General features: G+C 41.4%; 1 protein-coding gene across 3 annotated transcripts; it reads right to left on the bottom strand.

Annotated features, from left to right (window-relative positions):
* Nucleotides 1-277: 277 nt before the first annotated feature.
* ATL2 (atlastin GTPase 2) lies at nucleotides 278-63,971 on the bottom strand. Of its 3 annotated transcripts, none has more exons than XM_060026790.1 (14): nucleotides 63,842-63,971; nucleotides 33,617-33,861; nucleotides 17,219-17,353; nucleotides 16,802-16,906; nucleotides 13,460-13,510; nucleotides 13,104-13,160; nucleotides 11,545-11,637; nucleotides 9,258-9,396; nucleotides 8,354-8,481; nucleotides 6,938-6,994; nucleotides 5,631-5,702; nucleotides 4,517-4,948; nucleotides 2,961-2,975; nucleotides 2,255-2,863 (listed from the first exon to the last, which is right to left on the bottom strand). In XM_060026790.1, the coding sequence occupies exons 1-14, from the start codon at nucleotides 63,957-63,959 to the stop codon at nucleotides 2,756-2,758; spliced, it is 1,755 nt and encodes a 584-aa protein (XP_059882773.1). In that variant the 5' UTR covers nucleotides 63,960-63,971; the 3' UTR covers nucleotides 2,255-2,755. The 3 variants fall into 3 exon arrangements, with proteins under 3 accessions (XP_059882774.1, XP_059882773.1, XP_059882775.1); XM_060026792.2 differs by lacking the exon at nucleotides 63,842-63,971 and adding an exon at nucleotides 63,297-63,822; XM_060026791.1 differs by lacking the exon at nucleotides 2,961-2,975 and having other exon boundaries at nucleotides 278-2,376.
* Between the last annotated feature and the right edge of the window lie 57,925 nt (nucleotides 63,972-121,896).

The following is a 121,896-nucleotide window of genomic DNA, read 5'->3' as shown; positions in this document are numbered from 1 at the left end:
CCAATTGTGGGAGTAAAATAACTAAAGGAAGCCCTGCTCAAAGTTCATCGAAAATATGACCCTCAAAAATTAAATACTGCTCTTCAGCTTCACAAGTAGAATACGTTCAGTGAAGCAAGGATGACTAGCTATCTTCATGAGAGACATACAAGGCATACTCAATAGTAGGGTCACAAATGACTGTCCCTTCCACAAAAGTAAATTATTTATGTCTTAATTAGGAAGATAGACTGTTTGTTATTGGGTTTCTTTTTTAAAAACCTACCTTATAATATAAATTACTAAAAAATTATACCACAGAAAATATACTAACACAAAACTTATTTCAGCAAACAGTTTTGAGTTTGTCTTTATTCCCTTTTATTGCTTCCTGTGTAGCAATATTCAGAGTCTTCCAGCTGAAACCAAAGTACTTTCTTAGAATCCTTTATAGAATTGTATCTTTGGGGAAAACACTCTTTCCAACAAGAAATACTAAGAAATCCAATGGTTTAGATTTCACAGCACTTTTGCTTAAAAATAAATAAATAACCAACCTGTCTTTAATTTCAGAAGAATTGCTATTATACAACAAACTTTTTATTTTTTCCATTCATAAAAACAGTCTACGGCATTCATAAAACAGGGTGGTAAAAGAAATAAAAAGAGACACATTTCAGGTGGATTCTGTTTAAGAACAGATGAGTTGGTAGCAGTTTAATACAGATGGAAACAAATACAATCCATATAAAAACAGGATCTGAAGCAGGAGGCGGATACATCAACCAAAGTAAAGTTAGAGCTTTCGGCCATGCAACTCAACACCTGAGTTCTCTTCACTTAAAAACCAAACTAGACGCTTTAATAGGTGTTCATAGAGAAGGCTACAAAAGTATTACAGAATGTTAGCCTTACGTACACCACAAAAAAGAGAGAAACAAAATTAATAAATCCCCTAGGCTAATCACAACAAGTTTTCCCTAACAGAGACAGACACAGAAAAGTAACTTTTTACAAGCTTAGATTCGAGGTATGAGGTACGATACCTTACAGCTCTCACTTGGGTGTTTCCCACTCATGCTCTTTTCAGTATAAACAAATAGGTTTATGTAATGGAATACATATTTGAAGAATTCCTTAAAAAAAAAAAATCACAAGTTCCATTTTATATATACAAATTTTTAATTATGTACTGAAAATAAATTACAGGAAGGAACTTTAAAATGCAACAGAGGACAAAGTCACGATAAACATTCCCATTGAATTCCCCTGGGGGGAGGGGGTGGGGGGAGGGTGGTGAGACTGCAGTGCTCAAGAAGATAAATATCACAAATATATCAAAAACTTCAAATTGTCTATGCATTCACACACTGACATGAGCCACAAACATTCCTTCACAGGGACTGTACTCATTAGCCTACCACAGAACCAGATTTTGTCATAAACTACAAAACTTTTAATACAAAATCGTATTTATATATTTATAATTCATATACATGCCCTACCTGTGATTTTAGAAAATAAAAGCTACACACTGTATAGACACTCTTAACTCATAGCTGTAGGCAACATTTTTGGATGGAATTTCTCCCCCAATAAATTAACGGCATATTTTATGTACATGAAGGCTAAACTGCATAAAGACAGTTCAGTTTCCCAGATATGCATCTCCTTTTAGGGCAGGTTTATAAATTTAAAAAGGCAAGACAAATGTACACCTCAGAATCACTTTCTTAGCTACAAGAGTTGTCATGTAATTTCTGTGAAGTTTCTGATACATGCATTTATGTAATACTGGTATTGAAGGCAGTAAAGCAATATATACTTTTAATGTCGTGGCTCAATAAAGGCTTCATTGTCATTCCAATCTGATTCTTGATACAGTGATTCATAACTTCTCTAAAAATTAAAATTTCAATGGGACACTGTGTTAAAGAGACTCTAAATAGATTTCTTAAAATATTTCCCTGAAATATCCTTTACATAAGACAAATTTCACTAACATTAGATTAAGTAAAAAGGGGAAAAAAAGAATTAAACATGGTACAAGTGTGCATGAAAACTAATGCTCCTCAGCCAGTCTTCATGCCTTAGGAGCCATGAACAGAATGCTTAAAACCAACAAACAATTTCACACTCTGTGGCAGCCATCTGTGAAGCCAGTTATCTAAACTACTTCTACAGTTGATTGTAAACTTTGGTTTATTTTTATTTGAGTTCTCATTGTACAGCAAGCATGAAAAAAAGAAAGAGTGGAGTCCATGAGGAGATGAACTGTCAGTCTGTCTTTAATCTGGCATGATGAGACACCTGGTCAGTCAGGCCTGCTTTGATAGAGTTTGTTACAGACTGCCTTATGTTTTCCTCCATCAAATTATCACCCAGGGGCTTCAATACCTGTGGTATGAGAAATGTGCAAAACAAATAAAAACATGAGGTAAAAAAAGAGTTACATATAAAAATATATAAAAATTCAATTCAAAGCAATGAAGAAAATAACCAGGAATGTGGGAAATAAAAAGGTGCTTCTCCCAAAAAAAGTTATGATGCTACAAATAATGCAGTTAGACATTTTATAATGCAACAAAAATTACTTTCCTCCTATTCAAACCATTTACAATTCCTATGAGATGGATGTGCAATTCCATACCCTATATGCAGCATCAAATCTGGTATGTATACAGCATTTATGCAGACCGGCCCAGACGGTCCTGCTTATTGTCCTACATGTGTAAGTGTGAACACTTCGGATAGAGAAAAAAGTTAAAAATACTGTCTAATTTTTCTTCTTGTTATTGTTGGATGACAGTCTCTGTCGCTGTGCTGATGAAAGAGCACGATGAACCATTCGACGTCTAGTAACTTCAAACAGTTTGGAAAACACCTAAAACATGGAGTGATTCGTTAGGAGAATGACTCAGAGTGCCTTGAAGTTAAAGAACTTAAGACTACAAGAATTTGAGACTTTGTAGGTTTCTCACCTTCCTGGGACTCCTCTGAAGCAAAAGAAAAGAGAAATGCAAAAAAATTTAGACAAGTGTTGACACAGCACAGATCTTCTGACTAGTGATCATCTTACCTCAACTATACTGAAAATAATTTTACACACTTTAGATTCTTCCATTCACTTGTTTTGTAATAATGGCACTTCTAAACTCCTAGAATCAATGCTGCATGGGAGATGAGTGGTTTTCAAAAGAAGACAATGTACAACTATCGAAATTCATGTTGCACAAAATTAGTAATGGTCCAACATTTTTAAAGTAGGTAATATTTTAAGTGACATTGTGATAGCTTTTTTTTTTTTGAGGTTGTGATAGCTTTTAATCCATCTTCGGTCAGAAGATGTCAAAGGAATATAAAGAATGAGATTATTTTTGATATAAAAATTTAAATTTTACAAATATCCAGACACAAGCTTCCAAATCAGATCTGAATAAATAGAGCATTTCTATAAAGAAGAAATATAAAATCCAAATTAATATAGTGGGTCACTGTATAAAATAATAATGACATTATTAATAGAAAAGTCAACATCCAATCAACTTCAGTCTTTGAATTTAAAGCCAAACCAACATGGACCTGCATATCTTAGATCTTCAAATAAGCCCAATACTTCATCAGCCCAGAAATGGTATCTGAAAACACCTTTTATAACTGTCCATCGGTAATAACTGTAGTTTTCATTCTGGTCCTTGACATGATGCTCAAGTATTTCACGATGATCATTTTAATGACAACATCCTTAAATGAAATTTTCTGAACACAGGCAATTCCAGACAACAGTTGGCTGATATACAACAAGGCTTTCCTTAGTAGATACTTGTCAGGCCCAACTTTGAATTCTGGTTTGAGGTAAAAAATCATGATTTGAATTCTGGTTGAGATAACGGATTATGATTAAGAAAAGCTGGTTCTCTGTTTGTGGTGCTTTGCTTTGTTCATTAGTATTTCCACAGTATAGAGGTCAAACAAAGTTTCTTTGATGTAAAGAATTCCCTATAAGATTGTTCCTTGTAGTACATCAGTAAATCACTACTAACTTCATGGAAGGCAATGAAGACACAATATTTTTCCTGGAATATAAGCATGCCTTGGTTCTTGCCAATATTAGTAAGAAACTTCTTTTGCTTTCCTAAAGCAAAAGAATTACACTTCCAAACTTCTTTCCTTACCTTCATAACTCTTGCACTAATTATATTTTCTTTTCTTAAAAAAAAAATCCTTAAAGACTCTGGCCCTGCCCACTTGTCTAGTATAATCAGGCCTATGACTAAGAATCTATCCAAAGGATATTACAGATGTAAGCCAACCAAAGCACACTATAATTACAACTTTAAAGGGGAAAAAAAACCAGTTCATACTTTATATTCAAATTATGCATCTAAACAAAAAGGAAACTATCCTTTTACCATTCTCCAGATAAAGGAAAAGTAGGTGTGCAAATACTGGGGGTGGGGAATGGGGGACTGGAAGGAGGGGTGGGGAGTCACAGGGATAAGATTAGTCACTGAAAAACCAAAAGACAGATACCAACCTGTTCCCATAGTGTTTCAGCAATCTGATCAATCATTGTTCCAATTTCTCTGAACTCCCCAGAGTATTTAACATATGCCCAAGTACAAAGAGACGTCAGTGCTAACCCCATGACAAGGTTACACAAGACGGCTATAGAGTTTAGGCCAACGAAGCCAGTCAGTCCTGAGATTATATACATAGCAAACATGACTGCAAATAGTGTGGCAGGGGTACGAGCAGCATAGAAGATATTTTTGCCATCATTGTGCTTTATAAAATTTGCATAGGTTTCTTCTATTTCAGCCTCAAGCTGGTCCTGATAACGACGGCAGAATTCATCTCCACCCATTTTTTTTACTGAACAGAACTGTTTAATCGCCACTTCCTTGAGATTCAGGTGTCTTCGCTCCAGATCTGAAGGTGCAATGTAAGGCTTGTCCCCACCACATACCTGTAAAGGCAGGGTTACATTAGGACAGATTACATGCTGGAAATAATTCACACTTGAAAGAAATTCCCTGATCGTAATTTTTAATCTCAAAAAGTCAAACCACCTACATGGTTTAGTTTTACATCTGTTCATAATACTTCACACATTATCATACCCTACTTATTTCTTATATGTTTAACTGACTCAAGCAAAATAAACTTTCCAAAATTAATTATATTGGTATTAATTATATACCAATAAAGACAAAAAGAATTACACTGCAATCTGTACCTGACTTCACCTGACCCAGCAATACACCAAAAGAGTACAAAAGACTGCTGGCAAGAAAGTGGGTAAAAGATAACATAAAAAAGGTACTTTAATGTTTGAGTTAGCAAGCTTAGCAAAGAAGCTGCTATTGCCCTTAAGCTGATGTTGCTTGCGTCAGAAGCTACTAATAACAGCACTCTGAATCATGTGTCAGAAAATATTTCAGTGTGGTCTATGTAATAACTTACTACCCATATCCTGCACTCTAACCATGGGAATTATATTCTTAGTTTATTTCCAGCAGAGATGATAAAGGGAAATTTGGGAATGATGTAACATGACAATGTAAAAGGAGCACAAATTGGTTCAATTATTTTAAATATAAAAATCTTCTATCTTACTCTAGTGTCAAATTTAGATTTTAGTTACAAACCTGCTCCATACTTTTGCAATAGATCTCTCTTGCTCCTGCTACTGCAGCAAGATTATTAGCTTCAGCTGTTGCCTAAGAAATAAAATAAAATGTGCCAATTTTATGTGAAATACCTGATAACTATAAATTCTGATTAAGACAATAAATTATGTACAATGACCAAGTCTGAAAATGAATCAGAGAAAATATTATCAACTTCCAGTTTCCCTTTCTAATTGAAGGAAACACCAGTATAAAGGACATAATAATTGCTTCTAATAGGACTACCTGCTTAATCTTGTTTTGCTTAGGTTTGTTAAAGTGGGTTTGTAGAATATACCACATATGCCCAGGAAATTATAGAAAATTAAACATATACAACCCTAAAATGTGTCAAGTCCCCAGGTGCAAAGAATCAAGAATTACTCATATGGTCCTCTCTCTCATAATCAGTATTACACACAAGATACATTTTTAAATCCACAAAACTGCTTATTGGATGGGTTTTATGAAAAAACAGTTTAATCCACTATAAAACTGAGAAACTGCCCAAAGTAGCAAATTTTTTAAAAAATGAATTAGGTTGGGCTTCCCTGGTGGCGCAGTGGTTGAGAGTCCGCCTGCCAATGCAGGGGACACGGGTTCGAGCCTTGGTCTGGGAAGATCCCACATGCCACGGACCAACTAGGCCCGTGAGCCACAACTACTTAGCCTGCGCGTCTGGAGCCTGTGCTCCACAACAAGAGAGGCCACGATAGTGAGAGGCCCGTGCACCGCGATGAAGAGTGGCCTTCGCTTGCCACAACTAGAGAAAGCCCTCGCACAGAAACGAAGACCCAACACAGCCAAAAATAAATAAATAAATTAATTAATTAAAAAAAAATGAATTAGGTTAAAATAACATTGTCCCTAAAGAACACCTTTTTTAAAAAAATAAAAACAAAATCTATATTCACTAGAACCAGACGTGAATCATTAACATCAAGAGAAAATAAGCCTTATTTCAAACAACATTCATTGTCGAAGACTCAGAAAGCAGAAGCAAGGCTCTTGGTTTGGCAAGGCCCATATGAAGCTATCTTCTGAAGCAGAAATTCTCCTACACTTTTTGAGCAACTGAAGAGAAGGCACCGAGGACCCTCACTTCTGGTGTGCAAGGTGTGCAACCTGTAGTTACAAAAACCCATTAAAACTTCAGGACCCATGCCTTAAGTATCTAAAATGTATGCGCATGGAAAGAAACACTACCCCATTTCCAGCATTTATCTCTAAAGCAAAGATTTTTTTTTCTCCTTCGTAAATAAATGTATGTACAACACACACACTACCTGAAGCATGGACTTTGGATGTGGAAGTTCCTCTCCTTGATAAATTTTAATGTAAGCCTAAAAATACAGAAGACTCATTATATTCATAGGTTATGCAAGTTGGCTCCACATCCCCAAAGAAAGAAAAATCATTAAATAGAAAAATGATTCACACTATTATAAGAAAAGTCTAGGCTTTAAAAATCATATACTCTCATTCCAACAGAGTTAACCCTATTCTCAACATTATTAAGTGTGTATGTTGCTAAATAATATCCTAGAGAAATGTCTCTAAATATAACTCCAACTTGGCATAAAAATTATGTCTCATATTTAAAAGTTATATATAAAATGCCATCTACTTTATGAAAAGAAATCCATAATTCTCCCCTAATGCCAACATTTCAAATAAATATGTAAGAAAATATTTTAACTCAGTATTTTACTTTGACCAGCTTAAAATATACTTCAGTTCAAGGGAAAAAAAATTACTGAATTTGTGGTTTAAGAGTAAGAAAGAAAGATGAACGTTTTTAAGTAAGTTCTATATAGGAATCTTTCACCTCAACTTTCTACTGACTCTAAATTAATTCATAACTGAACAAAGATAGTATGAAAGTTATCAAGTGTCCATCAAATAATACAAAAATACACTCTTAGTTAACTGTATTTCCCTTCTGTCTATTTACAACTACAATGAATAAATACAAACCTCTACAATAGTCTTGCTCTGGCAAGCAAGCTATAAAGACTAGAGAACAGGGCTTCCCTGGTGGCGCAGTGGTTGAGAGTCCGCCTGCCGATGCAGGGGACACGGGTTTGTGCCCCAGTCCGGGAAGATCCCACATGCCACGGAGCAGCTGGGCCCATGAGCCACAGCCACTGAGCCTGCGCATCCGGAGACTGTGCCCCGCAGCGGGAGAGGCCACAACAGTGAGAGGCCCGCGTACCGCAAAAAAAAAAAAAAAAAAAAAAAGACTAGAGAACAGCAGAGGGGGAAAAAAAATCTATGCATAATTTACTTGAGCTCAAACCCAGTCTGGATACTTTCAGCTGCTCTTATCAAGGCCCAGACTCTGAGAGAAGGCTTTTGCGAGAACTCAGGATACAGAATTATGCTCCCAATACCTATTATCATTCTCAAATGATAGAGTGGTATTGTAATATTATGGTGAATGGTTCTTCTTTCCATATCAGAGCTGGAGAAAAAGTAGGATAACTCTACAAAGAATAAAATCACTGTCTAGAAGATACATGTTGTCTGCTACAATCTTAAATATTCTTAAATACTGATACATCCAATTCAAGGCAAAAAAATATAAATTTTACTTTTTTGCTTTAAAATAAAGGTAAGAAATTTCTTGTACATACAAATGAGTTTTAAGTCAGCTATATTTCTAACTTAGACAAAGCCATTTAATGTAAGAATTTTCCTACCTTAAAGTATTCTACAAGATCTCTACAAGTGACTTTAGATCCACTTATCTCTTTTTCTACCAAATTTTCTGGGGCAAGCAGCAATGGAACCAGATTTCGAAGCTCTCGTTTAAACTCTTCATCAATATCTAGTGGACATGAAATTAGTCAATATGTTAGTAAAAAAAAAAAAAAAAAGTAAAGTCCCCATTGGTAAGAGTTAATAAAATTCTATTTCATAAATTAAAAATATGCTACGTAAGTGTAGATTCATTTCAAAAAACTCATCCAAACACATCACACTGTCACATCTCCTAGGAAAAAATATAACCACCCCTCCACTCTACTACCCCACTTCCATCATCTCCCAATAATTCTTTCAGCCCAAATAACAAATAAAACTGTGGCCTACCAGAACAAATTCCACATCAAGTATTTTAACTAAACTATCCTTTCCAAATGGCAAGCAATTCATGAAATTGTATTAAATTTTAATACTAAATTTTGTTTCTCCAGCCATACTGTTAAAAGTTTTGTCAATCCTCAAGCCTTTTGCCATCATGCTCAAAATAATCCTAAAACATACACAAAAAATTACACCATCACCCCCGAACAGACTTAAATCTAATTACATCAATATAATATATTGGTGATGCTTTTTAGCAGAGTGCAATCAGATGAAATACTGAAATGTTCTTAGCCTTCAGTATTTTTAGGACATCAGTGCTGAGCAACAGACCACCTTATAAAATGTTAATCAATATGCCAGGTGTTTGCAAGAAACCAATACATTACAATCACACCATTAATAATGCATTAAAACGTCCTCCAGTATAAAAGAAAAAATTTAAGGAACCATGTATTTTTTTTAACTTTCAGCCTCTAAAACTTAAGTTCTGATTTTAGCAAGAATGGGAATTCCCACCTTTCAATCTCCCATCAAAACTAGGATTAGTTGCAACTTTAAGACCAGGATGTGGCAAAAGGAAGCAACCAAGATTTGAGAAACAATTGTGAATGTGCTTCCTTACATTCTGTAGCTCTTCATGTTGATTTTGTTTTACCTGGGGACAGAAGGAGACAAGGTGAAGGTGCAAACAAGAGAAAAACACATTTTTTTAAGAAAACACACATACGTACTCACATGCACGCACATTAACTCAGATGCTAGTCTAGGTGTGTGTTTCTTGACAATAAAATTTTACTAAAGAACCATTTCTAACCATTTGATAAGACCCCACTCTGTCTTAAACCAAAAAAGACTTTTTTTTCCCCATGTTAGCTGCCAAGGATATGAATAAATACAAATAATAATTAATCATAATATCTAACACCAGAACAACAGATGTGGTTGTGATTTATAAACCAGTAAATAAATTAAGAATTTGCCTTTAAAGTACTTATAATGGCAAAGAGAAAAACAAAGTACTAATTTGCCTACGAATAAAAAGATCAGCCCCTGAGCAAAACAACAGATAAGGCGAAAAGCTCCAATGCAGTCCAAAGAGCCTTAAAAATTTATTAGGATTTTGGCACTTACTCCAAATGATTATTTATGATTTATGCTAGTTTACCAGTGTTTTGCAGAAGAGAGACTGCTATGTATTTTCTGGAAGGAAATCCTAATGTTAGATTTTTAATAACTACTTATCCCAATATAACTCACATATTCTCCCAAACTCGTCTCAAAAACCATTCTAAAAAACATGCACCATTCGTAATCAACAAAATCTGGAAACTACCTAAATCTCCATCAAAAGTAGAATGGAAAACCTGTTGCCCGTTCATACAATGGAAGACTGCATAGCAATGAGAATAAGTGAACTAAACTACATGCAACAATGTGGATTAATCTCAGAAATGTAATACTGGGCAAAAGAAGCTGGACACAAAAGAATACATACTGTATATGATTCCTTTCATAAAAAGTCCAAAAACCAAGCCTGTTGGAGGTCAAAAGAGTAATGAAGGGTTTGGCGGGGGGTGGGGGGGTGGGGGTGGGAGTTAGTGGATACAGGCAGTTGCTTCTGGGTGGTTACATGGCTATGTTCAATTTGTACAAACTCCTCAAGCTGCACACTTACGATCTGAGTACTTTTCTGTATGGCTTCAATAATATATTTAAAAACCTCCTTATCTTTGAAGTACATAATTCTGAATTTAGTTAATATGCCTGATGTGCTGTGGGTTAATTTCTTCTGAACAAACCAGAGAAAACGCTGATGAATGAAATTATCTCTGACAAGTCTAGAAATGCCTTTCAAATAATCCAAGAAATGAGGAGTTGGTTTTGATCTTATTTTAGGATTAAGAAAAATTACACTATACCCTAAGTCTTTGAATGTGGCTGCGAAATTAAATGCATTTTTTCATAGGAAACAAACAAAATTTTATTACCCCAAAGAGCTAAACCTCCTACTTATGAATAAAGGTATTTTTATGTATCTTTTGTGGACGTCAGTAGGTAGGTAGTATCTGACCTGAGGGTTTCCCAAAGTACTTCCATGTTATTTCCAGGAATGACTTGGTGTGGCATTTGCACAGGCCAGGCCAGGAGCTTGGACTTTTGGGTCCTACTCCCAGTTATCAATAATTAGTTAAGTGACCAAAGGCAAGTCACTTTTCTGGGTCCCAGTTTTGTGTGTGTGTGTGTGTGTGTGTGTGTGTGTGTGTGTGTGTGTGTGTGTGTGTGTGTGTGTGTGTGTGTGTGTGTGTGTAAAGGCTATACTAGATAATGTTTAAGATCCCTTTTTTCTCTATATGCTGCCACTCTACGAGATAGTATCCTTGGAAAGAGAGTCTCACATCATCTGTGTTCAATGCATCCACACTAGATTATCCAGCCTGTCCCAAATGCTCAGAAGCTCAGCTGGGCCAGAAAGAGAAATGCATGCAACCTGACCAGATCAAAAAGTTAGTCTACTTCAAACTTTTATCCTTTGAATATTGATTTACTGAAGGGGCAGTTGGCTCTGGAGAGAAATATCCATTCCTTAACTTCTACTTGAGGGCATTTCTATTGTCCTCTTTCACAGGAGTGCTACCAATTTACTTCTCATCAATTATGTATGCAGTTATCTGGGTTAACTTGGGATACTCAATTTGTTCCAATGACACTCAGAGGTTGGTAGTCTAAGCAGCAGTTCAGACAGTCCACACCTTCACCTGGGGCTTGGTGCTTATGCTCTCTTCTCTAAGAAATGGGGGCTTACCTGCAATCTCTTTTCAAGGAATTGTTTTCCACCTTCCAAACCATATGAATGTTCATAAGGATAACTCCAGTCTCGAATCAAAAACATTAGTGTCTACAGAAAGAAGGGGAAAAAATTGAAATCATTTCTTATAAAACTTTACCAAAAATTACTACTTTAATAACTGAAGCACCCCTTACTCCCCAAAAACAATCCTTATCAAAAGTTATAGTAACCAAATGGCTTAATACTACTCATAGTTATAACAAGAGCCTACATAAGCCAACAATACTCCCAGCTCCTATACCAAGAAACTACCTCCATCTGAGAACCTCACTGTGTATAAGAGTCACCACAAGCAATAATACAGGATATTTTAAAAAGAAACAAAAGACATATCAGGGTATACAGATCATAATTTTAAGTCAAGACTGTGTAACTAGAAGACCAACTAACCTAATTCTAGACCAATTAGTTCTTTTCATAGAATTTTTAATTCCTATATGCTTAAGTTCCTCAACTCAGCACTACTGACACTTCGGGTCAGATAATTCTTAGCTGTGCATGGCTGTCCTATATTTTGTAGGATGTTGAACAGCATGTCTGGCCTCTATAAACTAGATGCCAATGGCATGAACTTCCTCCCCAAAACTGTGACAACCGAAAATGTCTCCAGACACTGGTAAATGCCCTCTGGGTGGCAAAATTACCCCAGTTCAGAAAAACTGATAGAGGCCAAATAGAGTATATTTCATCACATACACAAAATAACACCATAACCTGCCCAAATATTTCATAAAAGTGATCACCTGAGCCAGACAAGACTGAGGCAGAATCAATGTAACCCACTAACAGAATCACCAGTGATGCTATCACACAGGAAGGACTTCACACACTGATGAGCAAACAGGGTGGAGTCATTCTCACCTACTATAACACAACTAACCAAATAGTACAATGTCCACTTACAAATTACACTTGTTTCAAAAAAGAATCTATCTGAAATTAGCTCTGCTTTTTAAAAAATCTCTAATGATAAGACTCCACAGAAGCAAGCAGAGCATATGCTTCTCAAATCAAGGTTAATTTCTGACTTAATATTCTGTACCTAGCATTTAAAAGTAATGAAAAAACACATGGGGGAGAGATATAATAAATTCTGAAACTCTTCTATTTGAAACAAAAATAAAGAATAATAGGTCTAACCTCAACTTGTAATATACCACACACACACACACACACACACACACATGTACAACCAATAACATTTTCTAGTAGTTTATCACATATAAAAGAAATTTACATGACTATCTCAAGTTTTGGAAGTAATATCCAGTTAAAAGAAATGTTATTAACCTTTTAAGTAAAAGTATTAAGAACCAGTCTATATTCATTTGTTCTATTTCCTATCCTGTAAGCTGCTACTGATAAAATGGTGATGACATTACCATAAATTAGTTTCAATTCCACTAGATCTGTTGCTAAAAATGAGTTTCGCATAATGTCCTCATATCTCCAGAGATACAAGATGATAGCTTTTCATAGATAAAAATTTTTTTAATGATAAAATATTTATTTACCTGAAATGGCTTCTGGTAGATTTCTTCCATTGCAAGTCTGCCGTATTCTGTAAATAACTATTAAATCAAATTATTTAAAATAATGCCCCCGAAAAGGTTGAAAGAAGACCTCTGTAAAGCTATTCTATATCAGACGACTAGATGTCAGAGCCTTTAAAATCATTTGAAAGCCAAGCATTTAATTTTTTAAGACTGCATATACTTTAAAATTTCTTCTAGTTAAGAAGTCGTACATCTGTGTAAAACCATATAATAGTCAATCTTCTTACAATATTACAGGTTCTTGGTGTAAAGTCACAACAAAGTGGGAATTAAACTTTCAACACTTTGGCATACATTCTTTGAGACATACATACTTGCAAGTGTTGAAGATCATCTTCTTGAATATTTTGAGACAAATTATACACCTGTTAAAACAAATTTTTGTTTTTATTAGTGTTTTACTTTGAATACCCAGCTGTGTATAACTTTACTTGTGGAAACGAAGGCTATTTTACACCTGAGCACAAATGAATGACTCAGTCACTATCTTAACCAGTGGTCCATGAAAAGAAATTTCTTTTTTCCTAACAGTTAGGATAAAACATTAAGGGGGAAGCAGCGGTGGTAAACTGTGTAAAAATCATGAATATACACATATGGGGCCAAGAAGGCAGCAGACATTAAAAAAAAAAAAAAAAGTATATTACATAGTAAGTTTCTTTAATGTTATGACATGATTTTTTTTTTAAGTGAAGAGTTCCCCCAACTACCCAACTGTTTTTCTAAGTCAATGAACGTGAAGGGCATAGTTCTATTGGTTTGGCCAAAAAGTTCGTTCGGGTTTTTCTCTGTAAGATGTTACAGAAAACCCAAACGAACTTTTTGGCCAATCCAATACAAAGATAAATTCCTCCCTGGAGCATTCATAGTATATAGTTTATGGTTTATTCAGTGGGTGCCTCAACTAACTTGACTGTAATATTATGGTTATCGTTTTACTTAAGCAAAGTCAGTCTAAATAACTTAACATGAACATTTTACCCCCCCCCCCAACACACACACAGTAGGTAACACTCTTCCACTTTCCAAGGCCCACAGACCAGAGCTGGTAACGCAAACTTCACTACTCTCAAGAAACAGTAATTGGAGAAAAGATTCGCTAGGTCCAATCCTTCTGAGTCAGGTCTTTAAAAGATGACCTGGACCACCAAAGGACAAAAGTGGATGTCCATAGTTGTCACCTCTGCTAGGAAATAACTTATATCTAAGAAAATAGGGTTACTCCAAATATAGAACAATTTGTTCTAACAGCAAATAAGTGATAATCTAACTTAATCACTTGGAGGTCAAGAATATAAACAGCCAATATAGCCTGGCAAACCTAAAATGATATTCTCAGTTGACTAATTCCAAACAGGTTCTTAAAAAGTAATTAATGATGAGGTGATTAAACTCTAGATTTAAACTTAAAAACTGAAAGAATAACCAACCTATCTCACTCATATGGGCCTTAGCTTTTAGAAAATAGGACCAGATCCCTACATTGTCAGGGCCAGGTTGTAAATAGCAAACAGAAAAGATTTGTTTATTGTAGATCATTAGTACTTAGCATATTGTGTTGTACTTAATAGATGCTCAGTAATTATTTTTTGAAAGAATAAATGACAAAGGGATCAATTTGTTATTGATCCATCAGCCAGATAACTTATGTAAGGAAGGAGAGAAATCTAGCCTCAAGAATCAGGAAAGAAGCAATAATAAAAACTAATTTTAGGGACTTCCCTGGTGGTCCCTGTGGTTAAGACTTTGCATTCCTGGGACTTCCCTGGTGGCGCAGTTGTTAAGAATCCGCCTGCCAACGCAGGAGACACAGGTTTGAGCCCTGGTCCGGGAAGATCCCACATGCCACGGAGCAACTAAGCCCGTGTGCCACAACTACTGAGCCTGCGCTCTAGAGCCCGTGCTCTGCAACGAGAAGCCAGAGAAAGAGAAGCCCGCGCACCACAACGAAGAATAGCCCCCACTCGCTGCAACTAGAGAAAAGCCCACGCACAGCAACACAGCCATAAATAAATAAATTTTAAAAAAGACTCCACACTTCCAATGCATGCAGGCATGGGTTCAATCCCTGGTTGGGAAACTAAGATCCCATATGCCGCACGGTTCGGCCTTAAAAAAGAAAAAAAAAATTAATCTTCTTGATTATTTAGTTTACAAACCGCTTTCTTATGCATTATCTCATTTGTATCTCATTTCTGACTGCACACAAAACCACATGTGAGATAGGCAAGATGGGCAAAATCTTTGTTTTACGATAAGAAAGTGGCTGAATGGCTTTACGTGGTTGTCCAAAACCAGTTCTCTTGCTATCATAAAGTTGAATAAACAAGAGAACACCACGGTATAAGTTTTAGGACAGAGAACTTATAATTTAATGCAAGCCACAGAGCCAGCTAATCTGAAGGGCTATAATGCGATAATATAAATACAAAGATGTGGCTTCTGCTCGCCTCAAGAAAATGGCAGTTGTGCTGCCCTGCAAGATCAGAGAAAAAGAGGTGGGACAAACTGAGAAAAAGAGACTCTGAGAGTCCCCAGTAACATCACTTAGTTTGTAGTGACAGATATTCCCATCCCTATAATAAAAAGAAGCCACTTCTCTTTTATCTCATAATAATTCCAAAACTTGTTTCCACTCTGACAGCTAGATACTTCAAATTGAGGAAGAAAGGAAATGGGAACTTTAATAGAAACTGGTCACACATTCCAGATATTAATGGAAAGCACAAAAATTCCAAGACACTGTGACGGTATCACCTATAATCTACCATCCATAAGAAATATTTATCTCAGGAGAAGCACATACTTTTTAAAATATTTGCAAATACACATCTTGATACATCACCAGCTGGATCTAACCACCATACTTCAATAATTCATTTTTCAGCCAGAGAAGTATCAACCACAGATGAGCTCAGGAAACAGAAAGTAAAGAAATAAAAAATGACCTGTGGTGGTTTAATTCAGTGCAATTAGTCTAAATTATACAGAAAAGAGATGGCCTAGCTTGAAGAGACTAGAACTTGATAGAACACCAAACATAACTCTAGGGTACAGCATAAGTGAAAAAACAGAAAGGATTTCACCCCTTTCTAAATGAAACAGATGCTTTAAGTCCTTAGTTTATTATATAAACATCATTAAGGTTTCCTAAATAAGAATTATTATGCCTCTACCTCCATTAGTTCAAATAATCATGTACTAGTTGTCATACATATTGAGTAGAAAACTAAATTTAATTACTTGGTTTTGTTGTTTGTTTGGTTGGTTCAGCCAAAAAATAAAGAAACACCCTATACTTTACTGTATATGACTGAATTCAATTGAATTCAATATCAACTGAATATCCTTGAATTCAATTAAGGATATCATGCAATAATATATCTTCCTTTAAAAAGAAAAAAGCATAGATGCTATGATGAAATACCAAAGGGATTGGCTATTGGTTCACTGTTTCCCTGGTAAGCACTAAAAGTATGAAATTTCACATTGTAAGCCAGAACAGCAAGCATAGAAATGTAAGTGACCAATACTAAATGTAAATAGTTTCTCTGATTTTAATCCTTTTTTTCCCTTCAATCAAAAGGCATTTTGAGGAAGAGCAAAGGTATTAGGATTGTCTGACCTGATCATACCGCGTCATCTCTGTATCTCACCTGGACAGAGCTAGTCATAGTGCTCAGAGCAAACACTGTTGCACAATCTTTGATAGTTGACTGGCTATCAAAGGCACCCTGGGTATCCATTAGCAGCACAGCCACCTAGGAATTTAAAAGTTTAAAATACTAAGTAAAAAATTCACCAATAGTGACTATAAAAGTCAAATATAAAATGGTTAATATCAAAATCAGTAATTAAGTCAAGAAAAGTCCTCTAACTTAAGTATCTCACACATTTTGACATAATAATCCACATATGTTAAGGTTATCAGATATTAATAGTTCTGTGTTGTTTTGATCAAGAAAGAATATGGAAGAAAAAAACCTAGTTTTTTTAGTAAAAAACTATATATATATATATATATATATTTTTTTTTTACTATATATAGTAAAAAACTATAAAGAGAATCTCACTTTTGTTCCATTAGGTCTGTCGATCACAAACACTTCATTCCAGACTTGTATGCCTGTAGTTTCTCTTTCGCAACCACCTCTCCATGTAAAGCCAGTCAATGGTTCATTGCTTCCACCAATCCAACTTTGAGAATCCTGTTAAAGTTAAGAATAAATAGAAAATAAAACACACAAAAATAAGAACTCAAAAGGAATATAAGAAATCACCCACTCTTCACAACACTGTAAATCAACTACACTTCAATAAAAATTTAAAAAAAAATCAGCCACTCATTTTATAGATGAGGAAGGTACATCCAGGGAGATAAAATATACTGTAACATTACACAAGTAGTTACAAAAACAGTCCCAAATCCCATCTAGGGTGTTTTGACTAAGAGAGATGTGGTCTTCCCCCAAACCTGAACCTTCTTGAATAGCTCACATTTTCATACTCTAGGCTTCTAGATAAGTGGGGTCACACCCACTTCCCCATTTTGGAAAGATTTCCTATGTTTAAAAATCATAAAAAATAGATACTAGCTATTTCGATACCTCCTTGTACAAAACTAAGTTCCAGACAGAATGGCTGTCAAAACAGCATTGCTCTCTTAGAATAGCTTATACTAAAATGTTTTCACACTGCCTTAATTTTCTCTTTAAAAAATATCAACTTTAAAAATAACCACAAGACTTGTTTGAAACCTGATTCAAACAATCCAGCTACATAACTCTTTTTCGAAACCAAAAGGGAAATCTGAATCCAGACTGGGTATTATATTAGATGGTGTTAAGTTGGGGTAAAGATGATTGCTTGGTGTGATAATGGTTTTGTGGTTGTATTAATAATAATAATAAAGTCCTTAACTGTTAAATATTCGAGTATTTATGGTGAAAGAATATGCTTAGCATTTGCTTTAAAATATTTCAGAAAAAAAAAAAAAAAGAGTAAAAGGGCAGAGAGAAAAACAGATGAAACAAGACCAGCAAAATGTTGATAGGTATACTGGGGTTCATTATACTCTAGTATTTTGGGATATATTTAAATTTTTCCATAATCAAATGTTTTAACGTACCTCACAGGGCTAGACTGTTATAATTAAATATCATAAAATTATATTAAAGTTACTATACCATAAGGTAATTTATCTAGAAAATTAAATCTGGAATATAATAAATGAGTTAACTTTGACATATATTAAGAGCCCTAGGGACTTCCCTGGTGGCACAGTGGTTAAGGTGCAGAGCAACTAAGCCCATGCGCCACAACTACTGAGCCTGTGCTCTAGACCAGCGAGCCGCAACTTCTGAAGGCTGCATGCCTAGAGCCCGTGCTCCACAAGAGAAGCCACCGCAACGAGAAGCCCGTGCACCACAACGAAGACTAGCCCCCGCTCGCCAAAACTAGAGAAAGCCCGCGTGCAGCAACCAAGACCCAACACAGCCAAAAATAAATAAATAAAATAAATAATTTTTTTTAAAAGAGCCCTATACTTTAAGTATACTTAAAGCCCACATACCCTTTTCTCAAAGTACCTCCCCCCACAGGAAAAATTCCTTTGTTTCAGAAATATTTCTAATAAGCTTTACTATATAGTCCAAAACAGATATCAAAGCTCAAATTAGGGGTGGAAAAAAGATGGGTATGGTAGGCTCAATGAGGGATGAAGCAATTTATGAAAACGAGATACAAGGTGGGGGGAAAAAAGTGTTGTCCAGACGATCACTACCTAATGTGAAGATCCGTCTTAAACTTCAAACATCTATAATTATTATTATCCCACAAAACTCCCATCCCCAGTAGGTTACCAATCCTATTAACCACAAAATTCTCTTGGATTCTCTTCTTCACTTTCAGTATCTTCAGCTTTTGACCCTCATCCCTCTGTTGGTCACAAGGCTGCCTGCCACATGGCACAATTCTATTCACATTATATACTATGGACTTGTGCTTCAGGAGGCACCCTTACAGGGATTATGGTCTTGCCCCTGGGCTATACTTTAGATGCCCTAAGTAGCCTGGAACCTCCCTGTCGTACTCTCAACCCATCCTTCCCATAGTCACTTAATTTTCTCAACAAGAAATGTAATCTTGCCACTGTCCTACTAAAAAGTCATCTGCGGCTCCCCATTATTTACAGGACCATCTAGAGACCTGCTGCATACAATCCACCTTTAATTTACTTTTTCTATCTCTGCTCCTGATACTACTCATAAGTTCCCCCAACACACACACACACACACACACACACACACACACACCCTCTTCCAGTTTCTACCACTCCAAAAAGGTCACTATTCCGAAATACGTATGTTGTTTAGCATCTCTATACTTTTGTTCCACCCACTGTCTGCCTAGACTGAGCCAGCTGTCAGGAAACTCCGACTTTTGTGGACTCTGAAAGCATATTACCGACACTGCAGGTGGTTATCTTTAAATAGCTTTGCACTGCAGTTCTTGTGTGAATACTGAGAGCACGGGCTGTAAACTCCATTTTTGTTTACAAAACTGTTCCTACCGAAGTGCCTTGCCCTATTCTAGGCTCTCACATGTGGCATCTCATTCCCCAACAATGTCAAAGTGGTATTTAATGAACTGATTATTTTTAAAAGGTCCAACCTACAAAAGTAACTTAAGAGAATCTACCCTATTAGAGAAATCTGTTTTTATTCTACATCTTGTTTCCCTATCTCTCCTATGAGAATGTAAGTTCCATGAAGAAAGAAAGTTTTGTCTTTTTTTTCTCTCAAAACATAGAATAGTACTCCCAGAAGAGAGAATGGTGCCTGGCTTGCAGTAGGCACTCAAAATATTTGCTCAATAAATAAATACATTAAAAATTTTAATTATTAAGCTTCAGTGTGTTCCCTTTTGAGCATGTGTAAGAGACACCTAAGAAATATGATCCTTTTAGGGACTTCCCTGGTGGTGCAGTGGTTGGGAGTCTGCCTGCCAATGCAGGGGACACAGGTTCAAGCCCTGGTCTGGGAAGACCCCACATGCCTCAGAGCAACTAAGCCCGTGCACCACAACTAGCCCGTGTGCAGCAACAAAGACCCAATGCAGCCATACACACATACATAAATACGTTTACTAAAAAAAAAAAAATATGATCCTTTTAATTATTCCTAGAAACAATTACATGAACAAGAGAGTAAAAATAAATTTTAAAAAGTATAGATGACTGATATCATAGGCTAAGATGTTTGTTAACCTTACCCTCTCCAAAGAAACTTTAAAAAGAACTGGTGTCTCATTTAAAAAATCTATTGACTATATATCATCTCTTCTTAGTTTACCCTGTAATGGAAATGTTTACTAAACTGATTAGTCAATAAAAGGACGAAAGAAAAAGTAAGTCAGAGAACCTAGCTAATTAAAATCACTAAGTTTTGATATTTCAAAACATGAAATTAAGAAGTCTTACTATTTCTCTAACATATTGAATACCGATAAATTTAATATATTCATATATACTCATTCAACAAATATTTATTGAACCCCTACCATGTGCCAGCCACTGTTTTAGGTTCTAGGGATACAGCAGTGAAAAAGAACAAACATTCCTGCCCTCAAGGAGCATTCAAATGAATTCTAGAAGCAGCCTTGCTGATAACAGATACTATTTGCTGTCATAAGTTAGTAAAAGCAAACTTAAGAACTTGAAAAACAGTAATCTGATACCATTTACTACTGTAGGGACAAAACAGGCCTTAAAACTCGAAATTTCTAAAATGATTTTAATCCTCCAGTAAAATAAAAAAATCTTATTGAATAAATCTCAGTTGCAAAAGGCAATATGAAAACACCTGAACTTTAAATGTAGTCAAATATTATAGTGAATAAACATAAACTCTTGCCAAGAAGACTTACCAGTGTAATATAATTGTCAACAATAAAGAACCCGGGCTTCCCTGGTAGCACAGCAGTTAAGAAACCACCTGCCAATGCAGGGGACACAGGTTCGAGCCCTGGTCCAGGAAGATCCCACATGCCGCAGAGCAACTAAGCCCGTGAGCCACAACTACTGAGCCCACATGCTGCAACTACTGAAGCCTGCACGCCTAGAGCCCGTGCTCTGCAACAAGGGAAGCCACCGCAATGAGAAGCCTGCACACTGCAACGAAGAGTAGTCCCCCTCGCTGCAACTAGAGAAAGCCCACGTGCATCAACGAAGACAACGAAGACCCAACACAGCCAAAAATAAAATAAACAAATAAATTTTAAAAAAATTAAAAAAAAACAATAAAGAACCCCTACCCACTCTAAATAATAAGAAACAAATTCTTATTTCACCATAGGAAAGATAACATTCTCTAGCAACAAAGTGAAACAACAGCTGGTAAACTTGAAACACAGACTTGGTGGTCCAACCAGGTCTACATGTATCAGACCATACACCCTGTTCCCAGTCTTACTGACTCCAACAATGGGCAGGCCAGAAGAATAAAGCCCCATTCAAAAGCCATAGTAACTCATCACAGCGAGGAGGAAAAGGGACAAAAAGGATGAAATTAAAGACCCAAGTAACTGTACAATGAAAGAGCAGATCCTTCCTAGTTATGAAACATTCCCCATAAAAACATAACAGATGGGACTTCCCTGGTGGTGCAATGGTTAAGAATCCGCCTGCCAACGCAGGGGACACAGGTTCGAGTCCTGGTCTGGGAAGATCCCACATGCCGCGGAGCAACTAAGCCCGTGTGTCACAACTACTGAGCCTGCGCTCTAGAGCCCATGAGCCACAACTATGGAAGGCTGTGTGCCTAGAGCCCGTGCTCCGCAACAAGGGAAGCCACCGCAATGAGAAGTCCGCGCACCGCAATGAAGAGTAGCCCCCACTCAACGCAACTAGAGAAAGCCTGCACGCAGCAACAAAGACCCAACACAGCCAAAAATAAAATAAATTAAAAAAACATAACAGGGCTTCCCTGGTGGCGCAGTGGTTGAGAGTCCGCCTGCCGATGCAGGGGACATGGGTTCATGCCCCGGTCCGGGAGGATCTCACATGCCGCGGAGCGGCTGGGCCCGTGAGCCATGGCCGCTGGGCCTGCGCGTCCGGAGCCTGTGCTCCGCAACGGGAGAGGCCGCAACAGTGAGAGGCCCGCGTACCGCAAAAAAATAAAATAAAATAAAATAACAGATGAAAATCTTAATCTGTATAAAACTAGTACCTAATTCTGGAGATAGGTTATTAACATTAAACACACAAATCAGTGGACAGAATGAGTTAATATAAACATTCTGACCACCAAACATAATTTACAGTTTTCATTTGAATATGTAAGAATACTCTACAGGTCCTGGAACAAATTAAGCAACATTAGACTCTTAAAACAGTTTTAAAACTGTCTAACATCTTAACCACCCCCATGTCCAACTCCTCCCTTTTGGGGCTGGACAAACTGATAACATTATGACTGACCCAAGGCACTAGCTCAAACAAGGACAACTATATCAACTTAGGTACACACCAAAGAAGTGTAAATAACCTTTTTTTTAAGGCTCTGGCTAAAAGGTGACCTTGACCTGGAAGACATTATGCTAAGTAAAATAAGCCAGATATAAAATAACAAAATTGTATGATTCTACTTATATGAGGTACCTACAGTAGTCAAACTCATACAGAAAGTAGAAAAGTGGTTATCAGGGGCTGGAGGAAGGGGAGGAATGAGGAGTTTAATGTGTACAGAGTTTCAGTTTGGGAAGGAAAACGTTCTGGAGATGCACTGGTGATGATGATTGTACAAATATGAATATACTTAATGCCACTAAACTGTACACTTAAAAATGATTAAAATGGTAAACTTTGTTATGCATTTTTTAACCACAGTTTTTTTTAAGGGTACTTGAGTGCTACTAGAACAGAAAGGCGAAACACCTCTAGTTATTAAATTAAGGTTTGGCATGGAGATTTGACTTCACAGTCTTCCACTGGACTTCCAGCCTCAGTGCTCCCACATATAAAGCTAATGTAAAAAGCACAGTGGCCTCACAACAAGAAAAAAGTTCAATACGAAAATCAACAAACTTTCTTTCTTAGATCAGAGAATTGAGGTCACAGGGCAAATTGCACACCAAAATCTGAGAGACAGGCAAATACAAAGAACCACAAGCTGAGGTCAGTTACCAAGGAGCAGAAGCTGCTGGAGCAACTGGAAGAAACACTTAAATGGTAATTTGGACAAACTGCTGGAAGCTACGAGTAGACTAGCTTGAGACCTAAGACCTCTCATGGAGGTTCAGGCTTCATAGGCCCCCACTTTCTTGGGTTTTACCTCAAGGAGCTCCCTGAGGTTTTCTTTTTTTTTTTGGCCATGGCACACAGCTTGCAGGATCTTAGTTCCCTGAGCAGGGACTGAACTTGGGCCACAGCAGTGATAGCACTGAGTCCTAACCACTGGACTGCCAGGGAATTCCCTGCAACCATTTTCAAATACACTCAGGAAAGTAAGCACTGATAGCAGTCCTCATTAACAAAGGCCTGCCCTCCAAGACAAACTACCTTATCAGAGCTTTATCTAAGCCTGGAAAGGGCAATTCATCAACTCCAGCCCCCTCTATCCTTCCTGTCTCAAGTAAGGGGAGAAAAAAAATTGTTACGGCTAAGAAACACTTCTGAAGGTCACAGCCCAGGGACTCAGGCACACTTACAAAACTGAGATTTAATCATAAAATGATATAGCTTTCCTCTCCCACACCTTACCACCACATCAACCAGGCTCCACTACGATGACAGTGGATTACAAATGAGAGAGCTGCAAGACACATTCTATTTAAGGAGTTCTTAGAGAAACCCAAGGATAATGGGAGAGGGGGAGAAAACTGAAGTCTCTGGGACCTAAAGCAGCAGAAAACATTAAACACATCTCTGAGCTAAAGTTAGATTAACATAACACCTCACACTAAAAACTTAACTGTCAGTTCCTATTTTCTGATATTTCATGCCTAACTTTCAACAAAAAAATTACAAGCCATGCCAAAAGGTAAGGAAAAACAGACTGACGAGACAAAGCAACCATCAGAACCAAACTCAGATATGATGCAGATTTTGAAATATGAGGTAGTAAATTTAAAATAACTAGGATTAATATCTTATGGGCTCTAATGAGAAAAGTAGAAAATGTGCAAAAACAAGTAATGTAAGCAGAGAGATGGAAACTCAAAGAATTAAAAGAAAATGGTACATATAAAAAACACTGTAGTAGAAGTAAAGAATGCCTTTAATATACTTATCCACAGACTGGACACAGCCAAGGAAAGAATCAGTGAACATGAATATATATCAATAGAAACTTCCCAAATTGAAATGCATAGACAAAAAAGGATAAGAATAACAGAACAGACCACTCAAGGACTGTGGGACAACTGCAAAAGGTGTAATATAGGTGTAATGGAAATACCAGAAGGAGAAGGGAGAAAAGCATAAAAGAAACATCAGAAGTAATAATGGCTGAGAATTTTCTAAAATTAATGACAGATACTAAAAAACAGATCCAATAAAGTCAGAGAACACCAAATAGGATAAATACCAAAAGATCTATACCAGGCATATCACAGTCTAACTGCAAAATAACAAAGACAAAAAGGAAATCCTGAAAGAAAACAGAGACAAAAAACACTTTACCTGTAGAAGAACAAGGAAGGATAAGAATCACTTTGGACTTCTCACACACAAACAGGAAGAGAATAGAGTGAAATATTTCAAGTGCTGAAAGAAAAAAGCCACCAACCTAGAATTCTGTATCCAGCAAAGTTATCCTACAAAAGTGAAGGAGAAATAGTCTTCCTTAGACAAAAACTGAGGGAGATTGTCACCAGTACACCTGCCTTGAAAGAAGTGTTCAAAGTTCTTCCAAGGGGAAGAAAATAACATAGGTCAGAAACTCAGACATATATATAAAAGAATGTCAAAGAAAGACAAGAAAGTAAATCTTTTATTCTTCTTTCTCTTAATTCATCTAATAGACAACTATGTGTATGAAGTGCTAATAGCAACAATGTATTGGGTGATTATGGTACATAACACAGAGGAAATTAACAACATCATAAGGCACAGGAGGGAGGAATTGGGAATACTCTGTCATAATGTACCTGCTCTACCCATGAAGCAGTATAGTAATATTCTAAAGCAGACTTAGACTAGTTGTAAATGTATATTGCAAACTCCAGGCAACCAGTTTTTTTTTTTAATGTTTAGAGAAGTATAATAGATATACTAAGGAAGAACAGAATGTAGAATCATATAAAATAGTCAATTAAAGCTAGAGAAGGCAGAAAAAAATAAAAAACAAACAAGTACAACAAATAGAAAATTACAAACATAAGAAATAACAATCCAATCCTATCAAAAATCACTTTAGATGTGCATGATTGAAATAAACCAATTAAATGACAGAAACTGTCACTGTGGATTAAAAAAAAAGACCCAAATATTTGTTGTCCACAAAAAACCCAGTTTAAACATAAAGAAAAGGAATGGAGGAAGATATACCATACTGACACTAATCAAACAAAAGCTAGAGTAGCTGTACTAATTTCCGACCAAGCTGACTTAAGGACAAGGAAATTATCAGGATAAAGAGTGGTATTACATAATAATAAAGGGGTCAATTCTCCAGAAAAACTTAACAGTTATCTTTAATGTGTATGCACTTAACAACAAAGCATCAAAATACATGAGGCAAGAACTGAACTGCAAGAAGAAACAAGACAAGTCCACTATTACACTTGGAGACTTCAACACCCCTCCATCAGTAATTGACAGGCCCAGAAGACAGAATATCAGTAAGGATATAGCTGAACTAAACAGCACAACAATCAGGTGGATCTAATTGACATTATATTGGGTTGGCCAAAAGGTTCATTTGGTTTTTTCCATAAGATGGCTCTAGTAGTGCTTAGTTGTCTTTAACCTCATTCGAAACAATTTTGTTAGATTGTATTGTGACAGCTGTCATACCAGCAAGCCTTTAAAAAAAAATTTATCAAAGTTGGTGAATTTTTGTGTAGCCATTTTAATACGGAAGATGGAAGAAAAAAAGCCACATTTTTGGCATGTTATGCTTTATTACTTCAAGAAACGTTAAGAATGCAACCGAAACGCAAAAAAAGATTTGTGCAGTGTATGGAGAAGGTGCTGTGACTGATCCGACGTGTCAAAAGTGGTTTGCGAAGTTTCATGCTGGAGATTTCTCTCTGGATGCTCCACGTTCGGGTAGACCAGCTGAAGTTGATAGTGGTCGAATTGAGACATTAATTGAGAACCATCAACGTTATACCACGCAGGAGATAGCCGACATACTCAAAATATCCAAATCAAGCAATGAAAATCATTGGCACCACCCTAGTTATGTTCATCTCTTTGATGTTTACGTTCCACATAAGAAGCAAAAAAAACCTTCTTGACCATATTTCTGACGTGATTCTCTACTTAAACATAAGGAAAATGTTCCATTTATAAAACAAATTGTGACAGGTGATGAAAAGTGGATACTGTACAATAATGTGGAACAGAAGACATTGTGGGGCAAGCGAAATGAACCACCAACAACCACATCAAACACCATTCTTCATCCAAAGAAGGTGATGTTGTGTATATGGTGGGATTGGAAGAGAGTCCTCTATTATGAGCTCCTTCCGGAAAACCAAACGAAAATTCCAAAAAGTACTGCTCCCAATTAGACCAAATGAAAGCAGCACTCGACAAAAAGCATCCGGAATTAGTCAACAGAAAATGCATACTTTTCCATCAGGATAACCAAGACCGCGTGTTTCTTTGACGACCAGGGAAAAACTGTTATAGCTTGGCTGGGAGGTTCTGATTCATCCGCCATATTCACCAGACATTGCACCTTCGGATTTCCATTTATTTTGGTCTTTACAAAATTCTCTTAATGGAAAAAATTTCAATTCCCTGCAAGACTGTAAAAGGCACCTGGAACAGTTCTTCTTTGCTCAAAAAGATAAAACGTTTTGGGTGGATGGAATTATGAAGTTGCCTGAAAAATGGCAGAAGGTAGTGGAACAAAACGGGGAATACGCTGTTCAATAAAGTTCCTGGTGAAAATGAAAAATGTGTCTTTTATTTTTACTTAAAAACCGAAGGGACTTTTTGGCCAACCCAATAGAATCCTTCATCCAACAACAACAGAATACACATTCCTCTCAAACTCATACAGAACATTCCCCAAAATAGGACATATACTGGGCCTTAAAACACACCTTAAAATAAATTTTAAAGAACAGATCACACAAAGTATGCTCTCAGACCACAACTGAATTAAACTAGAAACCAGTAACAGAAACATAGCTGGAAAACCCCATAATACTTGGAGTTTACACAACACACTTCTAAATAACACACGGGTCAAAAAAATCTCAACAGAAATTTTAAACTATTTTGAACTAAATGAAAATGAAAATACAACCCATGAAAATATGTAAAATGCAGTGAAAGCAACAGTTACAAGGAGAATTTATAGCATTGGGTGCATATATTAGGAAAAAAGATCTAAAATCAATCATCTAAACTTCTACCTTAGGAAACTAGATATAACCTAAAGAAGCAGAATAAAAATACAGCAGACACCAATAAAGCTGAACACAAGAAAACAGTATAACAACACAACAGGGAAAAAAAATTAATGGAACCAAAGCTGGTCCTTTGAAAAGATCAATAAAATTGATTTGACAGAGAAAAGACAAATAATAATATCAGAAATCAAAGAGGAGTCAAAACTACTAATTTCATGGACATCAGAAAGATAGTAAAAGAATATTAAGAACAATTCTATGCCCACAATTTTGATAACTTAGTTGAAACGGACCAATTATTTGAAAGACACAACCTACCAAACCCACACGAGAAAAAAATGGATCATCTGAATAGACCTGTATCTACTAAAGAAATTTAATCAATAATTAATAACCTTCAAAAGAGAATGAACCAAATTCAGACAGTTTCACTGGTAAGTTCTACCAAACATTTAAGAAAGAAATGATGCCAGTTCACTCTAAGCTCTTCCAGGAAATAGAAGCAGAGGGAACACTTCCTAACTCATTCTATGAGGCCAGTGTTATCTTAATACCAAAACCAAATAGAGACATAACAAGAAAGGAAAACTAAAGATCAATATATCTCATGAACATAGATATAAAAACACTCAACAAAATATTAGCAAATTAAATCCAACATTGTATAAAAAGAATTATACACCACAACTAACTATTCCAGGGACACAAGGCTAACTCAACATTCAAAAAATTAATAATGTGATCCATCACATCAACAGGCTAAAGAAAAATCATATGATCACATCAACAGATGCAGAAAAAGCATCTGAAAAAATCCAACATCCACTCATGATTAAGAAAACAAAAACCCTCTCAGCATGCTAGAAACAGAACTTCCTGAACTTGATTGAAAAACATATACAGAACTATTCTACAGCTAACAACATACATAGTGTGAAAACCTAGATGCTTCTCCCTAAAGATTAGGAAAGAGATAAGGATATTTGCTCTTATCACTTTGTACTCAACACTGTACTGCAGACTCTAGCCAGGAAAATTAGCTAAGAACGAGAGAGATAAGAGGTACTCAGATTGGAAAGGAAAAAGGAAAACTGTATTTACAGGTGACATGATCTTATATATAGAAAACATTAAAAAGTCCACTAAAAAACTATTGGAACGGGGACTTCCTTGGGGTGCAGTGGTTAAGAATCCACCTGCCAATGCAGGGACACAGGTTTGAGCCCTGGTCGAGGACGACCCCACATGCTGCGGAGCAACTAAGCCCGCACGCCTAGAGCCCGTGCTCCGCAACAAGAGAAGCCACCGCAATGAGAAACCTGCGCACCGCAACAAAGAGTAGCCCCTGCTCGAGGCAACTAGAGAAAGCCCATACACAGCAACGAAGACAAAACGCAGCCAAAAATAAATAAATTTAAATAAATAAATAAATAAAAATTGTTCACTTAAAATGATTAAAAAAAAACTATTGGAATGAATAAATGGGTTGAACAAGGTTGCAGGATACAAGACCAATATAAAACAATTGTCTTTCTGTAAACTTGCAACAAACAATCTGAAAATGAAATTAAGAAAACAATTCTGGGGGGCTTCCCTGGTGGCACAGTGGTTGAGAGTCCGCCTGCCGATGCAGGGGACGCAGGTTCGTGCCCCGGTCCAGGAAGATCCCACATGCTGCGGAGCGGCTGGGCCCGTGAGCCATGGCCGCTGGGCCTGCGCGTCCGGAGCCTGTGCTCCGCAACGGGAGAGGCCACAACAGTGAGAGGCCCACGTACCGCAAAAATAAAAAAGGAAAATAAAAAAAAAAAAAGAAAACAATTCTGGGGCTTCCCTGGTGGCACAGTGGTTGAGAGTCCGCCTGCCAATGCAGGGGACACGGGTTCGTGCCCCGATCTGGGAGGATCCCACATGCCGCGGAGTGGCTGGGTCCGTGAGCCATGGCCGCTGAGCCTGCGCGTCCGGAGCCTGTGCTCCGCAATGGGAGAGGCCAAAACAGTGAGAGGCCCGCGTATCGCAAAAAAAAAAAAAAAAAAAAAAAAAAAAAAAAAAGAAAACAATTCTGTTTATAACATCAACAAAAAATGAATAAATTTAACAAAAGAAGTGTAAAACATACTCTGCAAACTACAAAACATTTTTGGAAGAAATTAAAGAAGATCCACATAAATGGAAAAACATCCCATGTTCAAAGATTGAAATGCTTAATATTAATATGGCAACACTACCCAAACTGACCTTTTAGATTCAATCCAATCACCAACAGAATCCCAGCTAACCTCCCATAGAAACTGATAGGCTAAGTCCAAATATCATACGGAATTGCAAGAGACCTAGAACAGACAATCTTGAAAAAAGAACAAAATAAGAGAACTCACTTCCTGTTTTGAAAACTTACTACAAAGCAAAGGTAATCAAGACAGTCTAGTACTGGCATGAGAACAGACATACAGACCAATGCAACAGAACTGAGGGTTCAGAAATAAAGCCACATGTCTATGGCCAACTAGCTGTCAACAAGGGTGCCAAGATCATTCAATGGGGAAAGAATAGCCTTTCTAACAAACGGTGCTGGGACAACTGGATAGGCATATACAAAAAAAATGAAGCTGAACCCTTACCTCATACCATTATCATTCATTATTATATATTAATGTATTATATATAATTAGTGAATATATGTTATATTAACATATTCATAGAATTATAGCATTATTCATAAGCCAAAAGGTGGAAAGAACCCAAATGCCCACTAACGATGAGGGGATAAATAAAATGTGATATATGTATACAATAGAATATTATTCAGTCTTGGGCTTCCTGGTGGCACAGTGGTTAAGAATCCGCCTGCCAATGCAGGGGACACGGGTTCGAGCCCTGGTCCGGGAAGATCCCACATGCCAGAGCAACTAAGCCCGTGCACCACAACTACTGAGCCCATGTGCCACAACTACTGAAGCCCACATGCCTAGAGCCCGTGCTCCACAACAAGAGGAACCACTGCAATGAGAAGCCCACGCACCACAACAAAGAGTAGTCCCCACTCGCCACAACTAGAGAAAGCCCACACACAGCAATGAAGAGCCAACGCTGCCAAAAATAAATAAATAAAATAAATTTATCTTAAAAATAAATAACCGATTAATTCGAACATGACATGAAGGAATTTTATTCTAGAAAAACTTTTAATTCACTTCTCAAGTTTACAAAAGACTGATTTCTTTCCTTCTATATTTCAAGCAAAACCAACCTATTTTCATAATACAAGTAGCAGCTTAAGGAAAAAAAAAACCTGTGTAGGAAGCTATTTACTTTGCAAGAAAATGAGACCTAAAAATCAGAATTTCCCCTGTAATTTGGAAATGTTTGGTAACAATCTCAGAATATTCTTGGTTTTAAGAACTTAGCTACTGAAGTTTTTGTTTTTATCCAACAGAAAAGAGCTCACATTCAGCTTTGTTATGATTCCTTTACTAACTAATCAAAATTAAAACACATATCTATTTCTAAATCATGAAGTAAAATATTTACATTTGGCTCCTTTAGTGAACTGCTTTACATAAATTGACTCAAGTCAATACCGGAGACATACGAAATCAGTACAGTAGGTCCTCCCGATGTGAAACCCACAGATACAGTGGGCTGACTGTACTACGCCATTTTATATAAGGAACCTGGACATCCAGGGATTTTGGCATCCATTGGAGGTCTTGGAATCAATAGCCCCCCCAATCCCGCCCCCACTCTGGGATACCTAGGGACGACTGTATAAAGCCACTGTTATCTCCCACCTTCTTCAACTACCATCCCATCTTTGCAGGCATATAGGTTAATGAAATATTCCAAAACTATCACACTGTTTTTTCTCCTTTACTTTCATCTCCTAGGAAAAGCATGACCCACCACTAAGTCAGTATAAGTAGAAGCCTGTTATTCCTCCAAATCAAACACTGTTTAATGTGATTTTCAATTGACAGAATAAGATTATTTACATCAGGAATCCTATATGGAAACTTTATGAATGAAAATTAATAAAGACATTTAGATTAGAAACCACTAACTAGGTGTGTAGCCTGAGGTCCTCCTTACCATTCTGTGGCTTCAGTATCTTACCCACAAAGGAGGAAATTCTATTAGTTCAGAGATTACAAATATACAACACATGTGGGCTGCTACTCGCCCTCTGAACAGCCACTACTAATTGATAAGAGATCAAATAAGAAATGGCACCTAAGGTGAAACTTGCTAGACAAGTGATCTAAGCTTCCTTCCCCTTCTAACATTCTGTCTGTGACCTACTTGGAATCAAATACATTTGCAGTGAACAGCTCAGACACAGATAGAAACAATATACACAAGCTAACTTAAGGAGTCAGAGCCTCAAAATACAGAAATTCTTTATCATCTTTAAATGTACAGACTTTCTTTTTTTAAAGAATAAGTCACAAAAAAAAAGAATAAGTCACTATTTATACATTTCTCTATTTCAGATGTAAATTGCTGGAAAATAATCAAGTCTAAGTGGAAAAACCTTAAAATACTATATCTTTCTCAATTTCCAACTTGTGTCAAATAGTGTTCTTTATCATGAACTACATTCTTGATACTCAGGCATGCTTGAACATGCCTGAAGAGATCCCTATGGAAAGAATATTGAAAAGCTTCCTGAAAATCAACCAGGAATGTTTGCCTTATTACTTATCTCAAGTAGGATGCATATCCAGTTACAGATTTACACAGAACACGTAAAGGTGAACACCCTGACAGATGTTTAGACAATTACATAATTCTGTCAAAGTGTTATTTCTAGCACCTTCATGTGGCCTTCTGAATGTCTAAAGCCTACTCCTATAAAGCCCTTCCCCTTAAGTGCTCCACTACAAATTTCCAATTCCTCCTTCTTGGTTCCTATCAAACTCTCATTCCCTCAGCCCAACTTTCAACTGTTAGAAAACTACTCTGACTCAAGCGGGAAAAAAAAATTTTTTTTCCTGCTTTTGTTCAGGGGAGAAAGTCAAAGTCAGGGAGGGGAGGGAAATAATTGTCTGGTACCATCAAAAAGTGAAAATGTGTAGAGAAAGGGTGATTCATCAGTCAAAATAGAAAATAAGTTCTTACTATGGGCCAATTATCGTGCCAGGCATGGGAGATATGGTAACCAAGATAAAGCCCACTCCTGACAGTAAACTAGCCAGGAAAAATAAGTAACTAAAGTAGTATCAATGAAACATAGGACCTGTGCCATATGGTCATAACACAGCCTTAGAAACCAAGGAAGGCTTCCTATGAAAAAAGATTAGCCAACAGTACAGCAACATTTGAGAGATAACACGACATACTCGAGGAACTGCAAAAACTATAGTCTACCTGACATACAGAGACAAGGGATGAGCCTCAGAGATCATGGAAGACCATGGAAGTCACTTTAAGGAACTGAACCTTATCTCAAAAAGTAAGTCTCTGAAGGAGACTTATTTGAGGAGCATAAGTATACCTTTACAGAAGTCTCTATCAGCCTACTTCACCCACTGTTGTAAAGGCGACTGAGAAGGGGAAGGAAATAACAAAAAGCGAGAGACTGAACGGTGCTTCAGAGACTTTAGCGTATACTCAGACATCTTAGGTTAGAGCTACAATGCTTGGAACACAGGTGCTCAATCATATGCCTCAATATGTACCACATGCAAAAAGGAATTATGGAGATGAAGAAGAATCAAGAGCTCAAACAAACTTACATTACTGTCTTAACTGAGAAGTCTTATCAAGAACTGTATTTTCGTAAAATTAAAGATACAGCTCTTACTGTTTTTTGTCTACTATTTTTAAACAATATTGGTTGGTAATTTTTGTTTTTAACTCAGTTCAATTTAAAAGACACTATTCACCTTGTTATACATATATCTAAGCATGAAGTCCAGTAGAAATGATTTCCCTTTACGAAAAGCTCCTGCCACGGATACCACTACTATGTTAAGATCTCGTATGTGCTCCTGTAGCAATATCTGCTCCAAAGCTTCTTCATCAAGCTCAAAGTTATGGTCATCTTCATGTGCAAGAACAATCTGTACTGGACATGGTTTCTTCATAACCTCATCAGAGTTTACTAGGTCATCATCTTCATAATTCTCACCTAGAGTTAAAAAAGAGAGAAACAGGTTACCTTAATTCCTGCATTCTAAACTTTTCCTAAAGGATCACAATGAAAGCAAAATTTCAAATAACTTCTCCTCCATTATAGGTCATTTGGAAATAGTTACAAAAAGTGATGCTCAAACACACACTGGATTTCTCACTCCCTCTATAATAGGACCAAGAATACCAGTCAGTTTCTTACTATATAGAGAGATAAGCAGGAATACTAAGTAAGGCCTCTATCTCAATCAGGTCTTAACAGCTACACGTGCGCAACAGCTGTTCTGAACACTGTGTGATTCTATAAACAACTTTTGCTACTGTATGCACATGCAAACCAGATGTAGTGAGTGGAAAATCAATTTCACCTAATAATTCAGATTCCAATTTCCCTATAGGCATCACCTGGAAATTACTCCAAGTTACAAAGATTAAAATATACATATAAATTGTAAACATTATTTTTCATTCTGAAACTTCAAGGGTTAAGGTCCTAAGAAATTTCCAAAAATGACACACGATAAAGCTAATGGTTCCCTAATTTAATAAGAGTTACCTAAAAGGATAGCATTCCTTATTAAAACAAAGCACAGGATTAATGTTTTAGTGGAAGACATAAGAAGAACAGTCAACGAGGTGCAGAGATTTCATCTGTCTCTAGGGCCCTTTTTCACCAAACACCACAGACACCCCTTCAAAATTATATAGCTCCTAAAAAACAGCTATATAAACTCGTTTGTTCACCCAGCACACCAAAAGAAGTTAACCTTTGCAGAAGAACTTTACTGAATAGTGATGAAGAAATAACTATAGAATATGTAACAGGTGAGAGAGTTTTTTAAAGTTTAGGTTTGTGTTTTGTTTTCTGGTTTTTGTTTGCTTGTTTGTGGTACACGGGCCTCTCACTGTTGTGGCCTCTCCTGTTGCGGAGCACAGGCTCCTCCGGACGCGCAGGCTCAGCGGCCATGGCTCACGGGGCCAGCCACTCCGCGGCATGTGGGATCCTCCCGGACCGGGGCACGAACCCGTGTCCCCTGCATCGGCAGGCGGACTCTCAACCACTGAGCCACCAGGGAAGCCCTGTTTGTTTGTTTTTAAACCCACTTAATAGCTAGTTTCAGAGACTATGTACCTTGTCTGCCTTTCTTCCCTATCAATTGCTTGATCCCACTAGCAACACTCCTGGGGATCTTATCCTCTCCCACATCAACATTTTTAAGACTCTCCCCTTGAGATTGTCTACTAAGTGCCAGTTTCCAATCTAAGGAGACATACGGTATCTACCGTGTTCAATGCAATGACAGCCCCTCCTCACCGAGGAGACAGCCAGTCCACTAAGGAGTGGCACATTATTAGTGCACCAATACCTTATCCACACAAACACTATTCTCAGCACGAAGATTATATACTTACATTAATGAATTTTTAATTTCTTTACAGAAAGAAACATCTAGCTTATTTGATTTGCAAAGACTATTAGAGTCTTTACCTTCACATCACAAGGCACATTTAACTGTACAAAGCAAAATCAACACTATTTCAAAAGCTGTTGCAAACAGTAACAATATAATGTAATATAAAGAGCAGTCAGTTTCAAAGGAGAATTTTTTAAAGTAAAAGCAAACAGTATTTAATTAAAAAGGATATTATCACTGCTTGTTTCAATGCTATACAGATATAGCCAGGTATGCTATTTGAATGCACAAAAAGTAAACCTTCCAGGAAAAGTACAACATAGTTAAATTCCAATTTAATATATTACCAAACAGTATGCAAATTGTGTGATTAAAACCTTCCAAACCTATTAGTGGTTAAGAATGAACCAGGAGGGGCTTCCCTGGTGGTGCAGTGGTTGAGAATCCGCCTGCCAGTGCAGGGGACATGGGTTCGATTCCCAGTCCGGGAAGATCCCGCATGCCGCAGAGCAGCTAAGCCTGTGTGCCACAACTACTAAGCCTGTGCTCTAGAGCCCACAAGCCACAACTACTGAGCCCACGTGCCACAACTACTGAAGCCCGCGGGCCTAGAGCCCGTGCTCCGCAACAAGAGAAGCCACCGCAATGAGAAGCCCGCGCGCTGCAACGAAGAGTAGCCCTCGCTCGCCGCAACCAGAGAAAAGCCCGCATGTAGCAATGAAGACCCAACGCTGCCAGAAGCAATAAATAAATAAAATAATAAAATAAATAAATTTTTTAAAAAAAGAATGAACCAAGAAGCAAAACGGCCTAGATGCGTGTCATTTAACTTCTCTATGCCTGCTTCCTCATCTGTAACATGGGGATAATAATAGCACCTACCACATTAAGTTGTCATCAGGATTAAATGATTTGAAATGTGCTTGATACATCGTAAGCATTACAGGTGCTTGTCATTAAGGTGACAGTAATTCTAAAATAATCAATCCTACAGAAAAGCTTTTATTTACACCTTAAAATGCTAAAACTCTACAGTGACCTTCAATTGACCTGTGTAGCTGTGTAACAACATCACCATCTACCCATTTGCAGGCACAAACCTGAGGGCTGTCCATGATACATCCCTCCTTTTCCTTACCCCTAAATCTAACCAATAACGAAGGTCTTAAATTTGTCTTCATTCAAAATCTTCTGATACCATCCCTATTCTCATCATCACCACCATCTTATCTCACTTAAGGTGGTATCGAACTGGTCTCCCTTCTTGCCCCCTCCTCCAAACCAATCCTCACAGAGTAGAAACTGAATAATACGGTTAAATGTAAATGTGATTAAGTTACTCTCCTTAAAAATCACTGCTACAGAGCATTAACAACTAAAATCCTACATATGCCTCATAAAATCCTGTACTCACTGCCAAATCTCTCCTGCCCCATTTGGTGTTATTTTCCCCTGTGTAAACTACCAATAGACAAGCTAACCTTTTTTCAGATCCTTATGCTATTAAGCTCTTTCTAGACCCTTATTTCACCCATGATATTTCTCTGCCTGGAATACTCTTTCCCATGTTGTTCCCCTAATTAATTCCTTAAATCTCAGTTTAAACGTCATGTTCTCAGGAATATCTTCCCCCAAGGTTCCTAACCAAATTCAGTCCTCCTACACTCCCCCAATTTTAATCCACCCATCATTTGAATATTTATGTAAGTACTTATTTATTACATGTCTCCCCTCCTAGACTGCCAATCCTCTGCTTAAAACCCTCAATTAGTTCCCCACCATAACCAGAAAATAGAGGGAAAAAAAAAAAATCTTCTACATCCCTTACCATAGTCTCCCCAGTTCTGTGTGATCTGGCCCCTGCAATCTGCCCTTCTTGCTGTTCCTTGAACAGGCCAAACCTGTTTCCCACCCCAGAATCTTTGTCCTGTGTTCTCCCCTGTCTGGAATGCTCTGTCCCTAGAAATTTACGTGGCTTGCTTCTCCATCATCTAGGTCTCAGTGCGAATGTTAATCTCCTCCATGTGGCTTTCCTCAACCACTCAGTCTAAATTACAGACCCCTCTCCATCACTTTAACAAAACAGGGTTTTTTCCCACAGCCCTTTCCAGTATTTAAAATAACTTTTTTCATTTGTTTACATGTGTGCCTTATATCTCCCCCTCCATAGAAAATATGTGCCACAAAAATAAGGATCCCAGTCACCCTACTGACCACTCTCTTAGTACTTAGAACATGCTTGGCACCTAGCAGGTGCTTAATAAATATTTCTTGAATGAATGAAATTTACATATTTTACTCAGGAGTTTTACACATGTCCCTACCTGTTTTATAAGCAAATTTGACATTCACATAATTAGTTTGGGGAAATACTTCTAGCAACTCAAGAGTAGTATATTTATCACAAAATTACAATTAAAAGTATGAAGTTCTACCAAGTAACACATTTTAATTAAAAAGAACTCAAAATTAATAAGTGCTAAAGTATCATAATGACCAAATTTGGAGATTGCTGATTTTGTTAAAACCAACAAGTAGTCTTATTCTTAATGTAAAGAAAGCATTAGTTGGTTTCTTAAAAATAAAAATAAACCATTTGGCAGGAAATCTTTGCTACCTTAAAATTTCACCTAAATTAACTGACTACAGTGGCCAGTTTTCTTTTATTAGCATGAATAAAGATAGATACTGCAGATATACAGGCAGCATATTTGTCACTATTTCTAGTCAACAGACCTCTAAAGGGAAGTGTAGCGAATATGTTTCACAGGTATCATGGAGTACAATGACATGATTCAGCTAAATTTACTCCCCCATCATAATTTCCCTACTAAATTTGGACGAACTACAGATAAAGTACTTCATTCATCAAACACTGATATAGGCCACCATATAAAAGAGAATTATATGCAAATTTCTTTAGAATACCTATAAATATTAATACTCTGTGATCACCTACAATTGGAAGTCTTTTTAAATTTAGCACTAAGATCTTAAACTGAAATTAAATTCTATGTAGAGAACAGTGATTTTATTTCCACTCTTTAATGCCAAGAGATTGCTGGAAAAAGAGATTTCAGCCCTCCAACAGGTTTTCCTAATTCACTGTTCCAAGTCAGTTCTCCCCGACGTGGATCTTTCAGGGTCAAAGCTGAAAGACACATACAGACAATCAACTCAAATATTTCTCCATACCTTAACACTAAGTATACTTAACCTATTTACCACAAGGCCTACAAAAAGACACCGTCTTGGTAAAAAAGTGGGGAAAGAGAGATGACTAGGTGGAACACAAGAGGATTTTTAGGGCCGTGAAACTATTCTCTATGATGCTAATGGTAGAGCTGTATCATCATACATTTGTCAAAACCCATAGAATATACAACCCCCAAAGTGAACCCTAATGTAAACTACAGACTTTGGGTGATAATCAGGTGTCAATGAAAGTTCACTGATTGTGACAAGTGTACCACTCTGGTGTGGGATGCTGACAGGGTGAGAGGCTGCAGGTGTGTGAGGACCGGGGGTGGGGGGGGTCAGGGGTTGGGGGGTGCGCATGTGTGCGGCCAGACTCTACTTTGTGCTCAATTTTGCTGTGAACTTAAAACGGCTCTAAAAAATAAGTCTATTAAAAAAAAAGAAAAAGACACCTGTCTTTTTTTATTGCTATTTAATCATACTTTATCTTAATTCATACATTCAGCACACATTCCAACAGGAAAATTTACACTTCAGGACCAACCTAGGTATATTTGCAAACTTCAATCTTAATCATAAACTATGACAATAAAAAGGTGCTACAAATCTGCATTACAATGTTACTAACATTAGATTATATCAACCCAAAACTAAACTTGTAGAAAGAGAAACAAAAGTATTTCACTTTTATTATTCACATTCCAAATAAAAACTTGTAACAAATTTTTATGGATAGTAGCCTGGACTCAGTGCACTCAGTCTATCTATAAAAATTAGCTATTCAGTGCTTCCCTGGTGGCGCAGTGGTTGAGAGTCCGCCTGCTGATGCAGGGGACACGGGTTCGTGCCCCGGTCTGGGAAGATCCCACATGCCGCGGAGCGGCTGGGCCCATGGGCCGTGGCCGCTGAGCCTGCGCGTCCGGAGCCTGTGCTCTGCAATGGGAGAGGCCACGGCAGTGAGAGGCCTGCGTACCGCACACACAAAAAAAAAAAAAAAAAAAAAAATTAGCTATTCAACAAAAGCAAAGTGATATTTTGATGTCTGGTACTTGGACCTCAACATTTATACTCCATAACAAAATGAAAATAGTATCTAAGTATTCAAAAGTTTAATCTAGCACATATTTTAAAAAGCCTTAAAAAGGTTATACCATGGTAAACCTATTTGTAGATATTTATTATAAGAAACAAAGATGCTAACACAGATATATAAGTTGGTTTATCAGTGTTATTTATGGTAGTAAAAATTAATGCTAAATGTCTTTTTTAATATTTATTTATTTATTTATTTGGCTGTGCCGGGTCTCAGTTGTGGCATGTGGGATCTTCACTGCAGCACACGGGATCTTTTTTTTTTTTTTTTAGTTGTAGCATGTGGGATCTAGTTCCCTGACCAGGGATAGAACCCAAGGCCCCAGCATTGGGAGTGCGGAGTCTTAACCACTGGACCACCAGGGAAGTCCCTAATGTTAAACTTCTTAAAACTGGAAATTGGCCTAATATATTTTTTTTAAATAAATTTATTTATTTTTGGCTGCATTGGGTCTTCACTGATGAGCGCGCGCTTTCTCTAGTTGCAGTGAGCAGGGGCTACTCTTCATTGCGGTGTGTGGGCTTCTCATTGCGTTAGCTTCCCTTGTTGCAGAGCATGGGCTCTAGGTGTGCGGGATTCAGTAGCTGTGGCCCACGGGCTCAGTAGTTGTGGCCCACAGGCTCTAGAGTGCAGGCTCAGTAGTTGTGGCGCACAGGCTTAGTTGCTCCACGGCATGAGGGATCTTGCCAGAGCACGGCTCAAACCCATGTCCCCTGCATTGGCAGGCGGATTCTTAACCACTGCACCACCAGGGAAGTCCCGGCCTAATATCTTAACTACATATTGACATATTATGCAGCTTTAAACCACATGCACACATTTAAAAAATCAAAGATAGTCTTCAACTCAGGGGAAAAGGCAAATCACAAAGTAATACAAATCTTCCCCAATTCTGTTTTGCCTTGTTTTTAAAAACACAGGTACACTTGGGAGTTGGGGGGGAGAGAGAAACAACATTTGAGGCTTGTTCTTCCAGTCATTAGAGTAACTGCTACCAGACTGGTTGTCTGCCACAAACTATAAATCTAAGCAAAATATACGAGGCACCTTTTTTCAAGCACTGGACAACAGGCAGAAGAAGAGTAATCCTTGAGAAAAGGTCACACACACACACGCCTCCCATCCACTGCCACACTCTGCTAAGAACAATTTCCTAAACAGCGTGGGGAACCAAAGCACAAGCAAAGATCTGAGTTCAGGACTACTAAAAGCAGTTGGAAGCTGTGCAGCAGGACAGAGAAAAAGGAACTATGCAGAGGTAGAGCCCAGAAGTCCTTGGTCAAGGGCGATAAGCTTCACAGGTGCAGAGGAACACACTATGCAAGGCTTACCAAAAAGCAGCAACTACAGGGTTTTAAGAGGAACAGAGATACCAGAAGTCAAACAGTACTGGGACACTGTGGCATTTTGGCCCAGCCATGATGAATAGATGAACACTTCAGGCATCAAGCTGAAACACCAGAAAGGCCACATCTACAAATCAAAGACGATGTTCTAGAGTAAGGCCTACTGAAGATCCACCCAAACAAAGCCTAATACTAAGACTTGAAAAGAGGGGAGACAGTTTGGAGATTTAGTGCCCCCCAAGTTAGGAGGATTGCCTCTAAGCTTCCCACAGATCCACACTAAAAAGTATAAAGCCAAGCCTCCAAAAGCTCAAGAGCAATTAGTAACTGAACTGCAAGTAACAACAAAAACTAGCTAGATAACAGAAACCAGAATCTCCACACTGTGTAACATAAAGTATATGAACAGAAATTATTAGAAATGCAAAGAAAGAAGAAAATGTGGCCCACAGTAAAGAAAAAAAAGCAGTTGATAGGGCTTCCCTGGTGGCACAGTGGTTGAGAGTCTGCCTGCCGATGCAGGGGACACGGGTTCATGCCCAGGTCCGGGAAGATCCCACATGCCGCGGAGCAGCTGGGCCCGTGAGCCATGGCTGCTGAGCCTGCGCATCCGGAGCCTGTGCTCCGCAACGGGAGAGGCCACAACAGTGAGAGGCCCACATACCACACACACACAAAAAAAGCAGTTGATAGAAAGCAATCCTGGGACTTCCCTGGTGGTGCGTCGTTAAGAATCCGCCTGCCAACGCAGGGTACAAGGGTTCAATCCCTGATCTGGGAAGATCCCACATTCTGCGGAGCAACTAAGCCCATGCACCACAACTACTGAGCCTGAGCTCTAGAGCCCGCAAGCCACAACTACTGAGCCTGCGTGCCACAACTACTGAAGCCCGCGTGCCTAGAGCTTGTGTTCCACAACAAGAGAAGCCACTGCAATGAGAAGCTCGCGCACCAAAGAGTTGCCCCCACTCACCACAACTACAGAAAGCCTGCGCACAGCAACAAATACACACACAGCCATAAATAAATATATAGATAGATAAATAAATAAATGCAATCCTGCAATGGCCCAGATGTTCAACTTAGCAGATAAAAGCTTTTAAGAAGACATTATAAATATGTTCAAGGATTTAAAGGAAAATAAGTTCTTAATAAGTGAATACTTAGGAAGCCTCAGCCAATAAACGGACTATTAAAAAACAAATGAATATTCTAGAACTGAAAAGTACAAAAATTAAAATGAAATAGTCACTGGATAGACTTAACAGCAGATTGTAAACAGCAGAACAAAGGGTCAGTGAACTTGAAATCAGACCAAAGTTCTCTAATTCAAAGAAGAAAAAGAAAAAAGAATGAAGAAAAACTAACAGAGTCTCAGGGACCTGTAGAGCTACATCCAATATGCACTTAGAGTCCCAGAAGGAGAACAAAGAGAAAAAATACTGAAAAAATATTTGAAGATATAATAGTCAAAATGTTACTAAATTTGATGACAGAGACTTACAGATCCAAGAAGCTCAGCAAACCTCAAGTAGGGTAAACACAAAGAAAACCACATCAGTCAGACTGCTAAAAACCAAAGGTAAAGGGAAAATTTTTAAAGAAGTGGTGTGGTGGGGACTTCCCTGGTGGCGCAGTGGTTAAGAATCCACCTGCCAATGCAGGAGACATGGGTTCGAGCCCTGCTCTGGGAAGATCCCACATGCCGCGAAGCAACTAAGTCCATGCACCACAAGTACTGAGGCTGCGCTCTAGAGCCTGCGAGCCACAACTACTGAGCCCGCATGCTGCAACTACTGAAGCCCGCGCACCTAGAGCCCGTGCTCCGCAACAAGAGAAGCCACCGCAATGAGAAGCCCGTGCACCACAGCAAAGAGTAGCCCCCACTCGCTGCAACTAGAGAAAGCTCAGGCACAGCAACGAAGACCCAATGCAGCCAAAAATAAATAAATAAATTTATATTTTTTAAAAAAAGTGGTGTGGTGGAGGGAATAATTCAAATGACTGCTTCTCATCAGAAGCAATGGAAGCCAGAAGACAATAAAATGATATCCTTAGAGTGCTTAAAGAAAAAAAAGAATGTCAACTCAGACTTGTATATTCAGTGAAAGTATTATTGAAAAATGAAAGCAAAATAAAGACAATGAGCAAAAGAGCTAAGCAAATTTGTCACCAGCAGATGTGTACTACATGAGATGCTAAATGATGTTCTTCATTCTTCAGGCTGAAAAGAAATGATACCAAATGGAAAGTCTCTTCATTCCCTCCTATAGTATGCAAAGTAGTAAATAAATGGGTACAAAAATAAAAGACTGGTTGTTTCCCCCAAGTAATTTCCTTAAAAGATAACTGATCATTTAGAAGAAAAATAATAGATTGTAAGGTGGGGTTTTTAAAAATTAAGACAAATGTTGTGGGACAAGTAATTAAATTCATTCTAAGGTTATTATGATTTTGAAGTGGAAAGTGGTAAAAACACTGATTCTAAATGGACTTTGATACATTAAAGATACATACTGTTAGCTCTAGAGCAATAACTAAAAACATAAAGAGGTATAGCTAAATAAGCCAATGAGGAACCAAAATGAAATATTAAAAAATATCCAATTAACCCAAAGAAAAAACAAAAGGAACAAATGGAAAAAAAATAGGAAGATGGCAAACTTAAACCCAACTAAATCAATGATTACATTAAATGTAAATACACTAAACATTCAAAAAAGACAGAGATTGTCAGACTGGATAACAGAAGCAAAACTATATATTGGGGCTTCCCTGGTGGCGCAGTGGTTGAGAGTCCACCTGCCGATGCAGGGGACGTGGGTTCGTGCCCCGGTTCGGGAGGATCCCACATGCCGCGGAGTGGCTGGGCCCGTGAGCCGTGGCCGCTGGGCCTGCGCTTCGCTGCGGGAGAGGCCACAGCGGTGAGAGGCCCGCATACCGCAAAAAAAAAAACAACAAAAAAACAAAAACAAAAAAAACCCTACATACTGTGTATAGTAGGGGCACTTTTTTTTTTTTTTTTTTTTTTGCGGTACGTGGGCCTCGCACCGTTGTGGCCTCTCCCGTTGTGGAGCACAGGCTCCGGACGCGCAGGCTCAGCGGCCCCGGCTCACGGACCCAGCCACTCCGCAGCATGTGGGATCCTCCCGGACCAGGGCACGAACCCGCGTCCCCAGCATCGGCAGGCGGACTCTCAACCACTGCACCACCAGGGAAGTCTGAGCAGGGGCACTTTTAATATAAAGACAGAGATAGGTTGAAAGTAAAAGGTAGGAAAAAAGATACATATGCAAATAACCATAGGAAAAATGGTGCTGCTATATGAATGTCAAAGTAGACTTCAAGAGTAAAAGTACTTCTAGATATAAAATGGGTCAACATCAGAAAAACATAATAACCCTAAATAAGAGATTTAAAATACATGAAGCAAAAATTTAGACAATTAAAGAGAAAAATAGACAAATGCATAATCATACTTGGAGATATTAACAACCCTCTCTCAGTAACTGCTATAAGGAGACAAAAAATTACCACTAAGACTATAGAACAGATAGCCCTGTCCACATGATAGATGAGCCACATGTAACTTAGTTTTCCTTAGTCACTAAAAAGTAAAAAGAAGAAAACAATTTTAATATTAGTTTATTTATTAACCCAATATATCCAACATACTCTCATTTGGACTCAAAATCAATATTTTAAAATTAAGATATTTACATTCTTCTTTCATACTGTCTTTGAAATCTACTGTGTATTTACACTTACAGCACCTTTCAATTCAGACACTAAATGCTTATCAAAAACACATGATCACTTAGATTTCATAAAATTTACAACTGAAGAGGTAGATTCACATACACAAGTTGTTCCAAACATACTTAAGTTTTCCAATAATTGAATCAAACACCTAAAAATCATTTTCCATTGATATGTGCATCCATACTGACAAAATTACTTCTGTTTTTTAAATATAAACTAAAAATAAATTTAAAATTCATTTAATTAATTTATTTTTGGCTGCATCGGGTCTTTGTTGCTGCGCACGGGCTTGTTGTGGCGAGCGGGGGCTACTCTTCATTGCGGTGCGCGGGTTTCTCATTGCGGTGGCTTCTCTTACTGCGGAGCGCAGGCTCTAGGCACGCCGACTTCAGTAGTTGTGGCGCATGGGCTTAGCTGCTCCGCGGCATGTGGGATCTTCCTGGACCAGGGATCGAACCTGTGTCCCCTGCATTGGCAGATGGATTCTCAACCACTGCGCCACCAGGGAAGGCCCCATTTTGCTTTAACATGCATATAACTGACCGAGGCTGACCATTTTTCCATGTATAATGTTTGTTTCCTCTTGTATGAACTGTCTATTCATAATCTAGGCAGCTTTAAGAAAACAAAGAGTGTAGTCCCTTTAGTCCCAGAAGTCCCTTTAATTCTATAGTAGCAAATTATTAAATGCTTAAACAGTGAATTTTGCAGATAGTTTTCAAAAAAAAATGATGTGCTGCTTGCAAATTTTAGAGTACAGTGGGATACCTTGTATACAATACATAATTTAATGCTGGAAACTAATCAAAAAGGTTTATAGTTCCTATATATTTGCTAACATAATATATCTATGATATACTTCTTAGAGAATGCTCAGTCAGGAACGTTTTGTTTAAGTTTAACATTATAAAGCAAATTGTGTTTTTCCTATAGGAATAACGTGGTTCTCTCAACCGAATGGGGGTAAAAAAGCTGGAACTGCCTATAAACACACAACAGATAGCAAAACTGGTTAAAGCCCCATTGCTGCCTCTCTTATAAGCACAAACAGGCAAAGCCTCAAATTGAAATGGCTTTACTTTCAATAACCCTACCCTGCTTTCATGACCTTTATTACAATTAAGATTCCCACAATAAAGGTCAAAATTCAAATTTATAACTATAAACACTATGACCAACTCGAAATTAAGGATCATTGGCTAATGAGCTGACATTAATAATCGAGCAAAAAAATCTGGAGTCAGTGCTTAGCACAAAAAAATGTATTCTGCTCTCTACTTTTTTTATATTTTCTTCAAATTTTGGAATTTTCCTTTAACTATGATCTCAAAAAAAAAGTATATCATCAAAAGTCAAAAAAAAATTTAAGTAAAAAAATTATCACTCTAGAAATAAAGCATGGCATTTTAAATCTAGAGAAGTGAGGAATAAAAGAGTACGGGTTATATTCCAGGTTGAATCTATCATGTTCAACGAAGTACAGTTGTGAAGACAAGAAAATATAACTGAAAGAAGCACAGATCTCTAGGTCAATACAATTATCAGTCATTTTTGTTAAAAGGGACAGATTGATTAACAATGTGGGAAAACTCTGATAGAATGTATGTATCAGCAAATCCATAAAACTCTGAACCAAAGAGAACATTTTCTTAAAGGCACTATGTACAGTCTTCAAAATGCTTAAAAACTGGGTAAGTTAGCTATCAAAGGAATAGGTTTTTAGCTTCAAAGATGATTTGAGAGGTTTAGAAAGAAAACTGATCAGCACTGAAAATTCAGTGGGAACTGTTAAATGCCATTACAGATGGACTGAAAAATTTTCCAGTAATGTTACCTGGAAGTTAAGAAGGAATTCACTATTTGAAATCACTATCAACAAAACAAAGTTTTTCAGGAAGTGAATGTATAAGTAAAGCCAAGAGACAGCAATGCATAGTTTCAAGGCAAACTTGACCTAATTGTTAGAACCTCACTCAAAATAGTTCAGCAACAAGGCACTTTCAAAGTGGAAAAAGCAAGGAATCACTGAAGACAGCATTTGCTATTCAAAGTTTTAAAGTATCACCAAGCAAAATATGAACCAGATGATAATAACTTTGGATATAAGGTCTTTGGAATATTGTAGACCTCTTAAACTTGCTAAAGCAAATTCTACCAGGGAAAGAGGGTCTCCTGACTTGCATTTTTATCTTGCTCTTAAGAAGAGGCTCTAGGGAATTCCCTGGTGGTTCAGTGGTTAGGACTCCGAGCTTCCACTGCAGGGGGCACAGGTTCAACCTGGTCAGGGAACCAAGATCCCACAAGCCCTGTGGCATGGCCCAAAAAAAAAAAAAAAAAAAAGAAAAAGTCAATCAATTAATTCAGCCAATCTAGTTCAAGAAAAAAAAAAGTCCTTAAAAGGTTGTGTTAGTATTAAGTATATAATCATTACTAAGTAATAATATATTTATATTTATGCTAGATATCTAATTTATGCTCAATAAATGCCTGAAATTATCTTGTCCAATTTTGTCTTCATTTATTTTCAAGATCAAGCATGATATAGAATGAAATAGATCCCCTAAAACAAAACTCAATTAGAAACAATGCAAACTTACAGGAACTAATGATCTGACTTAACACTGTTTACCCAGGAACCAATTAAGTAGTAAGGTCTAAGGTCATGCATAAAGAGAATCCAGGTGGTCTTCACTCCCTAGAAATGGGGACTTCAAAAAGGCAGCAATGCACAATGGCTACGAAGACTACTGAGCGAAAAGCTGATGGGATAGATTATAATGGCTAGATTAACGCCTAACCTCCTCAATCAGTCTTAACATTACAAAGAGACAACCAAAAGTTTTGTGGCTCCTGATGTGATGCATCAGGAAGCACAAGACACCATCAAAGATGTATGTCTGCGGAAAAATTTTTCAAAACATGAAACTGATCAAGCCTCTAGATCTAACTATGGGAAAGGAAAGATAAGAGACACGTTCACCACCACCACCACCACCACCACCACAGAGATGGAGTCAGAAAACTCTAGAACATAGGAAATTCCACTGGACAAACAAACCTGGACAAATAAATTGCAAGAGCAAAGGGGGGAAAGCAGGTAAAAAAGGGGAGAAAGAGACTCAAGAGCCGTATCAACCAAATGCAGTGTGTGGGCCTTGTTCAAGAAAATCAACTATTAACAAATTTGAAACAATCAGGGAAATATGAAGTCTGGATATTTGGTATTAAGGAATTATTTTTCTAGCATGATAATAGTACCACGGCTACGTTTTTAAAAAATCTTTAATCTTTTAAAGACACAAAACATTCATACAATCTGTTGTTTGCTTCAAAATAGTCTGGTAGGGAGGCTGGCTATGGAAAATAGATAAAACAAAGTGGCCATTATATTGATAATTGTTTAATTTGGGAGTTGTATATACACAGGTTCTTTATGTTGTTCTCTTTACTTCTGTACATATTTGAAAATTCCATAAGAGTAAGTGTGTGTTTTTTTTTTAAAGTGGTGAAGCTAACAAAGGCTTTATTAGGAAATGTAGATCTAAGTTCGAAAGATAGAGATACAGGTTACAGCTATTAGAAGCGAGAAAAAGTCTCTCAAATATTCTAGAACACTGCTTCTCAATCTTCCTTCTGCTTCCACAGCATTTTAGTGATTGGGAGGGGCAGGAGGGTGCTGTGAAGGAGCAAAACAAAATGTTTTCAAAATATACAAGGTCAAGTGACTATAAAATTCTGAACCCACCCCATCACTCCCCTCACCCCACTTCTCCAGAAATACAGTTCTAAACACATATCAATTCTTGCCTCCTAAAAGCTGGAAGAAAAAACCCTATTCTAAGAAATGTATTACTAGCTGGCTAACTAAAAGAATATACTCAGTCCTTAGAAAGGAGAACTGAAAAGAATCAGGTTTAAAATCAAATGCATTAAACCCCTAAAAAGAAAACTTTAGGCCCAGATGGCTTCACTGGAAATTTGGTGAACTACCAACCATTTAAGAATGAAATTATACAAATTCTACACAGACTTTTACAGAAAAAAAAGGAAAGGAACATTTTCCAACTCATTTTATGAAGCCAATATAATTATCCCAATATGAAAACCAGACAAAGACATTACAAGAAAACAAAACTACCGACCAACATCCCTCATGAATAGACATAAAAACCCTTAATCAAAATCCAGTATTCAGAATACATAAAGAACTCTTACAACTCAATAAGAACAATTTTTAAATGGGCAAGAGATGCTTCAAAGAAGATACGTGAATGATCAATAAGCACACGAAAATATACTCACACCATTAGATGCTAAGGAAATACAAATTAATACGACAATGATATACCACTACATACTCACTGAAATAGCTAAAATTTACAAGACTGACAAAAATAGAATTGGTGGGAAACAACTAGCACTCACATATATTTCTGGTGAGAGTATAAAACGATACAATCAGTTGAAAAAAACTTTCTGGCAATACATTATATAAAGTTAAACACATACCATACAACCAGCAATCACGCTCCTAGGTACTTAAAAGAGTACAAATAACTCAAACAAATAACAAATAACAAATATGACAACAAATAACTCAAACAAATAACTCAAACACATATGACAACAAATAACTCAAACACATATGTCTGTATATTGGAGAAGGGGACATTTTTTAACTCCTACAGGAGTTTTAAGTTTTAAGCATCAAGAGACTATGCATACACTCCTTAGAATGTCAAGAAATTTTAGAACATTCAAGTTCTAGTACAGATGCTTGAAAATTAGCCTCAATAGAGCTGGAAGAACTGAGGCCCGGATATTGCCCCACACCACCAAGGTGACCCAGCAGATCTGTGACAATGTGCCTGCTGTGAGCCACAATAGTGCTTGAGTCTCAGCCAGTCTTCCCAGCGTAAACATGGCTGCTGCTTCCCTTTCCACCTTCTAAATCTCGAATACCTTTCTCTTTCAGCCAATTCCAACTCAAATCATTCAAGGAAACATGCTTCTGGCTCAGCTGATCTCACACAACCCCAAGTCACCATAGTAGGTAGCAGACGTTACAAAATCCTATAATCCATACAGTCATAAATGTATATTTCTTTGAAGCTCATTGATTCCAGATAAACCTGGGTACTAATTTAGACTTTACCTCCAACCAGCATGTCAACTTTAGGAAGTCACTTCAACACCTTGACTTTAAGATATTGCACTGGCTAATTAAGGACATTTCAATGATATCTCTAAATTGCTTTCCAACTCCATTATGTCCTGACTCTAAGATCTACCTTCTTGTTTTTTAATTTAAAAGAACTGAGTAAAGAAAATTCAACCAATAAACATGATCTTTGATCGTTGTGCATACCTGTATGTTAGTTCTAAATGTATGAAGTTTTACAATACTTATTTTTTAGAGATACATACTGAACTCTTTGTGGAGGAAGACATGATATGTGGGATTTGCTTCAAAATAATAAGGGAAAGAAGCAAGTGCCAGGGAAGAAAGGGAGGAAACATGAAACACAATAGGCCATAGGGACTTCCCTGGTGGTCCAGTGGTTAAGACTCCACACTTGCACTGCACGGGGAGCAGGTTTGATCCCTGATCGGGAACTAAGATCCTACATGCCACACGGTGCGACCAAAATAAACAACAACCAAAAAGAGGCAAAACAATATAAAAGGTGAATTCTAAAGGGCTTCCCTGGTGGTGCAGTGGTTAAGAATCCGCCTGCCAACGCCGGGGACGTGGGTTCGAGCCCTGATCCGGGAAGTTCCCACATGCCATGGAGCAACTAAGCCCGTGCACCACAACTATTGAGCCTGCACTCTAGAGCCTGTGAGCCACAACTACTGAGCACACATGCCACAACTACTGAAGCCTGCGAGCCTAGAGCCCGTGCTCCGCAAGAGAAGCCACCGCAGTGAGAAGCCGTGCACCACAACAAAGAGTAGCCCCTGCTCACCACAACTAGAGAATGCCTGCGCACAGCAACAAAGACCCAACACAGCCAAAAATAAATTTAAAAAAAATCAATAGGCCATAAATTAATAATTGCTGAAGTTCATAATTGTTGAATGTGGGTAATGGGTTCATTACACTATTCTCTCTACTTCTGTGTTTGAAATTCTCCATAGTAAAGTGTTTATAAAAAAAATTAGCCTCAATACTTAAAATTAAATCTAATATATCACTCACAGGGGCTTCAGAGATTATGCAGCCAAATTCACTCTTTTTAAAGATAAGGAAAACACAAGACTAGACCACTGTTTGGAGGGAGAACTGAGCGTGGTCTTATTAATTTAATGTTATTTCCTCTACATTAGTGCTTCTCAAACTTTTAAAATGCATATGAATCACCTGGGGATCTTGTTAAAATGAATATTCTGATTCAGGAAATGTGGGATGGAGCCTGAAACTGCATTTCTAAATAACTTCATGGTGATGCCAATGTCCTCTGTCCTCTGAACAGAGTACCAAGGATCATGATATTTTACAGGTATTTAGTACATAAAGATTGTTCAGTTTATTTTACTTCATGTAGTTTCTAGTGATGCTACTGTTTTCACTGAAGGAAAAAAAAGTTTTCAAGCTAAACTATAATCCTCCATTTTTCCTAGGAGACTGCTAATACTCTGACAAAACTAAACACTCCAGTCGAAGTACTGTGGATTCTATATAAAGTGAAAAGAGGCAGTGTACATAGACATCCCTACTTTAAGAATATAAATGTACAAATTTGCTCTGGAGTCATCATCGGTCACCTGGGTGAGCTTTTAATAGCAGGCTTCCCTCTCCCTGCCCAAAAAGATGCCACTTGGAATAAGAATACTGACAAAGACACAAACTTGGACTTCAAAAAAATTTAAGGAGAGAAGCAGCTACTACAAGAAAGGGTTTAACTATTTGCTCCTATAAAATAATGTTATTAATAACTTATAAAGTTAAATTTCTCTCATATAAAACTGGAACTATGATGCAAACTGCAAAAATAAAAACTATAAAGACTCCAGAAGACCTACTAATAATGTCAGATATCAGATACTTTCCCCCATCAGCTTTGCCCACTTGACCAACAAGACCATCCTGAATAACCAAGCTTTAAAAATACGTTTAAAGAGCATATAATGTAGTTCATATTTCCTTCCTCCATTACTATCAAATCAGGAGATAAACAAAAAGTTGTTTTCCTATAAGATTCAAACATTTTTCACTTGAAATGTACTGTTTCCACAGTAACCAGCACTGATGTCACAGAATCTTTGCTGTTCCCATTTAAAAAATACTGAAGAAAAAAATGCTTTTATGCATTTATCTAAACAGATGAAGAAAATTGTAAAATAGATTACAAAATATTTTTCCCGAAGTTTATCATCAAGTATTAACCAGCTCTTAAAGCATACATTTAAATAAGAAGTAAGTATACTCCATAGAATAAATAATGGCTCAGCAGACTCTAAGCAACAAGACAGAAATTCAGAAAAATTATATTTAGGTTCTGCAACTTAGAGTCCTCAGTAAGGTTCTTCTCTATTTTCTTCTAAAGGAAAGTCTTGCAGAAAATCTCACCCAAGTCACCCAAAGGGTCCGACATCTTTTGTACCTTTTTTCAAAGGGTGGGGAGACACACTCTTGTTCTGTCGTCCAGATTTTTAAAGAATTAGAGTACACAATACTGAAACTTTTTAAATTTAATTTTTAGACAAGTTTTTTATATGCTAGAGGAATTCCTACACAAATGCACAGAAGAGACAAGGTTCCTTGTTCACTGAAGTATTGTTTGTAACTGCAAAAAAAAAAAAAAATTGGAACCTAAATATCCACAGATAAATAAACCATGAAATAGAGAATTAAAATTAATGAATACGATTAAATGTGTACACATAGATAAAACTCAAAACCAATGTTGAATGAAAAAACAAATCAAGCCACAAATACATAGTTTGAGCCACTTTCTAAAAATTTTTAAATATAGCACTATACCATATATTGTTTATGGAAAAAGATAAATATATATATTATAGGACTATTAAAAAATCAGGAAACATACATACTAACTTCAAGATAGGTGTATATCTAAGGAGGGAGGGAAGAGGAAAAAAGAAAGATGTCAGGAGAACACTAACTGTACAGTAACATTTTATTTCTTTTAAAAAAAAGGATTCAAAACAAATATGGCAAATATTATGTATTAGATCTATGCAATGGGCACTTGGGCATCTATTATATTTTCCTCTGTCATTTTTGTAAGTTTGAAATACATTACAATTGTTTCTAATGAAGTATTTTAAGTTGCTTAAGAATTTACTTCCATAGGAAAGGAACCTATTTATTGAATGACTCTATAACTTTATGCTGGGCACTGTGAAAGGAATCCTCTCAACAACACTGTGACTTAGCAATCATCCCCATTTCAGAGAAGAAATTCAAAGAAGTTTAAAAAAAAAAATTCTTCCAAGATTCTACAGCTAAAAAGTAGTAAAGGAATCAAGATTTCTATTTAAGTCTTTTTATTAAGCCCATGCTGTTTCCTCTATACCAAACTGCCTTTCAACGTTACAGGATAATTCTTATAAAGATCAATCTTTGTTCCCCAGTGGTATAGCCATAGAAAGAAGATACAAATCAGTCCATATTTTTAAATGATGCTTATCACTTAAAGTAAATCCCTGATATTAGCTCATCTATTCTTATGAGTAAAAAATAACAAGTACAGATTATGTATGGGTTTAAAGGGTTTGGTTTTGTTTGGGAAAGGTGGACTGATAAGCATCCTGTATTTGAGATTTTAAGGTCTGGATTAAACTGGATTTCTGGACAAAAACTAGAGTAACCAAAATAATCAAAACTACAAAAATACACAACTATTCCTTGACATAGCAACAGGAAAAAAAAATGTTTGCTACAGAATAGCTGATTCATCTGAAATTTAATTATACATGGGTCTGAAACCAAGTTATACTGTCAATATTTAATAAGCTCCAGCCACACCGTAAAACAGTTAGTCCCATGCACTAAAGCTTAAAAGAACCACCTGGGTGGCTTGTTTGGAATACAGACTTGATTCTCATCTCCAAAGTTGATTCAGCTCAGATACGGGGTCCAGGAATCTACATCTGTAACAAGCACCCCACTAACAACCACCAAGGCAATTCTGATGCAGGGGTGAAAGGACTAGAGGTGGGGATGCATAAGCCTTTATTCCTTCAATATTCACTGAACACCTATAACATGGTTCTAAGAACTGCAGATTCGGTATCAAACAAAATAAACAACAAAGAAAATCCTTCCCTTAGGAATTTATTACATCCAAAAGGTGAGGAGATAGAAAACAAATATATGACATCAGCTGGTGTTAAGTGCTACAGAGAAAAATAAAACAGGTTAAGGGAAATGAAAGCCGGGGTTGCCATTTTACAAAAGAACATTCAGGCAAGCCTTCTCTAATAAGGAAACATTTGAACAGAGAACTGAAAGAAGTGGCTATCTGGGAGAAGAGGTGAAAACATTATTAGGAACTTTCTCATTCCTTGAAATAATTTATTGTATGAAATAATTTTAGGTGTTGTTCCTTTTACTATAGAAGAGAGAAAAACACTTAGAGTGCTTACTCTATACTAATGACTATATAATCCTCAAAATCACTTTGTGGGATTAGCTAAGAGTTTCCTTATTTGTATAAAGGAGGACACTGAGGTTTAGATTAAGCAGTTTGCTTAAACAAAATTTAACATTTTGTAAGTAATCGGATCACGACGTACACCCAGGTCTTTGTAATTGTCAGATCCATCATTTTCCAATTATGCACGTTCGTTAAACTCAGAAGTGAATTCTTATGTGCTCAAGATTTTTAGAGAGCTTAAAAAAGTTAACAAAAATACAGTTTGTTTAAAAGCAGAGAAGTTTATTTCACATCTTTATAACAAATCTTGGCAACAGCTATTTTTCTCTTTATTTTTTCCAAAAATCTCCTTGTCAAAACTTAATGATTTATAGTCAGCAAATCATTTATACAGTCCCCCAACATTTGGGAAACAATTTTTTCTTCATAAGCTATGTAGAAGGGCAGGTTTTAAAATTGCAGACTTTTAAAACATAAGATGCAATAAAATTATACTTTCCCATATTTAGTAAGATATGCATATATATGTAAATAAATGTGCAACTCGTTTCATATTCACTGATTCCAACAAGGCTCAGTACACCTATACAATGTGTCATGAATTGAGGAAGGTTCCCCACCGTACCTACTTCAAACTAGTAATCAGAGAGCAAGGCACTATGCTAGATACTAAAGTAGTACAATTTGCTACTAATAGTCCTTACTCTCAAAGTTCTGACACAAACAAGTATAAAAGGACAGTACAAAGAAAAAGAGCTATATTGGATTATTTAAACTAGGGTTATCAGTGAAGACACCCTGGAGAAGGCTGTATCCATGAGACTCAGATTAAGCTAACCTTAAAAGTTTAGGCTAAGAATGCTAGGCATTATCCTGAGGAGAGCCATGGAAAATTCTGAAGCAGAGTGATAGGATCAAAGCTGTGCTGCAGAGATAAACTGAAAGTGATGAGTGAGTAAGAAGTATAATGAGAGTCTAAAAACAGGGAAATCAGATATAAGGCAAATGGAAGAGCCTGAATGTAAGGTGAAAAGCCCAAAGTCAAGATGTGACAGTAAAAATAGAAAGCGATGCATGCAAGAGCTAGCTAGTTCAACATCCTTCTTTGGAGTAGGCAACAGATAACACTAAATTATTCCGTATACATTCTATTTTCTATAGGTCTTTAGAAAGCGACAATGTACTAAATTTCCACTTCCAAAAGTATTGTTGGTATTGACTCCAAGGTTTTGTAACACAGCAATCGGGAATCCAACAAAACCAGAGTACATACGTTGCCTCGATTTAGGCAAATAGTTTAACCATTCTCTTTGTGGCCCCCAAATTAACTCTGTAGTAAGTTAAAAGATATTAAACTCATAGAAGAGCTATTGAAATTTGGGATAACCAGTTAACAAAGGAGTTATTTTTTTAAAAAATACATACAAGTTTAAATTTAGAATAGCGTTTTCATGACAAATCTCAAATAGGTATCTGCCAAGACTCTGGAAATAAGACACTAAGTTCCACTTTGCTCCAGCTCTCAACCTCAAATGACTTGTTACAGCTGCAGTTTAAAAAAGAAGGAAAGAAAAGTAGAGCATATACTCAAATCCCAACCTTGGCTCAATACAGGCAAAATTCCTACTAAGAGAGCAGTTGTAAAAAAGAAATAGTGCCAAAAAGAGACAAATAAACATCCTTCCAGCTAGATAAAATGTGACTAATTTGAAAAAAACAAATGGGATAAGAGAGTCAGAGGTTCTCACTATACTCTGCTTTTGTCCTTTCCTAAGTTTGGCAATTTTAGAGTACGTGTCAGGACTCCTTGTGCTCAAAAATAGGGGCAGGGAACACACATCTTTACAGTTTTTAGTCACATTTGGGGGACTATTCAGTTTTTCTAGGAATTATTCAGTTATTTAAATCAATTCTTTGCTCTACTTGGCTACAGGAAAACTCATATTCCTTTTTTTAGTAAACATGCTCTAACACATTTGATTTTTCAATTGTTTCATCTAATTGCTTTCAAATACTTTTTAAGCATCCCTTTTAGAAATATTCTTAGAAAGCAGGAACAAGGGCTTTAACTAAAGCTTCCCAACATACTGCCTATCTTTCTATCTTCAAACAAGTGGTATATCCTACAAACTCTGCTAAGACCCACCCATTCTTCAAGGATTGATAAGCCCAACCTCCCCCATGAAGTCTTGCTCAACAATATTCACACACATTACTTTCTACTTCTGAAATTATAAACTTAATGATAAACTTTACTCACAAATATGCATAAGGTCTATCTGATCTCCCATCTACATAAAAGCTTAGAAACAGGGATCTGTTCTACACTTTTCTACGTAGGTATTAATTACAAGCAACAGAGAAGAAGCCCTTTTACAAGGTAGGTGCTCAATACAGCAACATAACATCAAGGGGACAAAAAAGGTAGTTCTTTGTCCAAGTATGGTCCTCCATCTGCCTGTCCTACTCCATCTCTTTACTCCCAAAAGAAAACTAATCTCAGCCCCTTCACGTTCTCCTTTACCCTTGAGAAGGAATAACTTCCTTTGTACGCTCAATACACGTCAGGTGTTTTAAGACATTATCTTTTAACCTTAAATTTCTAAAGTAGATTTTTTTGTTAAGGAAGCCAAAGCTTGGTGGTGGTGGTGATTTGAACCCAGCTGCTCAGCTTGGAAACTTCTACCACACTACTGGGCACTGAAGCAGATGCCCATACTCTGGCATTATAAAGAGACAGTAATAAATATTCAACATCTCACAAAGAATTTAAAACAATAAAAACAGAAAAAGAGAAAAGAAACTCCCAACAGCATACCTAAATATTCAAAAGAGACTAGCACTAAGTTAATAAGTTGAGAGTTGCCAATTTATTTAAGAAAAACACCCATATGGAACCATTTTAAATATTTTTTAAAACAAACTATTCTATTTTTTATATACTAGTATACTATTTTTAAAATAATAAATATAATAATAAATATACCATTTTTAAAACATACTATTCATATGTTTGTTAAAAAACAGACGTAAAAAAGAATTTCTTGTATACAAAAGAGTTTTCACAAAGATAAGAGAAACACTGAGAGCTGGTCAAAGAATACAAAAATGCAATTTAAAAAAGAATTCACGTTCAATTACCATATTAAAATTTCAACATCAACTGTAATTGAAGAAATGCAAATGAAACAAACAGTGAGATCCCCATTTTTCCTATGTGTTGGCATTTATTTTTAATTAACACCCACTTGTGAACAAGCACAAATCTAACCTTAATGGAGACAGAATAAATGGATACAACCTTTTTGAATGGATTTGCTGATGCGTGTCTTCAATTTTGAAAATGTACAGGCCATCTGACCCAGGAATCTACTTTTAAGACCTTACCCTATAGGTCAAGGTTTATCTATAAAGATGCTTAGCTAGCATTATTCACGAGAAACAATTCCATAACCAAAAGGAAGATTAGTTAAGTAGTAGAATAATGCCATTTAAAAAATCATGTTGTAGAGATTTAATCATATAGAGAAATACAATATGAAATGAAAAAGTAAATTACAAAATTACAGTAAGATCCTAATCTAGGAAAAATTAAACTATGCATTTTAAAAAGGATGTATACTAAAATGTTAGCAGTGGTTACCACTAGTTGGTATGATTTCTACTCTCTTCTTTTTTCCTTTACTTGTATTTTCCAAAGTGTCTACAAAGATTTACTGCTTTTGGAATTAAATTTTAAACTTTTATAACAAAGCATAAATTACCATATTACTCAATTAGGTTAAGAGCTGTGATCACAAGTCCTGTTAAATCACAAGTTTAGCTGTAACTTAAAAGGCAGTAAATTTCTGTCTTAATATCCAGTTGTAAGACATTTGTTATCTGGTACATTGCTCAACCTTCACAAGGACTTTTAGCCTACTTCAGAATTTTTTGAGAAACAATATCCAAGTGTATGCAATAAAAAGCTTCTTGACTCTAAACAAAAATTCCACATAGCCTGCTCACATTGTCAAATCTATCTTAAAATTAAAGGGCTATAAAACAGCATTTTCTGATGATTAATAACTGTTTTTGTCAAAAAAACTAAGAAGAGGGGTGATTTTCGTGTCAAAATTTCTCTCCAACTTATCATTCAAAATTCAACTTCCCCCCCCACCATTTCAATAAAAGTGAACTTAATCCAGCTTTTAATATCTCATAAACCCATTCATTCAAATACAAAAAGAGCAGCTCGCTGAATGTGCCAATTTCACCCCCTTTACAGAGTTTCTTTGTAGAAGGCTTTAAAGTTTCTAAAGTGCCTTCATAGATTATTATCTATTTAATAACCCAAAAAAAGACCTACAAGCTTGCTAGGGTAGATATTAACCATCAGGAAGGAAAAAATGTTATTCCATTCTGAAGGCCATAGGAAGTTTACAGTACTCAAAATTAAGTCTTTAGTTAAAATAAGTATGTTCTTATCACTACCCATGACTCTTCTATAAATGACTATTACATGAAGGGGAAAAAAAGCTTTTTATGGGATTCACGATTAGTGTGGTTTCAAGTCAATCACTTTTTTAGGCATTCTTGTGCATAAGAGACGTAAATTAGATTTTGTACCTTTACTGTTTGAAAACCCAATGTGCTCTACTGGAAAACTGCCATGACCTTAACTAAGAAATTAATTCACATTGAATCCTGTAACTGAAAGACTATTTTGCCACATGATTAAATGATTCTCTAAAATGAAAGTTTATTAAAATAAAGATAGCTGAGAAGCATGAATGCTTGTTTTTATCATATAAAAACTGAACAAAACGGACTTCCCTGGTGGCGCAGTAGTTCAGAATCTGCCTGCTAATGCAAGGGACACGGGTTCGAGCCCTGGTCTGGGAGGATCCCACATGCCGCAGAGCAGCTAGGCCTGTGAGCCACAACTACTGAGCCTGCACGTCTGGAGCCTGTGCTCCGCAACAAGAGAGGCCACGATAGTGAGAGACCCCCGCACCGCGATGAAGAGTGGCCCCCACTTGCCACAACTAGAGAAAGTCCTCGCACAGAAACTAAGACCCAACACAGCAAAAAATAATTAATTAATTAATAAACTCCTACCCCCAACATCTTCTTTAAAAAAAAAAAAAAAAAAACTGAAGAGACCTTTTAAATCACTTATTTTAAAAATTAAATGTTTAGTTCAAAATCTCTTAAATAACCACATATTATAGTAGTAAGTACCATGAAATAGAATGTTTGCCATTGGGTTAAGCATTTTAATCACATTTAATACAATAACTCTAATCATGAACACGTTATCAGCATTTTACAGATAAAGTTAAAAATTTACCCACCATCCTCACCCACATTAAACCTTTGTCCATATTATAGGGAAAAAAAAATTAGAAGAGACTTTCTGATTGCAAATATATATATATAAAAAATAGAACAAGCAGTCAAACTGGCACATCTTACATATATATTACTGTGTCTTACACACAGCTCTACAATTTAAAAAACACTTGTACCCTATCACCACATTTGTTCCCCCTACAGCCCTTATGGGATTATCATCACTACTGTATGTGAGGGGTTTCAAGCTCAGAGTTTAAACCAAGTCACTCAGCTTTTGATTCCTCATTCTTTTTCCACTACACGATCTTGATTCCCTGTGATTAAAGAAACACTACCCCCACAATCAGAGTATTACACAATAAACAGGTAAAATGTGCTACAGAGCCTAGATAAATAACGTCACTTACACATTTCCCCAAGTTATTAGTTACTGCTTATTTTGATGCCAATCACAGAAATACAAGTTATACAAATAATTTTATTAAACTGGTACCTTAGCAAGGGAATCCCCTAGATTCTACTTGTATTGCCCAGATTAACCCCAAAGCCTACTTTATTAATTCTTCTACTTCCTTCTACAGTATCCGTCTTTTGCCTTCCTACTTTAAAATTTCCCACTCCACTTAGTGACCCGCCCTATCTTTACTTTTTAACTGTCCCATCTTCTCATTAGTATGATTTCAGACTTCATTCAACAAAGTTTTACCCAGTCATCTCTAATGATATGTAATAATTTGCAATGAAGAAAGGCCCTACCCTCCTCCAAGTCTGGTGAGGAGCAGTAAGAGTACCTCTGAGTAGTTTCTGTGACTGTAGACCAGTCACAATCACTCCCTTCAATGGGAATAACTTAATTCCCTCACAGGAAGGTTTTAAGAATAAAATCAAAGCAAGGTGTTTAAAGTGCTTTATAAAGTATCAAGTATTATCCTACTGACATATTTTCAGGTTGGTCTTTTTTTCTGGATATCCACTTTTAAAGCTATGAAGAAAACCCTCAATAGTTCTTCTGTATAATGGGTGGTGAAAAAGAGTAAAGGATAGGAAGAAACTTACATGAGTAATGAATTAATTGGGGGATCAAGTTTAGTTATTCTATATTCACATCTCTCTTCCTTAAGTTAAATAATACCCAAGAGAGTAAACAATACAACCCTAAAATGGCTAGACAATCAGAATATGTTTACACTTAAAAAAAAAAAGAAAAAAAGAAAAACTGTTTCCCTGCACCCACTCTGGAAAAAACTCCTTCTGTAAAGCTATAAATCACTATTACAAAAAAGTTTAACTTCTATTCCCATCCCTTACGTTTCTGGCTCTTTGACAGCCTGCCAAACAGTTTTGCTTACAATCCTGTGTGTCAAAAAGCTCTTCCAATTGAGCATAAACAACTTTTTAAAATGTATCTTACTACTAGGTCTCACAATTTTAAATATGTCTTGAACTCCAGCATCAAACTACATGACAGTCCTCCAGGTATACTCTTAGCAGCTGCTTAATAGCAGATGAATGGAAAAGACACAATTTTGGAAACAGTCTAACAATTTCAAGAAAGTTACTTTCACTTGTGAATACTCAAAAACTTTATCCTAAAGTTAAAACACAGAGGTAAACTAAAAATGAATCCGAAAATAGGTGCCTTGGACTTAAGGCCAGAATCTCATTTTAACTCATGGTTTATTTGCCCTATAATAAGTACCTCTTTACTGTAAGGAAGCTCTTTCTTCCCCAAATAAAGAATTTCAAAGGATTTCAAAACACTTTACTAAATACTTAATCACATCCACAGATTCTTAGCATCCGACAAAGTCATTAGAATAGAAGAGTTCATAAGTGCTTTATAAAGGTCTTACAATATAACCCTAGAAAGCGTAAGCACTTCTCTTTAAGAGACACAAAGCATCTTCCTAAGACTAAACTACTAGAGTGGCACCTGACTCACCCCAACTCAACTCTTATGACTTTATCCAGAAAGCAGAGGGAGACAAAGAGTTTCTACAGCCAAAATCAGATGAGTCCCTACTCATTCACAGCCTGTTTGCTCTTACTTTAAACACAAATCTCAAAAAGTTCACTTGGTTTTTAATGTATTAATGGGTGACTCAGAGCAAATGAGCAGGGAAAGGGACTATTTTAGGCAGTCGTTTGATAGGAATGGCTATCAAGTGAAGGACTAACTCCACACACACACACAAAGAAAAAACCTGTGAGTAGCAGACGGAGCATTTAATAAATGATGACCCCTATTTATCAAATCTTAAGAATAGCATCTTGGGGCTTCCCCGGTGGCGCAGTAGTTAAGAATCTGCTTGCCAATGCAGGGGACATGGGTTTGAGTCCTGGTCCGGGACGATCCCACATGCCGCAGAGCAACTAAGCCTGTGCGCCACAACTACTGAGGCTGCGCTCTAGAGCCCGTGCTCCACAACGAGAGAAGCCACCGCAATGAGAAGCCCACCACCACAATGAAGAGTAGCCCCCCTCGCCGCAACTAGAGAAAGCCCACACGCAGCAACAAAGACCCAACTCGGCCAATAAATTAATTAATTAATTAAAAAAAAAAAGAATAGCATCTCTTCTCACTGTGCCACAGCCTAAAAACGATGTTCATAACCCTGAGTCATAAAGCAATGCTTTTCCTAATAAGGCAAACGCGTAAAACGCTTTGAAACTACATCTAAAACGGCATAAGTAGATAAGTAAATAAATACGCACAACCCTCCCTCTCCAGGGTCCAAAAGAGCTAAATTAACCAATCCATCAGCATTCCAGAACAACTTATTACTTGAGAATTCCAACCAGAATAGGTCTAAGGCAAACCTCTCTCCTCTGGCAGCATTTTCTTCTGTGTAAACAGTTCTGTCAAGTGCTTTGGTTGGCAAGCAATAATAAAATCAGCTTTATTTCCTGTTCTTTTTCCCTTAGCAAAACTTACAGTTTGTCATCACCTCTGACATACGTTCCACACGTCCAAGGTCTACCATGAATGACGAAGTACATTTCACATAAACTTTTCTTTTAAAGTGAGTCTTTTATCAAAATGTTTTACATTTTACCTCACAAAACCTTTATCAGACTGTGGAGAGAAATTTGAAAAACACAGTTCATACTTAGTATAGTTAATAAACTCTTATCTATGCCATGGCCATACTTACCTAACCGTAGGCTTTTACTATTTATAAGCCTTGGAAAAACTTTATGTCTTTAAGTAACATCAAAATTCTCAATCAGGATTTCAGGCGTTCAATTCACACCACAGTGAAGGATCAAATGCTAAACTCCTAAAAATAGGGCGTTGTGAGTGAGAGGGACACACAACACTCCGCCGCCAAGGCAAATGCGTCTTCCAGGGGGCAGGGGCGCTCCTTGTACACGTACAGTAGGAGCTCACATTCAGCAAAACCGGGGAGCGAAGGATCAGGTGACTTCACACCACCGACACTTTCAGTCCGATCGGGCCTTACTGTGATCTCAATATTAGTAAACAGCTCATAACCCCAGTTTTGACAATTAAATCTGAACTTGCATCCTAAACACGCGCTATCCGCATGAATGGGTTCGGCAACCGAGGGTCCCCGGAATCCGAGCCCCCAGACACAACCCTGGCCTGCGGACCGCGGTTCCCTCCTGGAAGGGTGTCTGGAGAACCTTCCAACCTGGCAGCGAGGTGTCTCCTCCCCCCGCGAGCTGCGCGTCCTCCTCCTCTGCTGGGCCCATCACGACCTGGTTAACCCTTCCTCCCTTTCCGCGCGAAGGACAGAGAACAGCGAGTGCCGGCCGGGTGACAGGTCGCCCGGAGCTCCCTAGGACCTCCCCGCGCCACCGCCAACCTCCCCGCGCCCCGGGTCTGCGACCCCTGCTCCAGGCCGCCCCCTCTGGGGGGAAGGACGCCGCTACAGCCACGCGGCGGGCGGGAAGGCAGGGGGCCGGGCCGGGCGCAGACGCGCGCGCCGCCCGTGCACCCGACAGCTGCGGGAGCCGCGGCCGGAGGACCGCCCTTTCAGGCCGCGCGCCGCGAGAGCTCGGGGGCGCGGCGGGGGCGCGGCGGGGGCTAGGCGCGGCGGCCAGACGCGGCGGCTGGAGGAGAGCCGAGCCAGCGGCGGACGACGACCCTACAGCCTGCGGCCGGTGCCAGCGAGCCCGAGCGGCCCGCGCCCTCTCCCCACCCGGGCCCTGCAGCCTACACCTCGCCGGCCCGTACCTAGGAGGGTTGTGGACGAGACGTGGTTAACCCCGGTGTTTGGGTCGCTGGTTCGCCTCCGGCGCCGCAGCCCCTCGTGCGACTGCTGCCTCCGCGCTGCCTCGTCCCCCTCCGCCATCTTGTACCGATTTAAAATTAACTCCCCACTGACGTCAAACGCCGCCGCCGCTTTATCAACCTCCCGGGAGCCGGCGGGGCGCCGGCGGGTCCTAGTGCCGCCCTCACCAGGGCCTCCTTTTCCTCCCCACGCCCTCCCTCGTCCCGCCCCTCGGCGCCCTCGCTCCGCCTCCGCCCTGCTTGCCTTGCAGCCTGCCGCTCGGTTTTCCCAGGCTTCCACCTTGGGGAGAAATTGGGCGGCGCCCCCACCGCAATCGTCTCACACTCCTACCGCCGTAAGCCCAGGACCACACCCCCTTAGCGCTGAGCGGGTCTGTGTAAAAACCGAAGGGCTCTCCAGAGAACCAAGTCCCTCCTTCCCAATCGAGTAACCCAATTCTCTTTGCAGCTCTTCTCCATAATCGTTGACTCGTGCACTGCACGTGAGGTTGCTTTCATGCTCCTTTCCTTCTCTCCTTTTTACCTCCTCCTCTGCTATTCTCCCCCCTCCCTCCTTCGCTACCCCCCCCCCGCCCCGCACTCCCAAGCTATTGCTGGTGCCCTGCTTTTCCTTTTGATCTTTCTTTGCACAGGTCTCTAATATTGTTTCCCATCTAGAGACCATCCTATGCTTTGTTTGGCATAGCTTCCTTCTACTTATGAGGCCCTCCTCCTGTCTTCTTACTGTGCATACCCTTCCCCTGCTGCTCCTAGCCCCTTACAGGTTCAAACCAGAAAGCACTCTAATCAGAAAATGAATTGTAGCTGGTCCTTTCCTAACTGTGATGAACCTTCTTGTGGGGATCCAGTGACATCCTATAGAAAGTTCAGGTCACTTTTAAAAATAACTATCTGCCTGTGGAAGCTTCTGTGAAACATGGCCCCTATTCTTTTGGATTTTTTCCATTATCACCAGCTGCACTAGAAATTCCTTCTCTCTGGTAAAGGCATGTGTCCAGGTGTCCAAATCGCTGCCTTGTGCAGGTCTTCTCACAGACTTTCATCCAGCATGACCTCTAGAAAAGCACTGTGTGTCACCAAAGCTTGCAAGGTGCCATTCTAGAGGGGTTTTGGGGGCTGTTTATTCATCTGTTTTCTGTATTAATGGAAAGGGATTTGGAACTCCTCCCGGACTTCCTAAGTCCCTGCATCCTGGTTTGATGCCCCAGGACAACCTAAGCCCCAAGCCATAAGCCCTGCTTGATGATGGATTTCCTTTCATAATCTCCCTATGAGGCATCTATTTAATATTGCCACAGTCTGCTTTATGCAGGGTATCATCTAAGGTGTGAGACAAGATGCAAAGATGAGTATTTTTGCCATCAAAGAATAAACTTCCAGTTACAAGTTAGCAGTTAACTTAGCCCTGAGCACACCCCATTAGGGACCCCCAGAGGGTTAAGGCTGCACTACTAGTCAAGTGACCTCCTAACCAGTGTCCGTTCCACTATCAGACAGTTTATCCCATATGCTACTACAGTGCCCTGACAGGTCCAAATCTCCTGACTCCAAGGAGTGTAAAGAAGCCAAACGCAAATACAGTCAAGAGATTGAGCGTTGTCCCATGGTCACCTCAAATCCCTATGTTTAAAAGGCCTTCCTCCATTTTCCCCCGTCAGCCATCCCTCTTCAATTTCTTATCACAGTGAAACCTCAGTGTTACTGCAGACTTCTCCCTCCCTCTACACCCATCAAGTCCCAGTGAAGTCAATTCTGACTTCAAAATTTCCCTCCAGCTCATCTCCTCTCCATCCCCTCAGCTTCCCTCTTGATTCAGACCCCATTATCTCCCACTGGACTTATTACATCAACCTCCCTGCTGTTCCCCCTTCTCCTGTGGGTCCTCCACACAGACTGGCTTGAGTTTTCTTAGATGCAAATCTATTCATGTGATTTCTCTGCTCAGGATAAAGTCCAAGCTCTTCAAACTAGTTGACAAGACCTTTCATGATTTGGGCCCTACCTATGCATCAAGCCTTGTTTTTCACTACTCTGTCATTTATTCCTTTATTCTTTCATTTAACAAATGAATTTTGACACTGTTGTGTGTGCTGAACAGACAAGGACAAACAAGACAGACAAAATTGGTTTCCTTGGTTTTTGTTTCTTTCCACACCCACACAGGCTGCCCCAGCACAAAAAAGTGAGCATCCAAGAGCTCAAATATCTGTCTTGTTCAGGCTATATCTCCAGCTCCTAAGCCAGTGCCTAGTACATAACAGGGTCTCAAAAAATAGTTGTGGAATAAATGAATGAATAAACGAATGAATGAATGGGTTACAACCTGATTCTACCACTGATTCACCTAATGTTTCTAAACTTCCAGGTCCTCATTTTTATAACTATATAACAGGATTCTTATGGGATCAAATGAACATATTGAGAGCATTTTCTTGGCTCTAAAATAGCCAACATTTATGGAATGTTTACTGCTCAAAGTACTTTACATATGGTAAGTCATTTAATCCTAACAGTAATCCTAAACGGTAAATGCTAATGCTATTCTCATCTTACAGATAGAGAAACTGAGGCACCAAGTGGTGAAAACCTTGCCTAAGTGGCAGGACTGGCATTTGAAGGCAGGCAATCTGGGTCCAGAGATTATGCTCATATCCACCCTAACAGTGTTCAGCTTATAGACTGTGGCTTTTTGTCTTTGTTCATTTTTTTCGGTACGCGGGCCTCTCACTGTTGTGGCCTCTCCCGTTGCAGAGCACAGGCTCCGGACGCGCAGGCTCAGCGGCCATGGCTCACGGGCCCAGCCGCTCCGCGGCATGTGGGATCTTCCCAGACCGGGGCACGAACCCGTGTCCCCTGCATCGGCAGGCGGACTCTCAACCACTGCCCCACCAGGGAAGCCCAGCTTATAGACTGTGAATTCCTGGAGGGCAGAATCCATAGCTTATCCACAGCCAGGTCTTTGGGATTCTGCTTTCAGTTAATGTAAATTGTATTAAAAGCTATTTCTACCAAATAAACAACTTTAAAATTTTTTAAATCCTATTAATAATTGGGCAAAGACATCCACAGGCAATTCCCCAGAAAGAATTATCAAAGTGGACCTTAAACATATGAAAAAAGGTTCAGTTTTACTCATAATAAGAGAAATGCAAATTAAAACAACACTGAGACACCATTTCTCACCCGTCAGGTTGGCAAAAATTCAAAAGCTTACGATTACACTCTGTTGGCAAGGGTATGGGGGAATGCAGGCACTCTCCTACATTGCATTCTCGCTGGGAATGCAAAATGGTGTAACCCCTATGGAGAAGAACTTGGCAACATCCTACAAATTTCATTCCCATTTACACTTCGACATGCCAATCTCACTTCTGGGCATTAACCCTGAAGATACAACTCCAATAATCAAAAAAAATTTTTTTCTGCAGAAGGTTATTCACTGCAGCATTATTTGCAGTTGCAAAATATTGGAAACTATCTAAATATCCAAGTGTAGGTGATTGGTTAAGTAAACTATGATAATTACTCATGATGAGCACTTTTTAACTGTAAAGAAAGAAGAGGAAGATCTCTATGAACTGATATACAGTGATTTCCAAGAGACATTCTTAAGTGAAAAAGCCAAACTGCAAAAGAGCCTATGTAGAGCCTACCTTTTGTGTGAGAGGAATAAGAAAACATACAATATCTACTTGCCTATCCAAAAAGAAACTCGGCGAGGTTAAATAATAAAGTTAGTGGCCTCCAAGGAGTTGGGAGTGGGGGGAATAAGACAGAAGTAACACAGAACACAGTACACCTTTTTATCTCGTGTTGACTTTTGGAAACATGTTCTACATGATAAAAAAATAAAATTAAATCAACAAGAAAGGGAAGGGGGTACTAAAACTGAAAGCAAACCAAATAAATGTTAACAGTATTTAAATGAATAACAGAACCAAACTGAAGAGGGAAGAAAAGAAAGCCAACTAATCCAAGTAACCTACAAACATAGTATTGAACTACAAATACTTCTTGGTCCTGGTCAGGGTGGAGGGAGAACAGCAAACAAGTCCTGAACTCTTTTTAGTAGGCTTGTTTTTGTAGATGTATGGGCAAAGCAATTCTGAACCTATTTTCAACATTTTATAGAAGTAAACAAATGAGTAAGTGTGTTTTATTGTTGAGAGCCAGCGTTCTTGATGGGAAAGAAGGGACATACAAATAACAAAAGGGGGAGGTAAGATAAACTACATGGGATGGATTAAATTGGAGGTATTGATACTGACCAAAGGTTTCTAAAATATGTATGAATATGTGTGTGTATGCAAGTGTAAACATTCATGTATATGTGTTGCATATGTACAGATGTGTGTATACATGCATATATTTCCTAGCTCTGTCCACAGAAAAGGCCTAAGCAAAGACACCCGGGTAGTAATGATCATACCTAGTGCCCACTCTTGATCTCTAATACTATTCCCTTCTAAAAAGAAGTGGAGTCATTGGAGAAACGGCTAGTTCCAGAGCTGGGGTAGGGTGGGTACAAGGCAAACCATGAGCATCATCTTTGTGGCAGAAATTAAGGAGGTAGTCCAAAATATGATGGAGCCTATCTTTCTTTCTGAGTCTTCTAGGGAAGGAAAGCACAGGGTACTGGGGATATGAGATGTGACTGGAACAAACCCTAGGATCTTTTTCACCTTCATGGAAATGGTGTAAGATAGAAGGAATCTTCTCCCCTGTAAGAGCTAGAGATTTGGGTATCTATTAATGGAAACCATTACCTTGATTTAGGGGCATCAGATGGATAGGGCAGGGTTAGAGTAGGGGAACAGGTAAACAAATATAAAACAGTGACCACCATAGAAAAGACGTTGAATATTGCTGTGGCTAAAAGATAAAATGCTCTCTGAGGATGAAAAAGGTTGTGTTAGGGGCAAACTGCATCTTTGTAGACCTTATCCTTTCAGTGATGTGTTTACTGGAAGTATAATTTAAGGTAACCACCATGTTTGCATACCATTGCTCCTTTGTGTGAAGAGATGTGCTTTTTTGTCCAAGAACGGTTGACAGAAGATGAATGAGCCATTTCCAGGAGGCTATCTGAGACCAGATCTGGGCACAGGCAGGACTGCTTCAGGGGCCAGTAGACAAAAAGAAGAACAAAGCTGGGAAATTCCCTGGCAGCGTTGGGAGCACTAGTAGCTTAATCCAATCATAGGCATCTCTTGGTGGACTTTGCAGGCTCCTCTCATTGACCTCGGGGGCAGTGGTCACTGATTGATCCCAGAAGTTGTACAGTGACTGTGGCTAACAAACCGATTTGCCACATTGGCTTTGGCTTTCTTTGGGATTACCATTTTGAGGGAGGGGCCAAAGAGGAAATTTTTTTGCAAGGAAGGACGCAAATCAAGGTTCTTGCTGGAGTAGCTGTGAACAAGAAGAGGGACTCTGGGGCTTCCCTGGTGGCGCAGTGGTTGAGAGTCCGCCTGCCGATGCAGGGGACACGGGTTCGTGCCCCGGTCCGGGAAGATCCCGCATGCCGCGGAGCGCCTGGGCCCGTGAGCCATGGCAGCTGAGCCTGCGCGTCCGGAGCCTGTGCTCCGCAACGGGGGAGGCCATGATGGTGAGAGGCCCGCGTACCGCAAAAAAAAAAAAAAAAAAAAAAAAAAAAAGAAGAGGGACTCTGAATTATTGATTGGCAGGGAAATTTTACTTATATACAAAGCTGATATGCCAGGGTCATTGAATTACATCTTATAAAGGAGATCAAATCATGAACATCAAGGGTTCCTTGAGGCTAATACTAGTAGCACCCCGGACGTGGGTGCCCGCCTCTCTGACACAGCCGTGCTGAACTCACGTTGAGAATTGTGGACATCTTGAAAGGCACTTGCTCCATATGGAACACTGTGGCCAGATGGGTTTCCATCCAGCTTGCTGCTTAATATTAGGTGTCCATTGTTCTCTGAAGCAAGGGACAGCTGTCCCTCATGAATGTGAGAGGGAAATAATGACCCTTCCAATCTATATTCATCCTCAGATGTAATTATCTGAACTGGGTACATGAGCATCAGTGTCACTTAGTGAAAAGAACACCAACTCTGGAGTTCAAACCCCAGCTATGCCACTTGGTTTTATGACCTTGACAAAGTTAAGTAACCTCTTCGATCCTCAGTTTCCTCTGCTGTAAAGGTCTCTTCCTAGCATTTTTTCATGATGATTACAGATAATATAGATAAAGTATTTAGCCCAGTGGCTGGCACATGGCAATAAATGATAACCATCATGATTATTACTCCAATCAAGTCTAAGAAGAAACTGAAGAACGGGAGCATAATTAAAAATGATAATACCTGTTCATAATTGCATTTAATCTATAAAATACCTCTATGAGGCAAGCATTATTGGTACCATCAGCCTTTTACAGAACAAGAAACTGGGGCTTTAAAAGGTGGCATAATTTGTTCAAGCCCACATGATTAGTAAATTGAGGAGTTGAGATCTAAATGCAGCTCTGTCTGCCTGCAGAGTCTTATTTTCTTAACTGTCTAGCTCCGGATAACACATGGTCTAGGGGCTAGGTGCTGGAAACGTTATAATCATAAGAACCATTTATGCTGACCACTAAGTAGCTAGAAACAGCTTCTGGATATCCAGGAAGCTGTTTCAGGTAGCTGGAGTGGAGGTAAACATCACTCAAAGTCCAACCCAAGAGACTTCCCTGGTGGTGCAGTGGTTAAGAATCCGCCTGCCAATGCAGGGGACACGGGTTCAAGCCCTGGTCCGGGAAGATCCCACATGCCACGGAGCAACTGAGCCCGTGCACCACAACTACTGAGCCTGCGCTCTAGAGCCCACGAGCCACAACTACTGAAGCCCATACGCCTAGAGCCCGTGCTCCGCAACAAGAGAAGCCACTGCAATGAGAAGCCCGTGCACCACAACGAAGAGTAGCCCCCACTCACCGCAACTAGAGAAAGCCCACACGCAGCAACGAAGACCCAACACAGCCAAAAATATACATAAATACGTAAATAAATAAATTTATTTTAAGAAAAGTCCTGCACAAGTGTACCCATGAGCACCATGACAAGCACTCTCCTTGATGCAATGGAAACATTACTTGCTGATCGACTTCTATGGAATTCAAGGGTGTCTTGTGGTCACTAAATTAGTCTAGTAGTGGGAGTAACAAAAATCCCAATTCGTGAACTGAACTTGCTTGAGAACATTTTGAGAAGTAGTTAGTGATTGGTTTTTAAATTAAGATCAGCATACAAAAGAACACTGGCGAGGGCTTCCCTGGTGGCGCGGTGGTTGAGAGTCCGCCTGCCAATGCAGGGGACACGGGTTCGTGCCCCGGTCCGGGAAGATCCCACACGCCGCGGAGCGGCTGGGCCGTGAGCCATGGCCGCTGAGCCTGCGCGTCCGGAGCCTGTGCTCTGCAACGGGAGAGGCCACATCAGTGAGAGGCCTGCGTACTGCAAAGAACACTGGCGAGAACTCTTTAGGAACTATACTATATTCAATAACACCTTTTCAAAAATAACGATGAGGGAGTGAATGTAGCCACTAGGATACCGAAAATGTGCTAGAAGCTTGAAGCAAACACTGCCATGTGCTTTCAACTCCTCTGAGAACAGGGCAGTGAATGATATCCACCCCAGACAGCCCATCCAGACACACCTAACAGCCCCCCGCATTACAGCCCCCCGCATTACTCCCGCCCTCAGGAATGCCTTTGAAGTCAGTGGGAAAACCATGTTTCACAGAAGGAACTACACATCTTAGCCTCTTTTAAGATTAAGACAATATCCACTTTGGCCTTGTTAAAATCAACATAGTGTATTTGTAACTGGAGAGCAGCGAAATCTCTTTCCATCTCACACCCAAGCTTAATTCCAAACTCCCCAAAACTGGCTGGCTAGTTGGCAGGCAAAACACTCCACCTTGACGATACCCTTAGAATTAATTGTCCCTGTTGTAACCTACTTAATCCTTGGGTTCACTGCCACCAGTGTAGTTTCATCATCATATTTTGACTGTTAAAGCTGCACCTCACCTCAAACACTTCCCCCCAGCCCAGTGCCATTTCTCCACACCCCCAATCTTCTTGAGGTCTGTCTTCAGGTATAAACACTCAGAAAGTGAGTTCCTTCTTTCTTTTCCCATGACAGTTCCTTGCTCAAGCTGATATATCTGCAGGTGGTACCACTGCCACCTGATCTGACTGGCGAATATTTATCTTTCAAGCTTGTCCTGATCACCCTCTAAGAAGGTGAGCTATTATAAGCCATAATGAAATGATTGTTATTTTAACGTTCAGTTTTGGGGTAATTTGTTATAAAGCAATAGATAACCAGACCACATGCACAGAGTGTACTACCGATGTGTGAACATGAACATATATACATAGAAAAGTATAAACTAATATAATACATAACAATAATAAACATTGAATTCAGGACAGTGGTTATCACTCTGGTATAGTTACTTGTTTGCTTTTGCTGTCTAGAGCAGTGGGTTTGTTTTTTTTAATAGATCTTTATTGGAGTATAATTGCTTCACAATACTGTGTTAGTTTCTGTTGTACAACAAAGTGAATCAGCCATATGCATACATATGTCCCCATATCCCCTCCCTCTTGAGCCTCCCTCCCACCCTCCCTATCCCACCCCTCTAGGTCTTAGCAAAGCACTGAGCTGATCTCCCTGTGCTATGCGGCTGCTTCCCACTAGGTAACTGTTTTACATTAGGTAGTGTATATATGTCGATGCTACTGTCACTTCGCCCCAGCTTCCTCCCCCTCCACGGTGTCCTCAAGTCCATTCTCTATGTCTGTGTCTTTATTCCTGTCCTGCCACTAAGTTCATCAGTACCGTTTTTTTTTTTTAGATTCCATATATACGTGTTAGCATACAGTATTTGTTTTTCTCTTTCTGACTTACTTCACTCAGCATGACAGACTCTAAGTCCATCCACCTCACTACAAATAGCTCAATTTCGTTCCTTTTTATGGCTGAGTAATATTCCATTGTATATATGTGCCACACCTTCTTTATCCATTCATCCGTCGATGGACATTTAAGTTAGAGCAGTGGTTCTTAATTTGTTGTTGTTTTGTTTTATTTGACAGTGATACAGATAACAAGTGGCATTCATTTACAGGTCGTGTTCCCGTAGGCATGCACAAATATCCCCTGTTGGCCACTGTCAATTAGACTACTGGCTGTGCAACTCCCGACAGGAGCAGATCCAGGATCTGTGGGGTCTAAAGCATCTACAAATTTGGGGAACTTCTTTAAGAAAACAGATTATGAATCAAAAGTAGATTTGAAAGTAAATATTTAGAATAAGAAAAGAAATCACAAATTTTATAAAGTTAACATTCCACAAATGTACAGAAAATTTATATTTTTATTGATTAAGCTCATGGCATACATCTCATACTTTTTTTCTGACTTTTTTGGCTGCATGGTCTTTGATTGATTACCTTTTCATATTATGTGAATTGGGATATTTTCTGAAGAGAAAATAAAGACAATTTAGTTTTTCCTCCAACATAGTTAATAAAATTTTCATTTACTGATAGCTTAGAAAAGTCTCTTTTAGCTTCATAACATTTTATTATTGATATGTAAATTTTTAGGATTATTGTCAAATTTGGGAAAATCTCTATCAGGTCTCTTTCAAGTAGGAGCTTCAGATTTCAGGGCATATCAAGTTTTCTTTTCAGTGACTAATCTCACATACTCTTTGAATTGAAAATGCATGGGGCGTTTATAATTGTATGTGCTGCATTTTGCAGTAGAGGCTTAACAGGAGAGAAATTCCATTTTTCATCATCACTGATGAGTACAAAATCCTCTTTTTACATTTGTACCCATCTAGTGGTTGGAAGAATCTTCCAGAGGCTAGTTTCTGGCTACATACTTTTCAAACATTATTTCCCCTCCACTCCCCACATATACACTGTCGACACTTTTACTCCTGACCTTGCACATGTTCCTATCTCCTCTGAGTCTGAGAGCAGGAAGAGAGACAAAGGGGACATGTGATCTGGTCTGCCCCGCTAGGGCTTATGTCAGGAAGTCGATGTTAAACAGAAAGCAGAGAGAGTTTGTGCCCTCTCCTCCATTTAGTACTCAGGGAGCAAACTGCTCCACTAAGTGTCCTTGCTCCTTCAAGAAATGGTCATAGCAGATTAAAAACGATGGTGCGGGACTTCCCTGGGGGTCCAGTGGTTAAGACTCCACGCTTCCATTGCAGGGGGCTCAGGTTTGATCCCTGGTCAGAGAAGAAGATCCTGCAGGCCGAGTGGTACAGCCAAAAAAATAAAAAATAAAAACGATGGTGCACGGAGGTTAAGTGGAAACAGGCCTTATTTATCCCTTCTGAGATCCCCTTGGCTGGGGCCTAGAGGCCACCACATACACCATGGAGGACTAGGAAGGTAGCTGATTTGGGAACCAGAGGTCATCGTTGTGAGTACAGAGTGTTCACCCTAAGCCAGGAGTCAGATGGAGGTTGTAGGCGAGATTCATACAGGTATGCCACTCCACGGTGCCCTGAACCAGCAAAAAAGAGCACTGGGTCCTGGACACACCAAAGAACAAAGCACAGGCAGGTCAGCTCCAGCTCCGCAGATGAGTGCAAGGTGCCTAGGGATCAGACTAGCCAAGCTACCTCACAGCAGAGTCCAGCAAGGCCCCAAACAAGACCACTGGGATCCAGATGTGTATCTGGGACGCTCCCCTTGCCAAGTGGTCAACCGAATAAGCTCTCCACTCTGTCTGCAACCCTCTGTGTTCCTTTAGCTAGTGCTTTAGGAGCAAGTAGAAACAATGGAACCTAACATACTAGAATTGGATTTTCAAGTCACAGGGGAAGATCCCTGGAATCCTCTACTAAGACTTATAAGAGCACAAGGAAAAAATTTTTTTTCTATTTCTTTAATTTTGTATCTGTATGAGATGATAGATGTTCACTAAACTTATTGTGACAATCATTTGATGATGTCTGTAAGTCAAATCATTATGCTGTACCTCTTAAACTTATACAGTGATGTATGTCAATTATACCTCAATAAAATTGGAAGAAAAAAAATAAAGTGCATTTCTTGTACACAGCACAAAAAAAAGTAACATTTATCAGGTACTTGTATGTGTCTGGTAATTCATGTTACCATAATAAATATATTTCTATTATATTACTTTTTATTTTTAGTTAAGTTTCACAATAACTCCAAAGCAGAGGTACTATTACTATTTCCATTTTATACCAAGAAGCCTGAAGCCAAGAGAAATTAAATAATTTGCCCAAGGTTACCCAGCTTATAAAATAGTGGAGCTAGGCTTTGAACCCACTGGTAGAACTCAGGAGTTCACACTTGGAACTACTAAATTCTGTTCTCCTGTAGCAACTTGAGGAATTCCAGGTGTATGATACCACCAGCTCCTTGGGGTTGGCCTGACTATCCCCCACTACATGTCACCACGTGACATCAATGGCAGAGCTCAGAATATAAGATTGCTGCTCCAATGTATCAGGGGTAGTCTGCTTCTCAAATCCAGAGCCCAGACTGCTTTGGAGGAGGGTCCCCTGTTGCTGGAGAAGAACTACACATCAGCTGTCACCACCCTGTGGATACCACACTGGGGCATGCTGGCAGTGGCTGACCACGCCTTCCATTCCAGAAGCCTATGGTGCCTTTTAAAGACACGCTCACTTCCAGCACAACCATGTTTTAATCCATGGAAATTCATCCTTAAAAATAACCACACTTGCTAAGGATAACCCAGAAACTGGAGCAGCAAGGGGTCTAGATTGCAATTCTGACTCCGTGATAAGAACCCTTGAAAACATATTTAACCTTTATGGACTTTCATTTCCACCAAACTGAAGGGGGTGCAACATACTACTATCATTTATAGGCTGGTTGATTTGTTTTTTCTTGAGCAAGTACTCGTGTTCAGGGTTCTTCTCTGCCCAGCCTTGCCACCTCCTCCAACACTCATCAGCATCTGCTTTCTTCAGAGCTCTTGAGGACAAAGCCATATCCTTGCTGGCAGAGAGAGCTAGGATCTGTGCCAAGCCTGCAGACTACTGATGCTCCTAGAGCCTCTGGTCTACTGGGTACCATGGCTGAAAGATGCCACACAGAGACAGCGAGGTCAGCCTCCAACCAGCCCTGCTATGCTTTGCTCTAAGCAGTTCTGCGTGTGCCTAAAGATTCCCAAAGTCTTTCCTGAAGGGAGACTTTGCAGTTTTCTCCTCCCACCTCTTGCTGCCCCAAAGTCCCATGAAGCCATTTCCTCAGTTTCTGGTCTCACCCCTCTAACCAAGGTCTCCAGCAGCTTCCAAGAAGACAGGCAGGGAGCAGATGCTGTGCCTCTCCTCTACCTCCTGCCTCTCAGGCCCTACTCTCAACTAATCCGACCTGTCCTCCCATCAAGGGCACTGGATATTTGACCAACCCAGCACAAAACGATGCACATTAGTGATGACAATGGGTGCAAAGCTGAAAAGGATTTGAAGGAGAAATACTGTCCTCACTAACTGTATTTTGGCCCCAGCTCTGTACGGCAAAATTGTCCTGTAACAGATGTTAAAAATAAACATACTTAGGAATTTCAGCGTGGATTAGATACTTTCCTCCTGTTCTTGTTTTACTGAGACAGAACCAAAAAAGGGTATGTCCATCTGGGAAACATCATTTAACAATTTTAGATCATGGACGTATTTAAATCTGGAGGTCATGACCAACAGCACCCTGGATCCCATGCTGGGACTCTCTCCTCGAATACATTCATGTTTTCTTTTATTTCATCCTTCACTGATGATGACTGATAGGATTTATCAAATTCAGGTCAATGGAAAAAACCATGGGAAGCTCACCATGACTGGAGGTAGGGTACTTGTTCTTTACAAGATAAGCAGGTTATTTCCCACAATAAAACTTGTAGTTGTAGAAGAGAACACAAAGCCTCTCAGTGTAATACTTTAACAAGGAAAATGATTACAGAGTGGTTTTAATATCTTTCATGATGCTTACTTGAGGCCTGAGGAGCTGGTAGTCATTCTGGGGGGAGGTTAAGTGGTATGTGCAGAAGACTAATACACGGCTATTTTCCAAATGAAGTCAGGAGAAATTCCACACGCACACACAGATGCTTTGGGGAGAGTGGAAGGAAAATAACGGGCCTCTGGTGAAGAGAAAGGAAAAGGGATATTAGGGGATAAAAGAGCTAGTTGTAAGCAGTCAAGAATGGGAAAGTGAGGCTAAGAGGAAGTTAGACTTATAAAGGTGAGAAAAAGCCCGTTGTGGGTCAAGAGCGAAGAAGGAGAAATTAGGCAACAAAAATTCAGGAACCAGAAAAGAAAAGAGAGAGTATAAGTGGGATATACTGGAGTCCCATGTGAGTCTGGTCGATCTGCACCTGCTCACTAAATGATGGTGTTCCCAAGCCCCACAAGCAGGGAAACGAAGAATAAGATCTTGGTTTCTAGTCTATCCTCTCCAACATCCACCAAAGTCTCCAACATCCACCAAAGCAATCTGGGCAGCTATTCTCTCTTGGGTGGCAGTGGAAAGGAGAAGGATGCAGACCCCAAAGGTGGGAAGGAAATATAAAGGACAACAGGCAGCAAATATCTTAATAAGAGAGACTTGGGAGGTGCTGCTGGGGAAACACGGAGAGACGAGTGCAGGATCTACAGTGAGCTAGGATCTGGGAGACAGCCTCAGGGCGGCTTGCAAATGGAGATCGCAGCCAAAAGGCAACTTCCTAGGCTCATTGATCCTTTGATCATTTTTAGATCATTTGCAGTTCAATGAGTGAGGGGGATTTAAATCTAGGACAAAAATTTCCCTTAGGCTTTCTCTCAATTTCAATGCTCAGAATTGCTACCCGTGCTGATTTCTAAAACTAATCTCTGACAAGGAAAATGGATTTACCATGACTGGTTTGATGTAATTAAGATCCATCCTGCTTTGGGCTGGGAGCAGATTTCTCTGAAGCCCATAAATTGCCAGATACCTGAACAAAGTTGGGATATTGTTAGCAAGGATGAAAGGAGGCGTGGTCAATGGAGAAGCAGCTCTGTCTGTCATAGATCAGAACATGGGGCATGACTTCCAAATACACCCTGACCAGCACCTCCTCCTTCTCTGCTCCAACAATCCACTTGCCACAAGGAAAATAAACTTAGCCCCACACCCCCCAAATTTGGGCATAACTGAAGTAATGAAGCTAGGAGCAGCCTGGAAGCCCTGAGACTCACTCAAGAAGTCTACAATTACCAGAGAAATTAATGTAGTCATAGGCAGCTTATACTGAAACGTGCCACCAATTGAGAAGCGTAAGTTACACCACTGATGGTGACAAAGAACCTTCCAATTCTCAGTAAGTACCAGTTATGTGCTGTTCCTATTCAGCCCTTGACCTGGCATGTTTATAGAGTTCTTGGCTTTCTACGAGACCCTGCCGTGTGGTTGAAAATCCTGTTTATCTTATTGTCACACGTATCCTTATAATACAGATCTTCTTCCACTCACGATGGAATAAATCCATGATAAATCCATAAACCCATCTTAAGTTGAAAGTATCATTAAATTGTAAAGGCATTTAATACACCTAACCTACAGAACATCATCGCTTAGCCTAGCCTCCCTTAAACGTGCTCAGAATCCTTATATCAGCCTACAGTCGGGCAGAATCATCTAACGCAAAGCCTATTTTATAAGAAAGTGCTGAATATTCATATAATTTATTAAATACTGGAGGTGAAAAATAGAATGGTTGCCTGGGAACAGAACAGTTGTAAGTGTATCGGTTGTTTACCCTCATGATGGTGTGGCGTCTTGGGGGGTGCAGCTCACTGCCACTACCCAGCATCACTGAGAGAGGACGGTACTGCACATCACCAGCCCAGGAAAAGATCAAAATTCAAAGTACGGTTTCTACTGAATGCATACCACTTTCACACCATCATAAAGTCGAAAAATCATTAAGTCGAAACATCACAAGTCAGGGACCATCTATATAGTCCTCTACAACTTGAAGTGACTTGAATAAGTTGGGTTTTTCCCACCAGAAAATCAGTTTAACCTGGAGGCTGAGGCTTGGGAACTGGATAAGACCTGCAGATTTGTTTTGTTTGTTACACAGTTGGCCTGCAAAATGATTTTTTTAAATTTTGAATTAATTATAAACATTGGAAAAATCAGCAAATTACACACTTTTTTTAAAAAATCTGGATTTCAGGCTTTTCTTGAAAAATCAGAAGATCTGGCCCCCTGGGCCAGCCTACCTACATAGTCACCATTGTCTGGTGCTGACTAGTGTATCCCCCCTTTGGAAGAGAAATAGATTCTCCAGCTCGCTACAAACCCCACTTCATATTCATGCTGCCTGCTTGATCTACCCCAAGCATTTGAACTTATGGCACCTGGCTACCTAACAAATATACCCATGGAGTAACCTAATGGACCTGAATTTAATAAACCCAAGAGTCAGAGCCAGTTCAATCTGAGATTGAAAAGCAAATACATACACGAAGGGAGAAACATATATGTATGTGACATGTGATCTCCTATCAGGAGATTTGAGACATGAGGCCCATCCCCAGAGGAAAAACATTCTGAAACTCATAGCCCCCCTCCCTCTCCCCACAAATCTTGGGAAGCTGCCCAGCCCGGATAAGAGAGAGTCAAACAGCCCATTGTTTTTGAGTCTAGTCTACAACAATCGCTGTGTCGTGGGAGGCCCCAGAGCACTAGATCTGATTACCTGCTGATCATGATTGCAGATTGCAGAACAAGCCTGTTCCCATTAGTGACTGTATACAATTACAATCTGATATGCTTTGGGGATCTTACCACAATATTCTTTTCAGGGATTTCTCATTTCTGCCACCATCCCCCAGACACAAGCACACACACTCTCTACCTTGATATGCCTGACAGCAGGGGGCCCAGATGGAGTCTGGAAAACTGGCTTAGTTTGATCAGCGCGCTATATATGTTTCTCAAGATCCATCTTTTCTTCCTTCTTTCATCCCCCCTTCATGACCACGCCCTTTAAAACCCATCTTCCCAATGAGAGAGTCCAAAACTGAAAGAAAGGGGGTGGAGGGTGGATATTTCCACCAATTGTTTTCAATAAGTGCCTAATTCCAAACTCAATCAGAACAGTTAAAATGTACTAACGTGACATCTCAGGATCTCAGTCAGAAAGAGCTAATATTCGGTATGAACAAAAATGTGCGTAATGTGACACACTGCTGCGTGTTGAAACAGAAAACCGAGTACGGATCCTTCAGCTGATGAGATGACAGAAACAGTTCTTAACAATTAGGACAGATTTTTTTTTAAATCAGCAAAAAAAGGAACTAAGTATCCTAGAGATTACTGTGGCCTTTGGAGAAATTTCTTTCAAACTGGATGCAGCCATAGGGAAATCAGGTTAGTGTAATAAGATCAGACATTTTGAGTCCAAAGCACCCCTTCAAGCATGGAAGGGCACAAACAATGCTCTCTCCTGACAGCCCCGGGTAAGACAGTCTTCTGTCTGTTCCGCTTTCTAGTGGACTTAGGTACATGCCTCCAGAAAATCCTGTTGAAAATAGAGGGGCTCATTCTACCTAAAAAGTTTTAGCGCTTGGAATGCAGGCTCTAGAGGAACATGAAGGAATTGGACATTTTCTAGAATTCCTCTCTCTTGGTCCTTTTATCACCCTAGGAAAGTGGAGTGACTAGGCAGGGAACCATGAACAGAGAGACATTGGTGGGTCTGCCTCCATCACTTAGTTCAGCTCAATTCAATCAGAATTTACTGGGTGCCTACTCTGTACCCAGCACTGTGCTAAGGCTATAACAACTATGAAAGGAGCCTGTGACAAAGCCCTTGACCTCCAGAACTTGTCATCTTTTGGGTGGGCTGAACCTATACAGGAATAGGAATTAGGAAACAACACAAGAATATAACTGAGCATTAAAATTGATCTAAAGTAGTAAATCAACTATACACCAATTAAAAAAATTTTTTTTGATCCAATGTCTACCTAATCTCAGGTTCCTTATCTACCATTTCACAAATGTATTTACAAAATTATAACAAATTTAATTAATTATAATTTAAATATATTAAAATCCATCATAGGTCACATTCTAGCAGAGCTAAAATTAGAAGATAGATAACACCAACTGTTAAGAAGAACATGGGGACTTCCCTGGTGGCGCAGTGGCTAAGACTCCGTGCCCCCAACACCAGGGGCCCGGGTTCAATCCCGGGCCAGGGAACTAGATCCCATATGCATGCTGCAACTAACAGTTCACATGCCACAATTAAGGAGCCCACGTGCAGCAACTAAGACCCGGCACAACCAAATAAATAAATAAATATTTTTTAAAAAAAGAAGAACATGGATCATTTGGACATCTCATGCTTCAACGATGGGAGAATAAGTTGGTAAAACCACTTTGGAAAACTCTTTGCCTATATCTACGAATATATCTTATGATCCAGCAGTTCTACTTCTGGATTTATGTGCACGTGAAATCCATACATATTTTCACCAAAAGACATGTATAAGAGTGGTCACAGCAGCACTGTTTATAATAGCCCCAAACTGGAAACAACTCAAATGACCATCAGTAGTAGAATATATGTGCAGCACAGTCAGGCAAGCAACAATTATAGAGCAGTGAGAAAAAACAAACTACAACCGTATGCAATAATATGGATGAGTCTTACCAACATGATGTGGAACAAAAGAAGCCAGACAGAAAAAGATGACTACATACTATATGATTCCATTTGTTTAAAGTTCAAAAGCAAGTAAAACTAATCTATTGTGGTGGAACTCAGGGCAGTGGTTACCCTTATTCCATTCCGGGAGAGTAGTTATTGAGATGAAAGCCAGGAGGAGGATGCTGGGGTACTGGTAATGATCTATATCTTGATCTGGGAGCTGATTACATGAGTGTGTTCACTTTGTACAAATTCATTGCACTCTATGTGATTTGCACATTTTTGTATGTAATTTGTCAATTAAAAACTCCATACAAGGGTCTCATCAAGTATCACAAATGCATCAACATTTTCCTAAAGATTTCTATCAGTGGAGAAGTAAAGCCCAAAAGAGTTGTAGAAATTGACTTTCAGTAGTCTCTGACAAGGACCAGGAATTTCAGGATTCTGAACTCCCTGTTCTGTCACTGATTCTCCAGACAGTTTTAGGAAAACATTACTTCCAATGCCTCTGTTTTAAAAAACAGCAAGGTTGGCTTTCATTCTTCATTCACCATCTAATAGATTTACCTTTATGGGTGAGATATGTGAAATTGCCCAGCAGTCAGTACTTTTGACAATAAATCAAAATGAAAATTCAAGTCCCTCATCATTTTCATGATAGGTAACAAAATTCTACTGCATCTAAGGGATGTATTGTTATTGTCCAAACTTAATCATTATCACTACATAATAATTGTGCTGATTCTCTGCTGAACCCACAGGTGAAGACTGGGCTGTCTGCCATGAACCTTTATGTGGAAGCCAAATCCTTTGCTCCTTCCCTCTCAGAGGAGTGGGGAGAGGTGTCCTCTCATTCCATACATGGATAGATTCTTTGGTTCTGAGGGGCCAGGAGAAGTAACAAGTCTTAGGAATGTAAGCCTAAGAGTTGGTTTTGATGGAAAGAGACCTTGTGCTATCACTTAATAGCTAGAAAATTTTAGACAAGTCATCTCACCTCTCTAAATTTCAATTTACTCCTCTTTAATTTGGGGCCGTATCAATCCCTCTCCTACTTACCTCCTTGGGTTGTTTTGAGGTGGAAGTGAGATCACGTATTTAAAATTTTTTTGGAAACGAGAAAGTGCTATACCAAGTATTATAATTATGGGAAAATGCTCGCAGTAAACTCTGTTGGGTTCTTTTTAAAATGAGTGTCTATGTGAACCACTGCAGGATATAGCACAGTGAACAAGACAAACAAGGTCCCCGCTATCAAGCAGCTCATGTGGGGGGAGAGGACAGACAGGAAAACGGCAAACAAAAAGATAAGATGACTTTGATTAGTAAAAAAAAAAACAAAATGCTATGAAGAAAATAAAACAAAGCCGTGTAATAGAGAGTGACTAGGAGGTTTCTTATTTGTTGATCAGGGAAGGCTTCTCTGAGATGGTGGCATTTAAGCTGCGTCCTGAATGTGACAAAGAAGTTCTGGGGAGTGTTCCAGGCAGAGGGAACAGTAGATGCAAAGGTGCTGAGATGGGAGGGAGCTTGACAGTCTGAGGACCAGAGCGAGAGCCAGTGTGGCTGGAGCTGGAAGAGAGGCTCGAGATGGTCAGAGGGCGGGCAGGGGCTTCACCACAGAAGACGTGGTGAGGGCGCGTCCCCTAGGGAAAGGGTGTAGGTAGAAAAGAGGGCACAGGACCAAGCGCTGTTTATAGCAGAGGAAGAACTGGCAGCAAAAGACTTTCCTCCCAGGGAAATAGCTGTGAAATCATAAAATCAGGCCTTCCTTCTGCCTTGCACAATTTAGGACAAACACCACGCAGGTTCCAGAGGTGGCGTCACTAAGAAGCTGATGAGTATAAGCTTCAGGGCGCCTCACTTGTACCAGGCTCTTCCAAAGCCCTGGGAGGCACCCTGGCGTATTTGCCATCAAATTTTATACTCTTTTTCTTTAAAAGATCTCCCCAAATCTTCCCCTACCACTGAATGCATCCAAATGCCATGGCAAACTTCTAGAATCAGAGCTGCAGCAACAAGTCAGGACCCTGAGGGTTGGAACTCTGTCTCCCTTGATTGCCTCAGGGTCCCCCGTCCAGTCCCGGAAGTCTGAGATGCTATTTCGCCTCTCTTTTCGTTACGAGGCCCTGGAGCCAGCCTTTCCAGAGTCTGGCCTCACTTAGCCTTTCTAGCCCGGTTCCCTGTGGCTTCTCCCAGCCGCCTCCTTCCTCCACCTCCACAGCCTTCCCCGAGCCTGTGCGAAGCTCTACCAACTTATCCCTCTTCCAGTCTCACGCGGGTCCTCTCCTGGCTCCGTCTCTTTGCACATGCTCTTCCTCGTGCCTTGAAGGCTCTTTCCTCTCTCCTCCTGTCACGCTCTTGCTGAATGCTCATGCTCTGTAAAGCATCATGGTTCAGCTTTAAAGCTGTAAAGCACGAGGGTTCAGTCACGTCTTGTCCCCCTCCTCTGACTGCTGCTCCCAGGACACCGTGTGTATCACTCGATGAAGGAAGGCACCGATCTCACATAGTGGGGCTCTCATTTCCACGTCTGTCCTCCCCCGGATGCCCACCCTACACTGCAAGGGTGGATTCCTTGAGAACATATTCTGTTCATCTCCCGCTTTCCCCTGCCCATCCCAGGACCCGGTACAACATCAAGTGGTGAATCAGTGGATGGCAACTTCCCAAATTCTTGGCAGGAGAGAACACGAGGGTTTGAGGAAACTTCTAGTTTTGCCAACAGACCTCTAAGCATGTAACACATTTATTTCATTTCATTTCATTTTTTTTATAGACGCATGCATCCCAGCAAGCCCAATATCTAGTACACACTAGGTGCTCCATAAGTGGTTATGGACCGCTTGGTTGTGCACTTACTCTCGCAGGCGAGGCTGTGGGCACTCAGCACCCCTGCTCCTGGGAGGAGCCCACACTCCAGTGCCAGGTGGAGCACGACAATCATTCTAAACAAAAATAAGTAATAAGATCATCTCAGTGGTAAGTGCAATGAAGACCATTTTAAAAGGACTACAGATCGGGAAAGGGAGCTAGCTTGGAGAGGGCGTAAGGGATGACCTCTCTTGAGGTGTAAATGATAAATGAATCTTGTCCTTGGGGAAACTGTCTGCTTCTCTAAGGGGGTCTGGCTTGGTGAGAGCTTGTTCTCCTGGAAGTTTTTCCTGACGTCCTGCAAAAGGAACAAAGCTTTCTTTTCCAGAGCAGTCACTGGCCATTCGTCAGGCCACTGGATTGCCGAGCTGGCCTCAGTGTTTACTAAACAAACCAATGTGATTATCCTGTCAAGATCTGAAAGAGAAAGACAAAAAAACTTAGCACAAATACAAGGCCACCTATTCAATTAAAGCTGCAAACCAGGGCAGCGAAAAGGCTGAATATAAAACAGTCAGGGAGAGTTTTCATAAGAGTGAGTTACATAACTTGAGACTTGCTTGAGACTCGAACAAAGGCGTTCCTATCTCAAGGTTAGAGAAAGGGATTAAGACTAGGGGCAGCTTCCAAGCACTTTTCCTATATACTTTCTGCCAACAATGAAGCTCAGCGCTGGGAACTAGGGGTGACAGAGGCTACACAGCTAGCCATTCCCGGGGGTTAATTAGGGCATCTTCTGGGCAACTCATGGTTCCCCCGTGGTGGTATAAGTATGGGGTTTCAAAATCTTTACCATTCCACAGTTACTACAGGGCTGGACCGGCTGACGTCCAGGCTGTGGCCACTTCCCCTCCACCACACTACCTGCACCTTCTGACACCTCCATGGGCCCGCGGTCGGCAATCGATGGCTGAGGTGACAACTGGGTGTGCCCCCTGCCCCCAACAAACGACACTAGCCCCCAACCTGCCCACCTGAAGCCTTCTCCTTCCTCCCTTTCCTTTCTCTTCTCCTTCTCTCTTCTTTCTCCTCCTTCCCTTCCCCTGGCTATGTCTTCAACCCGCTGGTGGCACAGAGGCACCTTAGCCATTGCTTTCTCTTCTTTTTTTTTTGCAGTACACGGGCCTCTCACTGTTGTGGCCTCTCCCGTTGCAGAGCACAGGCTCCAGACGCGCAGGCTCAGCGGCCATGGCTCACGGGCCCAGCCACTCCGTGGCATGTGGGATCTTCCCGGACCGGGGCACGAACCCGTGTCCCCTACATCGGCAGGCGGACTCTCAACCACTGCGCCACCAGGGAAGCCCTGCTTTCTCTTCTTGGTGGCGCTGGAAGGCAGTGTTGTCCGGAAACAAAATGTTTCTTTCTCTTTCAGCCTCCTCTTCTCTCTCTCTTCCGGTCCAAGCCTTGCCCCACCTAGTGGCCCTTCCTCTGCCCCCCGGCCTTCCCCCTCAACCTCCTCAATTATCAGTACAGTACTAGAAAACCAGTCAGGTTTAAGGCAGAACCCTCCCCAAGATAACTGCATTTCAATAGGGCGCTCTTTAACACCCAACAGCTTTCAACAAGAAACAGAGTCGTGACAGTGGACACATTTAACAGATAAATACTCAGAGACTGGGCTGTCCTGACCTCCCTTAGATGATAGCTTAGAGGCAGTCCAGTCTCCCTCCCGCTGCTCGAAGGGCAATCAGAGCTACCCAATGGCCCGCACCACCTCCTTCAGAGACCAGTAATCCCATCCTGGGGTCCATCACCTGCCCTGGCCAGACTCTTCCTTCAGTGGAAGCTATATTTGCCATGCTGTAATCCGAGGCCATGTCTTCTGGTGTTATTCTCCTTGGGGACATACAACACTGGTCAGCTCAGAAATCCTGACTTACACAAAGAGAAAAGGGCTACTTCTGAGCCACCTGTGCCAGTAGGTGGGTGGCTTAGCACTTTAAATCCAGCAGAATTGTCCAAGCTGGTTCTATGGACAATGAAGTGCTTCTTTGTCTCGGGGACCTGCCCGACCAGGTTACAGTAGGAGGCAGGCTCTGGCAGGACTGGTAGTTTCCCAGGGGTGCTGGGAATTACACAATCTCTTGCTGGTTGGACAGGCCGAACTGGCAGGCTCCCTGGAATGGAATGAGGCCTTGGGAAAGAGCTTTTTCCCTGCAACTCTGCCAGCATCCCTAATCATTCTGGCTCTAGATTTGGGGGCTTTAAACGACAAAATGATAGGTCTGAAATTTACTTTGCCACTCCAGAGAAAATTGTAAGACTCCCCGTAGGCTTCAGAATTTTAGAAGAGTTAGTTTTGAATAACTGGCTTTTCCAAAATCCTGCCACACCAGCGAAGCGCACCGGAGAGAATGACAACTTGCATTTCTGAGGGACCAGGTCCCGCGCTGCCCTTTTCCTCTTTACTGAGCAGTGGCCGTCTTAGATTTGCATCAAAACAAAGGATACAAGCCTCAAACTGGGTGGCTGTTGCTGGGTTGTTTTGCATTCTTCCATCATCTGATTTAGAAAGCACTAAGACCTTTCTCGTTCCTTTTGGCTCTCTCCAAGTGGAATGGTCTTTTAGGTCCAGCATATTTTGAAATAAGTAATGGGGTCAGAGAGAGCATGTGTTTAAATTTCTAGTGCTGCTTTTAGAACAATCAGAGGATGAAATCTTCCCAGGGTGCCCAGTGTTCCCAGAGGGCAAACCCATACTGTGAGTCAGCCAGGAAGAAGGGATGGTTAAAACAGGGAGAGGGCTGCTTCTCCAGCAACATCTGAGCGCGGCGCCTGATGGCTTCTGATGGAACTTCTGAAAACTGCCATCCACCTCTACTGAGTGCAGCCACAGGAAAGCGCCACAGAATATCTCCATGGTGTCTCTTGCATGAATGTCATGGAAGACACGGTGTATTCATCGTGCAAGACCCTCTTTTTGAGGATCCTCAGGACAAATTTCATTCTGGTCCTAATACTGAGGATAGACATACATCTCTTGAACCATAACGCTACCTTATGGGGTTTCTTGCAAACAGTCTTCAGAACTCAGGTATATATCCTGCATGGATCCTGCATCTGTGGTTTATCAGGGCTGCTCTGGGGGGAAACTGCCTGCCCAGACTCTCAAATCGCAGGGGACACCTCCCATGGACAGCCAACCCAGACCCAGGGCTTCAAGAAGCCTGACCTTAGCCCAACCATATCCCTGGATCTGAGTTTTTGTGGATATATCATTCATTAAATGACAAATAGTTACTTGACAAATATCTATAGAGCACCTACTATGTGTCAAAGGATATGGCCATGAACATGACAGGGAAAATTCCTTATTCTCATAGAGTTTGCAAGTTGGTCGATTTATCCAGCTGGAGCCACTTGAATTTATAGATACACCGATGAAATTAACAGGCAGCTAAGGTGGAAACCTCAGAAAAGGACGAGAGGAGCAAAATAACAACAACAGAAAGCTGATCTGAGCCAGAGTGAATAAGAAAGACACTTAGAGGAAGTGAATTATATTTCTATTTGCTGTGTGATCTCGAGCAAGGGACTTAAACTTTCTGAGTCTCAGTTTCTGCATCTAAAAAATGATGACGCCGCAAAGGCTTATCATGAGAAATAAGTGAGATAATATTGATTATGCTCTTAGCACATATGGATAAAGCCCGTGAATGTGCTCCATAAACACTGGCTCCTCCCACCTCTAATACTATCCAAGCAGTGCTGAGAGGAAAGGGGCCCTCTGCATGGTATTTTGGCCACATGGCCGATTTCAGTCCTACCAGTGGTAGACATGGGAAGGTGGGGAGGAGTGAGATGGCCATTCTATAGGGACCACGCCCGTGATGTCACCCAAAGCCCTATTATTTCCAGTACACTCACACTTCAATTATTTCTAATCACAATCCCTCTTTTGAGGTAAGAAGGTAACTTCCATTGTCCTTTCCATTTACTGATGAGAGCAGTTTCCATCTTACTGATCTTGGCCAATGTTAGAGAATTTTAGCACAGACAGAAAGTCCAGACCTTCTAACTTGCATCCCCTGTTTGTGTGTTATTTCTTTCAAAGGAAGGGAAAAAATCAATTTGCGTTACCTTTGTACTTTTTAGGCAGTAGCAAGCAGTGTCACATGCCATGGACAAAAGTCTGAACGGTGCACATTCTAATTTTGGAGTTCTTTGCAACTGGCTTTCGTTATTACTTCTATAAAGTTCCTAGTCAAAATGCCGCATTAAATGTAACATCTAAGGGACTGTTGGTTGCAGCCCTGGGACACACAAAAAGTAAAGTTAGGAAGATTCCAAAAAGATATGGTTCCCTCTCTGGCTCCCATCTCAGCCTCAGTGAATAGCCCACTTCTTTAAATATTTATTTTTTATTTATTTGGCTGCAGTGGGTCTTAGTTGCGGCCCTTGGGATCTTCGCTGTGGCATGCAGGCTTCTTAGTCGCAGCATGCGGGATGCGGGATCTAGTTCCCCAACCAGGGATCGAACCCGGGCCCCCTGTCTTGGGAGCGTGAAGTCTTAGCCACTGGACCAGCAGGAAAGTCCCAGAATGGCCCTCTTCTATTTCAAGGGGTTGATCTTCAGTATACAATCTGGGCAAGGAAAATCACATTTTGAATCCACAAGATACTAAAATCCCAGGACCTTGAAAACCCAGTCTCCTCAACTTCTGTGCTTCATCATACCCACTAACCCCCACCCACACTCATTTCTCCATCCCTCCCACACCTTAGTGGCCCTGAAGAACCTTCTCCAAGGCCAAGCAGAGAGGAGCTCTGCAAACAGAGTGGTGAGTGAGAAAAAATATCCACATGCCCCACCCCTATCCCCACCCCCCCAGGAGCTGAGGGACACTTAAAAGAAACGGCCTTACTGCATGCAAACCAGAAAGGCTAGAAGATGAGGGAGAAACAGCATGCCACCAGTAATTTCTACTCACGTAAGACGAGTAGGCCAGTGACATAAATAGGAGAGGGACAAGTTTCAAGCCCTCATGCCTTTATTCTCCATAGACCTTATGAGCTGATCATGGCCTGTCCTCTGTTAGCAAACAGGCCAACCAAGTGCTGGCCTCTCAGCTGGCTGAGTTTGGGCCGGGTACCTTAGAGCAGAGGACTCAAGGAACCCAAAACATCCACTGTCTTACTGGGGCCTGAAGCTTGGAGCAATTCCTTCCAGTTAATGTGCTGGAAGGCAAAATTCAGGGCGCCAGGTCTAGATACCCTTGGCAAGCACTTGTCAGAGCTCTCGAGCAGGGATCTGAGCCTAGTTGTCAAGTGCACAGGAAAGGAGAAAACCAGTCCCAGGAAACAGGCCTCTAAGTTCTCCAATTTTACACTATTTCTGCTCATCCGGTGGCTCTGAGTTTGGTGTGAGCGTTGTGCTGTGTCCTGTACTTCTGGTCTACTAGATATTATACAAGACAGTTCTGTGGCCTAATCTGTAGCCCATAGGAGCTGCAAAACCTCCCAAGTGTGCGTCACCTTGTATATTGTCCTGACTATATGCCCTTGTAGATGTACCCAGGCTTATTTCACCTAGAAAGATTATGTTATAAAAACTTCTGGGAAATCTCAAAGAGTATTATCACGTTGACCTAGGTGATCTTATAATCGCTATACACATTGCTTTTTGAATGCAGAATGTATATTGAATATTTTTTTCACATCCAAAGCTCTGAAAGTTAGTCTCTATTTGTTAGCATGCTTTAACTATCATGTATTCTAATTAAGTGTGAATCTGACCTGAATCTGATTCCCTTGATATTACCCTAACCAAAGATCATGAAAAATATTCTAGCCCCCATGAATTGAGTGTCTACTATGTATAGGTCAGTAAATATTTCAGGTACTTTACATACATCATTTCATTTCATCTTCACAGAAGACTTGTAGTATTATCTCCAGTTTACAGATATCAAATCTAAAAGGCAGAAAGTATAAGTAACATCCAAGAGCACAGTTGCAAGTGGTAGAACCCAAATGCAAACTCAGATACGTCTGATTCCAAATGCAGTGATAGGACATACTGCTTCGCCTGAGTAGGAACAGCCAGGACATGGAAATTCCTTCAACCTCGCTTTCTCCACGTAAATACTGAAAAGAACTCGTGGAGCCTTCCTTCTGAAAAAGGCTCATGGTGTCCACAAGATGATCCTACTCTACTCCACACTAGTGAGGCCTCATCTGTGGTGTTGTGAACACTTGTAAGAGCCACAATTTAATAGGGATACCAGCGAGGGAAGTTGACAAGTCTAGGCAGGTCTGAAAAATGCAAGAGACTATTGAAGGGTAATCAGCCTGTTAGAAAAAGGCAAGATGGGGAATAGGAGAGAAAGTCTAACAACTGTGTTGTAATATTTGAAAAGCTGTCATGCAGAAAAAGAATTGAATTTTGTTCATTCATTCATTTAGTCATCTATTCATCCAACAAACATTTCTCACACACCAATCACATGCCAGGCACTGAGCTAGGGGATGGGCAACAGTGAGAGACAAGCCAAATATACCTACACAGTGTAGCAAGGAAGACAGATTTTAAAGAAATCATTGCAAGTATAACAATTTGCATGGTAGTAAAGGGAGATGACAAGAAGTCTGGGTCTTAGTCCTGAGTAAGACAGAATGAGTCTTCATGGGTAGAAATATCAGCGGGTAGCAGTGAAAGGGAGGCAGATTCCGGGGCAGAATAAGAAGAGCTGTCCTGAGCTCCCAACAATGAGGCAGCATCATGAAGAAGTGAGTCCCTGTCACTGGGAGGGCTCAACTGGAGGCTGGATGACCACCTGACAGAAACACTCCACAAGGGATGCCCACACAGGGTAGGAGGTTAGCTCTACCAGCTCAGATTCTCAAGTCCTGTAGTCTTGGACCTCACCCCCAACAGAGTGAATAAAAGCTCTCTGAAAGAAGGGCTTTTTCACACTTTCAGGGGATTGGTGGTCCCCTCAGACCCACTGCTGATGAAATCCTGGATGAAGGAAAACTCATTGGGCATAAAATGTAGCATCCAGGACGTGGAGTTAGCTGAGCCTATTGGCTACAGTTTTGGGACAGAGACGATGTTTTTAGGAACCTACTCTATCATTGCTCTGAACCAAAATTCAAGAGCCCCTCCCCCCTTACTTCTCTTAATCTTCTCAGCCTTGCCTCTTAAGAACCACTGAGTGTTCATCAACTATTCATTCTGGTTGAGTGATAAGGAGGAATCCTCTTGTCTTCTGTGATAAAGCCTGTTTTCTGCTTCCCCAATTGGGTAAGTAGCCACAAGCCTGGGAGATTTATCAATTTATTATTCATGCCAATTTTGAAGCTTACAACTTAGAATCAAACTAGGGAGCTCTACTATTATACAAACCTAGCTAGCCAGTGTGGAAACCTCAGGAGAGAAATATATATATATATATACATATATATATATATATATACACACACATATATATATATATATATATATATATCCCCTTTTACCAAATTATTCAAGTTGGCATCATCTCATTTCACAGATCAATTGCCCATTTAATCATAATGCCTTGTAGTCACATGACATTGCAGGGAGAGCTTACGAAGCATGTTCTCATTTGGTATCTCTTCACCCTCTGAGTAGTCCTCTGCAATGGGCCTGGCTGGTGCTATCACAGCAGGCTCTGGACTGTGAGTCAGAAGGACGGGCTCTGGCTCCAACCGCTTCCTTGATTGATGTACTTAGGCAATTTCACTTAAGCTCTAAACTTTAAGTTTTCCTTTCTGCACAAAGTAGCTTAAACACCTAGAGACAGATGAAGCCAACGAAGCTTTAGATTTAGGACATGCCACTTGCACAGGCTGTGAACCTAATTTTGAATTCAGTTTTGTGTCCTTTTTCTTTTTTTAAATACATAAATAAATTTACTTATTTATTTATTTATTGGCTGTGTTGGGTCTTTGTTGCTGTGTGCGGGCTTTTCTCTAGTTGCGGCGAGCGGGGGTTACTCTTCCTTGCGTTGCGTGGTCTTCTCATTGCAGTGGCTTCTCTTTGTTGCGGAACACAGGCTCTAGGCGCGCGGGCTTCAGTAGTTGTGGCACGTGGGCTCAGTAGCTGTGGCTCGCGGGCTCTAGAGCACAGGCTCAGTAGTTGTGGCGCACGGGCTTAGTTGCTCCGCAGCATGTGGGATCTTCCCAGAACAGGGCTCAAACCCATGTCCCCTGCATTGGCAGGCGGATTCTTAACCACTGCGCCTCCAGGGAAGTCCTGTGTCCTTTTTCTTTAAAAGGGATCCCCAAATTGTAATAAGCTTCAGGACCCACAAAACCTAGATCAGTCTCCTAATAATAGCTGCTCAGTCTATTACCAGAAAGCAGGACTATGACAAGCATCTCTACAACTTCAGCTCTGTCAAATGGCCCTTATTGATCACCATTCATCCCTGTGTAGTCAGTGGGCTCTGTTGGTGCCCTGCTGGATGGCTGCAAAGGCTCACAGCTTCCCCTTCTCTAGAGAACTGCCCTCCACTGCATAGGAGCCCCTCGTCCTGGAGGCTGTTCCACCACCCTCAAGCAGGGCAGCGAACCAATGTCTGAGTGATGGAGAGTGGCCCCCTCCCTGTAACAAAAGGCTGCAGTCCTGTCTCAGGGTAGGACCAGCTCTGTGGTGCAATCCATGCTTCTTCTTCTTCTTTTTCTTTTCTTTCTTTTTTTTTTAATTGAGGTAGTTGATGTACAATATCATATAAGTTTCAGGTATGGAACACAGTGATTCACAATTTTTTTGTTTGTTTGTTTGTTTGTTTTTTGCAGTACGCGGGCCTCTCACTGTTGTGGCCTCTCCCGTTGTGGAGCACAGGCTCCGGACGCGCAGGCTCAGCGGCCATGGCTCACGGGCCCAGCCGCTCCGCGGCATGTGGGATCTTCCCGGACCGGGGCACGAACCCGTGTCTCCTGCATTGGCAGGCGGAGATTCACAATTTTTAAATCTATGCTTCTTTGACTGAAGCTTGACTCCAGCTGAGATATCTTTGCTTAGCTTCTCCCTCTGTCTCATTCAGCTTCTCTCACACCCTTTCTCCTAGAGCATTGCCCCACCAAGACATGCACACCTGAACCCCTGCCTGGGGCTTGGCTTCCAGGGTACCTGACCTAAGACACAGAGTGATAAGAAAAGTGTCATTTCTTTCCTATCTCAAAACCTGTCTGGTCCACTTTCAAACACAGTCAAAAAGCCATGAGCCTCCAAGACCCACTGCAGCTGATGCTCAGGTGACTGCAGAGATGTGATCCCATGACCAACATCCTGGCATGAGGCCCAACCTGGGCCCCGAGCAAAGTCCACAGATTAAGAGCCATATGTACCTTTGGAATTAGGCAGTGGGAGAGTGAAGTACTGAGTACTTCACTGAGTACTTGGTAAAACCCTACACTGTGACCATATCACCCTTAGAATCTTCTCTAAAACATTTGCTTTGGATGTTAGAAAAGAAACCAAGAGATGAGAAAAGAATGACTGGTAGCATCGTGTCTCTCTTGATCATTTTCTTGACACTTTTTACTGCAGGAGATTTATAACTAGCTCTTTGATCCCAGCTGAATAGAAGAAGGATCCGGACTCTCCAGTGTTGTCTGTCATTTTAGAGAGAGACAGAGTTTAGGAGTAAAGAGATTTACAGCCTGTTTCTGTCTCATCTCTGACTTGGTTTGTGACTTGAATGGAATTCATCATCACCTTTTAGCACTCCCACGTGTGGCGTGGAGATTTACTTACACATCCCACAAAGAGCAAAGAGTCTCTGAGGAGAATCATCATTATAACCACATGTGGCCCATGCGTCTGACTCTCCTCTGCCATAATTTCTGACTCCAGTTCCCTCTCCAGCTCCCTACTGGGTCCAGGGCCCATCCCTGAACCTTGGTTCCCCTGGCTGTGGCCCTGTTCATTCTAGTCTCTTCCCCAGGACAAATGGACCCTTGGATAAACACACTGGATACACACAGGGCACCCGAACTCTCCTTAGAAATGCCACCCTGTGCTCTGCCTGCTCCACCCAGATAGAATCCCCTACCCACCAGCCCAGCCTGGAGCAGACTCAGCCTCACTCCCCAAGCTTAGTGGCTTGGACCGTAGATTCTGCTCCTGGTGGGGATAGGTCTGCAGCCATCTCCCCCCACCCCCCAGCTAGTTCCCCTCCACCCTCAACTTAGCATCAGTTGTAAGTCTTTCCCTCCTCCCCTTTGGGAGCCTACAGTATGTACAATGACAGTTTTTAATACCTTTCTCTAAAACTATCAGCAAAGACAAGAAAGGCACAAGATAAAAGGCTCAAAAGAAATATGAAGCATGTACTTTAAAATTTTTCATCCTTCAAAGGAAGAATCAAAGATAATTAAAATATTAGTGAAGGGCGCATAGGTAAATAAGAATTATATTTGCATATTCTTTAAATTATAAATTAGTGTGTTGCCCCTGAACAGGGGGAGAAAAAAGCTTTCTACTTCAACAACTTAGCTTATTGAAATGAGAAAGTTTGGAGAACCCTGAAAGCCTGTCAAATAACTGCACGTTGTAAGCACTATGCATATCATTGATGATTTTATATTGTATAAACTCCGTTGAGATGGTGGGTGATCCTCAAATAAGCACAAAGAAGATAACAGGCTATTAGGCCAAACAAAAGATGGCTTTTGTTATTCACCTAACAGTTTGCAGATATGGCATGGGATGGCTGTTTCTCTGCTGGGCCAGGCAGGAGTGGACTGTGGGTGGCTGAGCGAGGGGGTGGAATGCCCCTCAAAGTGTTGTTTCTGGAGCAGAGGAGAGTGATCCTGGAGGCTTCATCCTGAGACCTAACGTCCCCCACCGATGCCAAGCCAGGCTGGTTGGAAACCAAGTGGCAGCTGGTGATAAGTAGCTTCAGGACCTTGGATTGGACACTTGGGAGGCAAACTAGAAAGACAGAGGTAAGTGCAGAGACAGGAAATTGTCTACTTGGGACAGGAGCTGGGGCACCTTTCGACAAAGCCGTTGTAGCCTCAACACACGGCCAAGGAGGGAGCCATTTAGGCATCAAGTGGGTCTGGATCATTTCTCTTCCTCCTGGAATCGTAACTCAATCTACTTATGTCTGAAATTCACCAATCTTGCAACTCCAAGGAGGGGCACACCCCAAAACTTAGAATATCTAAGCATCTGGAACACGGATTCACACTTTGTTTTCTTTCATGGGAAGTCTCTACTTTTTGGGGGCTGCCGCACTGCGCAACTTGTGGGATCTTAGTTCCCCAACCGGGGATTGAACCAAGTCCTAACCACTGGACCGCCAGGGAATTCCCTACTTTTTTTTATCTTGACTGTAAAGTAATGTGGTTGACTATTTGGGCCGAGTCTGGTAAATAAAGCAGGTAAGTATCATTTGGGACTCAAAATCATGCAGCCTCTCTGATGTGAGCACACGGTGATTAAGCTGACAGAGGTGGAACCAGCATAAAAGAAACAGGAGACCAGGGTCCAGGGTCCTGGCTTTTCCACTGACTGCCTCCTGTGGAATTAAGGAAAGTCACTTCATCTCAATTCCTTCAGCTTTAAATGTAAATGATAAAGTGTTCTTTAAAATAGTAAATAAACCAGAAATTGATCTGCCAGTGTAAGGTACTGTTAGGCATACATTGACCAATTTCCCAAGAATGAGCCTCAAAGATATTATATTGAGCAAAAATTGCACCTTTCTTTGATGATTCAGAAGGTATTTCAGCAAGTGCTTCATGCTCATTACAAACATTCTTTACCATTACACCATAAATCTGTGAAAATACCAGTTAACAGAAAGCTCCATTTGATAGAATGGTATGTAAGCCAACTTCTGAATAATACTGTGTTGTTTTCAAATTGACACACCATGGAAAGATCTAATGAGTTTATCACCAAAACAGTGTTAAGGTTTCACAAATTAAATGCAGACTTAGGGCTGGAAAGCTTCATTCCGGCTCTGTCAGTTTAATCACCGTGTATGAGTCCCCAGTGGGTTTAAAGCGATGGTATTAGGCATTACACTGTACGGTCAGTGATTCACATGCAAATCATTGTTTTCAGGCAGCAAAATCAAACATTTGGGCAACAAGCCTTGTAAGATTCTCAGTGACAGGGAGGTTAGGCAGCCTTGGTGATTAGGCTCATCGAAAGAGAATTTTAAAGGCTTTCATCACCAGCAAGTCTGAAAATTCCTGTTTACCACAGTAACACAGAAACTGCATTCTAGGGAAAACATCTGTCTTCCTCCAGACTTTCTGGAAACCATATACTGTGGTGACCATTACTTCATGAAGATGTGGTGTGCGAGCTGAACAAAAGTTGTCTCACCAAAGCCATAAACTGAGTCTCATCTAAATCCATCCACTGTTAGGAGATTCCATTTGTAATTTTGCTCTGAGGCAGGACCAGAAAGAAAAGGTGGAAGCCTGTTCTTGGTGCAAGGGCTGTGCGTTAAAATCTCTAGAGAAATAAAACCAGGTGTGGTAGTGGCAGGAGGACAGAAGATTTGATGTACGAGTGACTCAAACCAGGAAAGGACTGGAAATGAGATCGAGAAATAAGAATCAGGCTGCGGGGGGGGGGGGGGGGGGGGAGAAGCTACTGGAGGGACTTTGAGAGTGAAGGTGACGCCCATGCAATGTTGAGAGAAGCTTTGTAAATGCTTCCTCATTTTTGACACGAAGACAAAAAAGCATCATTAGTGATGAAAGATGTAATTAACAGGTGTGAGAGAAGCAGCATAAGAATAGCAGCAGTGAGAGAACACGCCTTTCCACCAGTTCCCAAAAGGTACAACCCAAGCTAGAGCCTTGCTTCTCAAGGGAGGTCCATGGGGCTGCAGCATTGGCCTCACCCGGAGCGTGTTAGAACACGCAGACTCTCGGGTCCCACCCCAGACCTACTGAATCAGAATCTGCATATTGATAGAATTCCTAGGGAACTGGATGCACAGTAAATTGAGCCCTCGTTTTTTTAGAGCCCTTGCAACCTCATCTCCTCCTTTTCTTTATTCTCCTTCTTTTCCTTCTTCTCCCCTTCACCTTTCATCATCTTCTTCCTCAAATTCCCAGAACAAGTTACGTGTGAAAGTCGGTATCTACTTGTCTACTTTGTCCTAATTCAAATATGTAAATACATCTCTACTTGGTCCTCATTCAAATCACAAACCAGCCTCAATCCATAAACATGTGAACAAAACAGTTACACTGGGCCCCAAGAGAAAGAGCAAACAACAGCCCTCCCCGACAAGATCTATATTTGTGTTATTTATTTAGACAGAGCCTTAAGTGTGCACAGTACTTTGTGTGGGAACATGCCAAGGAGACACTACAATCCCTGACCTTTAAAAAAATATTTTTCTTTTTCTCTCGTAGCCCCAGGGAATAGCCAGGGTGGGGACGGAATTATGAAATCTTTGTACCAAAATGTATGAAATGAATAGAAGGAAGCCGTAGGTATTTGTTAGGGCCTCCGGTCCTCTCTAAGGAGACAAGCAAGACTTTCCCAAACAATATGCATGATCTTTGCTGTGTGTGGTAGCAAGCCCTCGGCTAACTGAAGGAGGCTCAACCACACACACACACACACACACACACACACACAAAACAGAGAAAGGTAATTTTAAAGGCATTTGGACAAAAATATCCATTTATTTATTAGTTTTTAATATAGTTATTTATTTTTGACTGAGTTGGGTCTTTGTTGCTGTGCGTGGGCTTTCTCTACTTGCAGCGAGCGGGGGCTACTCTTCTTTGCGGTGCGCAGGCTTCTCATTGCAGTGGCTTCTTTTGTTGCAGAGAACGGGCTCTAGGCACGTGGGCTTCAGTAGTTGTGGCACTCAGGCTCAGTAGTTGTGGCATGTGGGCTCTAGAGCGCAGGCTCAGTAGTTGTGGGGAACGGGCTTAGCTGCTCTGTGGCATATGGGATCTTCCCAGACCAGGGATCGAACCCGTGTGCCCTGCATTGGCAGGTGGATTCTTAACCACTGCGCCACCAGGGAAGCCCCAAAAATATCCATTTAGAAAGGAAATTTATAAAAAAGGAACAATATTTCATGATATTTGTAAGAAAACAGGTAACTAAAATATGGAACCATATGATAAAATATTATGTAGCCACTCAAATCAGGATTTCAACATCTAGTGCAAAACATTAATAGTAAGTGGCAAAGCAGGATACGAAACTTTTATACTCACCATCATTCCACCTTTATGTAAATTTTTAAAGGGGAACTAAGTAAACCGAAATGTTGGTAGTCTCTATCTCTAAAATTGATAATGTGAGTGATTTAAGTGTTATTCTTTGTACTTTTCTGTACTTTCCATATACAAGTAGTACACGTACTTTTCTAAATAGTCCCATTTGTTTTGGGAAAAGTTCTTTCTTAACCCCACTAATTCTCCCTTTCTCTCTACTGCCCTACCCAAGTCCACTTAATTATCCCTCCTAATCCAGAAAAGATTTGGTTCAGAAGCATGGTGATTCTCTCCACTTGAAAACTCATGCTGGCTCTACACACTAAGAAGAGAGTAAAGCAGAGTTGGAAGAAGTCAGAATGAAGAAATTTAACAACTTCCCAAATCCTCCTACATCAGCCCTTTGATGTGAGACTTCCAGACTTCATTTCAGAGTGTTTTGAATTCCCAAACACACTCATTATTGCTTGATATGGAAATGCATTCTAAAGTCCAAAAACATGGTTTCTGTACTACCCAAAAGCTCGAGAGTGGAAAGGATTATGAAGACCATCTAGTTCACTAATTCTCAGTTTTGGTGCACGTTAGAATCACCTAGAGAGCTTGAAAAACAAATAATGCTAGGGTCCTACCCTCGGAGATTCTGATTTTACGGGTCCAGAGTGTGCCCTAGGCATCTGGGTTTTCTTTTTTTTTTTTAATTTATTTAATTTATTTATTTTGGCTGTGTTGGGTCTTGGTTTCTGTGCGCGGGCTTTCTCTAGTTGCGGTGAGCGGGGGCTACTCTTCGTTGCGGTGCGCGGGCTTCTCACTGCAGTGGCTTCTCTTGTTGCAGAGCACAGGCTCTAGGCGTAGTTGTGGCACGCAGGCTTCAGTAGGTCAAATTAAGCAGATTGCTGCCGTGGGAACAGCAAAGGGAACCCTCGCACAGCTACTAGCTGGGGGTTCCTGGGCAAGGCACCCTCTGCTGCAGCTCATCTACGGAATCTGTAATTTAGGAGACTGGGGACTGAGGAAGAAGACAGACGCTAAAGCCTCTGAGATTTCTGACTTAGGAAAGAAGTGAGAGAGCAGGCACGTGGTCCAGAGGGATCTACTTGGCAGAAAAGAGCAGAACACACAGATGGCTGCTCAGCGCTCCGGCTCATCGGACACCCTGGACATCGGAGCAGAGCTAACGCCTCAGAATTGCCCTTAAACACCTCAGTCCTAATTTTCTCATATGAAAAGGGATCTTAATCACCAAATGGTTCTAAGCCTGACTACACATTAGCATCACGAGGGGGCTTTACAAACACCGGGTGCCTGAGCCCCACCTTGGGAGGTTCTATTTAATTAGTCAGGTCCGGCCATCAGCGCTTTTTAAAACTCCTCAGCGGGTTCTAATGTGTTGTCACGCTTGAGAACCCCACAGTAGGTGAGATCTAAGATTCCACCTCTGACATCCTATGATCCTCTGAGAAACAACAGGTAACCGTTTTTTGACTTGGCTTCTCCGGACAGAACGCCGTTCAAGTGCTCCCATTAAAATGACTGTGAGTTTCAAAAAGGTTAAAGGTTTTTAATTAAGTCCTTGGGCCCCTGGCAGAAGGGGGTTGAGCAAGAGACAACCATGATGACAGGGTTAATGAGTAAATTTTCAAAAAGAAACTGCTACAGGGGCTCACGGCCACAGTGGCAGCCGAAGTCCAAATTAAGTTGCTTCACGTGCTCAGGAGCCAGTGGGCCTGACCTTGGACCATGGCCATGCCGCCCTAATGGTTATGCAGTTACTCAGCTCCCCCCAAAGTGGACGCGAGGCCTTGGGTAATCAGCCGGCAACCTCAGCTCAACCTCCTGCGAGGACACCAATGCCAACTAAACTAGAGGTCGCCTGAGCCTGCTGAGGGCGGCAGCCAGCCTGGCTTCCAGGAGTGGTAAGTGAACAGTAGACTCTGCTGTGCAGCGGCTGTTAGGGCCTCAGGAAACTGGTCACAGGCTGGCACACGGTGACCGAAAGGTGCACGGGAGGCTGGGCAACGGTGGATTGCAGGACCAAAGTCCCAGGGCAGAGGTACAGATGTACCTCACAGTAGACAGTGCCGATAGAGGTGCCCAGTGGCTCTTATCCAGAACAGAAACATGCTTTGCGTTCCCTTCCTACTTTTCATTACTCTCCTCTGGACTCGCCAAGTGTACTGTGGACGCTGAGTGCAGTGAACACCGGCTGATGATTTTGAAGAGACTGCCTCCTCTGAGAATGCCATGAGAAGCTTTCTGGGGGCCTAAGGGGGCAGTTCTCAATTCCAGCTGGCTTTAGCTGGTCTGGAGTGGGGTCTGGGCATCAGTATATTTTTCAAGCTCCCCAGATGATTCGAATGTGCAGTCAGTGGTTAGGACTCCGAGCTTTCACTACCGAGGACCAAGGTTCCATCCCTGGCTGGGGAATTAATATCCCACGAGGGGTGCAGGGCGGCCCAAAAAAAAAAAAAATTAACATCTAATGTGCAGTCAAGGGGGAGAAGAACTGGGCTAAGCCTTGCTTGGCCAGTTTTCAGAAATCACCTACTGATGCCTATTAAACCTAATGCTTTTCAGTCACCCATTCACTCACCAACACTGATGGTAGTTGGTTCCAGGGATATAAAGATGAATGAGATCCAGTCCCTGCCTTGAGGGAGCACACAGTCTAGTAGGGGAGACAGACACATAAATGTAATTGTATAACAGAAGTTGGTCATGGACTTTGTATTAGTTAATTACTAGGCCCCAAAAGGCACCCCAATCTGTGGGTGAGGGTCAGGCTCCCTCCACTGTCAAGCATGCTGGGAAGAGGCAGAAGCTAACATATCCAAGGAGAGCTTGGAAGGAGGGCCTGGGACAGGGAAAGGCAGGAACTCCCTGGCCTTTCTGGGCTTACTCTCTAGAGCCTGTATCCCAAGGAGTCTGGGAAACAGGTACAGTCAGAGTTACTCTACTGAACAGCTCCAGTGGGTGCCATTCGTGTTGTGTTTCATGAAAACACTGCCTGCTAGAGTTGTGCACTGAGCTGGTCTTGCCAGTGGTGGTGAGGGAAGCTGGCTCTGAGCAGGGAGTCCACGAGGGGAAGGCTGGGAGATCTCTCTGCCATTTGACAAGGAAGCCCCCATAAGGAAACATGAGAACAGATCTGGGCCTGTGGGCTCTGAGAGCCAACATGTCTAGAAGCCAGGAGGAGGGCTGTCTATTTTCCTTCCCATTCTCCCAGAGCTTTCAGCGAAGTAGTACTAAGGACAGGCCACCCTGTGGGCTAGCATGGTACCCAGCACCAGCATCCCCTGGGGCCAGGGCAGTTGTGGCTTCCCCAGAACTGCAGGAGGAGATACTGCAGAATAGGCAGTGACCCAGGGTGATGGTCCCATGACACCTCACCTGAAGACCCACTGAAGAGACTGGGTGGAAGGGGACCCAGGAAGGTGACTTGAGGTCCTGCCACCATCCTGGTGAGGCTGGGCAGCCAGTGGGCTTTTACTTTAAATATTAATGTGACCTCATCTGTGCCCATAACCTAGTGAGGCTGGGGAAGTGTGGAAATGGGTTGGGGACATTCAAGTGACAGTTACGTACTGCATGAGACAATAAAGGGCTGTGTATGAGCAAGGAGAAGCCCCAAGGAGAACGGTATCCCTGGGCAAAGGGTCAGGAGAGTCAGGGAAAGCCTCTCAGCAACACACTCTGAGTTGGGTCTTAAAGGATGAATGGACCCCAGCCAAGCAGACTGAGAGAAGCAATCCAGGGACAGCATGCACAGGGCATGAGGCCAGAGCCTTCTGTGGCTTGGACCTAGACAGGCAGGTGGGGCCTCACTGGGATGGAAGCTAAGCGTACGCCCGCTTAGCAGTGTGGACCTTGTCTTGCAGTGGATGAGGACCCCCAAAGAATTCTAACCAGGATCCTGATGTAACGTGAGAGGTGGAAAATCTGTCCAGCAGCTGTGGGGCCCTGTGCCAGGTTAGGCGGAAGACTCTGAGAAACGTCCCTTGCCGCCTGTGCCACATCCCGCTTTCGGAGGAAAGAGGAAGAGAAGTGGGTGTCTGCTGACTCGCCGGCCAGCCGCTGTTTCTCCACAGCTGACAGAGGAGTTGGTCGTGGCCTCTAGTGCCCTCTCCTCTGCTCACTACCATCAAACAAAGGATGGGGCTTCCCTGGTGGTGCAGTGGTTGAGAGTCCGCCTGCCGATGCAGGGGACACGGGTTCGTGCCCCGGTCCGGGAAGATCCCACATGCCGCGGAGCGGCTGGGCCCGTGAGCCATGGCCGCTGAGCCTGCGCGTCCAGAGCCTGTGCTCCGCAACGGGAGAGGCCGCAACAGTGAGAGGTCCGCGTACCGCCAAAAAAAAACCCAAAAAAACCCCACAAAAAACAAAGGATGGCTTTCAATTTCCAGGCAGTGCAGAAACCTCGCCTTCCTTCCCTCTGATGCATCTTATAAACTACCTATCTCTACAGTCAAGGGTAAAACAAAAGCAGCTAAGCTTTGAACATCAGGGGTCTGCTTCGCACATGGGAAGTGAGAGGCCGCCTGAGTGAGTTCCTCATCCACCTCCCACCAGCGCACTCTGACTTTCCTTTGATGGTCAAACCCAACTCTCCAGACCTCCAGAGTGACTCCCATCACTGTCTGGGTCAACCTGCTGCCTCCTTCCCCACAAGAAAGCAGCACGGAGGTCCTGGGTTTGTTGATTCAACAACCATTTCTGTACTTTATTTGCTCAGATCAGGAAAAGACAAAAAACAAACTAAACTCTTTGAGACACACATGTAGAGAACAAACGTATGGACACCAAGGTGGGGAAGCGGCAGGGGGTGGGGGTGGGGGTGGGGGTGGGATGAATTGGGCAATTGGGATTGACATGTATACACTGATGTGTATAAAATGGATGACTAATAAGGACCTGCTGTATAAAAAAATAAATAAAATTAAATTCAAAAAAAAAATTTTGAAAACTCCTAAAGAAAAACAACAAAGACTAAACTCTCTGACTGTGGAAAGACACAGACACCATGCTGGATAAAGTGAATGTCAGTGAGAAGCATTATTTATTCAACCGTCTTGATTAGTGGGTGCCAGACAGCTATTAGAACAAAACTCATGCTCTGGGGCAACTGTGTCTATTCATGTCATGGTGAGCCTCCACAGAGAGCCCAGATAAATGCTTGTGATCTTCACCCACACGAGCCAAATATTTGGATAAATAAAGATGTTGTATGAAATCCCCTATCTGTCACTTTTACACAGATTGACATATAATGGAACGCTATTTGATTGTGTTCCATTTCATGGCTGCACGGCTTCCATGGCCAAGGAAAGGGGAAGGAGGGGCTTCCTGGGACTAGGGATCCGTCGAAGAATCTGTCTGCTTAACCTGCTGCCCTCCTCTTTGCCTTCTCTGTGTGCACCCACCAGGTCCTCCCCCAAGTCCATGGGTCCTTGGCCATTAGGTAACCTAATCCTGAGTGGATACTACAATTGTCGACCTGCAACCAGTGTTTTAATCTAAACAGACCTATAGGGAATTCCCTAGAGGTCCAGAGGTTAGGACTCCGTGCTTTCACTGCCGAGGGGCCTGGTTTGATCCCTGGTTGGGGAATTAAGATCCCACAAGCCGAGAGGTGTGGCCAAAACAAACAAACAAAAACAGACCTATATACACAGGTCAGCGTACATCAGTCAAAGGGAGTCTTGGGCACACCAGTCCCACTGGCAGCCACTTTCTTAGATTGTCTACCTTTGCTCCATTTTGGTGTCACATCTTTTCTGAGACCCTTTGGGTTTTGTGTCTTGTTCCTGGATCCCTGGAGAATATGATCTAATTCAGTTCCCTTGCTTTGACTGCCAGCACTGGACTTGCACGAACCCCGAAGCTCCCCTGGGAACACACCCCAGCCTACAGACACCAGTGAGCCCCTTGCTGGGCAAGTTCTAGTTTCCCACGTGGAGGGCTGGACAAAAATGGAAAGTAAGTCAATTGTTACAACCAGAAAGGGCAGCTGCTGAGCCCTCCTTACAATCCCACCTCATTCAGATATCCAGCTACAACACAGAGAACCAAAAGTAGCCAACCTCTTTCACCAGTCAGGCTACATAGACTAATGAGCCCCACTAAGGTAAACCCTCTTTTTGAAAACCAGCTGCAAACATGGCATAAACATGTCCTCTTGCTGAGAGTTTCCCTACTCACCTGTTTGAACCTTTATGTGTAGTTGCCCACACTGAGGTGGTCTTACCACCTAGTGGTCACTTTTTATCTCCCCCAAATCATTCTCCTTTTGAAACTAGGGGCCAATTACTATTCAGAGAGTTTGGGATGAAGTTGATGAATTAGTTAGGACCAACTCAAACTAGCTTAAATGAAGAACAGCTTGTATTAGAAGGATACTGGGGGCATTTATAGGATCCAAGGAAGAATCAAAGAATCTAACCTTAAGAAAGGCTGGGATGCAGCTGAGCCTCAGAAACAACTAAAACCAAGGACCCTGTCTCTGCCAGTCTCTGCTTCTTCCTACAGGAGATCAAGTTCCTATTCCTCTCTGAAGTCCAGCTCTCACCTCATGGTAGAAAACCTGGCCACCAACAGCTCCTAACTATTTCATCTCCTGGCCTCCTCCACTGGAGAGAGGACCTCCATCCCACTCCCTTCTGGTCTGCCATCCTAAATCTTCAGAAGATCATCAGTCCATTTTGTAACATGGCTGCTCCCACTACAGGCCTTTGATGGGGTTGGGGGCACGGCATGGCACAGCATGGCACAATGGCCCCCCCAGAAAAAGGGAACTGCCACAATTGATTAGAATAAGTGAGGATTATCACCTCAACTTGTTCCTGAGCTCTACCAATCCCAGCCCCATCTAGCAAAATAATAATTTCTCTGTTGTGTCTCAGCTACATCAAAAGATAGAGGCTGCAGTGTGTTTTAGATAAGCCACTGTGGAATCCTTACCACTTATTGGCTTGTAATACAGAGGATCCCTTTTCTATCACTATGCGATGGAGAAGAAAATTGGAGCTGCCCAGTCTGAAGAGTCCCTGTGTCTTAGACAAAGAGCTTGTTTTGTATTCTGGATGAGGCCAATCCTCGACAAAAGGCAATGGATAGAGAGGTTAAGCTCATTGGTTCTGAAGTTAATCAAGGGCTGAGTCCAAATGCCTGCCCCAACATGTACAGCTATGCAAGCCACAGTGTCAGTTTTACCATCTACAAATGAGCATGGTTGATATCCACCGCCTGGTGCCAGTGTGACGATTTGAGACAGTGCATGAAGAACACGTAGCACGACACCTGGCATGCAGAAGGCTTGTCATGACGCTGGATAGACTCAGTCTTCAGTGATATTCTCTGTCCCTTTCTGATGTCTTCTTCATTCCCCCTCTGGCCACTCCCCAGGGTACGCAGGGCTCTGCCTCCACGCTTGCTCCCTATCTACTCTTCCTATGTATGATTTTCAGAGGTGTCTTTATGAAATATACATCCCCACCCCAATTTAAAATCCTGCATGACTCATTAAAACAGTCTAGCCAAAGTTAAACTCTTTAACATGGACCCCAAGGCCACGCTCAGTTTGGACCCTACCTACCTCTCCCACCTCACTTTGTCTACTCTAAGCTCTCACCAAGCTAGACCACTTGCTATTGCCCAGATCTCCATGCTTTTTCACAGTAATGCATGTCCACACATGCTGTCCCCTCTTCCTGCAGTGCCTTTCCCCTGGCTGTCACCAACTAGCCTAGCTAACCAGTTTGCAAGATTTGTGTGATCAGGAGATTCCTGGAAACTTTTGCTGACCCAGCTTCCATTCTGAATTAGATGTGCTTCGCCTGGCTCCCTTTATGCCCATGGTGCCTCTATCAAAGTCCTTATCACACTGCATTTCCTCGTTTGTCTTTGCTACTAAATCCTGAGTTTCTTGAGGGCAAGACTACATTTCCAGCACCAAGCACAGAGCCCAATAAAGTTTGATTGCTGAAACACCAATGACGTATTTGTGAAACCATGTGCACTGGAAGGAATGAAGATGAAACATACAGTCCTTTTCTCCAGGTGGCTAAGTGAGCCAGCTAAGTATACAACCCATGACCTTGGCCATAACAATCCAATTGGCACATCTAGCTGCTCCACAGGAAACAAAATCCAGCATCATGTATAAAATAGTGGATTTTAAAGCTGGAAACCTACTTGTAAAGTCCCTATGTCCTGTGATCTTGGTCGAAATGCTTAATTTTGTTTTCCTTGCCTACAAACAGAGTTTATAACTCTGTAGAGAATAAATGAGACAATGCCTATAAAATGGTAAAGTATCATTCAAATTCTTCCTGACATTCTCATGATTACTTTCAGAAGATGCTGAATATCCCCACCTCTAAGCAAAAGTTAGTCCTCGCTCCTAAATATCAAATCATTGCCTGTTATAAGATAATGCTGGGCATCACATGTGTTTGTCTCATGTTTGGGTATTGCATCTCAAGTGGAGACCTGGGTGTACATTTTACACCCCTCATGACTTTTAGACTTTACAGTGTTCACTGGAGCCTGATTGCGGCCCAGCACTGTCCTTAGGGGCCATGCTGTGGGATCAGGTCACAAGTAAAACTCCTATAATGAGCTCTTCCTGGTATAGCCAACAAAAACAACACTCAGTGGGCTTCCCTGGTGGTGCAGTGGTTGAGAGTCCGCCTGCCGATGCAGGGGACACGGGTTCGTGCCCCGGTGTGGGAAGATCCCACATGCCGCGGAGCGGCTGGGCCCGTGAGCCATGGCCGCTGAGCCTGCGCGTCCGGAGCCTGTGCTCTGCAACGGGACAGGCCACAACAGTGAGGGGCCTGCGTACCGCAAAAAAAAAAAAAAAAACCCTCAGATAAGATGTAACCTGTCCTGACACAGATTTCTACCCTTTCACAGGTCACCCTCTAGTGAGATGAGTAATAAAAGAAAAACCTGAAATTAACCATGAGAATAAGCTGTGCTTTATTCTTCTGTAAGTATTATGTATTGGGTTTTAACAATACATGTATTAAACATTGCTAAGCCTATTTCTGCTTATAATTATTAATAAGTTGCAGAGGGACTCATGATAATTGTCATCTGGGAATACCACTCAGAGAGTGCACAACTCTTAAGAAGGTGAACTAGGACTTCCCTGGTGGCGCAGTGGTTAAGAATCCACCTGCCAATGCAGGGGACATGGGTTTGAGTCCTGTTCCTGCAAGATCCCACATGCCACAGAGCAACTAAACCTGTGCGCCACAACTACTGAGACTTTGAGCCACAACTACTAAAGCCCGTGTGCCCTAGAGCCTGTGCTCTGCAACAAGAGAAGCCACCACAATGAGAAGCCTGCACACTGCAACAAAGAATAGCCCCTGCTCGCCGCAACTAGAGAAAGCCTGCGTGCAGCAACAAAGACCCAACGTAAAATAAAAAACAAACAATAAATTAATTAATTAAAAAAAATTTAGGAGCACATATCTTAATAAAAAAAAAAGAAGGTGAACTAATTCCTAAGGTCAGGTGATGTTGAGCAGGGATGTCAAAGTATGCAGTATAGAAAATAATGAATAAGGTAACCACGAACAACAAGGCCATAAATTCATCTAAGGGGTCTGAATGAGCCCAGGAAGAAAGAACCACAGCCTCATTAGGATTTGCACATTTCTAAACTTCGTTCTGTTACTGATGGTGCAATTTGTGGTTAGCGTCCCCTAGGTAACCAGCATATGGCACCCAGGGTGTCAACCTGGGGCAGAATGGAAGTCAGCAAGCCTTTGTTCATTGCATAAACATTTAGGAAGCACTCACTGAACACCTGGCACAGTAGCAGGTCTATTAAGTTCCTGGCCCCAAGAAGGAGGTAACTGTGCACATCAGTATGATAAGGGCAGTTCCAAGTCTGCACAGAGTACCAGGAGAGCCCAGAGAAAGGAGTGGCTAGTTCTTCCTGGGAGCATCGGAAAGAGTATCTTTAAGGGCATGGCTTTTAAGCTAAGTCTTAGAAAGCTCCTCTGGCTGAGAAGTGAGGAAAGGGCATTCCAGGTGAAAGAGAAAAGCTAGCGCTGTTGAATCTCTGCTTGCCTGGAGCCAGAGTGGGCCCCTCCAGGGCGTGGGGCAGGCAAGCTGGCCATGAACCTCGAAGTCAAGCTTACTACAGAGTGGGGAGAGCCAGGGAGGAGTGCCAGCCAAGCCCTTTAGAGAGTCGGGAGGTCATCACCGACAAAGTCCAGATCGGTTGGCAGCAGAGGCAAAGGGTCAGAAGCCGGCAGAACAGGAAGAGAGAGGAGACCTAGAAAAGAAGCAGGCTCCTGTTTATTGGTGGCAGCCCCTTAGTGGGTTGGTCTGGTTTACAAGTGCGGGACCAGAACAGACAAGTTTCCAGGCACAGGGGTGGGTGTTTGGGGAACAGTAAGTACCCAGCAGAACAGGAGCATGTGTTCTTAGGGAAGTGAAGAGGCAGAAGGACAGCCCAGAAAGTGGGGCAGGAGCCAATCATGGCGGGCTTTCCCTGTTAGCTAAGGAATTTGGGTTTCATCTTGTAGTCAATTGGAAAATATTATGGTATTTTACGCTGGGGAGTGACACAGAATACCATTTTAGAAAGATCACTTGGGCAGCACTGTGGAAGACAACAGCCTTTCTTGAAGGGTAGCAAACACCTACCCGTTTCAGAACACCCTGGATGCTGCTTTAAAATGAATAAGCATCATCTTAGCTGCGCCCTAGACCTACTGAATTTGAATTCAATGGAGAGACCTAGGAATCTGCACTCCTGGTCATTTGGGGGCACACTAGAGTCTGCAAGCAGTTGCCTGGGCAAGAGAAGACAGGGCCCGTACTGAAGAGGAGACTGGTAAAGAAACATGTAAGCAAACACCCTGTCACACAAAGTAGCTGCCCAATAATATTTATGGGATGGGTAAATGAATGAATGCAATATAAACAGGGATTGATGGGACGGAGAGAAGTCAACTCCAAAGTATAAGGTAGAACCATATAACACAGCTATTTTTATGGGTCAAAACAGGATGAATATTGGCAATTCATACAGCTCAATTTAATGGTGAAATCAATAAAAGCTATGTCCGTATCATTTAAGTTTGTTTCTATCAGTGTAGTAGTATGTCACGCATTCTTTGAAACCAGTGGAGACTCCAAGGGGAGACTAGAAGGGCTTTAGTTCCCTTCTGTAATCTCTAGGACAATCTGGAAAGGATTCGAGGGATTTGGGGCTGATCAAAGAAAGCTATGACCACTAGAGGCATTAATATGCAAGCTGTACAGCAGAAATTAACAAAACATTGTAAATCAACTATATTTCAATAAAATAAATATTAAAAAAAATTTTTTTTAAAGGGATTTCTCGGGCTTCCCTGCTGGCGCAGTGGTTGAGAGTCCGTCTGCCGATGCAGGGGACATGGGTTCGAGCCCTGGTCTGGGAAGAACCCACATGCCGTGGAGTGGCTGGGCCCGTGAGCCATGGCCGCTGAGCCTGCGCGTCCGGAGCCTGTGCTCCGCAACATGAGAGGCCATAACAGTGAGAGGCCGGCGTACCGCAAAAAAAAAAAAAAAAAAGGCTTTCTCTGGTGGTTCAGTGGTTAAGACTCCACACTTGCAGTGCAGGGGGCCCAGGTTCGATACCTGGTTGGGGAACTAAGATCCCCCATGCCAAGCAGCATAACCAAAAATAAAAATAAAAATTTTTAATTAAAAATTAAAAAAAATAAAAAAGCAACAGTGCTGAAAAAAAAAAAAAAGCTTTACTGAACAGTGCCTGGACAGGGTTGCATGAGAGGGGAAGACTCTCCAGAAGCTTATGGTGAGGGGGCCACCACCCAGAAGAGGAGGGCATGGTGGGGGGGAGTCCGAGAGGGGGCATACACAGCTAGGCGATGTCTCTCAGCAGCACGGTGGGGAGTCTCTGGATCAGAGAACTCCAAAGGGCCTTACCACCTTGGGTGGTCATGTAACCACAAGGCTCTATCGTATCAATGGCCGCAGATGCTAGATGATATGCAAAGCAGACAGGCTCTAAACGGCTTAACTAACTGCTGTTTGGGTTTTTTGCCACGTGGTTTGCAGGATCTTAGTTCCTGGACCAGGGATCCATCCTGGGCCCCTGGAATTGGAAGTGCAGAGTCCTAACTACTGGACAGCCAGGGAATACCCTGTTTGGGCTATTCTTAAAATATCTGGACGTGTAAAATTTTTTTTTTTTTTTTTTTTTTCTGTACGCGGGCCTCTCACTGTTGTGGCCTCTCCCGTTGCGGAGCACAGGCTCCGGACGCGCAGGCTCAGCGGCCATGGCTCACGGGCCCAGCCACTCCGTGGCATGTGGGATCTTCCCGGACCGGGGCACGAACCCGTGCCCCTGCGTCGGCAGGTGGACTCTCAACCACTGCGCCACCAGGGAAGCCCTGGACGTGTAAAAATTTGAATCTGGTGCCGGCTAGCTTTTGAGCTAAGGGGTCCAGGCTGCAGTGAATAAACTATCTAGGGGCCAACACACAGAGGTCTTCTTTGGCTCATTTACATAACACAGTCCTGGCCTGAATGACCTCGGCTCCATTCTTCCCACTTCCCCACCTGCTCTGTATGGCAGGAAGGCTTCCATGTCACTGACTGACAGCTGGGTTTGGCCAATGGGAAGCACTGGCAGAAGACTGGAAGACAAAAGAAAAGGAGAAGCTAGGGTATTTCTCACCACTTTTCTGTCTTGGGCTGCGTCGACAGCAGTGGCCACTTTTGTATTTGAGGTGACCCCTGCCTGCGGGCTCTGAGAATTCACCTCCTCCCTTCCACAGTCCCTCCAGGCTAAGGATGGTAGTGACATCCAACTCTTGCTAATTTTCCAGTTGTCTCCTTGCCCTCTGGTTGGTTTCTCAGTCTCATCCATCACCTGTATAACCAATTCCCTCCATTCAATTCCCTCTGTAAACACTCTGGGTGATTTCTGACTTCCTGCTTGCACCCTGCTAGATACAATTTCTTAGTTCTCCCCAGGCCTCCAAATCATGATAAAAATAGGGAGGGTCTTTAATAGAGACAACTGATATTTTCACAATGTGAATGAAGACATCTGTTAAAAAAAAAAATTGTTTCTCTTTTTATCTATCTAAAGAACATGATCTAAGGTATAGGGTGTTAGCATCCTCAAGATAAGGCCCCCAGCCTGCCTACCCTGCCTTCCATCCACACGTAAGCCCTCGTGTGTTGCAATCCTGCAGCCACCCTCTTCACAGCAACCATTGCGTTGTGAGGCAGCCCATCATCAAAGTGGCCCGTGATCTCATACTTTGGCAATGCAGAGGGGAGAAGGGTGAGGCCGCCTCCAATCTAGCAAGGAGAAAGTTGTGATTCTGAGTGGGAGCTCAGCTCTTCCAGAATATAGAACATCAACCGTTAGGAATCTGACTCTCCTCGGAGAAGTCTCTGACTCCTAAAATTGGCCAGCCTCACTTAGTTATCCAAGATCCACTTTCACAGATTCTTCCTGAGACAAACGGTAAAATCACCTGTGGTCCCACAGCCCAGAGATCGCTCCTGCTAACGCTTTGGAATATCTCATTCCAGATTTTTCCCCTGTAAGTATATAATGGTTCTTTTACTTCAATAGGAAATTGTTCTAGAATCTGATTTTTTTCACTTAGAATATTGTAAACATTTCCCCTGATCTGTTAAAACTCTTCTGCATTATCTTTTTTTTTGGACATGGATTCATTATCACTTTTAATGAGGCATGGTTTTCTAGAAGATATGGATGTCTTGCCATTTTATTTGCCAGTCCACTTGAACTTCCACCATTCCCCCGGAATAAACAATGTTCTGACAAACGTTCTCGTTGTGCACACCCTTCATAGTGTCTTCAGTACAAATGCCTAGAAGTGGAATTTCTTGAGCAGAAAGTGTGCACATTGTAATATTTATGGCAATTTTGTCAAACAGCTACAGGGAGGTTTATGTTTTGCTTTGTTTTAGTTGCTTTTTAAGATTTGGGTTTTTTCATATAACATCAATGCTAGTAAGATATGGAAAAAAAAAAACACCTAAATTATAATTTCTGGAACGCAAGGATCTGGCTATGTTCATCTCCGTATCCCTCATAATGTCTACCCACCACAGTGCAATAAATGTTGAATTTGAAACAAAGATTCACAAGAGCATATTCAACCTCAATGAAATATTTTCGTAAAATAAGGGCAGACCAAGCTCTACAATGCTTAGTCCAGTGGTTCTTACCTTGACTGCACATTAGAATCACCTAGGGAAATTTTCACAAGTCCTGGACCCCCAGGTTATAGGAACCTGGATCCCGACCCTAGACCAATTACATCAGAATCTGGGAAGATCCTGGGAAGGGGGGATGGGTAGTTCCAGCATCAGTGTATTTTCAAAGCTCCCCAGAGAATTCTAACATGAAACCAGGGCTAGGAGCTGATAATCCTTAAAAATGACAGATAACTGAAAAAGAAAAAGTGTTTTTTGTTCCTTTTCCTTAATCATCATGAAGAATATAAAATAATAGAAATGAGAAAACTCAGCAATTTGGAGACCATATGTACCCAAGGCTGACTTGATGGTATTTAATCCAAGAGAGCCAGTTTAATATCTTTTAAAGGCAGTGTGTTTTCCCCTGCACCCAAAATGCCAAGCTTTCAGGAAACCCCTATCTTTTCGTTATCCCTATATGGAAACCAGGACACAACAGATGGCAGGATCATGGATTGTACTGCTTTTCTTTGCAAGACATCAAATTCATATTGACTGCAGAGACAGGCTGACATGATTTATTTCAAATGAAAATGGAGGCATCATGGGCTCTGTCTTTGCTCATTACTGAAAGACAGAGTCTTATGTGTGATCAGGACACACTGAATTGCTGATGACAGAAACTGTTCGCCGGGGCTGCAAGAGGCTGCCCTTGTTTTCAGTGACTACATATCGGAGAATCTCCACATGCCCAACCCAGCAGCCCAAATATCACAGCAGTGAAGTTTACCACCCAGAGTCCCGCTTCTCCAGGTCAGTCAGCAAAATACAAGGGAAGCACCACTTCTATTTATTTTTCACTGTTAACACTTTAATTATATACTCCTCCATGTGCTCTCAGAAGGGCAGCTTGACATTTTGAAAAGAAAACGCGGTAGGTACAGCCCATTCATCTTGAAAGAAACCATCTCCAGTGACATGAAAGCAGCCCCAGTTCGGGGCTCTTCACGATCCCTCTTCAGCTTGGCAGTGTGAAGTCGTAGGGAGCCTGGGAACTGCTCCCGGCTTCTCACAGAGGCTGGCTAACAGAAAACCCTAGCCTGGTGGGAGAGGGAGGGCAGAAAGAGAAATAGCCCAGGGCAGATCAGGAAAGACGCTCATTTCCCCCACCCATCAGGTCTTTACCTGATGGTAAAGTAGAGCCTAGCAACGGCCAGGAGTACTCCCCACACCCAGCACCCCCTTGCCCGCACCTCCCCACCCAGGTCAGTGATGTGGAATGGGCCTTAGAAATCGGGCTCGGGGGACTTCCCTGGTGGTGCAGTGGTTAAGAATACGCCTACCAATGCAGGGACACAGGTTCGAGCCCTGGTCCAGGAAGATCCCACATGCTGTGGAGCAGTTAAGCCCGTGCGCCACAACTACTGAGCCTGCACTCTAGAGCCCGCGAGCCACAACTACTGAGCCCACGTGCCACAACTACTGAAGCCCACGCGGCCGAGAGCCCATGCTCCACAACAAGAGAAGCCACTGCAATGAGAAGCCTGCGCACTGCAATGAAGAGTAGCCCCCGCTCGCCGCAACCAGAGAAAGCCCTCGCACAGCAACGAAGATCCAACACAGCTTAAAAAAAAATGAGAGAGAAAGAGAGAGAGAAATTGGGCTCAGGACTCCCAATTTACGGATGAGAAAATGAGGCCAGAGGAATAACCCATTTGCCCAAGATCCTGCAGTGACTCAGTGGCAGAGCCTAGGATTCAGGTCCCCTGATTCTCAGATTCCTCTGCTTTGCCTCCCCAGTAGTTCTCAAGCTTGGCTTCATATTAGAATCACCTAGGAGCTTTTTTTAAAAAAATTATTGGGACTTCCCTGGTGGTCCAGTGGTTAAGACCCTGCGCTCCCAATGCAGGGGCCCAGGTTCAATCCCTGCTCAGGGAACTAGATCCCGCATGCATGCTGCAACTAAAAGAGCCCGCATGCCGCAACTAAGACCCAGAGCAGCCAAAATAAATACATAAATATATTTTTTAAATTATTTGTTAGTTTTAATTGAAGTATAGTTGATTTACAATGTTGTGTTAGTTTCAGGTGTACAGCAAAGCAATTCAGTTATACATACACAGATTCTTTTCCCTTATAGGTTATTACAATATATTGGGTGTAGTTGCCTGTGCTATACAGTAGGCCCTTGTTGGTTATCTATTTTATATATAGTAGTATATATATATGTTAATCCCAAACTCCTAATTTACCCTTCCCTCCCTCATCTGGGAGCTTTAAAACAAACAAACCTGCCCAGCCCCACCCCCTAGAGATCCTGGTTTCATTGGCCTGGGGTGGGGCCCGGATGTGGGTATTTTTACAGTTGCCCAGGTGATGGGTGTGTGCTGCCAGGACTGAGAGCCCCTGCACCCCAGCCTAGCTTGACTTAACTGTCTGTTCCATTTTGTTCCATGATGAGCCCAGCCCCTGCTAGGGGCCGGAGCAGTGAAAATGAGTCAAGATTTCGGTTCCTGCCCTAAAGCTGCTCAGCATGTGGCAGAAGAGCCTACTGTGAAAAGCTCATGCCAGCGGCAGAGTGGTAAGAGTAACACTATAAATATAAATAAGTGATCGCAGTGGTCAACTCTGTATGGGAAGGTTGAGGGAGGTGGTATTTGAGTCCACATTTAAAGGATGAATAAGTTGAATAAGATGAATGAGTTGCTAAGAGGACTAGATGCAGAAGGGTTTTCCAGGGAGAGGGAACAGCACGTGCAAAGCCCCGGAGGTATGAAACAACACAGCATATTTGTAGTTGGTGTATCTATTTAATAAAACAGGGTGTGAGAGCAGTGGATACAGGAGGTAGGCAGGGCCTGGATCCCAAAGGGCCCTGTGATATAAGCCATTCTAAGGGTTGGGGACGATCCTGAAATGATGGTGAACCACTGAGATACGTCATGCAGAAAAATGATAAAATACAACCTGAATTTTAGGAAAACCACCCTAATGGTGGTGTGGATAATGAATTAGAAGAAGAAGCTAGATGCAGGGAGACTAGTTGAGAGGGGAGGCAAAGAGATGATGAGGGTCTAAATGAACCAGGCAGTGGCCACAAGGACTACAGGCTGACGACAGACAGGACCTGAATTCTGCCCCTGATGCACTGCATTTAGAAGATGGAATTGATCGGATGAAGTGGTTGGTTGGCCAACGAGTGAGAAGGTCTGACCCCAACCTAACTTCTCCCTATTCCTCTTCATATACTCTGACCTGAACTCCCACCCCACTTCCTTTGATTCTGCTGGTCCCTCAGCCTAGGATACCAATCCCTCCTCCATCTCCAAATGTCATGTAGGATATATCCTGTAGGTCTCAAATCAATGCTAATTCCCTTGAAAATCTGGTTTCTGAAGGAAGGAAGGAAGGAGTGGAGTTCAGCAAGTTCATTCTACATGTTCCCAAGGGTAGGTCACTGCATCTGGCCTCCTGAGAAGTCTGCCTTCTCATCTGCACGGTACCCTTCAAACCTCTGCTGAAACTCACCTATTCTGGGAAGGTGTCCTTGGCACCTGCAGACATGGGTTGTGTCCCCATAGCACTTTTGCATTCCTCTGTCAGTATTTAGAGAATTGTTCCATGTTGTCAGCCATTATTGCTTTAGACATGTGTCTTCTAGGGTAAACAAGCTCTTTTGCTCTTCTGAAAAACGGGGGCACTGTCTTCTTATTCCGTCTCCTGTCCTAACACAGTCACAGAAAAAATATATTTGATAAAAGTTCGTCAAATGAATGAATGTTAAAGGCCGAATTTGTGAATTGCAGGAAGTGTCCTATAATGATGATGATGATGACGGGATTCTGCAATCCCTCCCCAGAATAGGGCACCTCAGAATTCTGCATCATTTGGAGCCCAAGGGTGGAGTATTATCCTGAGGAATTACACCCATGTAATTTAAACCAGTCTGCGGACCACTGGGAAGACTCTCTAAGACCACCACAAGGCTGGGAACTGTACTTTGAGAACTGCTTCTAGGGCATTCTCTCAGCAGAGCCTTTAGCCATGCAGAGAGTGAAAGGCAGAGAGAAAACTGTCCTGCCCAGGAAAAATGAGTCTTATCCTTGTCATCTGGGCAATTCTCCCAGCCTCCTCAGGTTACTCACATCTTCCAGAAGCACCTCTTCCTCTAGGAATCTTGTGCCTTCACTGGGTATTATAAAGAAACTTCTGGGCTTCCCTGGTGGCACAGTGGTTAAGAAACCATCTGCCAATGCAGGAGACACGGGTTCGAGCCCTGGTCTGGGAAGATCCCACATGCCGCAGCGCAACTAATTCCGTATGCCGCAACTACTGAGCCCACGTGCCACAACTACTGAAGTCCGCGTGCCTAGAGCCCATGCACTGCAGCAAGAGAAGCCACCCCAACGAGAAGCCTGCCCACCACAACAAAGAGTAGCCCCCACTTGCTGCAACCAAAGAAAAGCCTGCGTTCAGCAACGAAGACCCAACGCAGCTAAAAATAAAATAAATAAAATAAATAAATAAATAAAAAGAAACTTCACGGGCTTCCCTGGTGGGGCAGTGGTTGAGAGTCTGCCTGCCGATGCAGGGGACACGGGTTCGTGCCCCGGTCCGGGAAGATCCCACATGCCACGGAGCGGCTAGGCCCGTGAGCCATGGCCGCTGAGCCTGCGCGTCCGGAGCCGAGCCTGTGCTCCGCAACGGGAGAGGCCACAACAGTGAGAGGCCCGTGTACTGCAAAAAAAAAAAGAAACTTCTGATTGACTGATACACTGAAGTTATGCACCCGTGGTTGCTATCTTAAATCCTCCCACAGGGTTATCTTTTTAAAGCGCTGGAAGATTCACAGGAATTTCAGATGCTACAGCAACTTAAAGGGGAAAACACTAGGCCTCAGCAGTGTACCCCAGCTCCCCTGCCATGAGGGAGGTATACTGGAGAGTCATTCCAGCCCCCCTCGAGCCACCCATTAGAGCAAGGAAGTCCAAATCTTGAGTCTGAGCTGGTGACTGAAGGAAGAGACCTGGAATTAGCACAGCAGTCAGAATCCTGTTTGAGGGCAGCATTGCTGAAACTAAAAGGAATAATTTTATCTGGAGCAGCCTCTCTGCACACTTTTTCCCCTGTGGCAGTTGTGGTGTTCAGGTTAAGGCTATGTATACTGGGGCTGGGGTGGAGCGCGGGGTAGAGAGAATGATGGGAAAGAGGAAGGGAGGGAAGACCTCCTCCTGGGCACTTGCAGATGTGGGAGATTTCCCAGGGGCTCTGCTGCTGAATGCAGGAAAAGGAGCACCTTCCAAACAGGCTGCATTCCTCCCTGGGAATCTGAGGGCATGTTGTAACCACTTAGTGGAATTCCCCCTGAGGCTTTGGCTCTGCAGGAAATTCCTGGCTGCTTTCCAGGAGATGCAATTGCTGCAGAAGGAGATAACACAGGTTGCACAAGGGCAGGGCAGGTATGGCTGGTCCAGCTCTTCATCTCTCCCAGGCAAGTCCAGACTGGAGGGCCTTGCTTTAGGACTGCAGCTCTGCTTGGAAATGAGATCTGGAGAAAAGTCCCAGAAAAGAAAGAAAGCCTCTCTTCCTGGGAGACCGTCAGCTTTAAATCACCCAGTGGAATTTAAAGGCCCAGCTTGACACCCTTGAACCAGCTGCAAATAAAGGGTGAGTGCAGTGAGATCCTGCTGAAAAAGATCCTGTGAAACAGAAGTTACTCAAAATGAAGAACACAACATCTGTGTCCCAAGTGTTTCTACAGTGCCTGTTGCTCGGATGGGTGGATGTGTTCTCTCCAGGATAATGCCTGGAAGCCTCCAGAATGTGTTCTCCATCAGGCTGCCTGATCTGATACTATTCTTTTTTTTTTTTTTTTTTGCGGTATGCGGGACTCTCACTGTTGTGGTCTCTCCCGCCGCGGAGCGCAGGCTCCGGACGCGCAGGCTCAGCGGCCACGGCTCACAGGCCCAGCCGCTCCGTGGCATGTGGGATCTTCCCGGACCGGGACACAAACCCGCGTCCCCTGCATCGGCAGGTGGACTCTCAACCACTGCGCCACCAGGGAAGCCCCTGATACTATTCGTTAAGGCAAGATTCTTTCTGCCCTCGACCTTAAATTCTACCTCTAGCATTACTGGATTGAGTCCTCAATACAGATCATTTGAATTTTTAGCGAAAAACACTGCTTTACAACCAAGGGCTGGTTAATAGCTAAACACAGCTCTGGGGTTTGATGGACTGGTTCCTGTTTTGCTTTGCCTGTTTTGCTCTGTCTTTGTTCTTGTTTTTCCAGAAATATATGCCCACCGACCCCTAGAACAGATGTGCTGACCTGGACAACGTAACGACCACACCCAAGTTCCAACGCTATTAATGTACATGTCTCCGAAGGGTAACTACCCTCAGCACGCCTGCAGCCACTTCCTACTTCACTTCTTGCATAAATCCTGACTAAAACTTGGGGAGTGGGGAATTGGTTCTTTCGGACAGGAGTCCACCTTTTCCCCACGTTGCAGGCTTCCTCAAAATAAAGCTACTTTTCCTTTACCCAACACTTGTCTCTCAGTATTGGCTTCTTGAGCGGGAATAGCCAAGCCTGGGTTTGGTAACAACATCAGCCATGTCTCCAGACTGTACTTCTTCCTCTCTGACTTTAGAAGGAGGTTCTAACCTCCATCTCCCAGATCTAGCTGGAGAGTTTTCCTCCTCAACATGAAGTTCTTGCAGACTCCAGTTCCAGAACATTCAGAATCCACCTAAAGCCGCCCCTGGGGGCTGCCCCCAGGGTGGAGTTTGGTAGATCCTAGTGTAACAGGGAAGAGCTAAATTGGACTCCACCTTGGATCTGTTTCTTTGACTTTAACCTTTGCTTTTCATTGCTTTTGTTGTTATAATCATACATAATGGCCTGCCTGGGGAAATGCTGCCCTTCTGCCTGAATGTTAAACTAAAGTGCCTTTGTTCAGCTCACCCAGAAACAATCCGACCCTGCCCACCTGTGAATGGCTGCAGAAAAGAAGAAATTAACACGTCCCCTCCTATTTTGCAAGATAAATGGCCTTTTTACTTTACTTCCTCACCTCCTCTCCCTCTCTGTTCTATAAAAGAAACTGGCATCCAGATCCCTATAAGATGGTTTTCTGGGGGACCCTAGTCTACCATCTTCTTGGTCTGCCGACTTTCCAAATCAAGTCGTTACTCCTTGCCTCAGCACCTCGTCTCCCGAGTTATTGGCCTGTGAGCAGAGCGAGCTTGGACTCGATAACACCAGGCCCCATCCAGCAGCTCTCCCTTTCCTAGGGCATGGTCCACCCAACAGAAAGACCATTTTCCAAACAGTCTTGAAGCTTCCCCCAAGGGTCTCCTTCTGAATTGATTGGTCAACATTAACTAAATACCCATTATGTGCCAGGCACTTTACTAGGCATCAGAAATACAAAAAGAGTAAGACTAGAGAGAGGAAATAGCAAACCAGAAGGTCCTTTTTTCTACTGAGAGTGGAGAACTGACCATAAAGTACTATACTGGCCCTATGAGACAGGTTTAACTTAGAAGCTCTCAAATTATTTACAATATCAGATTTTTCTAGGCCTCATTTCCCACCTTCAAGGCAGCCAGTCTTATAGGTGTGGCCCCAGGGACAACTAAGCCAAACTCCATTGCAATTTTCCTCCTAGCACAATACACATCTGTGCTAGGGGAGAGACTAGGAGGCAGGGAAGGCCTGGTCAGCCTGTGCATTCCACCTGCCACTGGCAGTGCCACCACTGAAACCTAGCAGGACCCTGTGGGGCTCCTGGGCACAGAAGCCTTTCTGTCCCCCCTTTCTTCACTCCAGCCTCCACGACCTTCCCTGAGTTCAAAGGGCAGATTTGAACTGTGGCTAATCAGGTAAGGGAAGGGATGCAAGACAAGGGAGGGGCAGTCAGGAAACAATAGTGCAGCCTGGGGGCAGGGTCCCGGTTCGCCTCAAGGGATACACATAACAATGTCTGTAAGTTCTTTAAAATGGCTGCATTCGTCATACCAGAGAAAGATCACCTGAGGTTACATTAAAGGAACCAGAGAAGGTCACCAAGAAGATCACCTGAGACCAGATTACAGGAGTGGAGGCCCTTCACATACCGTAATTTTATCAGCAACCCCACCCTTGAACCGTTGCTATAAAACTCATCAAATCCTCCTGGGTTGGTACATACAATTTTTCGGGACAGGAGCCCACTGTGTCCCCCTTTGCCTGGCAAAGCAATAAGGCTATTCTTTTCTATTTCACCCAGAACTCTGTCTCTGAGATGGGAATCGGCACCGGTGCACAGAGGTCAAGCTTTCCGCATCACCATCTTGATTTGTTCATATGCCCAAAGCCTACATCTGCAGTCTTCCTGGTCTGCCCTCTCCCTGCAGAAGGGGTTAGGAATAACAATGGTGCTAAAACCAGCCTGAGGGTCTTGGCCCACTTTGGAGGGTTTCCAAACCACTGCAGCTGAGGCTGTCCTGCAGCTGTGCCTTTAAGCAAATGATGCAGGCAGCTGAGTTCATCTTCCACAGAGCTCAGTGCAGAAAAGGTGTGGTCTCTGCTTAATTTTTTCTTGTCCTGCAGAGTCTGAAGACTTGGAGGAATTAGTGCAAAACAGCTCACCTTCCCTTTTCCCCATGGAACATAGAAAGGTTGGAGCAAATATCGGAGTCTGAAGTGTGATTTTATTCAGTGTGAGAATAATAAATAGGCATTTTCACTCTTCCTTTACAGTAGGTTCAGTTCCTCAGCTCCTGGCTTGGGTACCAGTTTCAGCAGTTCCAGAGACCAACAATAGCCATTCACCAGTAGTGTTTGAACTACAGATTGTTCACCGCTCTTTATCGTGACTATGTTTGCAATGATGAAGAATTAGGCCATCAAGTGCTAATCCTCAGAACCGGGTCTTGGACCTGGTTGTAAATATCACTTCTGCCACCACTAGCAATGTGATTCTGGGCAAGTTACTTAAT

Source organism: Delphinus delphis, chromosome 12, assembly GCF_949987515.2.
Source record: "Delphinus delphis chromosome 12, mDelDel1.2, whole genome shotgun sequence".
NCBI lineage: Eukaryota > Metazoa > Chordata > Mammalia > Artiodactyla > Delphinidae > Delphinus > Delphinus delphis.
This window is presented reverse-complemented; position numbering and strand designations above follow the sequence as displayed.

Bases quoted from the DNA above. Each gene is read 5' to 3' on its own strand.
- ATL2 (XM_060026790.1), bottom strand. From the start codon at position 63,959: ATGGCGGAGGGGGACGAGGCAGCGCGGAGGCAGCAGTCGCACGAGGGG. The intron at 9,397-11,544 runs GTAAGCCCCCAT...TTCTGTCCCCAG, and splicing joins TCCTTGAAAAGAGATTGCAG to GTAAAACAAAATCAACATGA. The intron at 4,949-5,630 runs GTTTGTAACTAA...CTGCCTTTACAG, and splicing joins ATTGCAAAAGTATGGAGCAG to GTATGTGGTGGGGACAAGCC.